Source organism: Ornithorhynchus anatinus, chromosome 8 (assembly GCF_004115215.2).
Source record: "Ornithorhynchus anatinus isolate Pmale09 chromosome 8, mOrnAna1.pri.v4, whole genome shotgun sequence".
NCBI classification, from domain to species: domain Eukaryota; kingdom Metazoa; phylum Chordata; class Mammalia; order Monotremata; family Ornithorhynchidae; genus Ornithorhynchus; species Ornithorhynchus anatinus.
In genome coordinates, this window is record NC_041735.1 from 38,009,978 (window position 1) to 38,153,801 (window position 143,824).

The 143,824-nt window shown below is 43.8% G+C and overlaps 3 protein-coding genes and 1 non-coding gene across 8 annotated transcripts; 1 reads left to right on the top strand and 3 right to left on the bottom strand.

Annotated features, from left to right (window-relative positions):
- Nucleotides 1-362: 362 nt before the first annotated feature.
- Nucleotides 363-435, bottom strand: TRNAR-ACG. The gene has a single exon. It is a non-coding gene; the product is annotated as a tRNA-Arg (tRNA).
- A 128-nt stretch (nucleotides 436-563) lies between these two features.
- Nucleotides 564-48,861, top strand: SACM1L (SAC1 like phosphatidylinositide phosphatase). Of its 3 annotated transcripts, none has more exons than XM_016227140.3 (20): nucleotides 564-731; nucleotides 22,837-22,934; nucleotides 24,078-24,152; nucleotides 24,708-24,838; nucleotides 25,347-25,496; nucleotides 28,363-28,422; nucleotides 29,469-29,502; nucleotides 31,466-31,567; nucleotides 34,195-34,280; nucleotides 36,339-36,425; nucleotides 37,315-37,383; nucleotides 37,471-37,550; nucleotides 39,351-39,449; nucleotides 40,333-40,471; nucleotides 42,179-42,248; nucleotides 42,343-42,415; nucleotides 43,056-43,149; nucleotides 43,865-43,957; nucleotides 45,201-45,258; nucleotides 46,807-48,861. In XM_016227140.3, the coding sequence occupies exons 1-20, from the start codon at nucleotides 700-702 to the stop codon at nucleotides 46,941-46,943; spliced, it is 1,767 nt and encodes a 588-aa protein (XP_016082626.2). In that variant the 5' UTR covers nucleotides 564-699; the 3' UTR covers nucleotides 46,944-48,861. The 3 variants fall into 3 exon arrangements, with proteins under 3 accessions (XP_016082626.2, XP_016082627.2, XP_039768793.1); XM_016227141.3 differs by having other exon boundaries at nucleotides 24,708-24,835; XM_039912859.1 differs by lacking the exon at nucleotides 564-731 and adding an exon at nucleotides 19,243-19,317 and having other exon boundaries at nucleotides 24,708-24,835.
- A 4,919-nt stretch (nucleotides 48,862-53,780) lies between these two features.
- SLC6A20 (solute carrier family 6 member 20) lies at nucleotides 53,781-89,095 on the bottom strand. Of its 3 annotated transcripts, XM_039912857.1 has the most exons (14): nucleotides 88,945-89,084; nucleotides 86,558-86,653; nucleotides 86,176-86,323; nucleotides 78,830-79,018; nucleotides 70,275-70,415; nucleotides 67,430-67,521; nucleotides 65,659-65,886; nucleotides 63,894-64,004; nucleotides 63,166-63,407; nucleotides 57,614-57,776; nucleotides 56,447-56,651; nucleotides 56,153-56,312; nucleotides 55,069-55,234; nucleotides 53,781-54,315 (listed from the first exon to the last, which is right to left on the bottom strand). In XM_039912857.1, exons 4-14 carry the CDS (start codon nucleotides 78,954-78,956, stop codon nucleotides 54,166-54,168), a joined length of 1,785 nt encoding a protein of 594 aa, XP_039768791.1. In that variant the 5' UTR covers nucleotides 78,957-79,018; nucleotides 86,176-86,323; nucleotides 86,558-86,653; nucleotides 88,945-89,084; the 3' UTR covers nucleotides 53,781-54,165. The 3 variants fall into 3 exon arrangements, with proteins under 3 accessions (XP_039768791.1, XP_028926704.1, XP_039768792.1); XM_029070871.2 differs by lacking the exon at nucleotides 88,945-89,084 and having other exon boundaries at nucleotides 86,558-86,911; XM_039912858.1 differs by lacking the exons at nucleotides 53,781-54,315; nucleotides 55,069-55,234 and adding an exon at nucleotides 55,272-55,999 and having other exon boundaries at nucleotides 88,945-89,095.
- A 3,428-nt stretch (nucleotides 89,096-92,523) lies between these two features.
- On the bottom strand, nucleotides 92,524-112,365 carry LZTFL1 (leucine zipper transcription factor like 1). The gene is made up of 10 exons (XM_001513573.6): nucleotides 112,266-112,365; nucleotides 105,375-105,499; nucleotides 101,124-101,318; nucleotides 100,078-100,138; nucleotides 99,201-99,272; nucleotides 98,746-98,811; nucleotides 98,583-98,660; nucleotides 97,816-97,992; nucleotides 95,318-95,421; nucleotides 92,524-94,387 (listed from the first exon to the last, which is right to left on the bottom strand). The coding sequence occupies exons 1-10, from the start codon at nucleotides 112,266-112,268 to the stop codon at nucleotides 94,369-94,371; spliced, it is 900 nt and encodes a 299-aa protein (XP_001513623.2). The 5' UTR covers nucleotides 112,269-112,365; the 3' UTR covers nucleotides 92,524-94,368.
- Nucleotides 112,366-143,824: the final 31,459 nt, after the last annotated feature.

The window sequence follows — 143,824 nt, forward strand, 5'->3', positions numbered from 1 at the left end:
AAGTCACTTCACTTCTCTGGGCCTCAGTTCCCTCATCTGTAAAATGGGGATGAAGACTGTGAGCCTCACGTGGGACAACTGATGACCCTGTATCTCCCCCAGCGCTTAGAACAGTGCTCTGCACACAGTTAGCGCTTAACAAATACCAACATTATTCTCTGGGCCTCAGTTCCCTCCTCTGGAAAATGGGGATGAAGACTGTGAGCCCCACGTGGGACCATCTGATCACCTTGCATCCCTCCCCCAGCGCTTAGAACAGTGCTGGGCACCTCGTAAGCGCTTAACAAATACCATAATCATCGTTATTATTATTAATGGAGAGGCTGGGCTTTTATTATTTAAAGAAAAAAAAAAATTCGCAGCGAGCCAGCCAGGAGTCGAACCTAGAATCTTCTGATCCGTAGTCAGACGCGTTATCCATTGCGCCACTGGCCCCGCGCACGTTCTGAGGGGGGCAGCGCGCCCTTATGAGCGTGGGCGCTGACGGCGCCGCTCCCGCCTGGCGGATGACGTCATCACGCCCCCTCCCGACGTCCTCCCCGTCGCCCGGGACGCCGCGCGTCTGCGGAAGTTTGTCCGCCGCCGCGCTCCGTCGGTGACCGGTAGGACCGGCGCTGAGGGGGCGGCGGGGAAGGAGGAGGAGGAGGAAAAAAAGGAGGAAGAAGAAGAGGAGGAGGAACAGCAGCAGCAGCAGCAGAGATGGCGGCGGCCGCCTACGAAAAGCTGAAGCTGTAAGTACCTGCGGGGCCCGAGGGGGGAGGGACAGGCCGCGCCCCCCCGCCCTGCTCAGGGCCTGCTCGGGGTGCGCATGCGCGGCCAGTCCTTCCCCCCCCCCCCCATTTTATTAATTCCTATGTATCTTTAATTCTTTTTATTTTACGTTCCCCGCGCCTCTCCACTTCTTTCCCTGTCCTTCTCCCCCCTCCCAGCCCGTCGTGGCTGTTGTGTCACTGGCTGTCAACGCCTTGGCCTTGGCGGGTTGTTCTTTCGATCGTATTTATTGAGCGCCTCCTGCGCGCGGGGCACTGGACTAAGCGCTTGGAATGGACAAAGCGGCAACAGAGAGTGACCGTCCCTGCCCTTTGACGGGCTCACTGTCTAATCGGGGTGGTGTGACCTTGGCTGAGTCATTGCCCTGCCCCGGGGCCTCGGTGTCCTCATCTGTGAAATGGGGGTGAGGAGGTGATTGATGTGGTCTTGTTTTTCTGCCCGTCCGTCTCCCCCGATTGGACTGTGAGCCCGTCATGGGGAGGGGGGGCGGGGTCTCTCTCTTTTGCCCAATTGTCCATTCCAAGCGCTTAGTACAGTGCCCTGCACATATTGAGCGCTCAATAAATACTACTGATTGTGTGCCCCACGTGGGACACCCGTGGATCCTCCCCAGCGCTTGGCACATAGTAAGCGCTTATCAAATGCCAACATTATTATCTCCAAGCGCTTAGGTCAGCGCTCTGCACAGAGTAAGCGCTCAATAAATACTATTGATTGACTGTGTGCCCCACGTGGGACACCCTTGGATCCACCCCAGCGCTTGGCACATAGTAAGCGCTTATCAAATGCCAACATTATTATCTCCAAGCGCTTAGGTCAGCGCTCTGCACAGAGTAAGTGCTCAATAAATACTATTGATTGACTATGTGCCCCTCGTAGTTCACCCTTGGATCCACCCCAGCGCTTGGCACATAGTAAGCGCTTATCAAATGCCAACATTATTATCTCCAAGCGCTTAGTACAGAGCCCTTCACACTGTCAGTGCTCAGTAAATACGGTTGGATGAACGGATAATAATTGTGGTGGTTTGCTAAGGATTTATTCTGTGCCAAACCCTCTGCCAAGCGCTGGACTGGGTCCATCGGGTTGGACCCACAGTCCCTGCCCCTCTTAAGCCTCATGACCTCATTTCCCAGAGACGTGAAAGGACCTGCCCAAGACCCCACAGCAGACAGGTGGAGGCGGAATCAGAACCCAGGACCTTCTGACTCCCAGGCCCGGGCTCAGTTCACTGCGCCATGCTGCGTCCCCCTCACACACCCTCTGCAGTCTTATTATTGTTGTTAAAAAACTAAATAAATCATTCAATAGTATTCATTGAGCGCTGACTATGTGCAAAGCACTGTACTAAGCGCTTGGAATGGACAGTTCGACAACAGAGACAATCCCTGCCCATTGATGGGTTCACAGTCTAAACTGGGGAGACAGACAGCAAAGCAAAACAGAACAAATAATCTTTATTGAGCGCCTGCTGTTTGCAAAGCACTGTACGAAGCGCTTGGGAGAGTACAGTATAACATCAAACATATTCCCTGCCCAAAACGAAGTCATAGTCTAGAGGGGGAGACATATTAATATAAATAAATAGATAAGTAAATTCCATATGTATGTATACACATGTATATGCACACACATACAGATATATGCATATGTGTATATATGCAGGTGTATATGCACACACATACAGATATATGCATATGTATGTATATACGCATGTATATACATATATATACATGTGTGTGTGTGTATATATATATACACACACATACAGATATATACATTTGTGCAGTTGAAAAGGGAGGAAGGATGAATGAAGGAGCAAGTATGAGTGGCGCAGAGGGAGTGGGAGAAGAGGAGAGGAGGGCTTAGGGAAGTCTTCCTGGAGCGCTTAGTACAGTTTTTTGCACATAGTAAGTGCTCAATAAATACGATTGAATAAATGGAGGAGATGTGCCTTCGATAAGGCTTTGAAGTGGGAGACAGCAATTATCTGTCAGATAATTATCAGTGTTGGACTGTGGGAGCCAAAACAGTGATTCCCCTCCACCCCCATCCCCCAAAGCCTTATTGAAGGCCCATCTCCTCCAAGAGGCCTTCCCAGACTAAGCCCCACTTTTCCTCATCTCCCACTCCTTCTGAATCACCCTGACTCGCTCCCTTTGCTCTTCCCCACTCCCAGCCCCACAGCACTTACGTACCGTTATCTGTCATTTTATTAACTGATATTGATGTCTGCTTATTTGCATTGATATCTGTCCCCCTCCCCCCCCCCTTCCCCCCAACCAGACTGAGCTTGTGGGCAAGGATTGTCACTTTTTATTTCTGTATTGTGCTTTCCCAAGTGCTTAGTACAGTGCTGTGCACACAGTAAGCATGCAATAAATAGAGTCGAATGAATGAAAAACGCCAACCAGCCGAAGGCGACGTGAATTCTTGCTCTTGTGTTGCAGAATAGGTTTCAGGGACACTAGCTGTATCACTAGGTCATTTCCCCAAAGTTTATTTTAGTACGTGGAATTCAAGGGCTTTTAGTCGAACAAGTGTCGATTGGTAACTTTTTATATTCATTCACCCGAGTGAGGGACTAAAAACAAAAAATTATCACTTGATTTAGGAGGCGTTATTTCATTGCATCTACCCTCCAATTCTAGAAAACCCACTCTTTGGAGGTTTTGATTTTGAGTACAGGTCCTTTTTTAGATTGTTGTATGAAGATTTCTGGGTGGGGTGGGTGAACACTTGTATTTTAACGCCACTAATTGTTCTCTATTTTAAACTCCCTTAGTCTGTTGTAAAGAGTGAGATCCTTGCACATAATATGTTATTGTGTTCATTGGCTACATGAGGATGAATTACAGGTCATCAGGGAAAATCAAATGAATTATCTTTCCAGTCAGTCATTGTTATTTATTGAGTGTTTACTGTGGGCAGAGCACTAATAGGACTGAATGAATAATCTAAGCATCTGGGAGAGTATAAGAGAGGAGACACAATCCCTGCCCTCAGTGACCTTACAGTCTAGACCTTCGCACAGACATTAAAATAAATTTCAGATAAGGGGAAGCAAGTGTTTTGTGGGTGGGGAGAGTTCGGGCAAATACCTAAATTCTTAGGACTCAAGGACATAGGTGACACGGTATAAGAAGGGAAATTGCACTCACTGTACTAGTCAATTGGGAGAGCAGAAGAGAATTGGTGGATACGAGACGCTTGCCATCAAGGATCTTACTGTCTATCGGAGGAGTTTAGTCTTAGTGGAATAGGGAGGGGAAATAAATTAATCAGGGAATTAATGAGTAGGTGGAGAGTAGAGGAGTGAAGCATGCAGGCAGGGTTCTAGTGGGAAGAGGAGTGAGGGAAAATGAGAGCTGGTCCAGTGTCTTAAAGCCAGGAGAAAGGAGTTTCTGCTTGATTCAGCAATGGAAGGACCACCACTGGAGGGGTTGGAGGCGTGAGGAGACATGCACCGAATGGTTTTTCAGAAAAATGATCCAAGCAGCAGAGTGAACCATGGCCTGGAGAGGGGAGGGGCTGGAGGCAGAGAGGTCAGAGAGGAGGCTGAAACAGACATCAAGATGGCATATTGAGTACTTGGATTAGTGTGTGGCTGTTTAGGTGGAGAGGAAGGGGCAGATTCTGGAGGTACAAGTGACAGGATTTGGTGATTGATTAAATATGTAGGTTGGAGAGAGAAGCACCATGAATAATCTCAAGATCGAGGGCTTGTGAAGCAAGGAGGCTGGTGGCATGATCAGTAGTGTTGGGCAAAACTGAATTGCAAGGAATTGAGGGAATTGGATACGAAGAAATTGAGGCAGCGGGTATAAATGACTCTCAAGGAGTTTTGACAGTAGTGGTAAAAGGGAGATGAAAGGTGCAGTGGCGGTGAGGGACTTTTTTAGGGTAGGAGACACAGGAGTGTGTTTGAAAGCAGAGGGGAAGGGACCATTAAAGAGTGGTTGAAGATGGCAGTTAGTAAGGGGAGAAGGGAAGGCATGGAGTTTTAATTAGGGTTTGAGGCGATTGAGTGGGTCAAGTGGCAGGGGTAAATTTCCAAAGGAGACAGGAAACTTCCCCCCTCTTCTCATCGGTACACCTTTCTCACCTCCTCAGGGCAGTATTTGATGAGCCATTTATTGATCATTTCCATTTACCTACAGGCTTCTTGAACTTTTCAAGAGGCATGATGAAAAGTCACCTCATAGATGACTCAGAGAAAACAGCAGAGCCATTTTGTAATGCCCTCTTCTAAAGAATTAGCTTCAGGGGCTATGCAGAAATGATGCCCGAGGAGCTTATCTCTGGTAAATAATACTGCAGTGCTAGTATCATTTATTGGAGACAAAGTTTCTAGGTATCACCTGTACTTCATACCATCAGAACATGACTTGGGCAGGCAGGGAATGTGTCTGCTGATTGTTGTGTTATACTCATCTCTTCCAAGCACTTAGTACAGTGCTCTGCGCACGGTAAGCACTCAGTAAATACCATTGATTGTAAAGAAGAGTAAAATTAAAGGTGGTTTGGGTGTTCCCATGTCTCCAGCGTTTTCCTGACTCAGCAGAGCACTGTACTAAGTGCTTGGGAGAGTTCAATATAACAAGGCAGGGAACATGTCTACCAACTCTGTTATATTGTACTCTCCCAAGGGCTTAGTACAGTTAAACATTTAGTACAGTGCTCTGCACATAGTAAGCGCTCAGTACATACTGTTGAATGAATACAGTGCTCTGTCCACAGTAAGTGCTCAATAAATGTAATTATTTGATCCTCATGTCCATTTCCCTAAGGATAGTCACTGGCCAAACATGCAAACATCTTCCCTCTCCTCCCTACTCTGCAGTTCTTCACATTTCCCCTTGTGAAAGGTGATCCCTCTAATGGAAAAAAAAGAAATGACTTTACACTTGTTTTCCCCAACTGGGCAGGGCCTATAGGAAATACAGGGTTGAGATATTCCTAAGGGTGTTGAAATGCTTGTCTCAAATGGCAAGAGCTGCTGAAAGACCATGGCATTAGCGTTACTTCCCCAAACCCCCAAAGGCTGATAGGAGGTAAGAGGTTTATTTACAATAGAGAATTTTTGGTTAAATTTGTTAGTGGCAGAAGGGTCAGAGACTGGAAGGCCTCTCAAATGGAATAATAATACTCAAGTCATTTTTTGAAACGTTTGTGGAAATTAGGGTAGAAACGATATAAGATGTCTACCAACTCTACCGAGAAGCTGCCACCGAGAAACAGCGTGGCTCAGTGGAAAGAGCCGGGCTTGGGAGTCAGGTCATGGGTTCTAGTCCCGGCTCTGCTGCTTGTCAGCTGTTTGACTTTGGGCAAGTCACTTCACTTCTCTGTGCCTCAGTTACCTCATCTGTAAAATGGGGATTAAATCTGTGAGCCCCACGTGGGACAACCTGATCCCCTTGTATCCCCCCCAGCGCTAAGAACAGTGCCGTGCACATAGTAAGTGCTTAACAAATACCACTATTATTATTATGATTATGTGTATGTTTACTGTTGTACTCTCCCAAGTGCTTATTGCAGTGCTCTGCACACAGTAAGCACTCAATAAATACTACTGAATGAATGAATAAAAGTTTTCTGCTGTAAATTGCTAATTGAACAATGACTCTGCCTTTTTTAAGTTCTGTAAATATTTTAAGCATGTTTATTTTAAACCTGATGCTTAGTAAAACCCTTACTTTACTCTCCTGTAACCACCTTCATGACCTCTGTATACAAGTAATTTACATTATAAGGGAGTGAAAGAGGACCTAATCCTTGTCTACCTCTTGGCTATCTTTGACATTGGTGATCACTCTCCATCACACCCACACACCTTCCCACCCTCCAGGCTATCCACTGTTCCTGATTTCCAATCTCTTTGGTCACTCCTCATTTTCCCTTGTGGGTTCTTTGTCTTCCTGACCCCTGTTGTCTATAGGTATCCTGTGAGACTGAGTTGTAGGTCTTATGTCCTTCTCGTCCTACATTCAATCTGTTTGGGATCTCTCCTTTCTCTGTCCTATTGCTCAGGTCTTCCCCCTCTGCCCTTCCTCCTCTGGGAGGAGACCTTCCAGAAATTTCTACAGGCCCATCCTCTCTATCTTTACAGTCTCATATCTCTTCCTGCTCTGATGGCCTGCAGGCATCTTATGCTGAGCCCCCCTTTTCCTCCCAAACCTCCTCCTCCTCTTAATTTTCCCATCGCAGTAGAGGATATCCCCATTCTCCGTCTCATAGATGACCACAACCTTGGTGTTATCTCTGACTCGGAGCATTCACCTCCCTTAATCTCCAAATCCTGCCAGCTTTTCATGGATCTGCCCATCCTTTTTCCACCCTTACCACTACCACCACCCGGTTCGAGCCCTCATGGCCCAACAGCTAACTACTTTAAAGGTCTCATCGCCTCAGATCTTTCCTCTCTTTAGTCTGTTTTATGTGCAGCCATTCGTAACACATCACTCCCCTCCTCAAAATCCTCCAATGGCTTTTTGCTTCCTCATGTACAGATCAATAACTTTTAATCATTGGCTTCAAGCCATCCCCCCACAGCTGACTCCTTCCTACTTTACTGCTCTCTTCTCCCACTACACCCCAGCTTGCACTCCTCACTCCTCCCCGAGCGTAACCATACCTCGATGGGAACAGGGGTCAGTTATAGCTGTCACCTCCCTGGAATTGGGATCGTTGGAATGAAGGCATTTAGTTCCTTGCACAGCCTCTCTTGTAAGATGAGGGGTAGACTTAGAACAGTGTGTGGCACATAGTAAGTGCTTAACAAGTGTCATCTTTATTATTATTATTATTATGGAAGTTGGAGTTGCTCTAGAGCACTGACCAGGCCATGACTCTCTCCTGGCCAAGCCCTGATTGTTTTCCGGTTGTGCAAGGTTGTGCCTTTCTCTCTCTCTCCCTCTCCCTCCCCCCTTCCCCACAAAAGAGAGACCTACTCCCTGTAGCCACACCCCAATTTTCCTCAAAAGGAAAAAGTTGACACTTCTGATTGTGATACTCAGTATAATCACACCACTGGTCATACTCTTGTCATACACAAACCAAGACCTGCTTCATAACCCTCATGAAAAACCGCCTCTTCTAAGGGACAGCCACCTTCCCCAGGTGAGCCGTCCTATCAGTTGCCATCACCATTTTATGTACAGCTGTTTAGGCCTGGTCTTAGTTAATTGTTTTTTGTTGTGACTAACAGTTGAAAAAGTAGACAAATTGTATATATACTCTCAATTAAGATATATTTGGCAATTTATGCCTTCCATTTTGCCCCATTGAATTGTAAGTTCTTTGAGGGCATGGACTGTATGTCTTTTATGTGTTACATGTTCCCAAGTGCATGTTGCAATGCTCTGCAAACAAGAGGTGACCAATAAATACTGCTGATGTTGGCTGAGGAGGAGATTCCATTTTCAAGGTGAAAAACATCGAAATATCTCACAAGAATAGACAAACCAACTGTCCAACTAGTCTTGGGAGAAAATTCACACTTTTCAAAGTTGTATCGAAACACGGTATCCTTTTTTTTCAAAAATTTTCCCAACAGTTTGGCAGATGATCCTGTTTTCTCATCCGAGTTCTTATAATTTGTTTCAAAGTTAAATGCAGGTTGATTACTCCTTTTGAATCCCCAAGTAAAGTTGTCATGGATAGATGATAGCTATGGATAGTTTTTCCCTCTCTGAAGTTTGAAGATCACAAAACACTTTTAGTATTCTACAAGAAAAGTTTTATAAAATTGATTGTAATCTGTCCATTAGCAATTTTATGAAAGTTTAGGATGAAGGATAATCTGGCTTCATCTTGCATATCAGGTATGACTCTCACCAGAAGACATTGCCTTTCTTATTTGTTATCATGGCCATTGAGGTGGTTGGGATGGAAATGAACTAGACATGAGACTTTTAAATGAACAAAAAATTGGGGTAGGAAAATGTCTGAAAAATAGAATGAATGTTTCCTTGTTGTGGGCAGGGAATGCATCTGCTAACTCTAGTATTATACAGTCCCGGGCAGAGCTCTGGGAATAGTAAACACTGAGTGATTAGAAATTGCTCTTGTGTCAGTTTTCCAGATGCCACTATCCTTGGCATTGGTCTTGATTTTTTCCCCCCCAATAGCCGTGCCCAACAATGTAATTTCATGTATTATCGTAAATAGATGCTGGAGATTTGGAATAAGATGATCGTCATTTTTTTGTAGTTTTTGTTTTTTCAAAGATTCTCTTCCTCTTACCGTTTTCTTGCATACTAAATAGTTTTGTCTGTGACTTGAGTTAGTTTGTATAGTGAACCTATAAAAATGAATATTTAAAAAGCAGTTCTAATTCAATCTGTGTGATTTTGCCATGATTGAGGGGTCAGTCAGTGGTCTTCAAGCAGGAACTGCTGCCAGTTCTTGAACTACACTGTGCAAGTTATTACATGTTATAAAATGTGCATTTGGGATTGATTCTTTTAGGGAATTTTAAGATATTCAGGGCCAAACTGCTAACTTTAGCTACCACTGCAGCTAAGAGTGTATCCATAACGTGTCTACGAGAAGCAGCAGCGTAGCTTAGTGGAAAAAGCCCTGGCTTGGAAGTCAGAGAACATGGATTCTAATCCTGGCTCCGCCTCTTGTCTGCCAAATGACATTGGGCAAGTCACTTAACTTCTCTGTGCTTCAGTTACCTCATCTGTAAAATGGGGATTAAATCTGTGAGACCCACGGGGGATAATCTGATTACTTTGTATGTACCCCAGTGCTTAGAACAGGGCTTGACACAGTAAACACTTAACAGATACCATCATCATTATTATTACTAACAAATCAGTTGGTTTTTTTTCAGTGAAATAACAACACCCAGAAATGAATGACTGTAATTGGCTCATAGATATTTTGGTGGTCAACTCTTCAGTATACCCCTATGGTGACACAACAGAGGAAAAAAAAAACATATTGAGGGCAGCTGTATCCTCCATAGTGATTCACAGTAGTCCAAATTCTGTCTGAAGTAAGTCGTGAATACAGTGTCGTCCTTGAACTGTGTTTAAGTTGAACTGGACTTTGAAGTAGAGACTAAGGATGCATTGTTAATGACTTAGTATTCGGGGGTATTTTCATTAAAATCCTGGTCTAGAGTTCATCATCTAATAGGAGAGATCTCTTTCATCTATAAGAGGGGGAGAGTTCTGGATTATGAGGACTGCTGGACACCCATGTTGACCAGTAGTGGTCTTTTTTGAAGGATTTCTGTCTTGATCTCCTTCCTCTTCAGTGCCCTATTGCTCTTTTGGTACTTGTCATTATCCTTGTCTTGTGCTTGTGTTTTGATTTCATCTTACCTTCCGGGTACGTTGTCAACCCTCTCTATTCTCCTTATTCTTAGATGGTGGCCCCCAAAGGGACCAGGCACTGTCTAGATTGTAAATTCGTGGGTAGGGAACTGTTACACTTTACTCTCCCAAGCACTTAAAACAGTGCTCTGCACACAGTGCCCAATAAATGTGATTGATAGTTCTCAAACTTGTATTTGCCCCCAGTGTTTAGTAATGTTTTGCATACCATAGTCACTTAAAGTATTACTATTACTACCTCTTTGCCATTTTGATTCACTTTTATGTCTCCGGGTGTGTATCCTTAGGACATCATAAGCAGGGTTTGCCAAGAGGAAAATTGAGGAAATTGGGTGTTCTAGTGTTTTAATCTAAGTTCCCCATCTCGCTTTACAATGACTAGCAGCAATAAATAATTAAAAGTAGAAGTGTTAGTGCCTTAAATGGAAAGACAGACTCTTAATATAAAAACTATAACCTGTGGCTGTTGCCTTGGGCAGGGGGAGCCAAGGAATTAAGGAGTTGAGTTCAATAAACTAAAGGGTTCCAGCAGCATTTTCACATGTTCTTAAATTTGGAAAGGGTATGGGTGGACTTTAGCTTCAATGCAAAAAAAGGAGAGGGGCTTTTATGGGGGGTGGGGGATTAAGTGTAGAAATAAGAGGAGCAAGAGGAAAAAAAAGAGGAGAGAAGAGGGCGATGAGGACACTTGAAACTCCTTCCTTTACTTTTATTTCCCTTTCCTAAGTGCTACATTCAGTTACATTAACCGCTCTCATGTAATAAATCAACTCTGATCACCTGTTTTGTCCCGTGCTCACCTACTAACTACCCTCGCCTCCCCCTTCTGCTCCTCCTTCCTCTCCACCTGGGAGTGGGGTAATTGGTGAACTCCCTAATGAATTTCTCTACCTTCACCTGCGTGGTTCATTCTAAACCTTCCTCTCTCCCCCTACCCTGATGCAAGGCTGTCACTGCTTGCAGTTATACACTGCAAAAAGTAATCCTTTCCTCTGCAAAAAAATGGGGTGGGGAAATTATGCAGAGGAGGCAATTAGGTTAGTAAATACAGTATTTGCCCTTCATGATATCCCTAACCATGTTGTTTTAGCATCCTTAATAACCCACTGTAGCCGTCTCTCAATTTGTACAGTCCTGTTATACCTATTGTCATATTCTGCCTGCCCAGACTCCTGTGCTTGAACTCTCTCTCCCCTGGTTGGAGAGTGAGGTCTGTCTCCCTCCCTCCCCCCAGTTCTTGCGGGTTTGGGATTTGGCAAACAACGGTAGCTGTCTAAACCCATCGTGATTTTGTAGATTAAAGTCATGTCCTTCCTCACCCTTTGTACTTTCCTGAGGAGAGATCTTCATGGTTTGTTTTTTTTCTCTGTCACATGGAAGCTGTTCCATCCTCCTGACCCCTTAGTTGCCTTTCTGTGTACTTCTTCTAGCTTTGTAAACTCTGAACTAAGATGCAGCAGCCAAAATTGCAGTTGGCAGTCCAGGGGCAAATGAACCCCACTGGGCCGCTCTAAATAATCCAGAAATTAAGGAGAAAACAAAGCCAAAGGTAGGATTGGTTTGTAAGCTGTTCAGTCAATGGAATCTAAGGGGCTAAGTTCCTGAGCAGATAACAGATTCTTCCTACTGTTTCAATCAGTCAGTTCTAATTCACGCCCCAATTTATAAGGTTTTGTCCAGGAATGCAATTACTGTGTTGTATGAGAATGTGTAGCTTCTTTTCCCCCATGCTGCTTAGCAAACAATACTACTTTGCTCTGTTTGAAATCATAATACAGAAGAATTAATGTTTGTGTCCAACGCCTTGCTCTTTTTTTTCCCCTCTTGCTTGACAGTTTTCCGTACATTCTGCTAGAAGTGGTAATAATTGTATTTATTAAGCAGCCACTGCTGTACTAGGTACTGGGAAAACAAAACAGGTGGATCAGAATTGAACAGTCTCTGGTCCCCAAGGGGCTCATAAATAAGGAATTAGTGGCTGGGGAGAGGGGTCGTGATAGAAACATAAGGAAAGGACAAAACAGTAGAAACAAGCACAGACAATATGAGATATGCCAGAATAGGTACATTACAAGGATGGTTATCATTCTATTTTAGTTTCTATTTTCTTCTATAGGATTTAACGTCCCTGATAAAACAGCGTAGGTCTGCGTGGCATCTGTTCTCAGGAGGACATTTCTTGTTAATTGAATCCTCTGTGTTCAAATGCATCTTCAGAATATAGGAAAATCTTGAAAGCAGGTTGACTCCTGGTAAAAAGAATGCCTTAAAAGCTGGGAATTGCCATTTCCTACTTGGCTGTATGTGTTGAAATCACTAAATGAAGCAGCATGACTTAGCAGAAAGAGCCCCGGCTTGGGAGTCAGAGGTCATGGGTTCTAATCTCGGCTCTGCCACTTGTCAGCTGTGTGACCTTGGGTAAGTCACTTCACTTCTCTGTGCCTCAGTTACCTCATCTGTAAAATGGGGATGAAGACTCTGAGCCCTATGTGGTACAATCTGATTACCTTGTATCTACCCCACTGCTTAGAACAGTGCTTGGCACATAGTAAGCACTTAAATACCAACATTATTATTATTATTATTTCATTAATTATTAGTTTTCCCACAGACAGTGTAATTTTACTTATGCCTTTTTGCAAATTCTCCAGAGTGGATCATTCACCAGATAGAGGCCAGGAAACACTCCTGTGTTTCACTATTTGTCCAACTTTTTCTGTCTCATTCCACCCTCCTCTCCTCTATTTCAGAAAACAGAAGAGTTTTCAATGAGCCTCAAATTCCAACAGTTGAGTAAGGTGTGTAAACATTTTGTGAGTGAGAAATGGATGGGCTCTGTACAGAGGTGGAATGTCAGTGTTTCTGAGAAAATAACCTGGGAAAAAGCAAGTCATTTTCCATTGGCAGTATATCAGGTTTCTATATTACTCTAATCGCTTTTCTGGGAAAGTGACTTTCACTCTTGGTTGTGAATAATTATAACTAAGAGCTGAACAGTTATATTAAATATGGGATGTGGTTTTCTTTACCACTTCTCATTAAAAAGCAGTATTGTACTGTTGTCTTGTCAGTTCACCCAGCTGTGTTATAATGGAGCAGCAATAATAAAATTTGAATGCCCACCAGGAGCAATGTACTCTATTAGGGGTTTGGGAATGTACAACCAAGCCAGGTGTAGCATTCCCCTCCCACAACGTGCTTACAGTCTAATTGGGGTGACAGTCATGAAAACACTTTCAGTAGTCAAAATAAATAATTGACCCTACAGCTCAATAAGCAGAGAAGGCTTCTCAAAGGGAATGGGATTTTAGGAGGCCTTTGAATATAAGGAGGGCTTAATCCTCTCTTGTGGCCTAGGGAATAGTGCTTGGACCTGGGAGTCAGAAGGACTTGGGTTCTAATCCCGGCTCCGCCACTTGTGTGCGATGTGACCTTGGGCAAGTCACTTCACTTCTCTGGGCCTCAGTTCCCTCATCTGTAAAATGGGGATTAAGACTGTGAGCCCCGGGTGGGAAATAAACTGCGTCCAACCTGATTAGTTTGTATCTACCCCAGATCTTAGTACAGACCTTGGCACATAGTAAGCACTTAAGCAAATGCTGCAAAAAAAAAATATGAAGAGAGCGGATATGTAAGATGGGAAAGGTTGTTGGAGAGCCTTAAGGCCAACTGGCAAGAGTTTTTGTTTGATGCCAAAGGGTATGGTGAGTCAGTGTAAGGTTTGAGGAGTGGAGAGAGATGTGGCTTCAAAAAAACGATCTGTGCCATAGTCTGCAGTATAAATTGGAATGGGGAAAGACTAGAGATGTGAAGATGAGTAAATAGGAGAAGCAGTATGGTCCAGTAGCCTAGAACATGGGCCTGAGAGTCAGAAGGGCCTGAGTTCTACTCCTGGCTCTGCCACTTATCTGCTGTGTGACCTTGGACAAATCACTTAACTTCCCACTGGCTTGGTTAAGTCATTTGTAAAATGGGCATTAGTACTATGAGCCCCCTGTGGGGCATGGATTGGGTCCAACCTGTTTAGCTTGTGTTTACCCCAGTGCTTAGTACAGTGCGTGGAACGTAGTAAGCACTTAAATGCCATAAAAGAAGGTAGAACAATCATATTTGAGCACTTACTATGTATAGAGCCCTATACAGAGCACTTAAGAAGAGTACAATATAACAGGCATTATACAGCCACATAGTCTAGTCTCGTTGTCGACCCTTGTGGGGCCCATGTGGGGCAAAGGCTGCATCTGACCTGTCTATAATATATCTATTCCAGTGCCGAGCTCATGGTAAGCGTTTAGCACGGGACGTGGGAAGTGCTTAACAAATAACATTATTTTTTACGACCAGAGCCTGGGCTAGGGCGATAGTTCCAAGGTTTGGACTTGGCAAGAAATTAAATGTGGGAGTTGAAAGACAGCAAGGAATTGAGGATGACACCAAGGTCGCAGGTTTCCAGGGCAGGGAGACTGAAGCCATGTGCCCAGTGTTTCCTTGACCTGTGTTGCACAGTATCCAAACAGGCTTCCAATGTTGAAAGGACATTTGCTAATTCCACCATTGCGTTTTACCTGTGGTAAAAGCCTCCTCTCATTTTTAATTATTTTTATAATAAATCTTCATAAGGCAGTATTTCTTTTCAATTCTCAGTCACCTAAAATTCTACAGCATTATAAAAAAAAGTTACAGCAGAAGGGAAAGAGGCATAGCGTTCTGCATCTCCAAGAAGCCCTCAGAAACCTTTTATCAGGCTGATGATATCATGTTGCTCCTTATACCAATCTAGTCTGAGCAACATGCTGCTCTCACGTGTTTTCCAAATATTCAGTTTTTCAAGTATGTATGATTTCATTTATCTTGGTATATCAAGTTTCTCTAGCTTCCATTTTAAGAATGCCATATTGTATTTCAAAAAGCAGCTTGCGAAGGACCATGATTTTAAGCACTAGTTTTGTTTAGATTTTGTTGAGAAGAATACTCCAAACAGATGTACAGATTCACATTAACATGAAACCATGGAGTTCATAGTGATAGAAAATAGGTTTATATTTAACACTTATATTTACTAATCAATGGTATTTACTGAGCACCTACTCTGTGCAGAGCACTGTACTAAGAATTTGGGAGAGTAGAAGACAAGAGTTGCTAATCAGTCAATTAGTATTTATAGAGCGCTTACTACTCATAGAACATTGTAATAAGCACCTGGGAGAGTACGATATGAGTTGGTAGACAGTTTGCCATCCACAGTGGTATTGCTGTAAGGCTGAGATGTAATCAACCAACCATAGTTTGTTACAAATAAAATGAGGGGTTTTTTCTCCTCCAAAATTGTACCCTTTAATTTCGAATACTTCGTTTGTACTATCTTCATGAGTCACCTATCTTAGTGGCTTAATACAAATCATGTTTGATTTAAAATTCACGGTGAGTGCAGAGGAATTACTATATAGCTTTTTATGCAAGCCACTTTACATGTGCAAACAGCACATTCAAATCAGCCAGTAATTTTTTTTCTCCCATATTCAGAAGTTTTGCTTGTTCAGGATATTGGGTAGAGGGTCAAAAAAGACTGGCGCCTGTGTGGTATTTTCTACCAGTGGGAAAGGGCTGCTCTGAGCACATTTCTCCGTTCGTTTGTGTAACCTGCCCCTTGAGGCTTCTTGAGCTTTTTCACCTGATCAGAGGTTTTTCTGGATCTGGTGAGTGAAAGATGATATTCTAGAAAGTGGCCACTGTGGTGCTCGTTGAAGGGACCTCACTCTCACCCAACCAAGATTCAGCCTGTCTGTTTTTAGAACCAGCAGACAGCCACTCAGTGATTGGTAGCACTTCACTTCTTGGCAAAGAGATAAAACAAGGTTATTAGAGAATAAATTGCAAGAATAACTGCAGGTAGCAATATTAGCATAAATACCAAAGCAACCGATTACCCAATAACTCAAGGCCATAAATAAGATTTTGTATTTATCTTAGCAGACATTATACTGCCACATAGTCTAGTTTAAGTGTCTACCAGTATTTAGTAATCAGTACTTATATTTACTAATATTTATATTTGCTAAATATATTATTTATATTTACTTATAAATATATTTTCTAATCAATGGTATTTACTGAGCACTTACTCTGTGCAGAACACTGTACTTAGCATTTGGGAGACTACAAGACAACAGAGTTGCTAATCAGTCTATTAGTATGTATTGAGCGCTTATTACACATAGAACACTTACTTGGGAGATGAGGTAACTGAGCTACTGTGACTTGAAATACTGTTAAATGAACTCTATAAATGAAATTTATCGTGCTCCCTCTTTTGTCAGTTATTCTGATTCCGGTTAAAAATCAACTTGGCCCAGTGCCGAATGGGTAGGAGAACACCTTCACAGCGGTCGCTTGTGGATTCGGTGCCCTGCTGTCGGTGCAGGGGAAAAAAAGCAGTGCCCTAGGTGTCCCTGGACTCAGTTTTGCCTCTAGCTGGCTAAACTGGGGGAAGATGGCATCTGCTCTTTACAGTGTACTGCACCCCTGCTCACCTACTTGCACGGAGCACCTCGTGCCTCAGGAAGCACTTGACTGGCAGGGGTGAGAGTGGGCAAATGGCAGTGGACCCTAACCATCCCCATCATCACTGATACTGCAAAATCACAGATTGTTTTGGATGAGCATCCGGCCTCCCTTATAGATTAAGAGCAGACTCCCTTATCGATAAAGACATAATTATGGTTAGCTTTTGGATTTTTTAATGGTATTTGTTAAAGCGCTTACTACGTGTCAGACACTGTTCTAAGCGCTTTTCTAAACACTGTTGTAAACAATGTTCACTGTCTAGCTAAATAAGTAGGAAATAGTCCCTGTCCCGTGTGGGACTCGCAGTCTAAGTACTAAGTAATAATAATAATGTTGGTATTTGTTAAGCGCTTACTCTGTGCGGAGCACTGTTCTAAGCGCTGGGGCAGATATAGGGTAATCAGGTTGTCCCACATGAGGCTCACAGTTAATCCCCATTTTACATAAGAGGTAACTGAGGCACCGAGAAGTTAAGTAACTTGCCCACAGTCAGTCACACAGCTGACAAGTGGCAGATCCGGGATTCGAACCCATGACCTCTGAGTCCAAAGCCCGTGCTCTTTCCACTAAGCCACGCTGCTTCTCTGATAATAATAATGTTGGTATTTGTTAAGTGCTTACTATGTGCCGAGCACGGTTTTAAGCGCTGGAGGAGATACAGGGTAATCAGGTTATCCCACTTGGGGCTCACAGTCTTAATCCCCATTTTACAGATGAGGTAACTGAGGCACCGAGAAGTGAAGTGACTTGCCCAAAGTCACAAAGCTGACAGGTGGCGGAGCCGGGATTAGAACCCACGACCTCTGACTCCTAAGCCCCTTGTCTTTCCACTGAGCCACGTTGCTGTTCAAGTAACTGAGCCATATAGAAGTTAAGTGACTTACCCAAGGTCACCCACCGATTACAACCCCAGGTCCTCTGATTCCCAGGCTCATTGGTCTTTTCAGTAGGCTGTGCTTTTTCTATCTTAAATGTTTCTATTTTATTATGCATTTCTAGCATGCCTGGCGCTTAGATGCAGTACTTTGGGCTTTCCTTTGAGAACACTGAAAAGACGCATAGATCTTACCAGGCTTACAGACTGAAATTTTGTCACCTGCCTAGCCCAGCCCCGCCCCAAACTATATGTCATTTTAGAAGCTCATTTCTGCACGTTCTGTCCAATGTGGAAGGCCACAATTCCAAGAGTGACTCAACTATAGGACAGGTTGGGGCGCTTCTATGTAGTTAAACTGCTAGTTACAGACGTTATCGCTATTGTCCATGGGGTTCAGGTGACCTGACTGGGTGGAGTCACGTAAACTTTCCCTCCCCACTATACCAAGCCTGGGCCTTGTAAGGCCGGACTATTTCCTCTAGTATTTTAGCAGCATTGTATCCCTACTGGGGTTGCATTGCGAAACTGAAAATAAATGGATTTACAGGGCTGTGTATACAGAAAGTGGGCAATAAATACAATCAAATGAATTTACATTCATATACTGTAGCACAGTTGAAATAAATGGATTTACAGTGCAATACTATGAATGCGTGAATTTATATTCAAATACGGTAATAGATTCCTAGCGTTGCAATTTGCTTTCGGTTGATGAACAGATGTATGAAACAAAGAAACAGGACTGCATCTTATTTTATTTTTTTAATCTATTGGTCAGTTGCTGGGTGGTCAATACTATCCTGGAAAGGTTCTGTTGTCAGTGGGTTTTTTACCTCTTTTTCTACTGGGGCATAAACACCAACTACTTATCATTTGGAGAACAGGATTGTTACATGGTATACCTTTTTAACCTTTAGGTCATTTCATCCTATTTAAGCTCCTTTAAATTAGGGTAAAGCTATCATTATTAAATTTTACAAAGTACGGAAAGCTTTGCCCAATTTAAAGGAGTTTAAATAGGACAAATTGCCTATTGCCTATATGTTGCCCTGTGGGATACGCCCCAAACTATCCACCACTTCAATTATAATCATTATGATATGTTTATATCATATATCATAATGATAACATTTTGTGCAATAAGAAGCAGTGTGGCCTAGTGGTTAAAGCATGGGCCTTGGAGTCGGGGGCCAGGGGCAGTGGGGGGACCTGAGTTCTTATTCCAGCTCTCCTACTTGTCTGCTGTGTGACCTCGGGCAAGTCACTTTTCAGTAGCTCAGTTACCTCATCTTTAAAATGGGGATTAAGACCGTGAGCCCCTTGTGTGACAGGGACTGTGTCCCATTGGATTGCCTGGCATCTACCACAGCACTTCGGTGCCTGGCACATAGTATGCACTTAACAAATACCATTAAAAAGTTATCCTGTCGTGATAATGTGTTGTTTCCCAATGTATTAAGTGCCAAAGGAATGGAATTTTCTTGTTTCTGGCAGCCTTGACTAAACGTGGGTAAAGTAATTCGTATCTATCTACTTACTGAGAGGTATATTGGTGGTAACAGTTGTTCTACCTCCCTGAATCTGATGGTAATGTTATTATAGGGCTGATATTTGGCAAGCCCTGGGGTAGCTACAAGATCATCAGGCCAGTCACGGTCCTTGCCCACATGGGGCTCACAGTCCAAGAGGAGGATGGAATTGCTGGTCGTTGCCTACTCTGAATGATGATCCCAACCCTAGAATAAACCCGTTTACTGGGTAGGTACTGAAGCATGTGATTATTTTCAAGGGTATGCTTCTCAATTGGATTCATTGTAATACCTACTTTTGAAAAATTGGGGAAGGAAGAAGAATGTGCTATTGTTTCAGCTCTTCATTTTGACCCCCTCCCCATGTAACCAAAAAGAAATTAGGCCTCTTGAGTGACAGTTAGACTAAGCTTTTGGCCTCTCTGAGGTCTGTGGCACAAACCTAATGTAAGTCATTCAGTGGCAGCTGTCACTTATATTTACTTGTTTTCTGTGGTCACCACGCATGACTAATTTCAAATATCGTTTGGTTTAGAATACTCATGGTACTGGATCAGAAGCATTACTTACTACCCTATAATAACATTCCTCAAGGAGATTATGCCATTAAATTTTTTCCTTGCCTTTGGAGGGATTCGATTTAATACATTTAGTATTTTTAAATAGATGGGTTAATCTCAGTCTGGACCAGCCTCCCGGCTTGTCCAACCCAAATGAACAGTTGATCTGGTTGCTTTTAAATGACACTGACCTAGTAACTGAACTTGGAATATGCAATGTGGCAAGACCTCCATAAATCCAGCATGGTAGTAATAGTATTTATTATGTTGAGAACACGGTAGGTATTCAGTACCAAGAGAGAATATGTAGGTGGAAATTAAACATGATCCTCTGTCCCTCGGGGGACTCATCAAATTCTGTGGTACAACAGAAAGAGCAGGAAGAGAATTCATCTTTATCGAAAACATGCTTATGTCTCTTTGAGAAACTTCAGTGTGGTTTTAGCCTTTCATTTTGTCTCTAGCTACCGTGCTGATTAAATGGTAAAAACTGAATTCTGTGCATAATCGAGTGCTTACTGTGTGCCGAGCACCGTGCTGCGGAGTGAAGACATTCAGTCTAGCAAGTCTGTTATTTTGGGGAAACTAGCTTTAAGTGACTGATTTTGCTGAGATAACAGTTCTGCTTTTGGTGAATCAGTGCTATCTGTCACCAGGTTTCTTGTGAAGCTTTAAAAAGATGGGTTGAACCACACAAATCAGGATTTTAATTTGTAGTAGTTTCTAATAATAGTAATTATGGTATTCATTAAGTTCTTATTACGTGGCAGGCACTCTAATAAGTGCTGGGGCAGAGACAAACCAATTGGGTTGGACACAGTCCCTGTCCCACGTGGGGCTCAGAGTACTCCCTTCCCCCCCATTTTACAGATGAGGTAACTGAGGCGCAGAGAAGTGAAGTGACTTTCCCAAGGTTACACAGCAGATAAGTGGCAGAATCGAGTTTAGAACCCATGAGCTTCTGATTCCCAGGCCTGTTCTCCATCCACTATGCCATGCTGCCTCTCAGAAATTTCCAAAGCCTCCCCACCGGGGAATCAAAACCCGTTCTCCCACGTGATGGGGGCGATATTCAGCACTAAGAATCAAAACCATTAGAGGACTATTTTATTAATTTGAGGAGTGTTTTGAGTAAATGGTTGAAATTCTCTTTAGTAGACCGATCTTTCAAAATATGGTACTTTTATTTGAAGTTTTCGCCCTCACAGCTGTGATATCAACTGTTCCATCTTTGACTTGATTCGAGCAGTAGAAAGGAAAACATAACCCCTACCACTGTTTGGCTCTGAGACCTGGAAAAATCACTTAACCTCCCCCCCAGCTAACTAATTAAAACAGGGCTATTTTGAGTCCAAGTCATGGGGTGTTGTGGTGCAGTGAAGTTCTGATAAGTGTTTTGAGATCTTAGAATGAATGAAAGTAGCTTTGGGTGTACAGCATTAATACAAATGTTCACTCATCCGCTCATTCTAAAGTGTCCTTCTGTCTGGACAGGAGTGCGGAGTTTTTGCTAGTCCCCAGACCCGTTTTTGTCAATATTACACTGTCCAAACTAAAATCGATTGATTCTTTACCATTAGTCTGTCATGAATTATTACTTGCTTTAGGCAAGAGCTCTCTGATGGTCCTTCACAGTTCTGAATACATTTCATGCTTTACAAAGGTGATTTAAAAATTTGGGGGGTTGATTCAATAGTCATGAAATTTGACCTTTAGTATAGTGACCTTGCTAAGTATACAGTGCAGCAACATCTAAATTTAAAGAATGTTAAATGAATTTAATGTCATCAGTTTTGGGGTCCCTTATGATGCCTTGGATTTTTAATATAAGCTCATTCTATTCCAAAGCCTGGGCACTGCAGAGTGCATTGTTTTCTTTGAGAGAAGGGACTGTATCTGTTTGCCGCTTTCTAAAGAATGCCCCCTCCACCCCAAATATGCTCATACTTCAGACTTCCTGATCAGCCACCACTATGCACCTCATACTCTATCCCCAAGCCATCCCTTGACTGCATGCTCGTTGTGGGCAGGGAACATGTCTACCAACTTTCTTATGTTGGACTCTCCCAAATGCCTTGTACAGAGCCCTGCTCCCATTAAGTGGCTCAGTGGAAAGATCCCGGACTTGAGAGTCAGAGGTCATGGGTTCGAATTCCGGATCTCCTACTTGTCAGCTGTGTGACTGTGGGCAAATCACTTAACTTCTCTGTGCCTCAGTGACCTCATCTGTAAAATGGGGATTAAGACTGCGAGCCTCCATGGGACAACCTGATTACCCTTTATCTGCCCCAGCGCTTAGAACAGTGCTCTGTACATAGTAAGCGCTTAACAAATAACATTATTATTATTATTAAGTGCTCAATAAGTACCACTGATTTTTTTTTCCTCTTACTTTGTGCTGTCTTGGGCCTCCAAACCTATTCTTGCATCACCTAGGTGTCTCATTCCCCCTTCTTTTTGGCCTCATTTTCCATCCAACACGCCACCATTTGTCTGTTGTGTAACCTTGGGTAAGTCATGTAACTTCTCTGTGCCTCAGGTTCCTCATCTGTAAAATGGGGATGAAATATCCCTTAGATTGGGAGCCCCATGTGGGACAGGAACTGTGTCCAACTTCCTTGTATCTGTCCCAGTACTATAGTGTTTGGCACATAGTAAACACTTAACAAATACCCCTTCTCTCCTCTCTTTCCCTGACCCCCACCCCCTAACACACACACACACACACACACACACACACACACACACGGCAGCTCTTGATCCAGATTAAGCTCTTGATCATTTTGTTTGAATTGCCAGTGACTTTAAGAAATGAGAAAGTGTCCTCTTTAGGAACTTTTCCAATTGATATTGTTGTTTGTTCTAGTGCCTCCATTTGCATTTACAAATTATAGTTCTTGTGTTCCCACTGGGTGCAATGGACTGTTTTAAGGGGAGTAAATTAGGTTAGGCATAAATGGGCTAAATAAATCAGGAGATTTTCAGAAGGCGATCCAAGCACCTGCTTTTTAAAGGTCTTTTTAGAAAGATGTAGTACAATAAGGAGATCAAATGAAAATCATCTCATGTGGAAATAAGTTGGTAAAGTCATTGCTTATTGATCTTTCTCTAACCTTTATATTTAAGAGGGAAAAGTATAATCTCCTTGTTTGTTTTACTACTCACAAATTTTATTTTATGTTTTTTAGGCATATAACACCAGAGAAATTCTATGTGGAAGCTTGTGATGATGGAGCAAATGATGTACTGGCTATTGATCGAGTCTCTACAGAGGTCACTCTCACAGGTATTATTTTCAGGAGTATGTAGAAAGAGGTCTGGGGTAGGGAGGAAGCTGCCTTTTGTGAGTAAGAAGAATGAGTAAAACCAAATGCTTCGTTGTCACATGATATATTAGTATCAGGTGCTTCTCAGTGTTTGCATTTACAATAGTTATGCCAAAATAAATTTATTCTGAAAGATTTCTCAGAGCTTATTCTTAACAGATTTGCATCTCTCCTGTCTAAACTCTTGAGCTAAATATTTTGACAATTGTGTCACTTGATTTTCAAAGGGTTCTTTTTGCTTTATTGAACACATGACTGAAATTCTGTTAAATTCCAATTTCTTTTCCCAGCTGTAGTTGCTGCCACAGTGTATACGTCCATTAGCAGTGACATCACAGTAACACAGATGCCCTCTGATTGTTGGAGGAAGGGCCACATGGGTGGGTGGGGGGTTACCACCTTTCCTGCTCTCTCTGAACTGAAGGGGCCAGGTTTCAGGGAAGTAGTTCAAACCAGAGCGCTACCTCATTTCCCTCTCCCGCCAGAGTCCCATGATGTTCTGACTTCATTTCCATCACTGTCCATTTCCCTTCTTGGATCTGTTCAGGTGAACCTGATCAGAGGCTGGACATATTAGTATTTTAAAGGTGGCTGGGTGCTTGTATCACTCTTCCACCTATGTTCTTCTCCGGTGTTCTGAAAGGCTTTTAGCTTATGTCACTATGTCCGTCTAATGGGGACCTTGTTATAAAAGCAATCCTCAAATCACCTGGGGCCATTATAGCAATCTACAGTTGACACCACTCTCCATTCTGGCTGAATTCCCTGACTATTGATGGTGAAGATCTGACCCTTTTCCATTGTTCAGGGTTTGTGTCCGTGTTCAGTAAAGCAAATAGATTAGTGGTCATTTTCATGAATTGATGAGGAGCATTTTCATCTTGATAAAGCTAAGCAAAATTCCATTCTCATTGTTTAACTTTTTTTCCCTAGGTCACTTTCTGAACATGTCTATTAAATCCTACTAATGTATTTTTAGAATCAATTTTAAGAGTAAATTACGCAGGGAGATGAAGTTAATAGGCTTTCCATCCCTCATGTCCTCCCCATTATTCTCATGGATTTAAGCAGTTTTTCCTGAGATTTTTGTCTTTTCCTTTTAGTAAAAAAGGATGTTCCTCCTTCGGCTGTTACAAGACCAATATTTGGTGTCTTGGGCACAATTCGACTGGTGGCAGGTAAGCAAATTAAGAAACTGAAATACTCGGGCAGTTTTGCTGCATATCAATCAGTAATACTTATTGAGCGCTTACTGTGTGCAGGACACTGAGCTAAGCACGTGGGAGAGTACCATACAACAGAGTTGGTAGACATGCTCCTTGCCGACAATGAGTTTACAGTCTAGAGGGGGAGAAGACATTAATATAAATAAATTATTTATAGATCTGTGCTTTATCCATTTGTGATAGGCATGCTTTGCCTCTGCCTTCAGTCTAAAGCTTTGCTTTTAGAAATGCCTCTCTTCTACATTCACGTAGTTGAAATTCATAATCTGACTGCCGACCTGTGAATTCATATGTCCTGTTTTTTGGCTTCGCTCATTTTGTGGTACAGTTCTTGGTGCTTCATTTGATTTTCTAAGTAAAATGGATGGTGTTTCTCATCCTGGGAGCTTATGAGAGCTTTAAGGTTAATGAAATGGCTCCTTTCTATATTGCACGTTGTAACCTTCTTTATCTACTTAAGAATTGCTGTTTTTGAATGTCCAATGTTGGTATTCTTTACCTTTACAGGGAGCTACCTTATTGTAATAACCAAAAAGAAAAAAGTAGGTGAATTCTTTAGTCATGCAATCTGGAAAGCAACGGATTTTGATATCCTCTCCTATAAGAAGACGATGCTGCACTTAACTGATATTCAGGTAGGAGTAGATTGGTAAAAGCCAAACAGAGTCAAAGCTATGGGAAACATCAATCTTAATTTTTACCAGGTAGGAGTAGATTAGTAAAAGCCAAACAGAGTCAAAGCTATGGGAAGAATCAATCTTAATTTTTACCCTATCTTGCATTCCTTAAAAGTTGAAGTTTAGTAGTATAGGCTTCTGTACCCTTTTACTTGGCCCAGTGCAGGAAAAAACTCAGCTTTGCTTGGGCAAGTTATACCATCATTCAGCTTCTTTGCCTCTGGGGCAGCTAGAGTCCCTGTTATGGTACAGATGGGAATACATCCTAACCTAAAGAATGGTCCATGTAATTTCAGTACTTCGAGTGACTTACCTTGACTCTGTTTGGTTTCATTCCCTTTGTCCTCCCTCCTCAAGAGCCCCTCTCATCTCTCATATTGCCTGGATAAAAAAGCTTTATTCAGACCTTCTGTGAACAACCCATAACTTGGTAAATAAGAGAACTCTTTACTGTTTTTTTGACCCACAGTTGCAGGACAACAAAACCTTCCTAGCAATGATAAACCATGTTTTGAGTGTGGATGGATTTTACTTTTCCACTACCTACGATCTGACACATACCCTGCAACGGTTGTCAAACACCAGCCCGGAATTTCAAGAAATGAGTCTTTTGGAAAGGGTAAGAATCTTGCTGAGAAACAGCTCTTTGTTCTGTGCATGTTAAATGAATGGATAAATCTAAAATCATCTTGAGAAAACCTTTTAGAAAAAGGCTTGTAAGGCAGAGTTTTTGCTGGAAAGTCACTTTTTTCACAGGAAGTTCAAAAGGCTACAAATAGGGCACTCTGCTATCCTCACCCGTCTTCATCCCTTTTGTACTTATGGCTTTTGACTAGTGCATTCAGTTACTTAGTTTGACCGCCCTAATTGTAAATATTTTAATGTCTGATAGAAATAAGCTCATTGTAGGCAGGAAACAGGTCACTTTATTTTGTACTTCCCAAAAGCCCAATACAGTGTACTCTATAGATCTTGGAAATACTGCCTCTAAAGTCCTTCATTTATAATTCTTGGGAGGGAGAGGCAAAGGGAGAGGGAGAGAAAAAAGAGTATTTGTGTTTTGATAGTGTGGTTGGGACAACCAGTCATGTGTCCATCCTTTTCAGCCACATTCGCCCAAAGGTAACTTTTCCATTCCTGGAGCTACTTCAGATGCATTGGAGAAAAACTTGCTTGGATGCATGTGTACACACACACACACACACACACCTCCCCCCCCCCAAAAATACACTCCATTTATCAGTTTGGGTTATAGTTATTTGGTTCCTATATAATTATGCCAATAAAATGGAGTGTTTATATGGATTGATTGCCCAGCCCCATTCACCACCATAAACTGGTTAAGCCAATCATTTCACAATGCCATTCATTAGCAGTGAGTTTGGAATTACTTGAATTAGTTCGGAATTGGGGGAAAAAAAGTGCCCTAATATAGAAAAATGTCCATTTGCATAACATTTAAGACTAGATGTTGTTAGCTCTATTATCAAACCATTGCATTTTGAACTAAAGTGGGATTACCACAAGCACAGACAAGACGCTGAAAAACATCAACTCTGCTTTATATAGCTAAGACCATTTGGAATCAGTAGCAATCAAGTTAGACAGGAAGGGCAGCAGTGTAGATTAGGGTGACTTTTCACATAGAAGCTTCAGGGAAGCCATAGTACGAAGAGGCAGAATGTACAGTTGCCAGTCACTATAGAGAGCAACTACTTCAGAATCAGTCTCAATCAATTGTATTTATTGAATTCTTAACTGTGTGCACAGTAATGTAATAAGCACTTGGGAGAGTGCAGTATAACAGAGTTGGTAGACACGTTTCCTGCCCAAAATGAGCTTGCAGTCTAAAGGGGAAGATGGACATTAATATAAATTATGGTCATGTATGTAATTGCTGTGGGACTGAGGAAGAGGAAAAGGGTGCAGATCCCTGTGCAAGGACAGCCCAGAAGGGAGTGGAAGAAGAGGGTATGAGGGCTTAGTTAGGTAAGGCCTCTTGAAGGAGATGGGCCTTCAATAAGGCTTTGAAGGTGGCGGGAGTGATTGTCTGTTGGATATGAAGAAAGAGGGCATTCCAGGCCAGCGGGAGGATGTGGGCGAGAGTTCAGGGGCAAGATAGAGGAGATTGAGGTATAATGTGTAGGTTATCATTAGAGGAGCGAAGTGTGCGGGCTGATTGTAGTAAGAGAGTAGTGACGGGAGGTAGGAGGAGGCAAGGTGTTTGGATGTGTTCAAGCCAATGGTGAGGAGTTTCTGTTGGACTTGGAGGGGATGGGCAAACTGGAGGTTCTTGAGGAATGGGGAAATGTGGACTGGACAATTTTATAGAAAAATCATCCAGGCAGCAGAGTGAAGTATGAGCTGAAGTGGGGAGAGACAGGAGGCAGAGAAGTCAGCAAGGAGGTTAATACATTTATCAAGAAAGGATAGGATAGGTTCTTGGATTACCATGGTAGCACTTTGGAGAGGAAAGGGTGGATTTTAGTGATGCTGTGAAGGTTGAACCAACAGTATTTGATGACGGATTGAATATGTGAGTTGAATGAGAGAGATGAATGGAGGATAATGCCTGGGCTATGGGCTTGTGAGACAGAGGATGGTGGTGCCATCTACAGTGAAGGGATTTGGGAGGAAAGATTTAGGATTTCTGTTTTGGGCATGTTAAGTTTGAGGGGAGCTGGTTGTGGGCAGGGAACATTGTATTCTGTGTTGTGATCTCCCAAGCACATAGTACAGCCCTGCGCACCGTAAGCACTCAGTAAACACCGTTGATGATGATGATGAAAGGCGTCGGTAAGACATTCAGGCACAGATTACTGAAGGCACGAGGAGGTATGAGCCTACAGAGAAAGATCAGGGCTGGAGATGTAGATTTGGGAATCACCTACATAGTGATTGTACTTGAAGCTGTGGGAGCAACTGAGTTCTCCAAGGGAGTGGGCATAGATGGAGAATTGAAGGGGACCCAGAACTGAGCCTTGAGGGAATCCCACACTTAGGGGTTGGGAGACAGAGGAGGAGACCTGTGAAAGGGATTGAGATGAGTGACCAGAGAGGTAGGAGAGAACGAGGAGAGGACAGTGTCAGGGAAGCCAATGCTGGATAATGATTCCAGGTGAAAGGAGTGATCCACAGTGTTAAAGGCATCTGGGAGGTAGTGGAGGATTAGGATGGAGTGGAAGCGGTTGGATTTGGCAATGAAGAGGTGATTGGTGACCTTAGAAGGTGGTTTGGGTGGAGTGGCAGAACCTTAAGCCATATTGGAGAGAGTCAAGGAGAGAATTGGTGGAGAGTAAGTGGAGGCAGCAGGTGTTAGCTCACTCAAGGAGTTGGAGAGGAACAGTAGGAGGGAAATAGTCTGATAACTTATTTAAAAAAACAACTCTTCAATTATCATAGCATTTCCTTGCCTAAAAACTATATAGCACTTTGGAATTTCGTATTAACAAAAATGATGTCTTTTGTAATCCCTCTCTTCGCAGGCAGATCAGCGGTTCGTATGGAATGGTCATCTTCTTAGAGAATTTGCTGCTCAGCCAGAGGTAATACACACTAGCAAGGTTCTGTTTCTTAATCAATTTAATCAGGGATCTGAGAAGGGAAGTGGTTTGATATTTTAGAGAATTCAGGAGTTTGACATCCATTTTATCCTTCAGAAGAAACTCAAGCAATATAACAGATCCCCTGGAAAACATCAGGAACTGTTCTTTTTTTCTTCCTTCGACCTGAGCCAATAAATTCTCCCTTATTAGGGAACAGGAAAAATGAAAGAATAAACCTTTTGTAGAGGAGACTTTTTTTTGTCTAGTTGGTGGGAGTGACTCATGCTTTAATAAGCCAGATATTCATCTCTCTCCCTCCTTTTACTTTGAACAAGTATGTCTCTCAGTGCTCTCCAAGTATAATCCATTTAGATTTAAACCTTTTTGCTCCTGATTTCACATCACTTTTTGTAGATGTCACAAAATAGAATAGAATGGTTTTATTTTGGGTCCAAAATACCTGTGAGCAGTGGTGAATTCAGTAATTAAATTCTTGTTTAGAACACAGCTTATTTCATATCTTTAGTAAGAGCAATTAGTGTTACATGGTTTCAGCCTCAATTGTAATAGGGCATAAATGATTAAAGAGAGACTTGGCTGCTAATTTCTCATCCACACTACTGGTCCTTCTGAGGTACTGTTTATCTCACTAATTAGCTGCGTAACTGAAGGATCATGTATCAGTATGTCAATAATAAATATATTTTTTAAATTAGGTTTAGTTAGAAATTCTGTTCAGGCATGGAATTGTGATTTCAGACATAGCACTTGTACTTTGATTTAGTGCATTGTTTAAATTTTCTCAGAGGCCTTTAGAAAAATAGTTTGTGGTCTATAAATGATCGGTTGGTATTTTATTTTTTGTAGGGAACCTTGAGGAAGGGCAAGCGGTGGGAACAGTAAAGTGTAAACACTTCCCAGAGAAGCGTTCTAGTCTGCCTCTTAGCTTTTCCAGACTCTACTTAGGTTTCATTTCCAGACCTGCATTACCATATAACTATAAATTTGGAAATGTTCAATTTTAAATGTACTGTGTCTCATTTCAGATTCATCGATTTGCTATCCCAGTGGTACATGGATGTATCCTTCATAATTTTGGAATCTTCAGTGATAGAGATTTTAGTTGAGATTCTTCACAAGGGGAAAGTGTTAGCAGTAATGCAGAAATGGCTGCTGATGAGAGACAATAAATGTATCAGTATGCAGGTGACAAGCAGTCGATCGATGGTAATTATTGGCCACTTACTGAATGCAGAGCACCGTTCAAAGCACTTGAGCAAATACACTACAATGGAGTTGATGGACGCAGTCCCTGCCCTCAAAGAGCTTACTTTGTAAAGAACAAGTCAGACTAATCTCTTATTGTAGGAAGACAATAATAGGCATTTGCTAAGAACCAGCGCCAAACATTGTACTAAGCAATGGGGTAGAGAGAAGATAATCAAACCGGACACAGTCCCTTTATTCAATGTAAGGTTCACAGTATGAGGAGTTGGCAACTCTAAAATAATTTTTCTGGACTTTTCAAGGCCTTAGTTTCCATCGTACATACTATACTCCTCTCTAAATTGGGAATATGGTGGTGTAGATGGGGATTTTAAAACGTTTTTTAGAAACCGGGCCCTTTCCATTGTACATACTATACTCCTCTCTAAATCGGGAATATGGTGGTGTAGATGGGGATTTTAAAACTTTTTTTAGAAACCGGGCCCTTGTGATCTCAAGGTGTCTTCAGAGGTATCCGCACATTGCAACATTGGATTCCTAAGTGTCCCCCAGATTGTTAAACTCCTCGAGAGCAGAGACTGTCTTCTATATTTAGGCTCTGAAGAGTTTAGGATGGGAGCTGGAGTCACTGTGGACCAGGATTGGAAGTGGTGATCCTTGGTGTTCTAGCATTTCACTATGACTTTCGCTACCCCGCCCCTCTGCTCTCCACATCCATGACTTCTAGCTCACGGCCTCCTTAAACCCCTGCATTCCCTGCTTGGCACCTCATCAGCCGTCTGGATTATGCCATGTTTCATGTGTTAATCCTGGTTTAAATTTTATCAATTGATTTCAGTTTTTGAGGGTGTGTGTTTAATGTTAGATCCTTGTCTGCTAGGCAGCTTCCCATTCTGTACCTGCCATCACATGCTTTTAGGTCTTCATGTCAACATTGTGCGTGTTCCTAGGATTGGAGTGAAAGGATAAGGCTTTGCAACATCCGAGAACGGCACTCTGCACTGCTGCCTAGATCGAGTGTGGTGGGGCTGGATTATTTTCAGTGTTTAGACTAGTAGTTCCATAATTGAGGAAAGCTTTTGGCCACATTTTCACTCTTAACATGTAGTTTTCCTTTTCATTTATTTGTTGAACAGGCCAAATACACTTTCAGTTCATGTTTCTGGATAGACATCCTTGTTTAACTCAGCTTGCTTGGCAATTTTCAGATTGCTTTGCTGTTTTTCTCATATGGGTAGACCAACTGGTTGAAGTTGATTTAAGTGTATAATCGCATATGTAAAGTAGTCTAACTGGTGATTTTCCAAATGCACTAGCTGAGTGTGTGATTTCCTTTATGTCTCCTCATATTAGGTGATAACATGAACTTTTAAAAAACACGTATTTTCCCGAAAGGTTACTAGACCACAGAATAAGATTTCTATAAAGAAATTATCTTCTCTCCTGGGCAATTAATTCCATGTTGTGGGGAAAAGCGCTTCTTAAGACTTCCATTATTTTCTTATAAGATGTTCATTTTTACCAATTATAGCTGTCATTTAAACAATGCTGTTTCCTTTTGCTCTTTAGTAGAAATGCTATAGATGATCTAGATTACTAATAGAGTTGATCAATCAGTGGTATTTATTGAGCACTTATTATGTGTAGAGTACTGTACTGAGCGTTTGGGAGAGTATAATACAAGAGTTGGTAGGCACATTTCTTCCCTGCCCACAAGGAGCTTACATTCTAGAAGGTTGTTGACTTTGATCAAAAAGTAAGCCTTTTTATTGTAATTACAGCATTAGCATATTTTTCTTGACACTTTTCTCTTCAGTTATTACTATGCATTCCTGCTCCATTAATGGAAAATATTTTGATTGGATTCTCCTCTCAAGAAGGAGCTGTTTCAGAGCTGGCGTCCGCTATTTTGTAAGAGGTAAGAGCATAAATGTCTCTAGCAGTGTTCAGAAGGTTGACTATCTTTTTTCATTTTCATAAGGCACAAATCTCCCCTTTTTCATTTTATGTTTCATTATTATTTGTTGATAAGAACCTCTCCAAACACTTTCCGTCTCCTTCAATATAATAATTAGAATGCTCTTCTGGGATGCATTTTGCAGTAATTACTGCCCTAGATGGTGGTGTTAAACAGCAGGCTTCCACTTACAGCTCCATGGGAAAATAATTATTTTGTTTTGCTGAGAATCAAAATACTTAAAATAGTAAAATCCGATTTTTCAAGCAGTAGCACTGTTTTCTGCAAAGCATGGATCAGAAAATAGTTGTTTCTTCAGGAATGGAGAACAAAAAAATGAATGGATGATTGGAATGTATACACTAAACAACCTATCAACCTCATTTTTTTTTTTTTTACTTTTGTCTTCTGAGCTTTGATTTTTCAAGGATTCGGTATAATGTCAAGTTGCCACCCATTCTAATTTTATCCTTCTGTGAATCTAAAAGCTCATTAGATGGAAATCGGATTTCCTTTTCTAGCAAAAGACAGCTTGTCAGCACCATAAATAGATTAATATATCTTACTAATAGATATCTATAGGCTGAAACACTACATGTGTTATTGCAGATTCTTTAAGAAACCAAAAAGTCTCACACTCCATGTTTTGGCAAAACATCTTATAGACCCAGAAAAGCTGTTAAACTTCATGCTCTCTGGATTTTAAAGATTAAAAATTGAAATATATCAGTAGGTTTATTCTTACTTTCTAAGTTATTAACGATAACTAATTTGTTTTCTTGATGGGTGAATAAAAATATTTGTAAATAAGCATATAATTCCACCGAGGTGTTTACATGAACAGATCTATCAAAAGGAAGCTATTTATCCAGCCACACCTTTGCTCTTTAGTCCTTTCTATTCTTTTATGTTTTGTCTTCAAGAGATTGTTTAGTATTTTTTTCTAGACATGGGTTTCTTAATCCATACAATATTGCTAATGAAACTAGAACTGCCCTCATATTTCAGATGGTTCACTTTCCTTCTGGTTCTCCTTAGACCCAGAGCTTTGCAGAAATTCTCCTCCCTGCAGTTCCAGAGTTTTCCAACTCTCTCTGGCAAGCAGGACTCTTCCTCTCTCTCCTTTTCCCTGCACATAGATCCACAAACCGCTGGGTAGGGCAGGAAGGAGGCAGATGTGGAGATGGTACTCAGCCTCCAAACAGGCCTCCAGCTTTTTTCTTCTGTGCCCCTGCTTGGCCCAGGAGTCCTTGGTCCATCTCTGCCCACCTTTTCCCGTTCAGGGGCAGGACTCGAGCAGATCAGGTTGTTGTGTGGGTTTACTCTTCCTTGCGGCTGATTTTGAAGTGCTGTGTTTTGCTCGTTTTGGAACTGGGATCATCAGCCTGTGGCTGGGGAGCCTGGTCTAGCTCTTCGTGGACCCAGTGGCGGGTGCAGGGAGCGAAGATAAGGCATTGAAAATTGTTACCACCCTGCAGGGGGAGGGACAAGGCGTTTAAGCCGTTAGATTCCCAATAAAATATGCTCTGTTGAAATGTGCTTAAATTGTGTGATTGGCTGCCTCCACACCAGCTGCTCAAATTTTTTTATTTTGTTTGCCTCTTTGGCGCCAAAATGTTGCCAATCCCTCTTGTTGGACAAGAAAATAGGAAATAACACAACTTCCTCAAAAAGGAAAATAAGACTTTTATTTAATGGGTTATGCTTCATCTTCACCATCATTCTGCTCAGTCATTTGTATTTATTGAGCACTTACTGTGTGCAGAGCACTATACTAAGCACCTGGGAGAAACAACACAACAATGTAAGAACATTTTCTGCCCACATTGAGCTCTGCTCTTGTAAATTTAGAGCTGGTTGGCCGCAGTAGGATGAAAAGGCAAGGATTTTACTAACTTTGCAGTATTGTTCTAGACTATCCCTTGGTTGTTGGTTTCTACTCTGGAAGAAAATTCTTCAATTGGAAGAGGCAATGACGAAATGCATTTTTGGTCATCTGCCAGTTTCAATTCAAGATAATCCTGGCAGGATTAACCAGAACACTCTGTTCGGCCAGAATGCGTGTGTCCATTGTGCATTTTGGATAGAATTCAATGGCAGAATTAGGGAACCTTCTTCCAAGAGAGGGCATCTGTCTTGGATATAGTGCAGCCCCTTGCTGGAAGAAATGGTGTACACAAGTGCACTGGAGTGAAGGTATATAGGCAACATAGGGTGAGGTAATGGAAACAGTTTTTGTCATCTACAGAGACATTTAAAAATCAAATCGAAGCATCAGCTTTTTGTTGATATCACAGCTCTCCTCTTTTACCTTGCTTTGTCAGGATGCCATGTGTCTGTAAAAATCTTCAGAAAAGCAGGATATAGTTTCATCCCTAGGATGGCTTGGTGTAGGCCTGCCAAAAGGCAGGAGATTGGCCTCTGCGACCTCTCAAGGTTTTCTCCGGCTCTCTGAGTCTTTGTTTGCTCCGGATGGATGCCTTGAAAAGTACTTATGAGAAACAATAGCAGGTTAGGTTAAGAACGGGAAATTGGTTCCTACCGCTACATTGTTAATGTACGTTTTGTATTTTTGGCCATTTATGCAGGTATCGATTCAGAGGGACATGCAGCCAACTTTGTAGAAACGGAACAGATAGTGCACTACAATGGGAGCAGAGCTTCATTTGTTCAGGCAAGGTTTTTTTTGTTTTGTTTTGCTTATTTGCATAGCGTAAATCCAATAACAGCTTTCCTCACGTGGAAGGGTTGTGTCTTACATTGTGTTCAGTAAGCAAACACCTAGTCCTGCTCCCCCATTAAATTACCATAAGTCAGAGCGTAGCCCGGCAGGCGAACGACTTCAGCAAATATGCTTGTCATCATTTTCAGTAACGGTAATTATTGAATCTCCCTCCTTGGCGTGGAGCCCCGAACCAAATCCTGGGGGAATCCAAGCGGAAGAAATAAAGACATGCCCTTGAGAAGCTTACAATTTAAGGCCACTTCTGTTACTTCCTCTGCTCCTTTTCTTCTGGCATTGCCGAGTTAGAAATGATGCAGGTGGACAACAGAATCCAGAGGGCCGAGACGGCAGTGGGAGAGCCAAAAGTAAGCAAAGACTGAACCTCCTGGCCTCTGCCCTATTCCCCTTTTTCTGCATTAGTGGAATAAGGCTCACCACTCCTGCTTCCACACAGTTACGGAGCCCAGGTTGTCTGTCAGTGGTGTGTTTGTGTTTAAGAATGTGTAGGTGAACTGAAGTAGTGCATGGGGTCAGGTACGGTGATGTGTCCTGACTTCTAGGGAGTAGGCTGATCCCTGCCACGGAGGAGGTGGGAGAGGGATGTCTGTTTTCTGCTAGTGCTGTTTTTAATTGGCCGGGGAATGGGAAGGAGGGTTGCCTGGCCCTGAAAGTTGAAATCCTCTGGAAGGAATTTCACCCCCTCGGGGCCACATTAACACAGGGACAGTGGAGAAACAGCTTCACACTCCATTGAGTATCTTATCAGAAAGAAACATGGAAGTTCCTTTAGTTTCACATTTGGGTTACAGAACACTGCTGGGTACAGAACACAGGACTTAAGCGCTTGGCAGGTACAGTAGAAGAAAACTTGACAGCCACCAGATAATTTTCAGATAGGAGGAAGAAGTGCTCAAATAGTGGAGTTTTAAAATACTTAAAGCTATGAGAAGTAATGAATGTGAAAAGTGCTGAGATGATAGCAGAGAGGATGTGACCGTGTCTGGATTTCAGAAGTATTTTGAAGACAGGGAGAGCTGTAGTCTGGTGGGTTTGAAGGAGAGGGAAGTTCAGGGAGGAGGAATGGTGTGAGGCCAGGGTCATCAAGCATGAAGCAGAGAAGAAGGTGACCTGGGGAATAGCTAAGAGTTCAAGCTAGGTTATAATAGGAGAAGAGTGGATAGGCAAGGAGAGAGCCGATGGAGTGCCTTCAAAGCCAGTGGTCAGGACTTTCTGTTAGATGCAGAATGGAGTGAATAACTACTAGAAGTTAGATGCAGAGAGGAGTGAGTAACTAACCACTGGAAGTTTCTGAGAAGTGAAGAGACGAGTGCAAACAGGTGATTTGGGCAGCAGAATAAAGTATGGACTCGGGAGAGGAAAGGCTGATGGCAGGTAGACCAGTGACAAGGCTGAGACGGAAGTCTGGCCAGACTATGGTGAGCTCTGGGAGCATAGAGCAGGTGGCTATTTGGATGGAGAGGGAAGTGTGGATATGGGAAATATCATGGAGGAAAAACATAGAGGATTTAGCGACAGGTTGGATATGAGAATTGAAAGAGGGAGGAATCAAGGATAATGCCAAGATTTGAGGGCTTCAGAAGCATGGAGGATGGTGGTGGTGTCAACTGCAATGAGAAAGTCAGATGGAGAGCATTTAGGAGGGAAGCTGAGTTCTGTTTTCAGCATATTCACACTCATCCCCTACTGTCAAGTCCTTTCCCATACTTTGTAGTTTGCCCCTCGTTCTGGTCCTGCCCTTATTGTTTTCCCTATATAACCACGCTGAGGTGGGCCCAGAGTGGGCATCAGATCCTGCTGTTACAGATTGTGAAATGACCCCCAAGCTAGGAGAGTTCAACCTAGTTGAATTGGGTTCATCATAGGCTGTTAAGCCTCCAGATTTCCTAAATTAACGAACAAAAAGTAAAAAAAAAAAAAATTATGATTGTGTTGTGAGAGCAAGCGGTCATTCCCTTTACCATTGTTCTGTTTTCCTTTCTTTTCCAGACGCGAGGATCAATGCCATTTTTCTGGTCCCAAAGACCAAACCTCAAGTACAAACCAAAGCCACAGATCAACAAAGTAGTAAATCATGTACGTGCGTGCATGATTTTTGTCTTTGGTGAAAAATGGAAGCTCAGTGACACTGAGTTTCTTACATGAAGAACTTTAGCTACTTAGTTATATACAAGTGTAAATATAGGACAATTAAAAAGAAGTGTGATTATAGTAGATAGGCCTGGCTCTGTTAGCTAGAGGACCTACCGGAGACTTGAAACTAATCGGGTAACTGGAAAAGGTTTTAGGCAGCTGAACAAGTTGGTGGCTTGCTTAAGAGAGCCAAGCCCAAACTTGTTCAGTTTTCTGAACTAACCTCTGCCCTAGTTTAGCTAGGGTAATTGACCTCCTACTGTACTGGAGAATCATATGTCAACATCTTTCCATCTATTCATCACCTAAATCCTCCCAAAACGAAAATAAAGCCTCTTTCCAACAAGCAGGAGAGGAAGAGAGGAGGGAAAAAATAGTTGGTGGAGAGACTTCAAGACCAAGAGTTTGATTATTTTGACAGCTTTTGGGAACCCCTGGGCCCAGAGCTTTCTTGCTGGGTTAGATTGATTATGCTAATGTGGAAAGAGGCAGGGAGAAAGTCAGAGGACTGTTGCAGTATTTGGCACTAGTGCAGATTAAGGCCTGAATGAGGGCCATGCCTGCTCTTTGTCTTTCTCCACTCACTCCTGGCCCCTGGGCCAGAAGGGTAGATTTTGTAGATCTGGGTGAAGTTGCCTACCACCCTTAGTTTTTAATCTATTGGGTGAACTCCGCCCTCGGTGCTCTACAGAACTCAGTCCTTCCATTCAAGGCATTTCCCATTCCTTAATTCAGGTAAACAATTTGAGTTTTTGAAAGCCCATAAAGTAAGCCTCATGTATATTTAGTTCGTCTACTAACTATCTTTGCCTCTCTTGTCTTTTTCCCCCAGATGGATGGTTTCCAGAGACATTTTGACTCACAAATAATTAGTTATGGAAAGCAAATGATTCTTAATCTGGTATGCTTTCTAATGTGTTTTTTTAAAATGCATTTATTCCTCCTTTTAAACAAACATGAAAGTTATTGGTGTTTTCATTTTTCACAGGTTAACCAGAAGGGCTCAGAGAAACCACTTGAACAAACATTTTCAAGAATGGTAGCCACCTTGGGAAATGGAATGATTAGGTACATGAGAATTGATCCTTGATTTTTTATTCTAACTCTGTGGCCATCATGTGAGAATATTAATAGACATGAGCATTCATCAAACAGATCACTATTCGTTGAGTCTTAATTTGCTTACTGCTTGTTCAATTCTTGGTTTGGGCCTCTCTTTTTTTTTTTTTAATGTGTTTGTATTTTGGGAGGAAGATGGATGAATGAGGAATGCAGTGTGAAACTCAGCTGTTTTCAACTTTCTGTTGGGTTTATTCCAGTGGTTCTTTATTTAGAAAATTGCCAAATGTCTTTCTTTTCCTTAGACAAAATGTATGCTTTAAAAAGTCTGGTCCATTTTCAGTTGCCATACTAGGAAATAAGAGAGCACAAATACAAAATTCCCAGATAATCCTAAAACCTGAATTTAAGTCAATCCTTTTAGCTTTGTCCTCTCGTGGCTCTTACCAGAACTCCTGAGGGGGATGCAGATTGAGTTATTCTTCTTGAATAACCTTTCCCTTCTTCTGCCCCACTCACTGTTGGGAATGCTAATGGTTAGTCGCTGATATCAAAGCTAACTCTGCTCCGGATCTCCTGGAAAGACAATGCCAGATTTAGGATGGGACAAGAACTGTCCATTTAGCCGAAGGTGGCAGAGATGCAATGGATGAATCCACGTGAATAGGGTGAGGACAGGCACAGTTTTCTGTCTGCCATTGGCTTTCACTCTCAGTTACCTAAAGCTAGTATTTTGGAGAGAAACCGAGGTCAAGTGATTCTAAGAAAAGGCTAGAAATCAAAGGTAGTGCCAGTCACCTCCTAAAGCAGGGTTTGTTAGATAGTTGTAAAAGATCATCCAACTTTATCCATTTTCAAATTGTGCTTCACTGGTGATGTAAGAGGTGATTATTTGTTAAGTCTTGATCAAATGGGAGGTCCAGTAGGAGAAGTTTTAGGAGGAAAAAATTTGTGTGACTTGTTCATTTTCTGTTTGGTATATCGTGGTGTAAGGCCCAGCCAAAGACCGTAAACTGCATGAAGGCCAGTGGTTTAATTCGTCTAAGGAAAAGTTTGTGATGGCAAAAAGTTTTGAAATATCTTGCCCTCAAATCAGTGTCAGAGAAACAGATTTGAGGTTGAGCCCCTGAGCAAGGTTAGGAGAAATGATTCAGTGCTTCTGTTGAACTTTTCTGTAGTCTCTATTCCTCTGTCTGCCTTTCTCCTCATGAACTATATTGGAGTCAGATTGTTGTACTTTCATTTGCCCCTTTTCTGGGAGTAGATTTACAGCCACCAGTTTAGCCTGGGATGAGAGATTTTTCAGAATTCATGCTTTTTAATTAAGTTGAAGAAACGATTGTCCAATAAGTGCTGAAAAATAATGCTTGCTTTGTGGATTTTGATTTTGTAATTGGAGAAAGAGGTATGAGATTTGTAGAGTTGCCGTTAAATTACGTTCTCTAGAGCTGAGGAGGAGGGGAGTGGAGGGCGAGGCAGGGGGAGTTCCTAACTTGGTGTAGTGCTTACTTTGTAAAATGTCCTATTATAGGAATACCAACCCTCAAAGTGGAGGCAGTAAATGTAGGCACATAAATGAAGAAAGCACAGTATACACACCATCCTTGATGGCTTAATATGTACTTATAAACACTGCTTACAAGAAACCACATTTAGCTTTGCCAGCATTTAAAGGCTACATCTGTTTTTAGAGTCTCGAATATTTCACTTGATTCACTTGTCTATTTTAAAAAACATTACAGATAGAAAAGGGCAAGAGTAAGAAATACATTTGTGTTGGAATTCTGAACCTCCTTTTTTCTTGAGTAGATACCTTGCATTTGATTTCCATAAAGAATGCAGCAAGATGAGATGGGATCGACTACAGATTTTGTTGGATCAGGTGGCCGAACAGCAAGATGAATTTAGGTAAGACCTCCGGAGGTCACGTATTTGAAAAGGGTCAATGGCCAGATGCCTTGCAGATTCACAGCGACAGAGTATCAAAGAGTATTAAAGCTCTAGAGAAAGAAGAATCTGCAGTCTTTTCCATAACTCAGCTCTGTTCTTAGTCAAGCGGAAGGCTTTTTGTAATTTAAAATGCACTCTTTTGACTCTATTTTTTCTGCTGTGTATGTGTTAACACCTCACCAGTACAAGAAATCACAAAAATGGGCAAGACATATTTACATATCTAAAGCACTGCCAAGCCAAATTGTATGAATTTACTCTTCTTTTCTCCTTCCGGGAACCTCAGTGCAAAGTCTACCGTTAGCTAGCAGACCATGTGCATATCTTTAAATTATATATCATATAATAGATACATATTTTAATGTCTGTCTCCCTCCTCTAGACTGTAAGTTCATTACAGGCAGGGAACGTGTCCACTAATTCTCTTGTACTCTCCCAAGTACTTAGTACGGTGTTATGCACATAGTAAGCACTCAGTAAATACCAGTGATTGATTGGTCGCCCATAAAGTATCACCAATTTCTTTCTATTTATAATCAGTGGTGTTTATTAAGCAGTTACTGTGTGCAGAGCACTGTACTAAATGCTTGGTAGACTTCAGTACAACAGAGTTGGCAGACAAGTTCCCTGCCCTCAATGAGTTTACAGGCTCGAATTAGGCCTCTGGTGGCGGTTGTCGTGACTTGGTCACAGTGCAATCTTCCTTCCTTTAATGAGCACACAATCTTTTCTGATGTAAAAGTTTAGAAACACATTTGGTCCCTAAAGGAAACGTACTGTGAAATACGATCTTCTGTAAAGTGTGGCTCGTGTAGTACTTACCCTTGTGCAAATCTCTCAGTTATTTTCTAGTGGATTCAAATGGTAAAGTGGTGACGCAGCAGGAAGGAATCTTCCGGAGCAACTGCATGGACTGCCTAGATCGGACCAACGTGATTCAGAGCTTATTGGCCCGCCGCTCTCTCCAGGCACAGCTCCAGGTAAAAATTTTTTAGAGTATTTTAATGTGAACATCCAGGTCACACTCTTGGGGATCATAGGAATAAGCTAGAGCAAAATCTTGTAAACCATACTGGCCTTTATTATATGTGCAGTTAGATGCGTCTCTCCCTTCCCCCCGCCCCCCTCTCCCCCAATCCCCTCTAGACTCTGCCAGAGGAGTTCCAAGCAACCTGCTTACGCAGCCTCCCTGCTGGTTGTTGGATCAGGGTGATTGTGTAGGAAGGGAGCAGAGACAAACAGCCCACTTTATATATTTAAGCCTGGCAGTAACAAAACTTAGGAATAATGCATTTGTCTTTTATGATTTAAATACTTCCTAAGGAAACTGATATATTGTTCCAGAATCAAGTTTTGGTTTTTTTTGTAGGGGTTGTATCTTCCAACTCCATTGCACCTTACCTCTCCTCACTGCTTAGTCCAGTGCTCAGCCCACAAGGCACTCAGTAAAAAGCATTGATTGATTATTCATTTTTTTTAGCAACAACAAAAGCACCGGTCTTAAATCACGATGGCAGATTCACAATTTAAGTCATTGTGGCCTCGGTATCTCTTTAGGAACAAGAGTTCCAGGCCAGCAGTGGAGAGGTTTCCCATTTCTCCTCCCTTCTGCCTCCAAGTCAAAGTTTGGAGGAAGGATTGATGTCGGGGCGGGGGGGCGCCTGCAGGTGTGTCTTCCCCTCCCCTTCTTCTCAAACCTTGGCTGACCAGTGGAAATAGTTCACCCAGGAGAATGATAGGGCTAAGCCTCACAAAAATAGCTATTTCCATCATTGAAAGGGAGCACAGTTGTGAATGGGCTTATGACTGGCAAGAAGTTTGGGGGCTTCTGTAGCTAATGGACAGGTGTAGTCAACTGTCTCTTTGGTTGCTTAGTACAGGGCTTTGCACATACTAAGCACTCAATAAATGCGATTGAATGAATGATGACCACATATATTTTTAGTAGGAAGAAGTCTTTGTGCTTTCTCTTGTTTGATTTCTTGTTCAGTTTTTCTCCCCTTCCCTTCTCTTTTCTCCCCACCCTTCCCCTTCCCTTTCTATTCTCCTTCACTCCCCGTTTCCCTTTAACCTCCCCCTCTTTTCATCCTCTCTTCTACCCCCTGTTCCTCATCCCCCCACTCTGGTCCATAGGACTTGGGTTTGTTTTTTTTTAATGCTATTTGTTAAGCACTTACTATGTGCCAGGCACTGTACTAAGCAGTGGGGTAGCTACAAGTTAGATAGTTTGGACACAGTCCATGTCCCATTGTGGAGCTCAGTCTTAATCCCCATTTTAAAGATGAAGGTAACTGAGGCACAGAAAAGTTAAGTGACTGGCCCAAGGTCACAGCATAGCCATGTGGCAGAGCCAGGATTAGAACCCAGGTCCTCCGACTCCCAGGTCCGGGCTCTTTCTACAAGGCCATGCTCATTTCTTGCCCTGTCTCTGCTGCTTTCGCTTGGATTTCTGCTCCTGTCTCCTCTTATGGGTTTCTCCTTCGGTCTACTTTCCTATCCTCACAAACTAGGGTGGTGGATGGAGTCAGGAGTGGATAACACAAAGATCTGGAGAAACGGGAAAATAGAAAATGAGAGATATTTTAGGGAAATAATCTTAAACTCACAATACAGTGTTTCTGTATTTTTAATCTCAAACTAGCTTGTTCCAATTCATTGCTAATAAAACAAGGGTTATTTTGTTCCAGCGACTGGGAGTTCTTCATGTGGGGCAAAGGATCGAAGAACAAGCTGAATTTGAGAAAATTTACAAAAATGGTTCGTCATTTCTTTAATCAAAGTGAAATTAACTATTTTGAAACAAAATACAGTGTTTAACATTTGGGCTTCTTTTAATCTCTCTCTTTTCTAGCGTGGGCTGACAATGCAAATGCTTGTGCCAAACAGTATGCCGGAACTGGTGCCTTAAAGACGGATTATACGAGGCAAGTTAAGGCGCTCAAATCTCCTTCCGTATCAGTGACAGAAATGCATTTTTCTGGGTTGACATATATCCAGATTCATTAGAGTTTCTCCTTTGAATAAGAAAATGACAATTCATGTGTAACAATGGACATCAGAATCTAGGAAAGCAAAAAAATTGATTGCATTGCTAGGAGAATGATGAAACACTGAATTAAGTTGACCTTCATCCTTTAGAGCAAGCTGTCAGGGAATTTCGAGTTGTTGTTTTCCTTCCTGCCCTCCTTTCCTTTCTGATTGGCACTAACTTGTTCTCACGTAAAGTCTATTCATCTCTATTCTCCACATGCTCTGTCCCCGACCGGATAACCCAAACCGGGAATAGACCCAAACCCAAGTAGGGTCAGGTAGAGAGGAGAACTGATGTGAACTGCCTGGGCTTTAGGGAGTTGGTGAGTAGCGGGGGAGGTGGCCATAAGAGTGATGTTCCCTCACAATTGCTGAGAGATTTCCCCTGTGGAAAGCCTCAGCATAATTAGATGAGGGTTTGTTTTTTTTCCAGTTTTGATAGCCCCAGATCAGACTCAGAATCTCAAGCCGCTTGATGCGAAACGGAACTTGGAGAGAGCTTAAATCTCAACTGGGGCTTTTAACTTTTCACAGAACGGGGAAGAGGACACAGTGGGGTCTGGTAATGGATGGCTGGAACTCCCTAGTCCGCTATTACAAGAACAACTTTTCTGATGGTTTTAGACAAGTAAGTGGTGTCTTGGCATGTTGCTGATTATGTAGGCTATAATAGTAATAACTGGAGTATTCGTTAAGCACCGTTCTAAGTGCTGGGATAGGTACACCTCTCCCTGTCCCACATGGGGCTCACAGCCTAAGCAGGAGGGAGAACGGGTATTTAATCCTCATTTTACAGATGCGGAAACTGAGGCACAGAGAAGTTGTGACTTGCCCAAGGTTCACACAGAAGGTTCACTTAGTACAGTGCCTGGCACATAGTAAGTGCTTAAGGTTCCAGCATTAGAACCCAGGTCCTCTGACTCCCAGGTCCGGGCTCTAGGCCATGCTGTCCCTTGGTGCTCAACAAATCAGTCATATTTTGAACTGGGGCAGGGAGCTCCTCGTGCCATTGCATTCCGTTCCCTGGTTGTGCATTGGGGAGTAGGCTAAAGGGGCCATTGGCCTCTTTGAATCGCCAGCTGAAAGGGCCGTGGGGCCGTGCTGGAAGGGGAAGACTCAGCTAGCTGCTCTGGGGCCTTTTAAATTGTTGCTTTAAGCAGACAGAACTGAGGGTGCTCGGTGTCTCTGGGGTTCAGGATGGTGGCTCCTGATAAGGGAAGGGTGGACAGCAGAGGGAGAGATCAGGCTCCCGACACCCCAGTTGTAGAACTGGAACTAACTACCTCATATATCTTTTCAGCAGAAAGTTCAGTTCACTGTTTTAACGTTTGTCTCCATTCTAGGATTCCATAGATTTATTCCTTGGAAACTACTCAGTGGATGAAGTAGATTCTCTCAGCCCCCTACATATCCAGAAAGATTGGAAGTTCCTGGCTGTAAGGAAATTTATTTTTTTTAAAGACATACTTATGAAACTTTTTTTATGGTATTTGTTAAACACTTACTATATGCCAGACACTGTACTAAGTGCTGGGGTAGATACAAGCTGATGTGGGTGGACACAATCCATGTCCCACTTGGGGCTCACAGTCTTAAACCCCATTTTACAGATAAGGTAACTGAGGTCCTGAAAAGTTAAGTGACTTCCCCAAGGCCACACAGCAGACAAGTGGTAGAGCCGGGGTTAGAACCCAAGTCCTCTGACTCCTGGGTCCATGATCTAACCACTAGACAATGTTGCTTCTCCTGTAATGCAAGTCTCCAAGGCTGAGAACATAAAATGCCACTCAAACTGTCTTGCTGTCTTGGAAATGAAAGAGGAGAGAGCAATATTAATTTTTTTGCCCCATTATTTTTCCCTCCATTGTGTGGATGGATAATTCTTACCCCAATTCTTTTCCTGCTGGCTTTAGGCCAGAAATTTGAGAGTTGATGTCTTTTGGAAAGGAGCTGGAGCCTGAGACAAGGGTTGGTCTACAAATTATAGAGACTTTCTCACTTCTCTAGCTGAAAGTGTTTATTCTTATTTATGACCATGCTATTCAGGCAAAGCACAATATTAAGGAAACTTAACCCTTCTGTTCCTGGCAGTCAGATCCTTGAAAGAGTAGATGGTAACTTTTTCACCACTTGGAATAAATGGCTGCGATCATTCAGAGACCTGTGCTTCTTGAGCAGGCGTGGTGTGACCATAGAAGCTTAAGCATTGAGTAATCAAATATCATCTTTAAAAAGCAAAGCAACCCCTCCAAATCCTTAGTGGTCAAGGTTTAGAATCTTAGGTGGCAGTCACTGACTGTCTTTAAAAGACAGATGCTAGACTACAGGAGACCTTACATCAAAGTGGGCAAAAAAAAAAAATAGCAACTAGGTTCTGACTTTTAATAGTATTTGTTAAGTGCTCACTATGTGCCAAGTCAGTCGAGTTGAACACAGTTCATGTGTTTACAGTCTTAATCCCCATTTTACAGAAGAGGTAACTAAGGCCTAGTGAAGTGACTTGTCCAAAGTCAGACAACACACAGGAGGCAGAGTGGGGATCAGAACCCAGGTCTTCGGACTCTCAGGCCCATGCTCTTTCCAGTAGGTCACGTTGCTTCTCTTTGTATAAGGGGGTTGGGGTGCAGTGTAACACCGCATGCGATTGCATGTATCCTGATTCTGTTTTATTTTCTCCAGTTGCCCATTATTATGGTGGTTGCCTTCTCAATGTGCATTATCTGTTTGCTTATGGCCGGTAAGTGTCTGATTTTATCTAATTTGAAATGACAAGGACTTTACCACCCATTGACACTTTTTCTCCCCCAAATCTCCTGCTCTAGTCAAATTGCAAGTTTAAAATGCATCCAGAGAGGAAACATGACTTGCTTGTTCTGTCTAGCATTTGCTGCATATCACATATATGAGGGGTAGAAATTACTTGGTGGTAGAGGAGTGTGGTGTCAGACACTTTGCAAATCTTTTTAGATGAAGGGTGTTTGATGAGTACAATATATGTTATCCATGTGTTAGCACGAATTTCAGATCGGTACAAAACCCAGACACTCTTTCTTCCCGAAATCGGATCTGCAGAGGAAAAGATATTTGCAGTTTGCTTTAGAGGGCCATACCTTTTGTAGTAATGGTATTTACTAAGTGCTTACTGCGTACAGATCACTACTAGGTGCTGGGAAAGAATACACAGGTAGGAATTAGACATGCTCCTGTCCCTCGAAAATCTTTAATGAAATAGGTTTTGGTTGCTGACAGATTGGGTTGAAAATTATTTGCCAATTTAGGGGGATATGATCACAAGAGCTACTGTACTCTAACTTTGGTATACATTAGGAAGCATTAGGAAACAGTGTAGCAGTCGTATGAAAATGTGGAAATGACAAGACAGGAAATCAGGGTTTTCTTTCTCTCTCTTCCCCCAGCTGGCTTCTAGCCTTTTTGTCAGTGTGCATCTGTTGTAACATGAAGAGAAAACAAAATCGATAAAACTCGGGTTCTGTTTATAATCTGGGATCAATATCGTGTGCCTCCACCACGTTGGCCAATGATTTGTCTTCTCTTTCCAGTAGAGCAGTTGCACACTGAGTTGCCACTGAGTTAAAATAATGTGCAGAACTTCCGCTGACTTCCAGATGTGCTGTTTACAAGGTGATGTCCGTAGAGAGATCACCAGTGGCAGTAAGCATTTAAACACATACACTGTGCAACTTCCCTGGCACTGGTCACTCTAGATCCTTGGGTAGATTGCATGCAGCTTCCAGCAATAGAGCTATGAATTCAGATTATGATAGTTTAAAATGATGGCATACATTCCCAAAGGAGCAGTGTTGCGTGTTATATGATGAAGTGTTGTTGTTTTTTTGTTCATTTGTGTTTTAGTGATGTGTGTTGGGTGCTTATTGTGTGTCTAAGCACTGGAGTAGGTACAGGTCAATCAGGACAGAAATAGCTCCTGCCCCAGGTGGAGCTCACAGTCTCAATAGGATGGAGAGAACAAGTATCGAATCTCCATTTTACCACTGCGGAAACTGAGGCACAGAAACTTGGCCAAGGTCAGACAGCAAGCAGTTGGCAAAGTGGGAATTCAAACCCAGGTCCTCTGACTCCAAGGCCCATGCTCTTTTCACTAAGTCATGCTGCTTCCCTAAGAGAGTTGATTAAAGAGAAGTTGATTACTTGGGTCTGTAGTCATTTCCTCTGAGCATGCTACTGTACTTGCTGACCGTACCGTTAAATTCAGCGTACTCACTGTAAATGGACTTTCTTTTCATTTTATTTCTTATTTAAACAGGTGACACTTGGACAGAGACATTGGCCTATGTGCTTTTCTGGGGAACGGCGAGCATTGGAACATTTTTAATCATCCTTTACAATGGCAAGGATTTTGTCGATGCCCCAAAGCTGGTCCAGAAAGAAAAGATAGACTGAATTTGTACGTGTGGAAAGTGGCTTGGCTTGGAAGACTCCCCGAGGCAAACCTGGAGTCTCTACTGACCCGCTTTCCACACCAACTGATCGTCTTTTTAGCTTTCATCTCTAGAAAAATCAAATCCTTTAACTTTATTCAGCGGTTGTGTCTTGCAATTGAGACCTGGTTTGGCAGCCTTATTTATACTGATCTTTAAAATCACTGCATCATCTGGGGAGCTTGCGCTTCAAATAAGAACAGTCCAGGTCCAAGCCCAAGTGTCCAAGCCCAAGTGTCCGTATTGATTATGGAAGGAGTTCCTGGTTAAAAAGCCTGTGTGGACCGCACATTTGGTCACTCAGTTTCAACCCTGCTAGGTGGAATCGATTCATTTTAATGGGATAGTTCTGTGACTTTATTCTCTCTCAATTTACCCAACTGATGCAGTGTTTGTTATGTCAACGAAACTGAACTTCCTTTCATGAGTTGAAATAGCAAAGTTATTTTTCTAGCTAGGCTTCATTATTGTCATCTCAGAAGCATCACTGTGTAGCAAGATCTTTGGGCAAACTTTTTGTGGCCTTCTGTCCAGTTGAGAGTGCTGTTAATTCCTCCATCGGTGATGATGGAAATATCCTAAGTCTTCATTTAGTAGGCTGCTACGTTATTTTACGAATTAAATGGAGGGAGGAAAGGAGACATATTGGTGAATGCTTCTGCAGTTTCACTTGTGCTGCTTCCTCCTTGGGCTCTTTGGGTGACCCTTTTTTAGAGCAATCAGACCGGTGGTTTTTGTTGTTTTTTTTTAAAAAAAAGGTTTAGATGAAATCAAAGAATGTAGAATCTGTTTCTTTTTGGTATCCCTCGCTTTTGCTAAAGGTCCAGACAAAGACCTACTGTATCTTAAGAATGGTCACCGAGGAGAAATTTGCAGTCGATGTTTGGCTGAGTTGTGTCCTGCACCTTCTTCCTAGGGGGATCTCCTGGGATCATACGTGTGGGAGGAACAAATACGAAATTCCGTATTTGCACTTGGGGGAAGTCACATGTTCCGATTCCATGCATGGTGTGGCGGTTAACACTCTTTAGAAGAAAACTCTGCTGCACAAGTCATTTCTGCTGGCCATTCATAAATATGTCTCTAATTTAGTTGCTTCCAAGCTGGGATAGTTCTCCTAATCAAGGACCAACTTTCAGCCTTTCTGATTTGCTGCGTAAAAGCAAATGTCAAGTCTGTTTTAGAAGCTGTGCCTAGTTTTACTAGTTCTTGTAAGTACAGCTGTATATTCAGAGTGCAAATTATAGAGGTCAAATATTAGGAAAAATGTTGGATAGTAGTACAGCCTATCACCATTAAAAATAGAATTCCTTTAAACGCTGCTACGGTATTTCACTGTCGTGCTAGAAAAGACGTATAGCTCTCCCTCCTCCTTACCCTCAGTAGAGATGGTTCTTTGTAACCGTGAATGTTTGGGAGAGCCTTTTTGTTTCCTCATTATCTTGGTAAGCACTAAAAAACAAGGAGGCACTGCCACTTGCTGTTTGCTGTTTCCCTTTTAGGAAAGGGAAGGCAATAACAATTGACAGATCCCCGCAGCTTAATGGAAACGAATCATCAAAGCTCATGATGGGTAAGAGATAGTAGAACTACATATTCTGGAAGTGTAAATAAATGTCATTTGCTTGGAAAATTGATGGAGTTTTGAAACCCCGCTCATGTCCACTCTAGTTCATAATCTAAATGCTTTTGTGCATTTCTCAGCGAGAGCTTGTTTCTACGACAACAACAGACCTAAACTGCTACTATGGCCGCTTTGCAAGAACTGAATTAAGTAGATGCTAGAGTAGGTATATTTCAAAAATCTCCGCGATGGCTTTATTTCTAAATTCACATACTGTATGCCCATAAATGACAATAAACTTCAATCTCTTTTCTAACTGCCGGCATTGTTTTCCTGTACTTGACCGTGAAAGGTTGCATCGCGTTTGTGTAATGATAGCTGGACCTGGCCGGGTATTCGAAAATTATCTTTTCTCTCGAAAGGTCATTTTAGACTCTCAATTTTTCCAGAAACGGGCTCGACGCAGCTGGTAAGTACAGTAGCAAACTGCTCACCCGAAGGGACCCCTTCGGGCCACAGAGGTAGCTGCCAGTAGATTGACGGACATGATTTCTCTCTGGCCAAAAGGATTCCTGTCCAAGGTGAGCATTTAGTCATGCGGCGGCCCAGACTGCCGGCAGAATGATTAGGGACCACGGAGCCTGGAAAATAAATCATGTTGGCTTGCTCTCTTGCATCCTCTCACCGGGATCTTCTTTCTTTAAACAGGGAGAAGGCAGCGACAGAGACAAGCCCGGAAAGACGCTGCCCTCTTCTCTGCCCCCGTCCCCCCAGTGGAGGATAGTCTTCATTCAAGACAAGGATCCATTTTTTTGCCCATTGTAAGCAATTGATTTGAATGAGACTTTTTTTGATCTGCCAATGCAAATCTTCTTCACAGATGTTGGATGGGGCAGCCTCTCAAAGGTGGCTGTCGGGGGTGGGGGTGTCTGAGCGGAGTTTGGGACCTGCCACAATAAGAAGAGTTGCTTTCCCTCACCCCTGAAGCCCAGTCCCCTCTACTTGTACTTCACCCAATCCCCTCTGAGGCCTGGAGTCCATACTTCAGGAATGAGTCCCTCAGATGCAGGAGCTCTTTTGCGTCTGGTGTGGTAAGTAGTCATATTAAAAACTACTACTTTTTATCCAACATCGATAATGGTTGAGCTTTGTGAAAATGTGCCCACTGTTCGCTAGGGAGAAGACAGAAAACAAGGGCCCCGGGGGCAAACGGGAGGATGCTGGGGGTCGCTGGAGCCAAGGCCTGGAAGCAGCCACGTGGCCTTCCCCGCTGATGGGCCCCTGGCTAGTTATCTTTGCCAGCGAATCGCCCGTCACACCGTTCCTTGGGGGCCTCTAACTAGAGCCATCGTCCTCCTTGGCTCCCTGAGCAGAATTCCTTTGGACATTGAACAGTTATGGAGCCTGAACAAAAACAGCCATCCTGGGCCCTGTTATCCTTTAAGGAGTTTTTTTTTTCTTCAGATGCCCCACATGTGATTTGTCATTTATGGCATGCAAGTTGGGAAAATCTAGTTTAAAAAAAAATTTCCAAGCAAATATGACTTTGTGCTTCTCAGCCCAGCTGGTTTAAATTGTCGGTACTCATGCCACTTAGTCAATCTGGGCCATTTTCCATCTTTTCTTTATTGTGCTTTAGGACCTAATGGCCCACTAAAGGAAGCTAATTATAACATTTGTTAATTAACAATAGGTAGAGCTTTAATGTTCTGCTGGCGAAGGCCTACATCTCACCGTGCCTTTCTCCTTTCTTTCCAGGATTAGCTCCAGCCGTGCCAGTCGCCTCTTCCGTGGGAGGATTTAGGGAAGTTGACTGTCGGGCAAGGTGAGAAGTTTCTCCTGCCGTCTGGTATTCTGTGGCCGCTCTGGAACCAAGGCAGATATCATCGGACACGGCTGCCGGAGGCTGCGATTCGGGGATCGGGGTCAGCCGAGGCTCGAGGCAAGTTCTTTGACCGTTTCATTGTTTTTCCTTCTGAGACTGTGGGGCTGGGATGGGATCTCTTTGAGGGGCTGCGCAGGGGAAGTGAGTTCTGTGCTACTCTCTCATTCCCCTTCCATTCGATCTATTGTCAGAAGTGTTCAGTCAGCAGCAACCCCTTCCCCACCCCGGGACAGGGCCATTCCATCTTTGGGGGACCAGCAGTTCTCCCAGGCTCTGCTGAGTGTCAGCACGTCCCTTCCATCCTCCTTTGGCCCCTGGGGCTCTTTCTGTCCTCATTCTTTAGGCCACAGCAGGATGGACCAGGAGAGGAAGGCAGGCGGTCTCCCCTGCCTCCCTCCTAGTCCTCCCCACTCACTCCACCCCCACGGTGCCCCTGGGATGACACCTCTGCCTCGAGCTTGTGAGGAGATGGAGGCAGAAGTAGATGAGCACGTTATATGGGACATCTTCCCTCCTTGGGGCAAATGTAGGATCCTGATCTTCCCCTCTTCTGGCTCTGCCCCCTGCATCTGACCTTGTTGCCCCTCTCCCTGCCTCTTTATCCTTCCTGGCATATCGATCCACTTCTTTCTGCTTTCTGTGTTAGAATCCACTCCTATCATAGAGGTCTAGGTGGGTGGGGACTTGGAACCAGCCCAATCTGGGAAAGCCATATCCTTCCCCCGAGCCTCAGCTGCCAGCTAATTCAAGGACCCAGCGGTGCCCCTGTGGGCTCCTCCCTGTGATTAACTCTATCGATTCATCATTCAGGGATGACCCTGCACGGTAGCAGTGGGGAGAGGAGAGAGCCAGGGCCCTCACCTCCCACGAGATAGAATTAGTTTGACAGTCGATGCCGGTGGGCCCTTCAGATCATATACCTTGGGTATGCCACTTTGGACATTGACCATTTCCAGGAATGTGAGTCTACTGTCCATCTATTTATTACGTGGCAATGCAAATCTGTGAGGAAAGGCCAAAATCACATCCATAAAACTGCTCTATTACAGCTTATGCCTTTACATTTTAACTGCCTGATCATTTAGATTGGTTACAAGATAAACACAAAGCAGTATCCAACCTGGGTCCTCCACCCTCTGCTCCCCGAGACAGGGTCTGCAGGCGCCGACCCTGGGGATTGAGAGTCCGCCACACCCCAGGAATTTAGAGACCATTTGGCCGAGCAGGTTTTTAAAGGAACTCTTGAGGAGGGATCTGCCTTCAGCTCTCCTCTCTCTTCCTCGCCCCCACCTTCCAGTAGCTCTCTAGACATTAATTCGGTCCCCGTCCTGTTTCCCAGTTCTCTCCTGCCCAAGATCAGCAAGCTCCCATCACAAGATACTATAACCTGACATCTCTCTTCTTCCTCCCTCCCCTCCACAGGCTTCACCACTAAACCATCTAACTCATAGGTCCATAAGCTACCACAGCCTTCACCAGACAGCACTGACATAGACAGCCAGGGGCTCCACTGCACTTGTAACCCGATGGGTTTAGGACTGCATCCGCAGCAACCAGCTCCCCACCCTTGGACCCCAGAAGTACGGTTCTGTAATAGATATCGTGGGGGGCGGGGAGATGGAGGGTGAGGCAGTTAAGCATTTTGGATATCTTTTGTCCACCCAGGTTGGGTGAAAGTGACCATTTTTCATAAAAAGAAAAATGTGGGGAGCAGCAATGTTCTTTCTATCCAAGCTAGATGCAAAACTGGTTCGGAAACCGTATTTACGGGCCTTGTGTCAGTCGTCATGACCACTCCTAAAGCGGAACGACCGTAAGGTTCAGTAATGACCCTGCCAGATCCCTCTCCAAGTCATCGGGCAAACTTCTTCGGGTCCTGCGACGAGAGGAAGGTTAGTACCAGTAACCAGTATTAGTACCACTTCGGCTAAAATGTCAGAAATTGACAGGTGTGGCTTTTATGGCACTTAAGCATGTTAAACTGTGTTATAAAAGAGGAGCATTGTTTGATTTGGTCCCCTTTAAGTTACGAGCAAAGGCTAAAGTAAAATTCTGCAGTGATACTTTTTGGAAAAAAAGCCTCCACCCTCCTCCTCTCCCCACTTTCATAACAGTGTCAAACAGCAGCAATCTCATTTCCAGTCCAGCTGCGGGCCCATCCCAGGGTTTCGCACCCACCCCCACCCCCGGGTGCCCTGTCTGAGCACTGCAGATCAGGCCCTTCCCTCTCAGCCTTCCTTTCTTCCCCCCACCTCACTTCTCCTTCCACCACTTCCTTTGGACTGAAGAGACAATTATCTTCCTTGCTAAATAATTGAAGTTTCAGTGGCCACTGCGCTCTGCCCTGCCTTCCCTGCAACCCTCACCCAAGGTACCTGGGAAGTGACTGTGCCCTCTGCATCCCTCTAATAATACTAATAGTTATGGCATCCGTTAAGCACTTACTATGTGCCGGGCACTATCCTAAGCGCTGGGGTGGATACAAGAGAATCAGGTTGGACATACCAGGTAGGAGAGAGGTGTTGGTGGGTGGGGGAGGGCAGTGGCTGCTGAGATTACATTTTCAGAAAGGAAAAAAGTTTTAGGCCAAGGGGCAGACAGGAAAGATACTGGGGAAGGAAAGGATTTAAAGTGTAATTTTTCCTTACGGTGCTCAGCCCTCCCATCAGGGCTGGTTCCGGAATGGATCTTAACTGCTTTGAATGTGGAAAAATATAGTCTGCGATAAATACAACCTCATTTTCAGGCAAGGAGTGTAAGTAATCCAGTTTGTAGGGCTGGGTGTGGCTGTAGTTCTTTTGTAGTAATTTTTTTTACAGAGCAGCAGAAATCAATTGGAGGCCCGCCTGAAAAGTTGATTTCTGTATATTTAAAATGCATTTTGCTACAGTAAGAGCTTTGGATAGCACTGCAGCATAATCCTCTTGAATGGGGGGAAAAAAGGCAAATTCTCTTCCCTGTGGCACTTTGACATTTAAATGCTTACCCACCCAGATAATAATAATGATATATGTTAAGCATTTACTATGTGCCAAAGCACTGTTCTAAGAGCTGTGGGGAGATACAAGGTAATCAGGTTGTCCCATGTGGGGCTCACAATCTTAATCCCCATTTTACAGATGAGGTAACTGAAGCACAGAGAAGTGACTTGCCTAAAGCTGGCAAGTGGCAGAGCCGAGATTAGAACCTCCAATTCCTAAACCCGGGATCTTTCCACTAAGCTGGGCTGCCTGTCTTCTCCATCCAACCTATATGGAGCCTGGTCAAATGGACGTGCTCAGGGTGGGGCACTTCCATTTCCCCTCCGATTGAATGTGGCCAGGGAAAAAAATGCCTTTTTTGAGAGGATGTTTTTCTTTTAAAGGATTTACTTGTACTCTGTGTCTCTGTCCAGGGAGTGGTTCTTGGCTGATTGGGACCTTCCGTCCCCCAGCCGGAAAGAGGGTTAGCGGTCTTTGCTCAGGGAGGGCGTCCCCGGGGCTCACCAGCTCGGCAGGGTGGGGATGGATTTTCTTGAGCCGCCGCTGTCCTCCTCCAAGGAGACCTTCTAGATGTGTTCTGGAGAACTTCCTCTCTCCTAAAAGACAGTGGCGGCCTAAGGCCGTCTTCTAAATCTATCAGTATGGTATTTTCCTTCCTGCCCTCGGCGATGGACCCTGGCTTGCCAGCGGCGGCCGGCTGCGGCGGCGCTCCAGGAAGAAGTGTTGAGGAAGAGGCTCCCTCCCGGCCCGAGGATCAGACCACCGTGGCCGGCTTCCTCCCTTTCGATCTCTTTCTGAAAAAAGTCACGAGAGCCACCAAAGGTATGCACATGGTGGACGAGGCCACGAGCAGTCCGATCACAGCCAAGGCCGAGCGTGGGTAGTCTTTAGTCACCAGCTGTCCCTGGAAGCAAGAAACGGTGGAGTTAAGGGGAGCCGGGGCCAGTACGGGAGGAGGGCTAGGGACCGGTTTGCTAGTCTGCCCTCCCTCCTCGCTAGCCCCGGTCCTCAGGGCGGGCAGCTTTGCCTCCACAGGCCAGTTGCACCTCAGCTTCAGGCCTCCTTTACACTTCAGAGAAACGAGTGGACTTGAGCTGGATTTCCAGAAATGATTGCTGTTTTACAGTGACCGATTCTTCTCTCGTAGGAGATCCTGAAATTCATTTTATCTTTTGCAGGAGCAGTCAGCAGTCATTTAACTTTAGAGTGCATGAAAAAGCTTTTTTGGGGGGAGAGAGGGCCCTCTCTCCCTCTCTTGCTGTCTGCCTGTCTCCAATGCCTGTCACTCTTCTCGTGTGGGTCTTTCTGTGACTCTCCCTCCTTGTCTCTGTAAGTCTTACATCTGTCTTCCTGGTGCTGTCGGTGTCTCACCATGTTTCTTTTGTCTCCTGTCACTCTATTCATCTCTTTCTCTCTCTGTGGGTCTCCATCTCATCCCAGAGCTTGACACAGAGTAGGCATTAACAAATATCATTTAAAAAACATCCCCTACGGGGTGCACAACAGGGATCCTTCAAAACCCCTCTAGGGAGGATTTCGTTCTGCAGCCACCAGGATTTAAATGGCCATATTTCAAAGGGTGGGGATTGATTTTTTCAGAGTAAAACCCAGACAGTGTGACCTAACAGTAGTTGACTGTGTAGGGCTCCTAACCTACCTGGGTGGCGTCCCAAGCCTGATACTGCAGGGTTCCGGAGAGGATGTAGTCCACCAGGTAGAAGATGAAAAGGCTGACGATTAGGACGGGGCTGACAAATGCCCACATGGTTTTCCAGTACCAGTTTGGCTTCCGCCCTGTCATCATTTTAAGATCGTTTGCAAACCTGTTTGAAGAAACGGGGAAGAAAAGGGAAAGCAAACCTCATATAAGGTACTTCCTGCATTTTTGGCTACAGGGTGGGTGCTGACTAATCACCCTGATCAAGGCTGATTAGTCAGGTCCTGTTGTCTTCTGTCTGCTTTCCTTGGTATCTCCTTCAGAGCAGAGAGCTGGGCAGGAGAGGAATTAGCACATGTCGTCGGCCCTTTTCTATGTTTAGTGGAAGAGAGGAGTTTGGGGATTACTTCCCATCATCTGGGACAGGGGAATGTTGGAAAGGAATCGGGCCTGTTTTATCCAAGTACTGTATTTCCTCTTTCAGTCATAGGAAAGGAGGGACTGGGTCTCCCCAACAGGTTAAACCACCCCTTCCACAGACTGGACCTCTTTCTGCCAGGACTGCTTTGGCGTCTAATTCAGTTTCACTACTCTACTCCCCCCCTCCCGCATCTGTCCCCATGCCCACACTCACCCAACTGCCACAGCGGTGTCAATGGGAAGGGCCACCTCGTGAGAGCAACCGCCGGAGAGGGGACAGAGCAGGCCGGCCCCACCAACCCCGACCGCCTGCCCGAAAGAGCCAGCTCCTGCCCCTGGATCCGTTGCGTCCCTGCGGTGAGCAAGCCCAGGCCTTCCTGTCTCGTCGGCAGCCCTGGAGGCACAGCCACCCTTCTCAGAGAATGACTGGTTTGCTGGCGGCAGCTGACCCCGATGCCGAAACAAATGCTTGTGTATTGCTGTCACGCTTCCCCAAGTGCTGCTGCCTTGACTGTTCAATTAAATAAATACCATTTAATACTACTGTTACCACTATGTGTGCCTGGGCTTTTCTTCTTCTGGGGGCTCACAACCACATGCCCTGTACCACCGCTTCCACGGTGATTAGTAAAGTCACAGAAGGGGCTCTAGATCGCTATCTTACCTCCTTAGCCCATAAACGTAACAGACAGCAACGGTCTCCACCAGGACGATGAGCAGTAAGGACAGGGTGGCTGCGTAGTCGTTGAATATGTCAAACCAGTAGTTTCCGGATTCCATGGTGAACACCAAGCCGATGATGCAGTTAAGGAAACACACCAGACCTGGAGGGGTGGGCACAGCGGCCAGGTAAAGGTCACACTCAGTCGTCTCTCCCCTCCTCTCCGCCCTGAAAATAATCACCTGGGCCCATACTTGCCCCGCCTCTTCCACCCGCCGGCCCCGGGAGTCCACTAACCTGAGATTGCCTCCCTGGGCAGGTGGGTGGAAATGAACCTGCTGTCCGTCAGAGGGGTGAGGATGGCGGCAGTGTTGCCCAGCATGCTCCCTATCCCCAGCATCAGCAGCATGACGAAGTACAGCACTGACCACAGCTGGGACACCTCCATGTTTTTAATGGCTTCGCTGTAGACAATAAATGCCAGTCCAGTCCCTTGGACGGCCTGCCCGCAAGGAAAAATCAGCATATCAGCTAGGAGACCTGGTGCCGTCCTTCCTCACCAAACAGCCCGCTGGGGCTTTGTCTCACCGGATTACTGCGGGACCTGCCTCCCTAAACGTCCCCTGCCTTTGCTGAGACGGGAGGAATCAAGCAGCTGCAGTTCGGTCTAGTAGCACACGGGCCCGGGAGTCAGAAGGACCTCGGTTCTAATCCTATCTCTGCCACTTGCCTGCTCTGGGACCTGGGGCAAGTTACTTAACTTCTCCGTGCCTCATTACCTCCTATGAAAAATGAGGATTAAGACTGAGTCCAACCTGATTACCTGGTAGCTATCCCAGTCCTCAGAACAGTGTCTGGCACATACAAAGCACTTAAATGCCATTTAAAAAAGGCGGTCCAACCCTTGGGCCCCATTTAACTCTAGAAAGCTGTGCGAGCAGGGCTTCTGGACCAAGTAATTACTGCCCCACTGCTGTCAAGCCCGGCTGACTGCCTGACCGCAGAGCCTGCCACTGGCTCAGCCTGATGGCCGTCTGTGACCCCAAGTGGGGAAAAATGCGGCCGCTCACTTTTGCCTCGTAAAGAGACAAGGATCCCTGACGTTTGTTCATGTTCTTTCCCTTTTCCCAATTCTGCCGTTGGAGCCGGCCCCCTCTGGTCTGCTTTAGCCTGCTGCTGTGCAAGCCCGGGTAGCTGGTTCTCTCATTTCCCAACAGACAGGAAAATGGAAAATGCAGGCTAAAGTGGATTTGCCTGAATTATCCAGGTAATCAGACATCCTCTCCCAGCCCATATTACTTGTTCAGTTGTCTACCTGGCTTTCCTCGAAAAACATCATACCAATTGATCTAAGTAATACAGTCCATTTCTGAATTCAAAAACTCATTCTACTTCCTCTCCACTCTCTTTGAACTCTCAAAGGAGGTCAAAATCTCTGGCTTCCCTTGCCAGGTCGTTCCTTACCGTGTTCAGCTCCGCTTCCAAACTGCAATTTTTCATCTGTGGGAACACCTCGGCGTATTCATCTGGGTAGGTAGCCGCTAGGTAATCCTTCATCTGCTCGAGGTTGCTGGCCGTCAGGGATCCGTCCTCCAGGTCGAAAACGTTGGTCAGTAGCAGGATCACCCTGTGGGGTCCACGTTGGCATCATTAGCTCCCCCGGAAATGAATCCTAACATCCTACAGCATTTGGAACAATGTAAAAGCTAGTGGGGCCTGTGAGGCTGCCCTTCCCACTCCCTCTCTCCACCCAGATAGTGTTTGGGACCTATTTCTCTTTGGGCATGGGTGGGCTTCAGAGTTGAGATGATCCCAGCTATGAGAGCACTAGATCCATCTCCCCAGGACACAACTCTGGACAACAAAGGTGGGGAAAAAAGACCACCCTCTGGGCTAATTCTTTTTTTTTTTGAAAATGAGCATATCTGTGTGTGGATCTGTGCATGTTATGCACAATAATAGAGGTTAAAAAAAAAACCCACAAGCCAAACTGACCTTATTTTTTCATTCAAGGGAAAAGATGGGAAATACCACGCTCTTCCCTTTGGCTTTCCCTTTGTCGGGGGGGGGGGGAAGTTGGGAAGACCCACAGCTTGGAAGCCTGGGTCCCCCAGGAGCGGGGTGGCAGCTGCCTCTAGAGATTGTGGACCCGGCTGGCCCTGGGCCCCACTCGTGGGAAATATTCTTGGACTGCAGCTCTGGCAAAAAAGTCACACATCACCCCCAACCCTAGCCAGAAAATACAGCAGCCGGGAGACTCAGAGAATAACAAGCAAGCCTCCACCCCTCCGTTCAAAAAACCTAGCCCCGGGTCCAGAGTGGCCTGATGGCCCATAGAGTGCAAGCGCAGGAAGTAACTTGAAGGAAAGGTCAAAACCTCGGTCAGCTGAAAGTGATCTTACAACCAAATTCACAAGAACCACACTGTAATGTTTAACACAGGTGACTCCTGCATCCTGGACTTTCACTTATGCAAATCAGTTACCTACACACCCAGGTCTTGGAAACGATACCAGCAGGGATAAAGCCAGAAAGCAGAACGCCAGGAGCAGGGCTTGGCAGAGACAGAGAAACCCAGGAAGCCCATTACAGGATCTCAGGCAGGAATCAATCACGTGTTTGTGTGTGCAGCCTTTCAGCCCACACTTTCCCCCTCCTCAAGAACCGCCAGTGATTACCCATCCACCGCCCCATCAAGCACAAACTCCTGACCATCGGCTTTGAATCACTCATTCCCTTCACCTGCCCCCCAACATCGTAACTATGTACATTTCCTACTACGATCAAGCATGTTCACTTTGCTCTTCTGACATCAACCTACTCACTGTACCTCACTTTCTGTCTCACCAATGACCCCTTGACCGAGTCCTGCCTCTGACCCAAACTCCCTCCCGCTTCATCCCTAACAATCATTCTCCCCACCTTCAAAGCCCTATTAAAATCACATCTCCAAGAGGTCTTCCCTACTCCCTGCTGTCACCTTCGTGCTTGGATTTGTACCCTTTATTCACTCTGCCCTCAGTCTCACAGCACTTAAGTAAATAATTCTTAATTGTAATATCTGTCTCCCCCTCTAGACTATCAACTCTGTTATACTGTACTCTTCCAAGCCCTTAATACAGTGCTCTGCACATAGTTAGTGCCCAATAAATGACTGATTCTTTGTCTGTGTGTACGTACAAGCAGGACTTGCCAGGAACAGAGAAATTGGAGAAGCCTATTTCAGGACCTCAGGGAGGGATTAAGAGTGAGTGTATAATAAATGATTTATTTATATTAATGCCTGTCTCCACCTCTAAACTGTAAAGTCACTGTGGGTGCGGAAGGTGTCTACCAACTCTGTTGTACTATACTCTCCCAAGTGCTTAGTACTGCGCTTTCCGCACACATGAAGTGCTCAATAAATACCACAGACGATGAGTGAGGTGAAGACTGTGTTGTCATCATCTCCTCGCCTCCGTGATGAAACATTCCGTAAGGACCTTTCTTCATGAGGAGCCATTTTGAGCTCAGTTGGAAACAAACATTGACTTGATTAATCTGGATGCACCCCAGTGCTTAGAACAGAGCTTGACAAAAAGTAAGCATTTAAATACCATAATAATAATTATTACCAGATACTATTTTTTCCCATCGAGGAGCTCACTATCTAAAATTGAAACACCAGTGTTGACAGACTGACCATCACAAAACAAAACGAGGTAAACAAATGAAGAACACAAATATTGTGATCATAAAAGTGTGATACGCCCAGTGGGACTGAAAGGAGACCTTGGGAGATGTTATCTATTTCGGCAACTGGTCCAATAAAGTACTTCAAAAGTACAACCACTCAAATTAAAAACAAGGGGAACTGAGTTCCAGGTGTCAAGTGTCCCGGCATGGCAGTTAATTTTAGCCTCTATTTCCCAGATCCCTGGATTCCTATAAATTGCTTCTGAAGATGATGAAAGGAATGTTTCCCCCTCTCTACGCTGAAACGTATGTGGGCCGAAAAGGCCCTTCCAAACAGCTTACTCAGAAATGGCGCCAGGACTCCCTTTCCCTTTGGAGGAGAGTAGGAGAGAAGGAAAGAGAGAGGGAAAGATTTCAAAGCCAAAGTATTGAACACAACCGAATGAGGCTAGCTGCATAGGGCAATCAGGCTGGGGGGGTGGGTGGGGTGGGGGAGAGAGAGAGAGAGAGAGACCGATAATAACAACTGTCCTTGTCAAGTCCTTATTAAGTGCCAGCTAGGCCGCCTCCTCAGGAGGTACTCCCTGATTAGTCAGTCGCTCCTCTCCTTTGCAGTCAGGCCATTTCCTCAACCGCTCTAGCATTCTAATTATGTGTTTATCTGTTTGTTTTTGATTTATCCACAGGTTTATCAGGTAAATTTAGTCATGCTTTTTGTCTATTTGTGTCTGCAAGCTGATGATGGTATTTAAGCGCTTACTTTGTGCTTAGCACTATTCTAAGCACTGGCGTAGACACATGGGGCTCACAGTCTTTTAATCCGCATTTTACAGGTGAGGTAACTGAGGCACAGAGAAGTTAAATGGCTTGCCCAAGGTCACACTTACCAAATCCCACCTCAACTACTACGTCAGACTCCTCGCTGACTTCCCTACCTCCAGCCTCTCCTTGCTCCAGTCCTTACTTCACCTTGCTGCCCAGATTATTTTTTTCTAAAACATCATTCTTTGCATGCCTCCCCGCCTCTCAAAAATCTTCCGATGGCTTCCCATCCATCTTCGCATCAACTTCCCTTCATTTTTAAAGCAATCGGCTCTCCCCACTTGTAGTAGTCAAGCATTTATGTACCTACCTGTAACTTCATTTATCCCTTTGCTTTTTCCCCAATCCCAGCCCCAAACCACTTACGTACATATCTGCAATTTTATTTATTTGTATTGACGTCTATCTCCCCTCTTCTAGACTGTGAGCTCGTTTTAGGCAGGGAATGTCGCTATTTACTGTTGTATTTTCCCAAGCACTTAGCAGGCACTCAATAAATACGAGTGAAAGAATGAATTAATAGTAATAGCGATAGTATTTATTAAGGGCTCACTGTGTGCAAAGCACTGTATTAAATGCGGGAGAAAATACACAGTTGGGCATTAGACATGGTGCCTTGTCCCTCGGAGGCTACCTACCCTCATTTCTCACCCCCCACATACCGTAAGCCAGTACACTCCACTCCTGTACCACCAACCTACTGGCTTTACCTGGTTCTTATCTCTCTTTGCCGTCAACCCCTTACACCCGCCCACCTACCTGGAACTCCCCTCCCACTGCTCTCCCCACCTTCAAAGCCACTTAACAAATTCGATTATAATTACCACTACTATTATGAAAGTGATCTCTCCCTCGGGAAGCCTTCCCTGACTAGTCTCTTATCTCCCCCATCCTATTTTCCATTCAGTCATTTTTTCAGTCGTATTTATTGAGTGCTTACTGTGTGCAGGGCACTGTACTAAGTGCTTGGAAAGGACAATACAGCAAATAGAGAGAGAATCCCTGCCCAAAACGGGCTCACAGCCCTTACTGTACCACTTACGTATTTGAGCCCATATTCCTTATACCCTTAGGTACTCATCCGGTCCCCCACCTCCACAGCATTTTTATACTCATCTTTATACTTGGTTACTTGCCCTAGATGCGATGTATTTTAACATCTGCTTTCACTGCTAAATTACAAGACCCTGAGGCAGGGATCGCGTCTATCAATTCTATTTTATTGTACTCATTCAAGCGCTTAGAATAGTACCCTGTATAAAGTAAGTGGGAAGCAGCGTGGCTCAGTGGAAAGAGCACGGGCTTTGGAGTCAGGGCTCATGAGTTCGAATCCCAGCTCTGCCACTTGTCAGCTGTGTGACTGTGGGCAAGTCACTTCACTTCTCTGTGCCTCAGTTCCCTCATCTGTAAAATGGGGATTAAGACTGTGAGCCCCATGTGGGACACCCTGATTCCCCTGTGTCTACCCCAGCGCTTAGAACAGTGCTCTGCACATAGTAAGCGCTTAACAAATACCAACATTAAGTGATCAATAAATACCACTGGGATGACCTTAGAGGTGATTCTGGGGGGTTCCCAGGAAGCGCTGGGGAGACTGGAGAAGCCCACCTTCCCAGGCCCCAGGAGACCGTGACATCAAGAGCTCTCCAGAACATAGTGAGGGTAGCTGGGCCTTCAGCCTCCCCGCAACTCAGAGGTTGAGACACTGCCTGCTGCCTGTCCAAAACACTCAGAATCATCTCTCAGGTGGTGCAGTGGACTGCTCTCTCCTCCCCTATTGGCTGTCTTGCAGCTAATAGAATTACAGTGGTCTAATCAGCAACCCTTTCCTAAGGGTTTTTATTGAGCGTGATTAGACTGTAAGCCCGTCGATGGGCAGCGATCGTCTCTATCTGTTGCCTAATTGTACATTCCAAGCACTTAGTACAGTGCTCTGCACATAGTAAGCACTCAGTAAATACTATTGAATGAACTGTACTAAGTGCTTGGGAGAAGACAATGCAGAGAACGTGTCTACCAACTCTACTGTACTTACCCGAGCACTTGGTTGGCGGGGACAATGGGGAGTGGGGCCCCAGAAATGTTGGCTGGACCTGTGCGCAGATGGCGCTCCAGGCCTAGAGCTCTTTCAGCTGGGGGTGAGGATGCACTTGAAGTATGCCTTGGAAAGAACAGGGCCTGGGAGGGAAAGGGAGCAAAGAAAGCTTTCTCTGTCTGTGTGAGCGGGAAGAGAGAAGTGCTGAGAACCGAGTGGGCAGGAGTTAAAAAATAAAAGTTCCAGGGAAGAAAGGAAAAGTCAAGAAATGACACTTCTAAAGAGCAAAACCACAGTCTCGTCAGGAGACTCAGTACGTGGACCGCAAACGAATGATGGAACCACTTCTACTCCTCCCTGGAAGATGGGAATCAGAGTAAAATCTCTCCCCAGTTCCACACAGTCATTCAACGCGTACACCCACACCCACGCACGGTGCAGAAATAGCAGATAACAGCCCGAACGCGTCTCCGTCTGATCTCACTTGTTGATGCAGCTCTCGTAGTTGTAGGTCGCCTTAAAGCCGTAGATGGAGAAAGTCACGACGCTGGCGAAGATCGAGGTGGTGCTGTTGATCAAGGACACGATGATGGCGTGTTTCTGGCAGTTGTTGCTGGGTTCGTTGTAGCTGGCGAAAGCGATCAGGCTGCCGAACCCCAGACCCAGGGAGAAGAAGATTTGAGTCGCCGCATCAATCCAGGCCTTGGGGTTTGCCAGTTGCTCTATCTGGGAAAGCCAAAGGCAGAGATGGTAAGCTCCTCGACGGCAAGGATTATGCCTATTTGACTCTACCGTACTCTCCCAAGTACCTAGCACACCGCTCTGGTACAGCAAGCGCTCAGTGAAGACCACTGGTGGATTGACTGAATTTCCCCCAGGAGCCCCAGCAGTGGAACTTCCTGGAGGCTGATGGGGCCAAGTTAACGCTCATTCTCCAGCGGTACTGCAGGATGCTTGGGGATCTGCAGCTTTCCGGACCTCCCCGGTCGAGCCCATCGGAGGCCATTTTCTCATTATACTCTGGGGTGCCATTTCGCAGTGAAATGGCTCTTTGACCCTTGGTTTCCAGCTCTTCCCACTCTCCTCTAACAAAGCCCCTGAGGCTCTATTTTTAACATTGCTGGGATCACGGGAGTGGGGGTTAGGGAGCTCTTGAGTGGCCTCCTCCTCCTCCTCTTGTTGCGGCGCTGCACTCGAACGGCTTTGTCTTACCTTTGGGGTGAACATGTACCGCAGTCCATTCGAAGCCCCGTGGAGTGTCAAGCCACGGATTAAGTATATGATGAGGACACAGTATGGCAAGGAAGCAGTAAAATAGACCACCTACAAAATGGAAAAAAAAAAATTGAAAGATAATTTTCAGTGGACACGATCAAAGTCCCCCAGCTCTGTTATTTCCCTAAATCAGTGAAGATGAGGAAAAACAATCGACCTGTCTGAACTGAGGAAAGGAGAATCTGGTACTGGTAGGTCACCTCTAGGAAACTAGAGGTTTAGCGTAATCTAATAATAATAATTACGAGATTTTTTAAGTGTTTACAATGTGCCAGGCACTGTACTAAGCGCTGGAGTGGGTAGTTGCAAATCAGGCTGGACACAGTCCCCGTCCCACATGGGGTTCAAGGTCTCGATCCCCATTTTACAGATGAAATAACTGATCTAGAGAATAGGCCTAGAATTCGGGCAGACCAGTTCTGCCACTTGCTTGCAGGGCAACCTTGGGCAAATCACTTAACTTTTCTGTGCCTTAGTTTCCTCACCACTTGTAAAATGAAGATAAAATTCCTGTTCTCTCTCCCCTGCAGACTGAGAGACCTGAAGGGGACAAGGATTATTTTGTATCTGGCCCAAGGCTTAACAAATTGCTCAGCACAATTGATACCATAAGTGATTGATACCATAATTAAAATAATATGCCTACGTGGCTTAGTGTACAGAGCACGGGCTTGGGAATCAGAGGTCGTGGGTTCTAATCCCGACTCAGCCACTTGTCTGCTGTGGGACCTTGGACAAGCCACTTAACTTCTCTGTGCCACAGTTACCGCATCTGTAAAATGAGAATTAAGACTTTGAGCCCCATGCGGGACAGCCTGATTACCCTGTATCTACTCCAGTGCTTAGAACAGTGCTTGGCACATAGTAAGTGCTTAACAAATACCATAATTAATTAATTAACATTAAACAATCAACAGGAGTCTCTGCTTCTCACAATACCTCTAAAGGTTGGCAGGAGACAAGACTTATTTATTCTTAGTTTCTCCTGAGGCAAATGAGGCTTAGAGATGTTAAGTATCTATATATTCATTATTTATATTAATGTCTATCTCCCCCTGTACACTGTGAGCTCCATATGATGGGGAACGTGACTACCAACCCTTGTATTGCACTCTCCCAAGCACTTAGGACAGTGCCTTGCACACAGTAAGCACTCAGTAAATACCACTGATTGCCTGGCATGCCAGGTGAGAAGGTAGGAATAGAGTCCGGCTTTCTTAACTCTCGATTGAGCCTTTTATTCATCAATAGCAGCAGGACCATTTTTTGAGCTCTTAGTGTGTGCTGAGAGTTAGATTAGGTGTTAGGGGTCACACATCAGAGGTAAAGGCACAGTTCCTGCCTTCAAGAACATTACAATCTAATGGGCCAACATATGAATAGGTAAAAGTACAAGTCCATAAGATGAAAACCAAAGTAGCAAACAAGTGGGCGCAAGAGCCAAAGGGGCTGAAGGGGTTACGTGACAGAAAGCTGGGGTCGGTCAGTCAGTCAGGGAATGCCTACCCAGGTTCCTCTGCTCTCTTTAAAGAGGTCTGAGGTTCTCAGGGACAAGGTCCAAGAGCACCCAGTTTTCAGCTGGACAACTTTGGAAGACTCTGCTCTCCAGATAGGGGAAAAGACTTTGGTCATCCCTGAAACCAATTAGGAGAAGGGACTGTCACTCCCTGATCAATTTCATTCCAGACGGGCTTTGCCTCACCTTGCCCGTTGACTCTGTCCCTCTCAGGATGCACAGATACACCACCAGCCAAGCCAGGATCAGGCACAGGGCCTGCTCCCACTGGATGCCCCCATTCTCTTGGATGGAGGAGGAGATGTTGAGGGTTTTCCGGTACCAGAAGTACTGAGTTGAGGAGGCGGTCTCACATTCTTCATCATAGCCCGTGCGGTTATGATTCAGTGGGCAGACAGACCACGGCAAGGGATCCTTTGGGACCAGAAAACATTATGCGAAGTGTCAGCAGAGGGCCGAGAGTCCCTTTTACGGGCTGGGGTCGAGGGAAGGAAGAGGCAATTGCTGTTCTGAAGAAACAGGCCTGTGGCCCACAGGGGGAATTTTAAAAGGAAATAGGAAACTGAAGAAGGATCTGCTGGCCAGGGCAAAGATTGCTAGGGGCTACAGTCCCTAACAGAGGGGAACATCATGAGGGAAGACAGAGGAGACAGTTCTAGATGGAGGTAGGGATAAGAGAGAGGGTTGTGAACCAACAGAGGACACTCACAATGAGGCAGAGAGAAGCGGGGAGGAAGGGACCCACGGGCAGCCACCACCACCAACTCGGAGCAGACAAACACCACAGAGGACCTCATTTTATCTGTCAGCAAGGATTTAGATTTCTCGACCGTCCTGCCAATCAGTGGTCTTGAGAAACTCTTGCTAAAAGTGACAGGTCAGTGCTGCCCAAAGACTCAACTCCTATTCTAAAAATTTCCATTCATCTAAATGTCCCTTAGCCAAGGTCATCTTCCCGGCTGGGAACTTGGCAATAGTCGGGGTGGGGCCACCGGTGAACTTGGGTAGCCTGTCACTCAGGAAGAAAGGCATGCCTGGTCCCACTTCCTCACCTTCACTGATTTTCCCACAGTCAGCAGGTATGTGTGCGTGCTCGGGGAGATGGCATTCACAGGAGTCACGAGCCCCCTTGAGAGAGTTGGGAGACAAGAGGGGAAAGAGGGGAGAGAATAAGAGGAAGGGAGAGATGGAGGGAGTGGGGAAAGGAGAGGGAGGGAAGAGAGAAGGGAGGGAACAGAAAGAAAGGAAGGAGAGATGGAGAGGGAAAGAGCGGGAGAGAAAGTGAATGAGAGAGCGAGGCAGGTCTTACAGACATTTCTATACTGCAGACCTTTCTCACAGGGAAAGGCATACTGGGAAGCAAATCCTGGGCTTCAGGGACCTGAAAGGCAAGGGGAGCCTCTGAAGTTCTCAGGAAGGATTAGTTACTTACAGGTCCAAGAGGAAGAAACTGTGTGCTCAGAGAGGACTTTTCCCTCTGCTCCCAGACTGACATTGGGCTCAGAGGCCTTAACTCTGCATCAGTTCTCCTCAGAAAAGCTTCCTCTGTATTCCTTGGAGTTAGATGTTGCCACCATCATATTCTCCATTCTCAAATAGCCTTAATGAATCGCCCAGGGAGCAGGGCTGGGGGAAGGGACCCGTTAGGATCTGTGGGCCAAACTTGGTCCGGGCAGGATCCCCACAGAAGCCCTGGAGGCAAAACATCGAGCGAAAGGGACCAGACTTCTGCTGGGGAGTGGAAGCCAGGAAGTGAACCAAATATAGACCCTTCAAAGGACCCAAGAAAATAAGCATCATTCCAGTCATGGCCTCTAAAATATTTCCCAAAGTTTTGAAGTGTCCAGGCCACATAGGAGATGGTCAGACCAGGGGCAGAAACCTCAAACTTCCCAACTCTCAGGATTACCATAAACCATTGTCCATATCTCAAGCTAGAGCTGGTGTTTTTGCTTACCTGGAAAGAGTGGAAAAGGTACCAAAAGGCCCAGGCATTTATTACATTGTAGTACATGGAAAGGAAAAACGAGACCACCACACTGGCGATGCCTGCAAAGAACCAGAGAGGAGGGAACATTCGATGAAACGACATCACTTCCTCCTCTGCCCCAGGACGTAGCACCATACCTAGCACTATCCTCCCATTTCCCAGTGGCAGCACCAACTGGGAAGTCAGTAAAGGGATTAATAGGCTCAATATGTGCTAAGCACTGAAGCCGCACTAGGGAAAACGCAAGATAAAAAAATTAAAGAAAGGGTCGTTCATAGAAGGAGAAGTTCCCAGGCCCTCACTGTTCCAGGTAACAATTTACAAAGTCCTGTTTCTGCATTCAGGAAAAGTCTTCTCCGAGGACCAGTAAGGGCAAATTGTCATCTTGGAGAAGGGCAGGAATCAGGGACTGAGTTTCTATTGTTTGCGCCAGAAGACCACCATAGGGGGAACTGCATAAGCATGCATTTATATGAATATGCCCATCCAATTCTTGTTGTACTAGGCCAAGCTGATTGGCCATTCCTCTCGTTGGTCTGGCCTAGAAAAAGGACAGTGCACCCTGAGAAATTTGGCCTTTGCTGCCTTAGCTTTTCGTTGCCTGAGCAGGAGAGGAGGAAGGCAAGCCTGGATGGTCAGTGCACACTCTCGATCTCTTCTGGAGAGGTCACAACTGGAGCGGCAGAAGTAGTGATAGATTTCCTAACAAGTCCTATCGATCCTGGCCTAGGGTTGCAAATCTTGTTTGGGGGATGACAGGTTTAGGAAGAGGAAGGAAGGGAAGGTAATTTTTCAGAAAAAAAGCACACAACATTTTTTTATAGGAATAAGACAAGAATAATACATTTATTCTTCAGTTGCAGTGTGCAATCTAAGACAGACTTGAAATGGGATTCCTCATTATGGCCACAGTAGCCAGGGAGTTAAATCACTGCTGAAGCAGCCCTCTCCTGTGGGTGGGTAAGACAGCACTATTTTATGCCCAAAGAAAAAGGTGGAGTAGCTCTCCAAAACAAAATGATTTAAAGAAAAAGAAGCGAGAAAAAGGTGTGGGATGGAATTATTGTCATTAGTCTCCTAAAACATCAATTCTTTTGGTAAAAGCAGGCTCTTGTGTTATGTCAAGGAAACACATTTAACAAATAAAAACAAACTATTTAAGGACTATTCTAAATGTTATAATGAATAAACGAGGGGGCAGAAACGAGATTAATGAATGTAAAGGTGATTCCTCCACCTTTGAGCAGAGGTGGTGTGCAAGGGCATGTGACCTTACCAAAACACTGGGCACAGAGGGTGGGAGAGAGTAGGAAGCAAGTGAAAGGGAACGTTCATGGATCTTTTCTGTTGGTCCAACTCAGAGGTTGCAGCCGATCTCCCCTCCCTGACTTCTTGACCTAGATTGGAAATCAACCCCTCCCTGGGTTAATGGTCATTAATGATGACTGAAGTAATTGCATTTTCAAGCTGAGAAGCTGTGCCAAATGCCTGTTTCCAATGTCATGGAGATGCATTCCAGGTTAGAAAAGGGAGAGGAGCGTTTATTGCTTTACTGCCAAATCCATATTGTTCCCTTTTCCCTCAACTACCCTTTCTCAGGGTGAGTATAGATCAGACAAATTTTCCTACGGACTTTGGCCATGGGGGCGGAGGGGTGGGGGTGGGGTGAAAATCAGCCCAGTTCTAGAGAGGAGGAAGTAATTTGGAGAAACAGAGGAGCGATTCAGAGCAACCTTGGGCCAACCTGCCGAGGCTTCGTCGGGAGGACTCAGCGGAGACAATGGCAGATTAAAAAGTTTTCAGCATGAGACAGGGAGGCAGCCTGCTGGGTGCATGCCCCAGAAATCAGGGTTCAGAAGGAGGGGCCCGGATCTTGGAGGCCCAGTGCCAATTCCTCAGCCCAACCGAGCTGTGTCCACAGCTCCATCTCCCCAAGACGTTGTCCCTCTACTTCTGGGTCAGCCCAGCCCTGCTGCGGGCAACCAACCCCACAACCTTCCTCGGGACAGCCAGGTGGCAGAACCCAAATTGGAGGAACCCAAGATAATAAACCCGGTCCTTTCCACACTCCAGAATCACCTTCCAACCCTCTCTCCTTTCCTGGTCCTGTGGGGAAAGTGTACAGAGAAGTACAGAGAAATACATGGTCTAGTGGGGACAGCACGGGCCTGGGAGTCTGTAAATCTGGGTTCTAATCCCAGCTCTGACACTTGCCTGCTGTGTGATCTCGGGCAAGACATTAATTCCTCTGTGCCTCAGTTTCATCATCTGTAAATGGGGATAAAATACCTATTCTCCCTCCCTTTTAGACTATGAGCCCCAAGGAGCTGGGTCTGACCTGTCTGCATGTTATCTACCCCAGGGCTTACCACAGTGCTTGGCACCTAGAAAGTGCTTTACAGACAGCATGGTTATAATGGCGACGATGACAATAATAATTGTGGCATTTGTTAAGTGCTTACTGGGTACCAAAGACTGTACTAAGCAATGAGATGGAAACAAAATAATCAGGTCCTATATGGGGCTCACATTCTAAGTAGGAGGGAGCACAGGTATCGAATCCCCATTTTGCAGATGAGGGAACTGAAACACAGAGAAGTTAAGTGACTTGCCCAAAGTCACACAGCAGGTAAGTGGCAAAGCCAGAATTAGAACCCGGGTCCTCTGACTCCCAGGCCCAGGAACTTTCCACCAGGCCATGTTGTTTCTTAATGATGACAGGGGCAGTCTGTTCTCTCGCTTCCGGAGGACGAGAGTTCTCCAGCTTGGACGAGACTGGAGAAATGGGGGCCAAACGAGCACGCTGACATACCGACCCCGCGGAGGTAGGGGCTTATGGTCCTCCAGGCCCCGATACTCCCCTGACGCATGCGCTGCCCCACCGCCAGCTCCAGGTATAACAGAGGCATCCCTTCCACAATCAACATGATGAAGTATGGCACCAAAAACCCGCCTGGGGGAAAAATAAAATGGAAACAGCACAGTCATTAGGGCATCGCAGGGCTTAGAACATTTCCTTTGGGGCTGGGAGTGTAACTATTTCTCCCCAACTTGGGGAAGGGGAAGGGTGGGTTCATTCCCGAGCACACACAGACATATTCCCCCAACCAAACTGCTGCCCATGAGAAATGAGGTGGCTTCCCTTGGGAATACAACAGCAATGACACCGACTTGAACATTCCACAGACGATCGCTCAATTTGTGGATTATACAAACCAATCTCTCTGTCATCCTTCCCTTCCACCTCCCACCAATCAGTAGCCCTTTCACCAGACGGTGGGAAATGACGGGAACCTCAAAAAAGCCCATTTTGCTTTTGACAGGGTGAAAGTCACTGGGAATTGGGAAGCAGCGTGGCCTACTAGAAAGAGCATGGGCCTGGGAGACAGAGGACACCGGGGTTTTAATCCCAGCTGCACCATGTACCTGTTGTGTGACCTTGGGCCAGCCATTTAACTTCTCTGTGCCTCACTTTTCTCTTCTGCAAAATGGGGATTCAATACCTGTTTTCTCTCCTATTTAGGCTGTGAGCCCCAAGTGGGGACTTCATTATCTTGTGTCTACCCCAGTGCTTGGCGCCTAGTACTTACTTAATCAATACCACAAATATTAATGGCAGAAGGAGGTGAAGGGAGAGGTGAAGAGAGAGAAGTTGCCAGCCAAGGAGAAGTCTGTGGACTATCCATGAGCTTCACTGGTCCACCTGAGAAACTCTAAAATCCCAACAGACTGGCATTCCGGGAACCTGGGCCAGACGGTTTTGCTCTTCTACTGAGGAGTCTTGAGGCATCAGCCACAGCAACCATCTATCGATGTGGTTTTCAGAAGCAGGGGGAGAAGTGTTAAAAGTCAAGTGGCAAAACAGTCCACTTGTGCAAGGTGAGAAGCCGGTGGCAGAAGTTAAACAATAACCGGTCTCTGTCCAAGGTGTTAAATGGTAACTAAAGAGCACAAAACAAGCCAGGGGGATAGTTTCACCCTCACCCCTCCTGGACAGCCCCTGTGAGAGGCAGAGGGGTGAGTCTACCCAATGCTAGCTTCCCCTAGCGGGAGCCAGGACCCATTTGTATTGGACTCTCCCAAGAGCTAAGTCCAGTGCTCTGCACACAGAAAGTGCTCAATAAATACGATTGAACGAACGAATGAATGTTTGGGGAGGGGGTCTGAAAAAATGTCCAAGGGAAAGGGTTCTGGCTCCTCTCCAATCGTGGTAATGCCTTTTGAGTTGGTTTGGCTCCACTGCTGTTGCTTTGGGGGTTGACGAAGGAAGCAAGGGAGGAGTCCAACTGTCCCCTTTCCCTGACCCAAATGTTCCAGGTCATGTGGGCAAAATGCCTATCTTAAGCCTTTGACTCCGCCTCTGTCACCTCCCTTCGAGGCTTTTGGCCACGGCCGCTTCTGGCTCTCTGCCCTGGCTTCCCTCTGGGCCACCCGATTGGGCCTGCCCCTTGACCCATCCTAAACTAGCTCCCTTGAGGGTTGGGCCCTCTCCTCAAGGAGCCGGCCGAGTCCACTTACCCGGTCTTCTCCCTATTCCCCATCTCCAAGGGATGGAGCTGCAAGTGGCCTTAGGAAATAAATGGGGAAGAGGGTTAAAAGTCGGAGTCCTCTACCTGATAACCCCTCTCCCAGCTATGCGCCCTTTGTGATGCTTTCAGCTTTCCCTTCCCAGACTGACCACAGCTGGTTGTTCCATGCCAATGACCAAGGCGGTGCCACCATTTGGATGGTCCAGGAAGAAAACTACCTAGAAGCACTTGGGAGAAAAGAAAGCTCCTTCTCAATCTGATGCTCAGTCTACACAGAAAATGAAGACACTAAACAGGCCTCCCTTCTCCCAGTTTTTCCTAGGAAGGCTCCATGGTTACAGTCATTTTATGAGGTATCTTCTTGTTTAATTGGGAGGGTTGGCTTAGAGAAGTTTGACCCAATTCACCTCTAGTGTCAAAATAACAAACACAAGGTGTATTCAGCATATGGAGTTTGGGTAAGTGCCCATTAGGAGATGAAAGGTGTTTCTATTTCTTATCTGAAATACCATATTTTCCCTCAGACCAGCCCTGGAATAAAGGTCTTATTGCCCCATTTTTCAGACAAAGAAGTGCTACACCGACAGTCACAGAGCAAATTCACTGAAAGAGCCAAGAATGGAAAGCAAATTACCTGACTTCCAGCTTGGTGATTTTCCACTACAGACCAGGGGATCTCAAGGGTAACAAAGGTAGGCACCTGAAAGTCAACTGAAAATTTTCGTGAAGTCCTAACAAATGGAAGGTACTTACTGAGGGAATTTCTCTTTCAAGTACTCTAGAACTCTAGTACTCTAGAAGCAGCGTGGCTCAGTGGAAAGAGCACGGGCTTTGAAGTCAGAGGTCATGGGTTCAAATCCCTGCTCGGCCACATGTCAGCTGTGTGACTTTGGGCAAGTCACTTAACTTCTCGGTGCCTCAGTTACCTCATCTGTCAAATGGGGATTAAGATTGTGAGCCCCACGTGGGACAACCTGATTCCCCTGTGTCTACCCCAGCGCTTAGAACAGTGCTCGGCACATAGTAAGCACTTAACAAATACCAACATTATTATTATTATTATTATTTCATTTTCCTTTCCTAGTTCAATTCAATTTCAAACCATTTAGCTCTCATGTCTCCTGTCCACAAAAACCCTACAGTGTGCTAAACATTTCTCTTAGCACTGAAGGAAATCTCCTAACCACTGGCTGTCCACGGGCTCTCTCTCACCTGTCTGCTTTCTTCACCTGCTACACCCCAGCCCACAGTCTATGTTCCTTCCAAGGGGATCTTTTCACAGTCCCCTCTTCTACCCGTGGCCTCTTGCTCACACCCTCCCCTTTGCCTGGAATTCCTCTCGCCTTTCCACTTTACCAGAACACAGATCACCCCTTCTCCTAAAATCCCATTCCCGTTCCCTAAATTCCCAGTCCTCTCCCCAAGTTGTAAATTCACAAAGGCTACTTCAGTATTTATGTACTAATAGCCACCTGCAGTATTTTTATAACCTATTGATTCAGATATTCTATTTATTCACTTTTCTAACTCTCCTTTCTCCTTCTTCTAATGATGGAATTTATTATGCACTTACACTGTGCCAAGTACTGGGCTAAGTGCTGGGATTGATGCCAGACAATCAGATCAGAGAGAGTCTCTGTCTCACAAGGGGCTCACAGTCTAAGCGGGAAGGAGAACAGGTACTCAATTCCAAGATCACACAGCAGACAGGTGGAGAAGCTGGGACCACATACCAGGTCTCCTAACTTCCAAACCCAAGCTCTGTCCTCATGCTGAAAACTAAATAATTTTACATCAGGCTGAAAACTCGAGTCTTTTTCCTCTACTCTCTCAAGCTCATTCTCTACAGACAGTAGGTGCTCAATCAATGCTGACTAATTTAGTATTGTCCATATTTTGTCAAAGGTGAGACCACAGATTATGTCATGGTGGCCACAATAGCAGCCTGAGTAAAATATTCTATGCAGGCTTAACCCTCTGCCTCCAGGAAGGACCATTTTCAATTTAACTCCTGGATGGATGAGTAATCATCCTATTGAGTATTTCTGGGGGAAATTTATCCTTTGGAAACCTACTGCAAAGGTTTTAACGATCCTCTCCCAGGTCACATTAAGATTTGAACAGAGTAAAGAAGCTCTCACCACTCCAGAAACATTTACATTCTCCCTCTTTCAATTTTCTGCAGATGATCTACTTTATCTCTCTTTCAACTTCCTCCAGAATGATCTATCCCTACCTCTTGGGCATGGAATCTCCCCTCAGGCACTGCCAAGCCCATTTTTAACTCTGCATTGGTACTAACAGAAATAAGAGTAGGGTGGAGGGGAAGGAAGGAAAGGTCTGGGGTAATGTCATTAATGAGATGGACCCCCCTCCCCAGAAGGCAGTAAACCTCTCTGATAGCTATGCCCCCACAGGTTGGGGGTGGTCCAGAACATCTGTCCCTCCAGCACAGTGAAATGACAAAATCTGATCCAGTTCCCTCCTGCTGCAACTGAAACTCATTCCTTTCTTTGGGATCCTTGATAGGAATTGGAGGATAACTGCTGATTCCCGAGAGTATTCTCTCCTCCAGCCAGGGATAGGATGATCCGTTCCCCTCAGCTCCCACCAGTTTTTTAAAGGGAGAATGAAACTGAGTGTGAGTTTGCTTCCTGGAGCAAGGCCAACCATGAACGATGCTACCATTGCTAACAGTTTTGGTTAAAAGAACTTAGAGGACTCACCCACTTAGACACATGAGCTACTGACCAACACAACCTTCTTGATTTGACTTTACCTCCCCATGTGGAAACTAGTTGGTAAGGCTATTTCTCCAAGGCCTTCCAATATATGCTGCGGGAAGGCTGCAAGACATTAATTAGATTTCAATTGGAACCAACCAAAGCCAACCAAGAGTAAGGGAGGCCCCTTTCAGTAGTTCATTTTCATGCTAAACAATGTTCCTGAGATTTAGGATTAGGTTTTCCAGCTGAATCCCAAAATGTGAAGCTTGACGCAGGAAGGCGTTTGTGATGACAAGATTTCTGGTCACCTTCTTTCCTACCTCCTGGTGATGAAACCAACTTCCTAATAATCAGGACAGAATCAGTAAGCGCTTAACAAATACCAACATTATTATTATTATTAAGGTTTCTTGACTTCTCAAACACAGACCCCTATTAACAGAATGAAAGGGGTGGCTTAACACCCACTGTCCCTTGGACAGGTTCATAAAAATCTTACGAGGGTGCTAGCATATGAACAATGACAGGGTAGGAATAAAACCCCAGGCTGACGTTAAAAATTAGAATTCTTCACTACTCTTTTTACATCCAATTATTCTTTCAATAATCAGATTGTTACGGACTGAAGACGAACCATCTCCTGTCTCAGGATTCATTGCGGGCCTGAGCTAAGGGTACACAAATGTTTTCCTCTAAGAGGTGAGACTGGGTGAAAAGGACTTCACTGGGGCAAAGCCATTTTAACCAATGAGCTGACAGGTCAAGACAGCTCATTGTCTTCGGTGAGTCCAACAAGGGAATCCCACACCACCACCTACCTCCCTCATCACCACCTCTGCCAATTCCACAGTGGGCTAGAAGTAGCCCTATCAATGTCTGGGAGGGTACCTGGACCCAGAGGCAGTGACACTGTGCTCTAGGGAGAGCGAACATAGCCAAACTTTGGTCTAGGGTGAAAGAGTATGAGGGTCCACCGGAAAGACTCCTAATTTGAGCCTGTCAGAGGGAAGCAGAGCATTCATGAGAGTCTCTCTGCCACAAAGCACTGACGCCTGATAGCATAGAGGTCTTAATTTAGCTATGTTTTTGAAAAACTATCAGTCTTTGACATTGAGTTCACCTCTAGAAGACCTGCTGACGTGGTCCCAGAGGGATTTTTTTGGCTGCCCTTTTAGAGCAAGCCAAAATCTTTACGTAAATGTTTGTTATTTGGGATTTAATCTCCAGATTTAAATTCCGTGCCCCAGACCTGGGCTTTGAAGGACTCAAAAGGAGCAGTCTCCAGAACTGGGGCTGCAAACCCCACAGAAATGGCCTCTGAGCCATAAGCTGTCTTACTCGGGGAATTAATTTTGAATCTTCAGGCTGTGTCTTCAATGAACAACCTCTTTGTTTGCAGGTCACCATCAATAATGGTTTGGTTTGGAAGGGTATTATGCCTTGCTTTCTAGCTGTAAAATCGACCTCAAATTTGATTACTTCTTTATTTGCCACGTGGTTAAGAGGCTTGCAAACAGATAATGATCTGGTCACTTAGTCCAACCCTATTTAAGGTCTGCCACTGAAGGCAAAATGGGGAGAACCGAAAATAAGGAATCAACTCCTTTAGTCCTTTAGGTTGTCCTGGAGAAGATGTACAAGAAAAAGAGAAAGATACTGGGGCATTAAGAAGTGGCTAGATGCTTTGTATAAAGTCATTTGTCTGCTGCGTGACCTTGGGCAAGTGGCTTAACTTCTCTGGGTCTCAGTTACCTCATCTGCAAAATGGGGATTAAAACCATGAGCTTCTCAAAGGACAACCTCATTAGCTTAATCGCTTAGTATAGTGCTAAGTGCTTAGTACAGTGCTCTGCACACAGTAAGCGCTTAATAAATACAACTGAATGAATAAAAGCTAACTGGGACTTGGGCTCTTTCAAAGAATCTGACATAAAAAACTTTGCTAGCATCACCAGGCTTCTTTGTTGCTGTTTTGCAAATACTTTTTTTTCCAATCTATGAATGTATGTTACTATTATGGGAAAATGAAAACCGTGTTTTGTTAAAGTTGAAAGTTAGGTGCTTCAATCAGACAATCCCATGACTACTTTCCCAGAATTGGATTACCCCTGCCTGCAAGCTAATAAGAGTACTGTACTTTGGGGGGGGGAGGGGGAACACATGTACATGCATGTAGTATGCTTTTGTGTAAGTTTCCACAGCAGATAATAGATGTAGAAGCTTCACACAGTGTGGCTTAGTGGAAAGAGCCCAGGCTTGGGAGCCAGAGGTCCTGAGTTCTAATCCCGGCTCCGCCACCTATCAGTTGTGTGACTCTGGGCAAATCACTTAACTTCTCTGTGCCTCAATTGCCTCATCTGTAAAATGGGGATTAAGACTGTGAGCCCCCCGTGGGACAATCTGATTACCTTGTATCTGCCCCCTCCAGTGCTTAGAACAGTGCTTGGCACATAGTAAGTGCTTAACAAATACCATCATTATTATTACTATGTATCTTGAGTTTGCAAAAGGGAGGCAGTGTGGTCTAGTGGGAAGAGCATGGGACTGGGAGTCAAGAGACCCAAGTTGTAGTCCAGGCTCTGGGACTTGCCAAGAGTGTGACTTTCAGCAAGTCACTTACCTGCATTGTGCCTCAGTTTCCTCAGCTGTTAAATGAGAATAAAACACCTTTTCTCCCCACCTCTGAGACTCCGAGCCCCATGCGGGGCAGGATCTATAGGCTTTCTGATCATTTTGTATCTACCCCAGGGCTTGGCACAAAGTAAGCACGAAGTACCGCTACTATCATTATTATTAGATTGAACCCACCAAAAATATAAAAGGAGGGCATCAGCACACCTGCATGCATCATGTATACACCCTCATGCCCCCCCAAATCAGAACATCTCAAAATGTCTAAATACGTATTTTTATATTATATCTTCAAAATCATGAGCAAATGCATTTGCTACTATCTCAAATCCTCCTCCTGCAGTACCAAAGTAAATGGGTCATTAAATCTGGGGCTTTTAAAATGTGTTAGATATCTACAATTGGGAGCTCCAGCCACATCTGTATGGCATCCTTTCTGCTAGAAATACTGCTGGATAAGTAAAGCCTGAAGCCAGGAAGAAATCTTCATCAGAAAAATGGTTCTTTTAAAGAAAAATCATAATGTGTGGGTAGGTTAGACATAGCCATAATGTTTGTGGGTCATCAAGTACTTCATCCAGCCTAGATAATTGTAGGCTCTTGACAACCGGAGAACATTTCCACTTGGGTGTCATTTCTATTCGGCAGACATTTCACTGACTTCAATGCCTGAATTGCACACACGTGTAAATTCCCTGAGGGAATACAAGTCAGGCAACCAGAGAGTCGCATGAGAAAAATGCAGAAAGCTGAATTATCTTTTCCATTATGTACCTTAAAAAGTGTTCAACATGATTTTAAGAAATTTGGATCAGGACAAATTAAATCCACATTTTCCAAAGGTGACACACATTTTAGCTGCCCTATCCCCATGGGCGGTGAAGACGAATGCCAAGTTTCAAGGGGAGAACAGCCCCCGACCAAGAATTTAATATCTGAAAATGAGTCTTTATAATAATAGAATGTCCTCCCCTCATATGTCTGCCGTTAATCTGTTAATAAAGGCCATACACATACTCACTTCCTCCTCTTCGGTCTGCTCTTTGAAGCCCCGCCATAAAGGCGTAAGGATCGAATCAAACATCTCTGTCAGAGAGACTTTCAGCAGAGGAGAAACCTTCTTCTGGAAGGCAGCAGTGCAGCTGGGAAAGCCAGCAGGCAATGAAACCGGGCGGCTTCCCAGTTCGGGGTTGATCCGAGAAGCCGAGGGAAAGGAGAGGGAGAAGCAGGTACGGTCCTCTGTTTCACTGTACTCTCCCAAGCGCTTAGTATGGCATTCTGCACCTAGTGAGCGCTCAATAAATATCACCGATTGATTGGGCCCCTTTCATGTTCCTCACTGAACATGTGGGACACTTTACATTTGGAAACCGAGCTGAGTGAGGTGAGCTCTGCAGTCAGTAAGAGAAGAGTTAAAGAGGCATGAGTGCCCAGGACCGGGGCCTTCCGAGATGGAGTCGAGAAACATAATCCTGACTTACCGCCTCCGTGCATCTGACACAGATACGGGAACCTCCACACGTTCCCCAGGCCCACCGCATAGGAAATGCAGGCGAACACAAACTGTAAGGGGTTGGTCCACAACGGTCGAGATTTCTCCACTTCCATCCTCGGGCACGGCTCTCAGGACGGAGGTTCCAGCTTTGCCCTCCTTCAGATGCTCTTCCAGCCTGCATGTGAGTCAAAGCCAGCCCAGCTCAGAGGGGAGTATACTTGCCAATTGTTATCAAGCATTTTAATTTCTAATCTTATTAACAGGCACACACTGTCAGAGGAATGCTGGTAAATAGATTATAGGCCTCCACCCACTCAGGCAGAAATATAAAATGGACACTTGTGGTGAGTGGCTTCTTGGTTTTCCTTTCCAACTCTAAGACGTTCGCCCTGGCACTTTGAACTTTGGGTTTGAACAAGTGGCTGCTGGAAACAGAAAGCATTGCACTGAGAATGTAGTTGAGGAGCTAGGGAGCTTTCTCTTCCCTCGCTGGGATCTGCAAAGAGGGCATGGAATGGCCCAGGGAACATGCTCTCTAAACCCCATTAAGCAGGGTGATAGGAGCCTTTTGGCCAAATCCCGATGCACAATAGCCCTCCTGATAACGTGGGCACATGCTGAGCGGAGGGCCCATTCTTCAACAGTGTGCTGGCGGAAAAACACCTCGGCCCAGATTTCCACATTCCAGTAGCCAACTGGCTTTATCATTCATCCGAGCAGAGGTCAATTGCCCAGGAACGAATTGTTAAGTCCTAGCAATGCACGGTGGGCATATTTCTTCACAGGGAAAACCGGGGAACGAATTGTTAAGCCCTAGCAATGCATGGTGGGCATATTTCTTCACAGGGAAAACTGGGGAGAGACTGTAAAGCCCTTGAAAACAGGGATTGTGTCAAACTTTTGCATTTTTCCTCCAGCACTTATTCATTCATTCAATCGTATTTATTGAGAGCTAGTGCTCAAAATATCTGTTGATGATGATGTTGATGACAGAGTAGTACCACGCATCTCCGCGTCCTCCAGAGCTGCTCAGTCTAGCTTTGACCTCAGGCACCTTTTGTTCCTTCTCAACGTTTCCCGGATCCGTCCCCTCCTCACCACGCCAACTGCAAGCATCCCGGTCTGATCATTTGTCTTATCACACTTAGACTTCTGAATCTCTGTTGTATTGTACTTTCCCAAGTGCGTAGTACAGTGTGCGGAGCACACAGAAAGCTCTCAATAATGGCGTAGTGCATACAGCGCGGGCCTGGGGCTCTAATCCCGGCTCTGCCACTTGTCTGTGTGACCTTGGGTGAGTCACTTAACTTCTCTGTGCCTCAGCTACCTCATCTGTAAAATGGAGATTGAGACAGCGGGCCCCACGTGGGGCAGTGACTGTGTCCAACCTGATTTGCTTGGGTCCACCCCAGTGCTTAGTACAATGCCTGACACATAGTAAGCACTTTAAAAAATAACATAATTATTTTATTTATTTATAAATATGATGGACTGATCTGCCTCCTTTATAGTCTCCTTTCTCTCATCCTCTCCAGCCCTCAGTTTATATTGCACCCTGCTGGAAGGATTTATTCTTCTGAAGCATTGCTCGGGACACATTTCTCCACTCAAAAACCTCCAATGGCTACCCATCTCCCTCCTCACCAAGCAGATATTTCTGACCCTTGCTTTCAATCTCCATCTTCCACATTGGCTCTCTTCACCTGTGACTCCCCAGCCAGCTCACACTGTTTGTTCCTCTCAAGCTCACCTTCTAATCTCTACTGCGACTCTCCCACCTCTGACCCAGTTGCCCTGGTCAAGAATTCCCCTCCTCAAAATCCAACAGACCGAAGTTCTCCCCAACCTCCAAGCCTCCCCAAATCCCACCTCCTCCAGGAAGCCAATCCTAATTCATAACACCCCAGTCAAATTGGCTGCTTATAACATTTGAGCATTTTAGTCCTATTCTCAGCACATATATATACCCATACATCTAGTTTTATTTGCATATTCAATTATTCATTCCTGTACATTTGTGCTACTTCCAGTTGGATTCTTGTTCTTTTTCTTGCTCCTATTTATGATTTCTTTTTCTATGTCCTCCATTAAACTGTAAACTTTCGGAGGGCAAGAAACAAGTGTTTTGCTTCTGTTGTACTCTTAGGAATTTAGTACAGTGCTTCACACTCAGCAGGTGTTCAAATATCACACATTTACTGAGCACGTATTATGTTCAAAGCACTATACTGTGCACTCGGGAGGGTATAATAGAACAGAATTAGCAGAAACGTTCCCTGCCTATATTAGGTAGACATTAATATGAATAAATGAATAATTTATAATATATAATTTAAAGATATGTACATAAGTGCTGTGGGATTGGGTGAATATTAAATGTCCATAGGTCACAGATTGTAGTGCATAGGTGACGCAGAAGGGAGAGCAGGCTGGGGAAAAAGGCTAAATCTGGGAAGGCCTCTTGGAGGAGATGTAAGCTTAGGAAAGCTTTGAGAGTGGAGAGAGTGGTTGTCTGGCATATATGGAGGGGAAGGGAGTTCCAGGCTAGGGGGAGGATGTGGGAAAGGGGGTAGTGGTGAGATAGACAAGATCGAGATACAGTGAGTAAGCTGGCTTACAGGAGCGGAGTATGCGGGCTGGGCTGTAGTGGGAGGTTAGTGAGGTGAGGTAGGATGGAGCGAGCTGATTGAGTGCTTTAAAAGTCATTGGTAAGGAGTTTCTGTTTGATGTGGAGGCGAATGGGAAGCCGTTGGAGGTTCTTGACGGGTGGGGAAACATGATCCGAATATTTTTGTTGGTAAATAATCCATACAGGAGAGTGAAGTATAGATTGGAGTCGGGAGAGGCAGGAGGCTTGGATGTCAGTGAGGAAGCGGATGCACTAATCAAGGTGGAAGAGGATAAAAGATTCCCATTTTCAAAAATGCACTGGCAATCTTACCAGATCCTTTCTTATAGACTAACTTTGCCAGCCCCCTCGGGAGAACAAAGAAAGTGTTTATGGTAACTAGCAAGTCCTTGGTGAACTCACGGGTCCAAAAATAAGATAATAATAATAATGTTGGTATTTGTTAAGTGCTTACTATGTGCAGAGCAGTGTTCTAAGCGCTGGGGTAGATACAGGGTAATAGGTTGTCCCACGTGAGGCTCACAGTCTTCATCCCCATTTTACAGATGAGGTAACTGAGGCCCAGAGAAGTGAAGTGACTTGCCCACAGTCACACTGCTGACAAGTGGCAGAGCTGGGATTCGAACCCATGATCTCTGACTCCCAAGCCTGGGCTCCTTCCACTGAGCCACGCTGATCAAGTTTATGGCTGATGAGCAGATGCGTGAAAATTTTCTAGTTTCGTTTAGAATATTTAGTTTTCATCATTTGTGATAGTTCCCTTTTTTTCAGCTTGCTACAAAATCAAAGTTAGAGATTTTTCCCAAACTAGCTATGCTCAAAATAGGAACTGAGCAACTACCTCTTTGCCAATAATAGGAAGGCAAGGTACCTTGATTTATCTGATTTCCTGAGGCCTTGACCCCTTTCCCTTGCTGGCTTCCTAGAAAGGCAGGCTATTTGCCAGACCAACCAAAACTTGTAAATCTGAAAACCACCAACCCGATAAGGCATAATCATCACTTCTATTTATTTTGTTATTGATGTGCATATATCTATGATTCTATTTACCTTGATTATATCTAAGCCAGACTACTTGTTTGGTTTTATTTTGCTTTGCTGTTTAGACTGTGAGCCCGTTATTGGGCAGGGATTTTCTCTGTCTGTTGCCAAATTGTACATTCCAAGCGCTTAGTACAGTGCTCTGCACATAGTAAGTGCTCAATAAATACAACTGAATGAATGAATGACCGTACTCATTTAGCACCTGTGTGCAGAAACCTGCACTAGGCTTTTGGGAAAGATTCAGGAGTATAAAATTAAATTCCTGCCTTCATTTTACAACTTAATGAGGCAAAAAAAGAGACAAAAATTGGAGAAACCACTATAGTTAACAGACAGAATAGATAAAAACAACAATATCGGTGGATGAATAATAACAATAATAGTATCTGTTAAGTACTTACTATGTGCCAGGCACTGTTCTAAGCGTTTGGGTGGATACAAATAGGGGTGGACACAGTGCTTGTCCCATGTGGGGCTCCAAGTCACAATCCCCATTTTGCAGATGAGGTAACTGAGGCACAAAGAAATGAAGTGACTTGACCAAGGCCAGCAAATATATTCATGCAAAGTAGTTCTGAATTAGCCGAGAGAATGGCATCACCAGGAAGCAGGTATTAGGGATTATGAAGCTGGGTCAACAGCAAGTCTCTCATTTCCCTCTTCCTTTTGGCTGTCAAAAAATAATTTACTGGGCCGTTTTCTTCGGGGGCCACCAATGCACAGTAAAACTTCCCAGATCCTTGGAGTGGCCTGCTTAGACAGGGCTGTGTGTTATGAAATTGCTTCCTCTGAATCACAGGGCAACTCCCCACTCCCCCCTTATAAAGTAAGCGGTGTCGCTCAGTGGAAATAGCCTGGGCTTTCAAGTCAGAAGTCATGGGTTCAAATCCCAGATCTGCCACTTGTCAGCTGTGTGACTGTGGGCAAGTCACTTCACTTCTCAATGCCTCAGTTCCCTCATCTGTAAAATGGGGATTAAGACTGTGAGCCTCACGTGGGACAACCTGATTACCCTGTATCTACCCCAGCGCTTAGAATAGTGCTCTGCACATAGTAAGCGCTTAAATACCAATGTTATTATTATTACTCTCTGAGCCACATGCTTCCCAAACGGTTAAATGCTTCCCTAAATCCATCATCAAACATTCCCTAAGGGGAGGCCCAACTTGAGTCATTCTATACTCTACTTCTGATGAAGGAAGCGGAGGACCCCGACCCCTGACATCCATACAAAAGTAAATATAATAATAATAATGGTGGTATTTGTTAAGCACTTACTATGTGCCAAGCACTGAGGTAGATACAAGGTAATCAGGTTGTCCCATGTGGGGCTCACAGTCTTAATGCCCGTTTTACAGATGAGGTAACTGAGGCACAGAGAGGTTAAGTGACTTGCCTAAAGTCACACAGGTAAGTGGGATATGTAGTTTAGACTCAGAATAATGGTGGGAAGAGGGAGTCCAAGAGGTGCCTTGTTCTCTCTTTCATTTTTCCAGCTCAGGTGCTCTCTTCCTCCTGTGATATTGCTTCAGGGTGCTGCCATTTCCCTTCGATAATCCCAATCGATTTCAATACCCAGAGTCAGAGGTCATGGGTTCGAATCCCAGCTCCGCCACTTGTCAGCTGTGTGACGGTGGGCAAGTCACTTCACTTCTCTGTGCCTCAGTTACCTCATCTGTAAAATGGGGATTAACTGTGAGCCTCACGTGGGACAACCTGATGACCCTGTATCTACCCCAGCGCTTAGAACAGTGCTGGGCACATAGTAAGCGCTTAACAAATACCAACATTATTATCATTACCCAACCAGCTGCCCTTCAACAGTCAGCCTGGATACGTCTGCAGGTAATTTGACATCTGGCCACGGGAGGGGGCTAATGGGGAACATATCGCTTTAACAAAATTGTTTTCCAAAAGGAGAGATAATAATTAATAATAATCATACTTGTTAAGAACTTACTATGTGCCAAGCCCTGTTTTAGGTGCTGGGGTAGATAAAATTAATCAGGTTGGACCCAGTTCCTGTCCCATATGGGGCTCACAGTCTAAGTGGGAGGGAGCAGGATTTAATCCCCATTTTACAGATGGGGTAACAGGCACAGAGAAGTTAATAATAATGTTGGTATTTGTTAAGCACCTACTATGTGCAGAGCATTGTTCTAAGCACTGGGGTAGATACAGGGTCATCGGGTTGTCCCACGTGAGGCTTACAGTTAATCCCCATTTTACAGATGAGGTAACTGAGGCACAAAGAAGTTAAGTGACTTGCCCACAGTCACACAGCTGACAAGTGGCAGAGCCGGGATTCGAACCCCTGATCTCTGACTCCCAAGCCCGGGCTCTTTCCACTGAGCCACGAAGCTAAGTGACTTGCCCAAGGTCACACAGCAAACAGAAGGCAGAGTCGGCATTAAAACCCGGGTCCTCTGGCTCCCAGACCCGTGCCCTTTCCAGTAGGCCACGCTGCTTTCCGGACTGCAGCACGTACCATGGCTGCCAGGGGATAAAGAGGCATTAGTCCTCCGGGTCAGGTCAGTGAGGATGAGGCAGGGGGAGGAGGAGACAGGAGGAAAAAGTTTTCTTTGCCACACGGACCCTCTGGGGGCTGGAGTCTTTCCTGCTACTCCTAACCCAGCACGGTTGATCCCTGGTCTCACAGCAAGGTGAGCCCAAGAGCTGCCCAAGGTGGGCAGCAGAAACTCATCCAGTGTTATGACACTGACTCCATATTGGCCCGTGTACTTCAGGTGATTATCCCTTTTTGGGCGACCGTTCTCATCACCTCCCGGGACCCTGCCCAGAAAGGGTACAGTGGGGAAATGACCCTCGAAGAAACCAAAGGCGTGGGACCGAAAGAGTTGCCTGCTGAGATCTCAGAGATTGTGTTTTGTGACCACAAAAGGGGCCCCTTTGTCCCTCCCAGTTACTCACAGCGGGTGCCACGGAACACAGAGTGAAAACTCAGCACAAATCATCACCACTACTGCAAAAACAACTTCAGCGCATAGCCTGCTTGTGGTAGGACATACGTCTCCCTTTTAAATCACTTCTTTCTGAGCAATGGCAGTGGGGAGGGGGGAGAGGGAGTCAGGAAAGGAGTACTCCTATTGTATTTTCCTGGGCAAAGTGTGTAGTATACTAGAGATTCTCTCTCAGGGATAAACAAACACTCCCACTGTCAGCATTCTCACCTTTGAACTCAAGGGCCACTCTACTAAGGGTCAAGGGACTCTTTGTTGCTTTTAAATGTACTGCAAATGCAGGCCTTTTTCTTTTTTTTTTTTTTTAAGTCCTGGCCAACTTCCATTTGAGACAGAACTGTCTCTGACTGTAGATGGTGGCTACTGGGTGGACAGGTTGCAGGTTTTACAGTGCAGCAACCATGAGGGTGATCAGGCACATCACGTGATATGAATTCCTGGCAAGGGAGGTTTTCAAGGAGGCCAAATGTGGATCAAATCACCAGTAAATCACCTTATATTTTTACATGGAATTAAAACCTCAAGCCACATGAGAAACTTCAATGGAGCTGTGGTTAAAAGCAGAAAGGGAAGTGAAAAGAGGAAGGGGGGAAAAACTGTGGAAGGTAGTATTTGCCATGGGGAGGGGAGGTAGGTCATAAAATAACTTGTCTTCCTGCACAAGTTCTTGTAACTTACTTTAACATTCCGAATTTCAATCCTGGCTCCCTGCTTGCCTGGGTCACCATGCAGTCCAAGAGCTTCATGATGGTTCTCGGGGCAGTTTGAAGAGCTCATCACAAGCTCGTTGAGAACAACCTCACTTCTTGGTCCTAATGACACTGTCCTGCCAGGAAGAAGTGATGTTAATTAGCATTTTTACCCCAGGGGTCTGAGTCAGCCCGATTTGCTCCTGCCACAGAACCTCACAAATGGGGGTTTTAGCACAGCTGGAGGAAAACTAATGTCAGTCTCAACATGCTCTCTTCCATCCATGATCACTCCGAAGATATGACTCAACCTGTGGCAATTCTTCTAAATTGGCTGCAGCTGGTACAGCCTGCAAGCACATGGAACATACCATTCTCCTAGGGGGTTCCTTGTTCCTTCAGATCTTAATATAAGTTCTTGACTTCCACCGAGGTCTAACAATCTATTTTTCTTCTCCAGCTTCAACCTTTGAAAAAAGAAATCCTTAAACATTCATTCTCCTTTGCCCTCTTCATTCTCTCTGCTCCCCAAAACTCAGGCTTCCTTTTTTTCCTGTCCCCATCACAGTCTGGCCAGAGCAGCTGGGGCTGATTCTGGCCTGTTCAGTCCTTAGAAGGAGTGTTGGTCAAGGCAGGCTCTCCTACTGCTGTCATGTGCCACACACAGTTCTAAGCACTGGGGTAGATCCTCTCCTACTGCTGCTGGGGCAATCATGGTCAAAAGACATTGTCTGTTTTAGATGCTTGAAATGGATACTGACAACTTTCAGATGGGTTTCTCACTTTGCTCATTACTAAAATGAGGTTCTCACCCCCAGAAAAACTCTGAACCCACTCTATAGATGCTTTAATAGCTTTCCTTAGAGATGGAAAGACTTTCTGAAAATAAGGAAGATGGTATAGCTTGCTGATCTGCGATTCAGTGCCTTCTGCTGTGGCCAGATTTGGATCAGGGCTTGGCTTCTGCTTTGGCTCAACTCCTTACTTGCTACAAGACACTGGATAAATATCATGCCTCGCACCCTCCTCACTTACAGAATGGGATAATAAGTGACAAACTTTCCCTAAAACAGAGACACGTGGAGGACAATACATAGACTAGAAGATGGGGCTTCAAATCATCCAGGGAAAAACGTTAAGCCAAGGGTCTAAGAGTGAAAAGTAACCAGGCAGCTAAACTAATGGGAACCTGGCAGTAGACCTAAAATAATTTTAACATGCCTCAACCCTCCTCCCTGCTTGATTTTCAAGGTGTTTTATCTGAAGAAGAATTGAGATGCTGAGACTTGGGTTTTTACAGCCCAAGTCATACAAAGAGGTAGAAATGGGATGCCGGAGGTGAAGGGAGTAAGAAGTAAAGGCGAAGGATCAAAAAGATAGGGAACATGGATCAAAGTGGATATGGAAATTAAATGCTACTGAAAGTGAGGACCAAAAAAAAACAAACTGGGCAGGCTCAATACAACATTTTCAAGCCAAAAGTTTGAAAACAATTTGCCAAGATCACTACTTTTTAAAAAAAGTGGCATTTGTTAAGCACTTACTATGTGCCAAGCACTGTACTCAGCACTGGGGTGGAAACTAGCAAATTGGGTTGGACACAGCCCCTGTCCCACATGGGGCTCATAGTCTTATTTTACAGATGAGGTAACTGAGGTTCAGAAAAGTTAAGTGACTTGTCCAAGGTCACGCAGCAGACAAGTGGCAGAACCAGGATTGGAGCCCAGGTCCTTATAATTCCCAAGACTGTGCTCTATCCACTAGGCCATGCTACGTCTCTGAAAAGGTCACAGAAACTACAGAATATTAAACTTCTGTGAAATTGGATGGAAATGGCAGGTAAAAGAAGACCTCTAATCCCCAATTCCCCCATCTTTGGTTTTTCTTTAAACGTCTTTCAGAGAATACATAAAACCAAGACCACTTGCAAAGTAAAATCTATATGAGAAAAACAGCCTGAGAACTGTGGAAATATTTAGTGGTTAGAAGAAAACATTTTAGCATCAAGTGTTAACCCTACCCTCTGCCCACTGATGGACTTAAACTGCATCCTACTGGCCTACTTGTTGTTGACTGTCTCATTTAATCAGGTAGGGTTGACATGCTGAACTCTCACTCTTGCAGAAAATACACAAACATGCTTCATTTCACAAGCATAAAAGAACTCAGATGAGATTAGATTCCTTTGAATAGTGGATTAGCAAAGGTCTTTGGGGGTTTTTAAATTTTCTTTCATGAACAAACTTTGCTTATAATGTTTATTTCACAAGTAGTGAGAGAGTCCCTTGAAGTAGTGGCTTTTAAGCTTTACCTCAAGAACAACAGTGAACCTCATTTTTCCAGTGACCTTACCAAGATTTTTTTCCCTTTTTTCAACCGTAAAGAACATGAAGGCCGGAGTGGGGTCGACTCTTTAATACTATACTACCTGAAACCCAGAGACTTGGCAGTGAATTCAATATTTTTTCTACCTGTGTGTCGGAATATTCCTGGGTCACCATTTCCTCCTCCTCACTCCTGATTTGAGCACCCTCGCCAGAGTGGCTCCACTCTGCTTCTTTTCGCTGAGAATTTCCACCTCAATTGCTCCTACCTTTCCTCTGTTTAATTGCATCTCAACAATGAGCTTACACATGTGCATTTCATTTGAACATGATGACCATAAGATGAACCACAAACACCTGGTACATTTGCTTTGTTCTCCGGGCACTCAAATACTCGTTGACAGACTTGGTTTTAAAAAAATAAATCTACTCACCTTCCAGCACCCTCTTTCTCCTGCTTTTCTTCAATCTGGTCCAAATACTTTCTCTCTTGGTTTTGTTTCCCCTCCACGTATCATCCCAAACAACAGCTTCAGGGTAAAGAGCGACATTCTTAAAGCTTATTTTACATAAAATTAGTATAAGGACAGAGATGCCGTCTTTTAGCCTTGAGTATAGGAGGTGAACAGGAGGCAAGGTAGATCCAAGCTTCAAAGAGCTAATGGGCTCATTCATTTATTCATATTTATTGAGCACTCGCTCTATGCAAGGCATTGTACTAAGCACTTGGGAGTGTACAACATAACGATAATGTTAGCTCTTTTTAACCCTGATTTAGACACAAATAATGTTTTTCTGTGTTCTGTTTCTGTTCTATTTTACCAAGTGATTGGACCAGTGCTTAGCCCTCAGTAGGTGCTCAGTAAATACCCTTAATTGACTTTTAGTCACAATCGGGGCTGTTTTCAGACCCTTGGGATGAGAGGTGAAATTTTACACCCCACAGCCAGAATCCCATGGGCTCCATGACCCCTATTACCTCCACAGAGTTGGTGCTCATGCCCAAGAGTCTCTCAATAATTATACCCAAAGATTCACAGAGCTAGAAGAGATCGGAGAAACCTACTGACTAACCCACTGCTTCCTGGCCTGGGCGTGAACAGACCATCTGGGTAGATGGTCGTCTATGCTTTTCATAAAGATTCCTAAAGACAGAAACTCCACAACTGATTATAATAATAATGATGGTATTTGTTAAGCGCTTACTATGTGCCAAGCACCGTACTAAGCACTGGGGTAGATACAAGGTAATCAGGTTGTCCCAACGTGATGCTCACAGTCTTAATCCCCATTTTACAGATGAGGTAACTGAGGCACAGAGAAGTGAAGTGACTTGCCCAAGGTCACACACCACAGAAGTGGCAGAGCTGGGATTGGAACCCATGTCCTCTGACTCCCAAACCCGTGCTCTTACCACTTAGTGGAATGAAGTTTTATCTTTTTTTCAATATGAAGTTCTTTTCCATGTCCAGCTCAGGTCTCTCCTACTGCAATTTGAATTCCTCTCCTCTTTGGTTCTCACTGAACCAAAAAGGTGTCAGGACACACCTATTGTTAAAGAGGGTTTACACTGAAAAAAGAACCTTCAGAAAACATACTTTAAGATTGCCAGCTATCTACCTTTGCAAACTACACTAGACCACTGTATGGATGGTAAAATGCAAGCTATTACCAAAGAATACATTTTGATTCTGTTAATAGTAGAAAGGTACAGTTTAGAGATTCTCTACATTAAACTCATCCTCTTAGACTGTAAGCTTGCTGGGGGAAGGGAACATGTCTACTAACTCTTATTGTGCCCACTCAAGAGCTTAATACAAGGCTTTGCACATAGTAAGCACTCAAATACCACTGACTGATTCAGTGTAGATTGCTTCATACCTGGTGATGTCTCAGTTACACTATCTTTACAGCCCATTGTTCAGTGACTCTAGGATAAACAAAGAGAACACTAAATCATAAAGACTATAATGGTTTTTTGGGGGAAGGGGAGGGGAGCTGAGAGACTGTGGTACCATTAAGAGTCTTTCAATCTAATTTATTGAGCGCTTACTATGTGCAGAGCTCTGTACTTGGAATGTACAATTTGGCAACAGATAGACAATCCCTGCCCAGCGACGGGCTCACAGTCTAAAAGGGGGAGATGTCATTTGCCTGCTGTGTGACCTTAGGCAAGTCACTTATACTGGATAGAGATTGGGCCTGGGTGTCAAAAGGTCATGGGTTCTAATGCTGCCTCCATCACTTTTCTGCTGTGTGATACTGGGCAAGTCACTTCACTTCTCTATGCCTCAGTTACCTCATCTGTAAAATGGGGATTGAGACTGTGAGCCCCACGTGGGACAAGGACTGTGTCTTACTAGATTTGTTAACCACCCCAGTGCTTAGTGCTTGGCACATAATAAGCGCTTAACAAATACATTTATTATTACACTCTGTGCCTTGTTTTCCCCAACTGTAGAATGGGGAACACCTGTTCTTCCTCCCCCTTAAACTGTGAGCCCCAGGTGGGATAGGAATTCTATCTGACCTGATCATATTAACTACTCCAGTGCTCGCTTGATAAAGCGCTTGGCACACAGTAAGAGCTTGACAAATAACTAATTTATAATCTTTATGATTGCTAATTATGATTTATATTAAAACAATATTCAAATTTCTTAGGAAACACATTGCTTTTGCCTCTTCAAACAACTATATTTTGTTTCTGGAAAAGCAAAACTATGCAGTTGGGGTATGTGAGGAATTCCCAACCTTTTCCCCTTATTCCTCTCCTACCAATTTCATCCTTTAATTCCATGGTCAAATCCATGCCCAGTTGAATCACTCATTCTGACCAAAAAACCAAGGGACAGTGTGATGGAAAACCATTTCCTCGTTTAGCAACCGTTTGAAATACAGCCCTTCCTTGGAGAAAAGTGTTTCCAAAACAAATACTCAGACACTGCCAAAACTGTCTACTCTAAATTAGAATTTCTGAAAGGAAACATCTTACCCAGTCCACTTCTGACTTGAGACTACCTTTACAAAATAAAAAACCTTTAAACGAGGCAGTGAAAACCAGGTTTAGCTTTCTCACGTGGACTCCATAGATAATTATCATAAAAATAACCAATTAAAGAAATATATGAACACATAAAGCCAGATCCTTAAGATACAGTGTGAGAACGTACTGGAAGCATCTGGACTTTAGGTGGGCAGTCAGCATACTTACTGATTGCAACATCTTCTCAAGGTTTTCCAGCTGATTGAAGAATTCTCATGCTACAACCCAAAAAGGGGAGTTACACTAAGTAGTAGCAGAGACTCAGGAAACATTGATGAGATTTTTACATTTTCTTCTCACTCCATAGTCTGGTTTCACTTCCTTTTCCTTCAAAACTCCTCTTCCCTTTCTTTTCTTGTTCCCTTCCTCCTCCTCCTATTTCTCCCCTCTTTATTCCTTCTCTTTGTGCCCATGAATTTTTATGAAGGTCAGTGCTCGTGTATGTATGTTGTCTGAGGGCGAGTGGCCGTGCTGGCATGTCTACCTGTAGGTATCCTCAAGTGTGATTCTGGGTGAATATGTTTGTGGCATGCTAAGTGACAACCCCGGGGGCCTATCCTGCTTCATCTTTTCTTCTTTCTGGTGTGATCTGGGCTAAGAGCTGCAGTCACTGGGGTCTCCCGGGCTTGCTCGTAGGTGATCTCTAATGCTGCAGTGACAGTAGCTACTCTGCAGTGTCTTGAGTCACCTGAGCTCGTTTTTCCTCACCTCCCCCCCCACTGGCTTGGCTTCCCTAGACTCTGGCAACCGCTGCTACCGTCGATTTGGACTCTCTAGCCCTTCACAGCTCTACGGCGGGGATCCCGACGACAAAGGCAGTGGTTCCCTGGTGTGCTCTCATTCTTCTTGTCTGCCCAAGTTTCATCTGCTGGTGGGGCAGAAGGTGACACTTATTACTTGTAAAACAAAGGCAGAGAAAAATAACTTGATTTTCCTCTTAAATGAAGTTATAGGAAAACACACAAAATTAATTTGAAGATATATTTAATCAGATTGCTAGTGCAATACAAGGTAAGAAATAAAATGATAAATATAGGTGAATTGAACAGAACAAATGAACACACCAGATCCACATATTTCTATTCAGTCCACAGCCCATCTGGTCATTCCAATTTAGCAAGAGCTAAAAAACCCTGACAGGCTAAGGTAGTATAGTGAGGTTATCAACATACAAACTGCATATAACATAATGTGTGTCTTGGAGCAGTTCAGTTAGAATTTAAACATTTCTCATCAAGAGAAGTAGCGACCTAGAAGAAGAAACCTAAATGAATCAAATTAAACCGTTCTAAATTTTAGCTGGCATAGAAATAAGCATTTAAAATTACATTTTGCTAAATGTTTTCAGCTGAAGAAAAAAATAGTAACAGGCCCAGGAATAGCTATCAGAGGGCTTAATTGCTGAAGACAATGTGGAAGAGGCAGCATGCTAGCAATTTATGCCAGACCACATCCAATTAGTTTATCTTAATGTTATGTACTGATAGAGTCTAAGCTCTCAAAAAATACTTCTACTGATTTGGCCCATTGTTGTAGAATGAGAATATAGTGTACTGTGTGGAAAAGGTCAGAGTAGCTACAAAAACATAAGATATCAATAAGGCATAGCTAATAAACTCTATATAGCTAGCAGTGCAAAGTCAGCTTTCATTCCAACTGGCAATTTCCTAAGGAAGATAGGGGAAGAACAAAGACTTCTAAATGATTCACTCACTGCCTAATCAGGTAACAGCACAGTTTCTGAATTTTGTGTAAGTTGGAATGAAGTTGAACATTACAAGCCTGTAAAATGTACAAAATGAACATACTGAAAAAAAGATTCAGACTACAAGGATGAAGGCAGACAGAGTGCAGAGTGCTCAAACACATGAATTTAAAAGGATACATGGATGGTAGATGGAGGAAGGGGAAGCACAGGTAAAGTCTGGGATAACAGTACTTTACACTTAAGACTATGTCTTTCCTACTTTTTCTAGATTCCCTAGATTATTATGCAATTTATTTGTCTTGTATTCTCCTGAGGAAAGGCCAGCCGATCTCACCCTTTACAATTCTCCATTAAAAAGCCTCTGTTACAAAAAGGTTGAGGTCCTGGAAGGGGAGAGGGCAACCACGGTTAAACCAAAGTGCCCTATCAGGGGCACAGTTAATATGTGAAAAGATTCTTTGGCAGGATGTTGTATGGCCAAAATCTTTTTAGTACGGTTTTAACTGCCTGTTCTAAGTCCAAAAATGATTGTAGTACAATTTTGTCAAAGGGCAAGAGGTATGAAGAGAGTAACTGCTGAGGGACACAAGCCTCTCACGATAGATGACTGACTTGTACAGTCAATTTTGTGATGTTGAACAGCATAGTGTCTTCTACTGGATTTGTCTTATCTTTTACCTTTTAAAAGAGAGAATTAAAGTATTACAAGTATTACAAGTTAACACTTGTCTTTTGACCTTCAAGTGCACTGGGCCTCAGATGGCTTCCTTCACTTCAGTAGCAGGCAGAGGGTTTAAGATTTTTATTTCCCCTTATAGTTCACAGATATGTCTGTGATTAAGTTCTAAGAACACAAAAATGGCAAAGATATGACCCAGAGAGAGAGAAAGTCAGGATGAAAAATAATTAGAGATTCAAGAGTACTGTTTTTTTCTCTTGGTAAAGTAAGTGAGAATGGGAAAACTAAAAACTTTAAAAATATTGGAAAAAGATAAAGGAAAATGTTCCAAAATGTATACACATCCCTTCAGGAATCAGGAACCCAACAGTCTATGTTATTTTGTGGCAGCTTTCTGACACACCAAAAAAATATCTTCACATTTCTTAATCTTCAGTTTCATATCTGAGAAGAGATACAAATTACATTGAGTTCAGTACTGTTGCCAAGAGCAATATTAACCTTTAAGCAACAAAGAAATAAATTCAACTATCTCCTGTGATAATTTCTGATGTTCTGACAGCATTTAACTTTCCACTTTTGTAGAAAAAGGACTGTCAAGGAATTACTCATTTTAAAATGAATTGTACTCATGTGAGAAAATCCTCAGCAGGCACGTTCATAGATATATTTTTATTTGTATATTTCTTTACTCACTGATCCGACTGAAATAACTTAGGGGAGGTGACATGGTGTAGTGGGAGAGTGCTGGTCTGGAAGCCGGAGAACCAGAGTTCGAATCCAAGCTCTGCTACCAGCCTTCTCTGTGACACTGGACTAGTCACTTAACCTTTCTATATCTCAGTTTCCTCACTGGCAAAATGGGGAGAATTCCTGCCCTTCTACCTACCTCACAGGCTTGTTGTGAGGGTAAAAATGTGATAAGTAATATTATGGCGCTTTGGGAATAAAACCATTATACAAAAACCAAGGTATTATTCAACTAGATATATTTGTAATACTTTCGATTATATCCTAGTTCTACCTCCTGTCTCCACTATTAGTAATATATTTCCATCTGCCTCTCGTGCTAGATTTGTTTGCTCCTTGAGAGCAGGGAACATGTGTCTGGTTTCCATTGTACTCTCTGAAGCACTTAGAACAGGGCTTCGCGCTCAGGAGCTCAACAGATACTGTTGATTGATGCTGTGTATTTACACTCGAAAAGTCTGAAAATGAAATCTGCTTCCTTACCAACTGTATTTGCTGTCACTGTGCACAGTCAATTTACTAGAACACAGCGGTTGGCATTACTTTTTTCTTCTAGATAGGAGGGGAAAAAATAGATTGCATCCAAAATGGTCAGGAAATCAAAGAGAGATTAACACAACTTACTTTGCAAGTCTTCTTCGTAAGTCTTTTATTTGGTCATTCTTCCTGGTAAGAATCTCTTTCATATTCCGATACGCCGCTGTTTGTTGGAACTTCTTCTCCAGTTCCTGTTCATCGAAAGGATGTCCATCCAATTGGGACATTGTAATGGGAATTTAAAAATCAAAGAAAGAATTTACTTTATCATAAAACTGGACCTTCCCCTTTAACTTTCAATCAATTAATCAATGGTATTTATTGAGCACTTGCCGCATGCAAAGCACTGTATTAGCCCTTGGGAGAGTATACTACAACAGAATTGGTGGATATGTATTCCGCCCACAATGAGCTTACGGTCCATGGGATGAGAGAGACACTAATACAAATAATTTATAATTTATAGATATGTCCATCATTTAGATATGTACATTCAACTATGTTAAAAAGTTTAACTTCATTACTTCATTCACACTGTTGTTCCATTCATTTCAGTTGCTAGTAAAATAAGGTTGTGTTTCAAATATTAAACTAAAAGGCACAATGTTACACAGTAATCAACAAAATTTCAACACAATAATTAAATTCCTTTCTATGTGCAATACTCATACGTGGGTCAATACAATAAGCACCAAAAATCTGACCAGAATTATATGACTGAAACATCTGAAAGGCACATTTAATTTCACTGTGAACTAATGCCAACAGTGTTCTGTAATTTCTCCCAAAAGTAAAAATCAATAAATAAATCACTGAAATTTGGGAACAAGTCTTTCAGTAAACTTCTACTCCCTCTAGTGGATACTTGAAGGCCGGGGGGGGGGACGGGGGGGGGGGGGGAGGGCGGGGAGGGGAGCGACACAGAAAAAAACCCCTTGATCTTCACACTGGAAAAGAATTTGCACTTACTTTTAAAATTGTCTAAGTGGGAAAAAGGGAGATTTATCCCTTAAGTCAAGAATACCACCGACTGCTACTTTGAAAATTATGTAAAAGTTAGAGAAATGCTCTAATTCAGGCAGCAACCATTTTTAAAATCATTTTTTCTGGACTTTTGCTTGATTATGTTAAAAGGAGAATGCAGGAGTGGTTTGGAAGTAGTGGGGAACAAGAGAGAGATTAAGAGGGGAAGCTGGAATAGCAAATCATTCAGGGTCTCTGGCCGAGGAGAAGATGGGAAGCTGGGGGAGTGGGGGAGGATATGTGAGGGAAGTAACCTAACAGTGGGACTTACCTCCAACTTGCCAGAGTCCTTGTCATAATTCTTCCTTAGCAGGAGGGGCCCCCTGTCCATTTGGACTGCTCTCCCTGGGTGTAGAAGAGTTCTGCTTTCCAGCTAGAAACTTCAATGTGTAGGCCATGGTTTCGGGGAGCTTGTGTCATGTCATTTCCCCCTTCTGCCGTGATCCTGGATTTGAAATTTCTAGCTGGGAAGTGGGAGCTCTCCCAAACAGAGGGGCTGCAGCCTTGGCCTGAGTGACAGGGGCAGAAGATGAACCAAAGAGATCATACTCAGCTACCACCTCCCCAAGGATATGCGTGATCCACTAAGCAAATCATCCATCAATGGTAATTATAGAGCACTTAGTGTGGGCAGAGCACTGTTCTAAGAGTTTGGGAGAAGATAATTCAACAGGGGATGTTAAGGCAGGGATTGTGTCTAATTCTGCTGTATTGTACTCGCCCACGGGCTTGGTACAGCGCTCTGCAAAGAGTAAACGCTCAATAAATACCACTTAATGACTGAACGGAGCTGGCGGATACGTTCTCTGTCCACCAGGAGCTTAAAGACTAGACGAGGAGACAGATATTAAATACATTATGGATATGTACATAAGTCCTGTGGGGCTGAAGGTGGGGTGAATACCAAGTGCTTAAAGAACACAGATCCAACTGCATAGGTGACACAGAAGGGAGAGGGAGTAGGGGAAACGTGGCCTTAGTTGGGGAAGACATCTTAGCAGAAATCTGATTTTCAGAAGGCTTTGAAGATGGGGAAAGTGGTGGTCTGTCATATAAGACGTGGGAGGGAGTTCCAAGCCAGAGGGAGGATGTGGGTAAGGGGTCAGCGGCAAGATAGAAGAGATCAAGGTACAGCGAGTAGGTTGGTGCAAGAAGAACAAAGGGTACGGGCTGGGCTGTAGTAGGAAATCAGTAAGATAAGGTAGGAAGAATGGACTTCGCATAAAATCAAACTCTTTTCTCACCAGCTCTTTCTAAAGCAAATTTTGAAAATGCAAAATATATCTGTACACACTGCATACTTGTAAACATTGTTTAAAGGATTTGCTAACAAATTGAAAGGCTGGTGTTAATTAAGGAACTTCAAGAACTGTCCGGCTGCATTCAAATCTGCAGGTCTTCACAGACTAATTAGCTTTGAAAATAGAGATGGCCCAATCCTTTAAAATTATTCATAGCCCACAAATGGAACCTGCCTTGGTTACAGTTTATACATGTTACGCCTCAGGAAAAAAACGACAAAAATTAACACAAAACCATAACTTTATGCATCTAACACTAACCTTTTCCGTCAACTGCAGTTGTTCTTGAACCTTGAGCAAGTCATGTTTGCTTGTCACTAAGTCCTCTTCCAAAGACTTCTGATTTTCAGCAGTGTCATTTAGTGTTTTCTGAAATTCATTTTTCAAAGCTGCGACTGTGTCTTCCAAGTCACTAATATCTTGTGATTTTATAATGGCCTTCCAAAGAGAAAGACGTTAAGTGACTTTTAGTAGCAAGCCTTCAGTGTTTCATTCCAAAGACTAACATTACGTATTTTACAGAAAACTAAGAAGCAGCGTGGCCTAGAGGATAGAAAATGCATTTGGGAGTCACAAGAACCTGGGTTCTAATCTTGACTCTGCCACGTGTCTGCTGTGTGACCTTGGGCAAGTCACTTCACTTTGCAGTGACTCGGTTACCTCATTTGTAAAATGGGGATTAAGACTGTGAGCTCCTTGTGGGACAGGGACTGTGTCCAACCTGATTAGTTTGTATTTGCCCTAGCACATAGTATAGTGCCTGGCACATAATAAACACTTAACAAATACCATTAAAAACAAAACAAAAAACTGAAATGTTAATACTAGTTTATATGCAGCACAGTTTTATCATAACCAGTTGAAATAAACCACAGGGCAGAGAAGGAAGAAAAGAGGGTGTATAAGAGAGTATATCTGGCGGGTGGAATCCTAGGGAAGTTGATCCCAAGGGAGAATGGGAAGTGTATATTTTACCCTGGAATAGGAATCTTATTCTGTAAAAATGGAAAGTAAAAGGATTAATTTACTTTTTGGTCTCCTTGGACAATCTGTAAGTCTTTCAGTGCATGTTCAAGTTTTGACTTCTCATCCAGTAAACTGATAGCCTGGAATGAATTGGAAATCAAAATCAAGGTAAATAAAATATAGGAAAATTCTTTAGAGTAACACTGTTATATCATTTGCACTTACCTGGACTTCAACAGTCTTGAGTCTTGACTTCAATTTTTCATTCTCTTCTTGGAGCCTTGTAATTTCCTTGGTGGGAAAAATATTAAAATTGCAATGAATAGTGCTGAAAGTAATGAAATTAGGTATTTTAAAAAATGTATTGCTCAAAATCCATATTACTATACTTGTGCTAGGATTAGGTACGTTGTTCGGTACATTTTCTTTAGAGAAAAGTCAGGGAGTATGTGATGTCCTAAAGATTCAGGTTCTGGCCCTGGGGCGGACTCTGTGGATCATTAGGAACTGCATCCCGGGATCAGAAATGGATCCCGAGTTTTTTTTTATACCTTCCACCTCTAGGTGACAATTGGGCTATTTTTAGGAATGGTGGAAAAGTTAAAACAATTTGGGAACTGGAGCAAATAAAAAGTGTTCAATTTGCTTATAAATATGAATTTTAAGAATGACATATATACCTTGTTAAGTAGCTCAGATATTCCAACTTCATTAAGTGGGGCAAGTTTTGGCTTCAAGTTCTCTGAAGTAGACTAAAGCAGGCAGAAGAAAAAAAAATGAACAAAAGTCAGCCTCACTATCAAAAATAATAGGATTTACCTTTTTTTTTTTTACACCCTTAAGAAACAATGCAAAGAAGCAAGAAATAAAGACTGACCCTTCCAGTGGATATTGTCAGTCCCACTGAAGAATAACTTAAGTGGGTGAAAGCACAGCAATATCTGCTGTTGAGAAGCACTTAGATAGATTTTCACAAGTTTCTCTATCCTGTGCATCTTTTCATATCAATCACTGATATCTATTGAGCACAAACTATGTGCAGACCACTATCCTAAGCACTTGAGAAAGTACAATACAAGAAAATTAGAAGACATGTTCCCTGCCCAATCTTACTACAGACTACAGGATGTCACATGTCCGCTGGATTTGAATACATTTCCAAAGATAAAATTGTTAAAAAAACTATATTGGTGTGTGTATGAGTGTGGCTGGAAAAAACCAAAGAATGACCAGCGATAGCTTCCACTTATAATGTATTCCCATTCTACAAATCTAAAAGTAAAAATGTTAAATATTCACTCACAATCATATAGGAAAAACTCGGAAAAAAATCAGCTTTCATATTTAAAAATATTTCATCAGAGGCAATAAAATCCTATGTGGACTCTCAGAAGTTGCCATTTCTCTTCATCAATCCTCTGTATCTGTCCATAAAGTTTAATCATTAATGAAAAGATTACCTATGCTATGAAAAGATTTTCCCTTATGCAAAAAGGACCATATCAAATTTAATGTTTTTCAATTTGTAGAGCTCAGTTTAGAATGACTAACCCATACCTTCTTCTTTGAAGATGTAAATTCTGCATTTTCAAATTCAGCAACCTGTTCTAGAAGCTCTCTTTAAGGAAGAAACAAAAACATATTTACTATGAAAGCAACAACTTATGAAAGGTGTTCTATATCCATATTTCATTCCTTCAATACCTTGGAGATTATGGGATCATATGGGATGAAGGTGATACACAAAAATATGTTTTATTTTTTACACTTCTGTCACACTGTGTGTAAAGGAATTCATTCCTCCTTCAAAATATGGATTAATCATTCCCAGGAAGAACAAAGACAAAAGATTTAAAATATATCTGTAGTAATCATACCTATGAAGAGAGATCTGCCCATAAAAAAGAAGCTCCCTTCCTCCCAGCTACCAAACCACTGCTGCAATAATGCCCATAAAATGCTACCCTAAGGGCTTGAAAAAGTGAATATGCCCAAAAAAGCAACTAGTTATGCATTCCTGCAACAACAACCCTGCAATAAACATTTCCAATTCTGACTTTTTGGCACTCACACACTGTGCATGACTGCTCTGTTCTAAAAACAACTTCTTGTCACTTTTTTCTTGAGAAAACATTTATTTGGGGTTTCTCCTACTCTTCTGTAGATGTTCTTATTAAATGTGAGCATTAAAAATAAAATATAATCTAAACTATCTAATTATGAATACAATCTCCAATACATTTATTTTTGCATAGTCTCAAGAAGAAAACAAATATGGCATAGCCAGAGTATTTTCCTCTCAATTTCATTTTCTTCTAGGATATTTTTATTCAGAAGTATGCTTTCTAAGTAGAGGTCAAAGGCCACCCTGCTAATCTACTCTCTTGCAAAATTCCAACTTGACTATTGATTTTTAGTCAAATAATTGTTAAAAATCACTGATATGACTTGAATGAAGTGAATGAATAACAGTAATGTTTCTGCCCCTCTGTTGATATAATACTTTTCATAAACTTGCCCCTACCTCCCTAAAAAATTTCTAATTTTTGATGCAGGCATTTTTAAGGGGAAATTCTTCTAATAATCTCGAAAGGCTACATTACCGGTTTTCCAGCTCAGAAATGTCAGTCTGAAGTTTAAGGTACCATTTTTCAGCCTGCGAAAAGAGCTGTCGTAGAAGTAATACATTTGTGTATGCAGTATTAATGAGTTCAGATTCCACTTCACTGTGAACCACCGACTGCAAGTCATTCAGCACTTCAAATACTTCATCTATTGTGAAGGTCTCATCCACTAGCCTAGATGGGGGAAAAAGATCAATAACACTTCTAAATAAACCCACACAAATAATTATGAGAACAAAACTCACAGTAAGAAAACTACAAATGGCTAAAGGACTGCAGTTTATGCTCACTCATAAAATAGTACTTCTATATTAGATAAGAAAAATGTGAATTATCTTAATAAGTACACACTGTCAGCAAAAGTCCAAATGCACCATCTTTTTTTCTCTCAACTGAATCTCTCTATTCCTCCCATTCTTAGCATTTTGTTCATTAAAAACTTTTCTACTTCTCCCTGTTCCCATCACTTCTTGGAGCTCGTTGTGGGCAGGAATGTGTCTGTTGTTATACTGTACTCTCCCAAGCGCTTAGTACAGTGCTCTGCACACAGTAAGTGCTCATTACATACAACTGAATGAATGAATGCATTCTTGATCTCTGACTGATTTCCAGGACATCTGAATAAAACAAAACAATGTTTTAGGAGCCTGTCTTTTTTGGTGAAATAAGATAATTAAATCAATAATTAGTAAGCATTAGCAGAAAGGAATGAAAATTCACAGTATTTTAAATAGTTGTGGGGAGAGTTTTAGGCGTTGAATTCTTTTGAATTGTTTTGTCCCATTACCCAGTCATCATTTAATGGCTTTATATCTATCCCTTAGATATCACAGTCATCTATTGTATCCGGGCCCTGCCTCCACTCTTCTGAGCAACTCTGATGCCTTCTCCCCTTCCTTCTCCCTTTCTTCTCACATAGTAATCCTCAGGGACTTCAGCATTACCATGGATGTTCCCAATGTCCCATTCCCCTCACCCCCCAACACCATTCGTTCATTCAACCATATTTATTAAGCACTTACTTTGTGCAAAGCATTGTACTAAGGGCTTGGGAGAGGGCTGTATAAAAACAGACACATTCACTGCCCACAAAGCGATCACACCCACTTCCTCTCCGTTTTCAATTCCGCTGACCTTCTGCTCCACCCGACACCAAGCTGGTCAAATACTAGATCTAAAGATCACTAGTACAGCACTGTGGACACAGTAAGCACTCCGTAAATACCAGTGACTGATAGTTATTGTTATCTCAACCTCCTCATCTGCCATTTAATCTGCCTCTCTTCCTCTGAAAAGTTTTCTCCCCTGCATAGAGATCCCTCCCATTTATCCCAGGTCACAAGAACTCCTTCTTTAATTAAACAACTCCCTCAACCATCTGTGCCAACTTTGATCTCGCCATCTCCACCTCCCAGACCTGGGTCAACTCTATGGTACATTTTCTCATTCCTGCACTGTTTGTGAAAATCCAAACACCAGGCCAACTCTGGCCACTTCCACATAATGCTTATTTGCTATACCTCTGCCCTCTCTTCTGCACAGCCTCATTACTTCTACTTCCTAAATCCACTCCAAAGCTCATTGGCCCCAACCATTATTTCTGATATTCAACTCTCTTCTGAAGCCCCCAGGTCCTCCATCTCCTCCAGCTCTCTGCTCTGATGACCTTGCCAGCTGCTCGTTTTTTAAAAAATGAAAATCATTAGGCTGACCTTTCCAAAGTCCCTCCCTGCTTCACCACCCTCACATCCACTCTCTCCCCCTTCCCTGATATACCTAAAGAGGAGATATGTCTGCTTTCAAACTCTACGCCTTGTAATCCATGCCTCTCTCTCTCTCACTCTGGCCTCTCACCTCTTAAAAACACATAATCTTCCACCCTCCCTAACTGCCAGTCTCAAATGCTCACTCTGAGGGCTCCTTCCACTTTGTCTTCAAACAAGCCCCACACTAAAATAAACGAAAAAAAAAGAGAACCCCCAAAATAAAACAAACTTCTCTGCAACCAACTGCATCTTCCAACTATTTGTCCCTCCCTATCCAAACTTTTCAAATCAATTGTATATACCGTTGCCTCCATGTCCTCTTCTCCAACTCTCTTCTTGACACTTTACAATTTGGTTTTGCCTTTGACTCCAATGTCTACACTCCTCATGGTCATCAGTGACCTCACCGCCAAATCGAAGAAACTATATTCTCCTAATCCTGCCCTTGACATTTTTTTCTCCTAGAAATATTATCTAACCTTAGTTCTACTGATCCTATACTGGATCTCCTCTGTGGGGAACTTATTTGCTCCTACGGCTTCAACCGCCACATTTGATCGGGATGATCTCTCACCTCTGCCATCTTGTATTTCTTTTGGACTTCTGAACACCTTAGGCTCAATATATTTAATATTTACCTCCTTATCTTCCCTCCCAAGTCTTTTTCTCTACCTGTTTCCCATCACAGTTGATGACCCCACCTTTCTCTCCATCTCTAAAGCCCACAGCCTTCTATTATCTTTGACTCATTCCTTTCTTTCAAATCCCATGTTCTCTCTATAGCTACAGTAAGTCAGTTTTTCCTGCAGAACATTTCCTGGATCTGTCCCTTCCTCCCCATCCATATGGCCAGCACCCTGCATTAGCCTCCTCACTGGTCTCCTTGTCTAATTTCTCTACCTGATCCAGTCTGTATTTATTCCCCTGCCTGCATCATTTTTCACCAACGCAGTTCTTCAGACTACTCTCCATTTCTCAATAAACTTTCAGTGGCTACCCATTCCGTTCCATATTAAATAAAAATCATGACCCCCGCTTTCAAGGCCTCCAACGCCTTACTCACCCCTTTCCGCGTGCCTGAAACTCCCGCCTCCTCGAATCTCCCAGAACCCAGGTCTCCCCACCTTTAAAGCCCTTCTGAAATCTCAACTTCTCTAGCAGACTTTCCCCAGTTAGTTGCTTTTGCTACCCTGGTTATATCTCCATGTAAATGCCTCAGTATTTCTGTGCCAACTACATATTTGTTTATACATAACAACCTGCGGTATTTCTTTATGAATAGGGTCTAATATACCCTATTACTTAGCACTCACATTTTTACACATCTAAATTTCCCTTCTTCCTCCTATCAGTAAATTATTTTGATCTCCTATCAGTAAATTATTTTGATCTCCCCACCCTAGATTGTAAACTTCTTGAAGGCAGGCACTGTGACACACTCTACTGAATTTTCTCAAGCACTTTCTACAGTGCTCTACCCACGAATGTTTGCTCCCTACTGCTTGAGGGACTTATATCTATTTCACACTTTTATTTTTATTTTATTTTAGCAAAACAGGTTTCCTTCAAATCTCTTTTTCCCTCCTTTCAAATCCCTAGATCGGCACCTCTTCCTCTTCGTCTGGTACTGTCTGGGTCTCCCCTACTTTCTCACTTTCATTCCCCTGCACGGGATTAGATTGTAAACTCTCTGAGGGCATGAATTACATCTACCAACTCGACTGTATTCTTCCCAACACTTAGTATAGTGTTCTGCACAGAGTTAGCCCTCAAAGATCACTGGTTGACTGACTGGTTGGGTGTGTACAGATTGGGCCTTCCCCCCAGATTTCAAAGCCCTGCACGTTCCCTATCGTGTCCTCCAGCAAATGAAGCAACAGCAGACCATTGGGCAGATGAGAAAGAACTGTATATATGTAACAGTTCCAAGGCGCTCTCTGGAACTATAAATTCCGGCACTCTTGGGCCCAACCCCATCCGGCAATGAGGCTGACCTCTGTAGACCGTCCCAGGGCATCAAGCTAGATTTAGAGCTGGTATTTCTGGGGCGAGAGCTGGTCCACTAGGCACTGTCCCAATCTGACCCAGGCCCCAGGATTTCAGTCCCTGCCAGGCTCTTCTCCTTGACTGCGCAGGTCCTGATCAAGAGACAGGCAATCCACTACCCTCTAATGGCTGGTGCGTCTACATCTAGTCGGTCATTTCTCACCACACCATGCCTTAAAAAACCACTCTCTCAACTGGACAAGATAGTCAACTGGGGGACTCTAGACACCCTATACACTATCACCTCACAAACCTAGTGAAGTGCTATTCTTACACAGTGAGCACTCAATGAATTTTTGGTGGTAACGATAAAAAATTCTGAAAGTATTTTAATATGACCAGCAGTATCCCAACACTGACTACCAGAAAGCATCAGTGCCTTTTGGCTTAGAGTTGCTTGTTTCTAGGTCTCCAGTACCTGCTGTCTTTAAGGTCCTGGAAGCAGGAATCTACAGTCTTGAGTCTCAAGCCCCGCTTTGAACGAGCAAACCGCATATAATTTATCACTTCATTCTGGTGGTGGTCGTTAAGGCCCAGCTCTGCCTGAAAAAGAGATGTTTTCAATTATTACTATTACTGAAGGCAATGTTCAAAGTAATAATACATCTTTAATGGGAACAAAAACTATAACTGCTTTTGACTTAGACATTTCCAACACTTGATATCTCCATAGATAGTTTTCTAACTGCGGGTCGAAGATTAAGTTCCACTTATTTCTGTTTATGTACTCCATTTCTGGTATAAAACATGACCAAATTATAAGAATATACGTAAGAAGCAGCATGGCCTAGTGGGAAAAAGCACGGGCCTGGTTCTAATTCTTGCTTTTCCAAGTACTTGCTGTGTGACCTTGAGCAAGTCACTTCATTTCTCTGTGCCTCAGTTTCCTCGTCTGTTAAATGGGGATTAAATACCTGTTCTCCCTCCTGCTTAGACTGTGAGCCCCATGTGGGACAGAGACTGTGTCCAACCTGATAAACGTTTATCTAGCACTCAGTACAATGCTTTGCACACAATAAGCACTTAGTAAATACAATTTAATGAATCTACCCCAGCACTTAGAGCAGTTCTTGCCACATAGTAAACGCTTAACAAATACTATAATTATATATATATATTGGCTCAAATATATTTTCAAAATATATCTTCAAAATAGAAAAGGTATACACATCTGTGTTGGGCATGTTTAAAGGTATCCAACAGCAAAACAGGAACAAAACTGAACATTTTGAGGGTGTTAAGCTCAGAAGTAGGCTCAGCAAGTACAGTAAGCCAAAAGCAAAATCTGCCCACAAAGTAGGTACTACAAAACAATATAGGCAAATGAAGGAATAATAACTGCGGTATCTGTTAGGCGCTTACGATGTGTCAAACACTGTTCTAAATGTTGGAGAAGATACAGGACAGTCAGGTCAGACACAATCTCTGTCCCACATAGGGCTCACAATCTAAGTAGGAAGGAGAACAGGTACTGAATGCCCATTTTATAGATAAGGTAAACGAGGCATAGAGAAGTTAAATGACTTGTCCAAGGTCACACACCAGGCATGTAGTGGACCTGGGATTAGTCTCTGCAATAAGAAGTGTTTAGAAGTATAGATGCTTTCCCAATGCCTTAAGGCAAAGAAAGGGAAAAAATAAAAGAGCACTAAGAAGCTGTGGAGACAGTGGTTTTAGATTTCCTTTTCATTATTAATAGATGGGTTTGGATTTACTATTTTGAATAAGAGAGTCACCCAACGGGAAGGATATCTTTAACGAAAAAGTAGTGGTACTAATAGTATTTATTAAGTGTGCAAAGTCCTGGGAAAAAAATACAGTTGTCAACCATGGTCCCCTGGGTCCCCAAAGGACCTGGATTCTAATCCCAGCTCTGCCACTTGTCTGCTGCGTGACCTAGGGCAAGGCACTTCACTTCTCTGTGACTCATTTAGCTCTGTAAAATGGGGATTAAGACTGTGAGCCCCACGTGGGACAACATGATTACCTTGTAGCTACCCCAGAGCTTAGCACAGTACCGGCCGCATAATATGCACGTAACAGACACCATAAAAAAATAAGTCTAAATATCCTGACAAGAAATACCATAGACATCCAGTTCTCCTGAGGGCAGGGACTGCATAAACTACCTCTATTGCACGGTACTATCCCAAGCACTGCACACAGTAAGTGTTCACCAAATACCATGGATTGACTAAACATTCTGTTCTTTCCCAGGTGTTCTGCACACAAAAAGTGCTCAAATATTACTGCCTGATTTTCACTTCTGACAAAAACTAAAAGAAAGGCAGAACAAGAGCAGGAGTCTCATGCTCACTATCACATATAGACTTTTCCTTCAATGAAAGAAAGTATTCAAAAATCCCCATTCGATAAATATCAAATTTAGGCCCATTCTTCCAAAGCAAATCGAGAAGGAAAGTTTTCTGAAAGGTTGATTACTCAGAAAGAAAGAAATTGAGGCAGAGTCTAGAAATATTATCAGACACTAAGATCTGCCTCCAACTCTTAAAAAAACATTGATTTCCCCTTGCCTGCAATGTTTTGAACAAAGTATGAAGGCCTCTTCTATGTTGCCCCTGAGTTTGTCCAACCATAATTGGTCACATATCGTGTTCTAATATATATTCTGATTAATTAACAGATTTTTAAAAAGCTAACAACCATTAAATGGGTTTTCTCCACAAGACAATAATTCAGTGAGGGGCTATGGAAAATGTGATCAGGGGATAATAAAGGATGATGGACGCAGGGGGATGGGTGGAAGGAGTTTCATTTAAAGAAGCAGTTTGGTCTAGGGGAAAGAAGACACAGTTTAGGAGTGAGGAGACCTAGGTTCTAATCCCGTCTCTGCCCCTGGCCCTCTGTGCAACATTAGGCAAGTCACTTAAATTCTACATGCCTTAGTTTCCTCAACTATAAAATGGGGATTAAATACTTATTCTGCCCCCCACCTCCTTTAAACCCCATGGGACATGGACTGTGTCCAATCTAATTATCTTCTGGTGACCCTAGCACATGACACACTTTCATTCATTCATTCATTCAATAGTATTTATTGAGCGCTTACTATGTGCAGAGCACTGTACTAAGCGCTTGGGACGAACAAGTTGGCAACAGATAGAGACAGTCCCTGCCGTTTGATGGGCTTACAGTCTAATCGGGGGAGACGGACAGACGAGAACAATGGCAATAAATAGAGTCAAGGGGAAGAACATCTCGTAAAAACAATGGCAACTAAATAGAATCAAGGCGATGTACAATTCATTAACAAAATAAATAGGGCAATGGAAATATATACAGTTGAGCGGATGAGTACAGTGCTGTGGGGAAGGGAAGGGAGAGGTGGAGGAACAGAAGGAAAAGGGGAAAAAGAGGGTTTAGCTGTGGAGGGGTAAAGCGGGGGTGGCAGAGGGAGTAGAGGGAGAAGAGGAGCTCAGTCTGGGAAGGCCTCTTGGAGGAGGTGAGTTTTAAGTAGGGTTTTGAAGAGGGAAAGAGAATCAGTTTGGCGGAGGTGAGGAGGGAGGGCGTTCCGGGACCGTGGGAGGACGTGGCCTGGGGGTCGACGGCGGGATGGGCGAGACCGAGGGATGGTGAGGAGGTGGGCGGCGGAGGAGCGGAGCGTGCGGGGTGGGTGGTAGAAAGAGAGAATGGAGGAGAGGTAGGAAGGGGCAAGGTGATGTAGAGCCTCGAAGCCTAGAATGAGGAGTTTTTGTTTGGAGCGGAGGTCGATAGGCAACCACTGGAGTTGTTTAAGAAGGGGAGTGACATGCCCAGATCGTTTCTGCAGGAAGATGAGCCGGGCAGCGGAGTGAAGAATAGACCGGAGCGGGGCGAGAGAGGAGGAAGGGAGGTCAGAGAGAAGGCTGACACGGTAGTCTAGCCGGGATATCACGAGAGCCCGTAGCAGTAAGGTAGCCGTTTGGGTGGAGAGGAAAGGGCGGATCTTGGCGATATTGTAGAGGTGAAACCGGCAGGTCTCGGTAACGGATAGGATGCGTGGGGTGAACGAGAGAGACGAGTCAAGGATGACACCGAGATTGCGGGCCTGAGAGACGGGAAGGATGGTCGTGCCATCGACGGTGATAGAGAAGTCTGGGAGAGGACCGGGTTTGGGAGGGAAGATGAGGAGCTCAGTCTTGCTCATGTTGAGTTTTAGGTGGCGGGCCGACATCCAGGTGGAGACGTCCTGGAGGCGGGAGGAGATGCGAGCCTGAAGGGAGGGGGAGAGGACGGGGCGGAGATGTAGATCTGCGTGTCATCTGCGTAGAGGTGGTAGTCAAAGCCGTGAGAGCGAATGAGTTCACCGAGGGAGTGAGTGTAAATGGAGAACAGAAGAGGGCCAAGAACTGACCCTTGAGGAACTCCAACAGTTAAAGGATGGGAGGGGGAGGAGGCTCCAGCGAAGGAGACCGAGAATGACCGGCCAGAGAGGTAAGAGGAGAACCAGGAGAGGACGGAGTCTGTGAAGCCAAGGTGAGATAAGGTTTGGAGGAGGAGGGGATGGTCGACAGTGTCAAAGGCAGCAGAGAGGTCAGGGAGGATTAGAATGGAGTAGGAGCCATTGGATTTGGCAAGAAGGAGGTCACGGGTGACCTTAGAGAGAACAGTCTCGGTAGAGTGGAGGGGACGGAAGCCAGATTGGAGGGGGTCTAGGAGAGAATGGGAGTTAAGGAATTCTAAGCATCGATTGTAGATGACTCGTTCTAGGATTTTGGAAAGGAAGGGTAGTAGGGAGATAGGGCGATAACTGGAGGGGGAAGTGGGGTCAAGAGCGGGTTTTTTTAGGATGGGGGAGACGTGGGCATGTTTGAAGGCAGTGGGGAAGGAGCCATTGGAGATTGAGTGGTTAAAAATAGAAGTTAAGGAAGGTAGGAGGCACACAGAAAGCACATAAAAATACCACCATTATTATTAGCAATAGTGCTATCCTGTGCACTGCATCCAGTAGGTACTTAATAAATGCAACTACTAAAGGGAAGGAGGGAAGAAAAGCTACATGAATCCAGGAGTCTTGGGGCTTGGTTGCCTCAGGACCACAAATTAATTCAGCAGTTCACTGTTTCCCTCTAGCTTTGGACAAGGCAGAAATCTGTCCATCAGCCAGGCCTAGGAGCAATCCCATATTTAATCTGTAATGAAAGTGGTGCTGGGCTCCTGCAAACAGGAGCTCAACCCTCCAGTTAATCAACGGTATTTATTGAGCGCTTACTATGTGAAGAGCATTCTACTAAGAGTTTGGAAAAGTGCAATCGGAGTCGACAGAGGTGAGATCCCTGCCCACATGGAGCTTTCGGTCTACAGGAGGAGACTGCCATTAAAATAAAAATAGGGAGAGGGGAAATAGTAGAGTATAAGGATATTTACATATCTGCTGGGGTGAGCATCAAAGTGCATAAAGGGCCCACGGCCCAATGCATAGTCGATGCAGAGGGGAAGCCAGATAGGGGAAATAGAGGCTTAGTCGGGAAGGCCTCTTGCAAGCGATGTGATCTTTGGAGGGTTCTGAGGTTGGGAAGAGCGATGGTTTGTCAGATATGAAGGGAGAGGGAATTCCAGGGCTGAGGGAGAATGTGGGGAAGGGGTCAGTGGTGGGATGCATGAGATCGAGGTACCAGAGAGTCCACTGGCGTTAGAGGAGTGGAGAGTGTGAATTGGACTGTAATAAAAGATCACACTGCTTTACTCCCACAACGAAAAGCTTTGTAGACTCAAGTCTATTCATTCATTCATTCAATGGCATTTATTGAGTGCTTGCTGCGTGCAGAGCACTATACTAAACGCTTGGAATGTACAATTCGGGAACAGTTAGGGACCATCCCTGCCCCGCAACAGGCTAGAAGAGGGAGACAGACAACAAAACAAGTAGACAGGGATTGATACCAACAAAATAGATAAATAGAATTATAACTATAGACACACATCATTAATAAAATGGAGCAATCATTCTAATGGTATTGACTGAGCGCCTGCTGTGTGCAGAGCACTGTACTAAGTGCTTGGACTGGACAATTGGGTAACAGTTAGGGACCGTCCCTGCCCCACCACAGGCTAGAAGGGAGAGACAGACATCGACACCAACAAAATAGATAAATAGAATGATAACTATAGACAAATCATCAATAAAATAGAGCGTTCATTCTAATGGTATTGATTGAGCGCTGGCTGTGTGCAGAGCACTGTACTAAGCGCTTGGACTTGACAATTGGGTAACAGATAGGGACCGTCCCTGCCCAACAATGGGCTAGAAGAGGGAGACAGACAGCAAAACAGGTAGACAGGCATCGATACCAACAAAATAGATAAACAGAATTATAACTATAGACACATCATTCATAAAATGGAGCATTCATTCTAATGGCATTGAGCGCTGGCTGTGTGCACAGCACTGTACTAAACGCTTGGACTGGACAATTGGGTAACAGGGATCTTCCCTGCCCCACCACGGGTTAGAAGGGGGAGACAGACATCGATACCAACAAAATAAATAGAATTATAACTATAGACACATCATCAATAAAATAGAGCATTCAGTCTAATGGTATTGATTATGCGTCTGCTGTGTGCAGAGCACTGTGCTAAGCGCTTGGACTGGACAATTGGGTAACAGATAGGGACCGTCCCTGCCCAACAATGGGCTAGAAGAGGGAGACAGACATCCATACCAACAAAATAGATAAATAGAATTATAACTACAGACACATCATCAATAAAATGGAGCATTCATTCTAATGGTATTGATTGAGCGCCTGCTGTGTGCACAGCACTGTACTAAACGCTTGGACAGGACAATTGGGTAACAGTTAGGGATCTTCCCTGCGTCACCACGGGTTAGAAGGGGGAGACAGACATCGATACCAACAAAATAAATAGAATTATAACTATAGACACATCAATAAAATAGAGCGTTCAGTCTAATGGTATTGACTGAGCGCCGGCTGTGTGCAGAGCACTGTACTAAACGCTTGGACTGGACAATTGGGTAACAGTTAGGGACCGTCCCTGCCCCACCACGGGCTAGAAGGGGGAGACAGACATCGATTCCAACTGAATAGATAATTAAAATTATAACTACAGACACATCATTAATAAAATGGAGCATTCATTCTAATGGTATGGACTGAGCGCTGGCTGTGTGCACAACACTGTACTAAGCGCTTGGACTGGACAACCGGGTAACAGGGACCGTCCCAGCCCCACCAGGGGCTCACGGTCCAAAAGGGGGGGAGACAGATGACAAAACAGGGCAGGTAGAGAGGCAGGGGAGGGCGGCCATGGGGCGTGAGGGGAGGCCGGGCCCGAGACTCACCATGGCGGGCGACCGTTGACGCCTCGAGTCGCGAGGCCAAGGGCCTGCCCTCCTCGACGCGGCCTAGGGGCCTCTCGTTGCCATAGTGACCGGCGGGGGGGGGATGCCGGCCCCCCATTGGCCCGGGACGGCCACGTGACCGGAAGTGGGCCGCGCGGGGCCTCTTCCTCCCCTCGCCCCCTCCCAACCCGGCTGGCGCGCGCGGAGCGGTGGCCGTTGCCCGGGGGAACGACGCCCGGCACGCGCCTTCCTCGCGCTCCTTTGGCGCCCCCCCCCCCCCCCCCCCCGACGAGCGGGTCTCGCGAGCGCCTCGTGGCCCTGAGGGGGCGCGCGCCCCGGCCTCTCTTTAGCTGCCACTTCTAAAACGTTTGCCATTCATTCAGTCTTTCCATCGTATTCATTGAGTGTATTCATTCCTCCAGCGCTTAGAACAGTGCTGGGCACCTAGTCAGCGCTTAACAAATACCAACATCATTATGATTGAGCGCTGGGTGACTAAGCGCTTGAAAACCACAATTGGGCCACAGATGAGGCCTTCCCTAACCCAAGACGGGCTCACAGTCTAAAAGGGGGGGGAGAGGGACAACAAAGCAGTAGACAGGCATCCGGAGCATCCAAATAGATACATAATAATAATAATAATGATGGTATTTGTTAAGCGCTTACTATGTGCCGAGCACTGTTCTAAGCGCTGGGGTAGACACAGGGGAATCAGGTTGTCCCACGTGGGGCTCACAGACTTCATCCCCATTTTACAGATGAGGTAACTGAGGCACAGAGAAGTGAAGCGACTTGCCCACAGTCACACAGCTGGCAAGTGGCAGAGCTGGGATTTGAACTCATGACCTCTGACTCCAAAGCCCGGGCTCTTTCCACTGAGCCACGCAGTGGCTACAAACTACAAACTACATAGAATTGTAGTTATAGACACATCATTAATAAAATAGAGCATTCATTCAACAGTGTGCAGAGCACTGTACTAAGCGCTTGGAATGGACAATCGGGCAACAGATAGGGACCATCCCTGCCCCACAAGGGGCTCACAGTCTAAAAGGGGGAGACAGACAACAAAACAAGTAGACAGGCATCAATACCATCAAAATAGATAGAATTATAGATGTGGATACATCATTAATAAAATAGAGTATCCGTTCTATTGTATTTATTAAGCAGGCATTGTGTGCAGAGCACTGGACTAAGCGCTTGGAAAGGACAGTTGGGCAACAGATAGTGACAATCCCTACCCAACAAACACTCTAGACGAGGGAGACACATCAGAACAAAACCGGTAGACAGGCATCGATACCATCGAAATAGATACATAGAGTTATAGTTATAGCCTCATCATTAATAAAATAGAACATTCATTCAGTCATATTTATTCAGTGCTTACTGTGTGCAGAGCACTGTACTAAGAGCTTAGAGAGTACAATCCGGCAACAGTGACCATCCCTGCCCCACAATGGGCTCACGGTCTAGAAGGGGAAGACAGACAACAAAACAAGTAGACGGGCATTGATACCATCCAAATAGATACATAGAATTATAGTTATAGGCACATCATAAATAAAATAGAGCATTCATTCAATCGTATTTATTGAGCGCTTACTGTGTGCAGAGCACCGGACTCCGCGCTTGGAAAGGACAGTTCAGCAACAGATAGTGACAATCCCTACCCAACAACACGGTAGAAGAGGGAGACACATCAGAATAAAACCAGTAGCTAGGCACCAATACCATCAAAATAGATACATAGAATTATACATATAGACACATCATTAATCAAATAGAGCATTCATTCAATCGTATTTATTGAGCACTTACTGTGTGCAGAGCAGTGTACTAAGTGCTTGGAAAGTACAATTCAGCAACGGATAGTGACAATCCCTACCCAACAACGGGCTAGAAGAGGGAGACAGACATCAAAACAAAACAAGTAGACAAGCATCGATACCATCAAATTAATTAAATATAATTATAGATATAGGCACATCATTAATAAAATAGAGCATTCATTCAATCATATTTATTGAGCGCTTATTGTGTGCAGTGCACTGTACTAAGCGCTTGGAAAGGACAGTTCGTCAACAGATAGTGACAATCCCTACCCAACAACGGGCTAGAAGAGGGAAACAGACATCAAAACAAAACAAGTAGACAGGCATCGATACCATCAAGTTAATTAAATACAATTATATAGATACATCATTAAAAAATAGAGCATTCATTCAATCGTATTTATTGAGCGCTTATTATGTGCAGAGCACTGTACTAAGTGCTTGGAACATACAATTCACCAACAGGTAGTGACAATCCCTGCCGAACGGGCTAGAAGAGGGAGATAGACACATTGGGGATGTGGACGAGAGTTCGGCCCCAAGATAGACGAGATGAAGATAGAGTGAGGTAATCAGGCTGCATTCAACCCCTGTCCCACATAGGGATCACAGTCAAGTAGGAGGGAACCCTATTAATTGAATCGCCATTTTTGCAGTTGAGGGAACTGAGGCACAGAGAAGTGAACCGACTTGCCCAAGGTCACACAGCAGGCAAGTGGTGGAGCTGGGATTAGAGGATTAGTACTTTATAATAATAAAAATAATAATGACATTTGTTAATCGCTTACTATGTGCAAAGCACATCCACTAGGCCACACTGGTTCCACTATGGTCAGGGAACTTGTCTCCCAACTTGGTTATACTGTACTCTCTCAAATGTTTAATAAAACACTCTGCCCGCAATAAGCGCTCAATAAATGCCACTGATAGATTTTGACTTTCTGCCTCCTGCTTTACTTAACCAGTTATGTGGCAAACTCCTATGCAAGACCCCTATCCAGTCCTCTCCGCTGGGACACCGAGACGCTCAAAGGATCTTGGGAGAGTCCAACTTTTTGTCTGTCAGTTTGCAAGAGTTATCTGTGCTGCTCCTGGTGCAGAAACTTACCATAATCAAGCCTCGTTGAGCAGCATTTCATGAAGAAGAAGTACTCTTTCATACGTTTGAAAATTAAAAATAAAACACCCAGTTCTTCTCAGAGGGAAAAGAACCAGCTTTCTGTGTGCTCAGCAACACCTATATTAAATAGAATATCAGTGACCTGGACAAGTCGAAGCACTTTCAAAAGTATCTAATCATTCCTAATTCTATCCATAATGAATTTATGTACTAAATGATCAATAAGCTTAGGAAACCTCCAGCAGGACAGTCAACAAATCTAGATTACAATGAGTCTCCTTTTACCTGGATTTAATAACTTAATGTAATTTCCTTTATTCATTTAGGTGGTCCCTTGTTACAGTTTTGGAAAATAAGACAAGTGGACAATCATTTTGGCTAGAACCATGTAAAACTGAAAATGCTTCCCGAAATTTTAACCTTTATGTTAAAACTCTTGTGCTCATTTCTGCATGAGCAAAAACAAAAGTACAGGTGCAAATTATTTTGGCACTGCAGCTTTATAATTAGAAGCTGGTTCTCAGAGGAGGGGTTCATTTTTGTTTATCATGTTCTTATTCCACATAAAACTTAACACCTACTTAGTAGATACAAAATAATGTATAAAATGTAGCCATTACCACAGGAAGTGAATCAAACAAAATCATCTTTTAGGAAAACTATAAAAACATGTAATTGTCAGATCACACAGGTGGTGAGATATATATGTTAGTCGGAGAAAATGGGAATAAGCTTGACTGAAGAAGAAAATTCTGGGAAGTGAGCAGAGGTGGGTATGTGCCTGAGAAGGTATATAACTAACTGCCTTCTGGGCACAAAGAAGTAAATAGTGCCTAAAATGTACTAGTTCTTACTGCCAACCTACAAAGTGAGAGTCTTTTTCAGTTCTGAAATGTTTCTAAAAGGGTAAATAAACACTTTCATTTCCATATAGATTGCCTGATTAATTTGGTTTATGAAAATGTTAAATTTGTGTCTCAAATTGTTTACTCAACTTCTGCTGATTACTAAGGCAAAAAAACCTTGGGCCGTGAGAGAGACTATCTTTGCCCTTATTTAATTTCAAGTGCCAAAAGAATATTAACTTTCTCTGGGGAGAGGAAATGCATCTCTGTATTTTTCTTTTTGGTATTATGTTTGGGGAGCGAAAAACATCACTCTTTATGGCTCAACCCAAAGAAACCAAGGGAAATAGTGGAGGCTAGTGGAAAGAGCATGGGCCTGGGACTCAAAGGGCCTGGGTTCTAATCCCAGCTCTGCCACTTGTCTGCTGTGTGACCTTGGCCAAGTCATTTAACTTCTCTGTTCCTCCATGACCTCATCTGTAAAATGGGGATTAAATCCTACTTCCTCCCACGTGGACTGTGAGTTCCTTGTGAGACGGGGATTGGGATCAATCTGATGATCTTGTATATCTACCCCAGCACTCAGTAAGGTGCCTGGCACAATATAAGTACTTAAGAAGTACCATTAAAAAACCCAACTAAGAGCTCCTTCCACATATTTGCATCCAATTAGGGAAATTACCAACAGCAAAATGGAATTTTTAGATGAAACCAGGTATTTCCCTGGAGTATATAATCTGTAATTACCGCACAGTGTAGGCGAACAAGCTTGACTTGGACAGTGTTATCAATATTATGATGATAATGAGAAGCAATATGTCCTAATGGAAAGGGCATAGCCCTGCGAGTCAAGCTATCTGACTCTAATCCCAGCTCTGCCACTTGATTGTTTAGTGACCTTGAGCAAGTCACTTATCCTCTTGGTGCCTCAGTGTCCTCATCTGTAAAGGTGACAATAAAATACTTGTTTTCCCTCCCGCGCCTGAAACAGGGACTGTCTCCAATCTAGTTCTCTTGCCCTAGCACATGGTACCAAGAATTAAACGTACTAAGAATTCAAACGTGATCTCTGCTCCGTAAGAAGCTCTTTAAGTGGGGGAAGAGAGGAAACATAACAATAAGAATGTACTATGAACGATAAGTTACAAAAATAATAAGAACTAATGAAAGCTAAAACAATCTAAGGTAAGAACATTAAAATTGTGTCTGATTCATGAGGGCCATCAGTTGCCAAACTTCTCATGGCTCCCGGAGCTCTCGGGCTTATAGGAATTTAATCTCAGCTCTGCCACCTATCTGCTGTGTAACCTTGGGCAAGTCACTTTATTTCTCTGCACCTCAGTTTCCTCATCTCTAAAATAGGGATTCAGTACCTGTTGCCTCTCCCCTTTGGACTGTAAGCCCGATGAGGGCGGGGCCTGTGGCTGACCCGATTATCTCATATCTACATTGTGCCAGCACTTAGTACGATGCTTGGCACCTAGTAAGCGCTTAACAAATACTACGATCATTATTGTTATGAGGGCCTCAGTTTCTGCCTCTCTGCCACTCCGATGGGTTAGAACGTCCACTCCCACAGTGCTACGAAGATGCCAAGATTGGCATCTTATTGTCCCGACTAATCCTGGGGCCCACGGGTTTTAGGGTCACACTGGCCCACCTAGCCTCCTTCAGCGCTTAGAACAGTGCTTGGCACATAGTAAGCACTTAACAAATACCAATATTATTATTATTCTCCCCTCAGTCTGGACTTCCCTCTCCAGTAGTAGATGTCCTTTGTGTCAGTGATTATTTCCTGAAATGCCCAACAGCACAGCACTCTACACACTTGTAGTACTGATTGATATTATCAGAAATAGGATTTAAAGTCTTTCTTCAAATCATATTTCTCCTAAGACCTTTTCCCCCAGGTCCCTTGACCAGTAAATGCAACCTCAAAGGGCTGAAACAGAGAGGTTTAGGGTCTAAAGGGAAAGTCAAAAGAGTATAGTACACACTGTATTTTACATATACATCAACAAATCACAACTAGAGAAGACAATCTTTTACAGAGTCATATTTAAAGGTGGCAGAGCCTCAGTAGATGCATTTGGACTCATGAGGGGGCAGTGAGAGCTGGAATCAAAACAAAATGATTAGTGAATCAGTTTTTATAAACATTAAAAGAAACCAGGTAAGGAAGTAGCTTATCAACATAATATCAGAAACCCTTCAAAAATGGTGTGGAAAAATGTGAATGCTTTGTCCAATGGTAGTGTGTTACTGCTAAACCCACAAAAACAACCAAGATAAAAACAAATACTAAAACCAAGATCATTCAATAACAAAAAACACCTCAGTAGAGAATGGCAATATTGACCTCACTGTACATGAAGTTCCTGTGAAATTGCATCTGTAGTGACTTCCACGCCTCACAAGAGGCAAATGACTGCCAGGTCCTCTCCACATCAAGCAGAAACTTCTGACCACTGATTCTAATCTAAACAGCAGCTCTCTCCTTCCACCTTCTCTACTCTCTTCTCCCACTATACCTCAGCTCACACTCTTCATTCCTCTCAAGCAAATCTGTTCACTGTCTCATCTTGTCTCTTCCATCGACCAACTCTTCCTCATACCATCTCCCTTCTCCTACAACTTCCTCCCTCATGATAACCAACAATCCACGGCTCTCTCCACCTTCAAGGCCTTCTGAAATCACATCACCTCCACAAGACCCTCCCTGGTTGATTTCTAATCTCCCTGCTTGGATCTGTGATAGTTGCCCCACCCTCAGCCTCACAGCACTGTGTACATATTTTTAACCTATATATTGTAAATAATTTATTTATGTTAATACATGTCTCCGCCCTCTAGACTGTAACTGATTGTGGGCAGGGAACGTATCTGTCAACTCTACTGTACTGTGCTCTCCCAAGCACTTTCTACAGGGCTCTGCACATAGTAAGTGCTCAATATAAACCATTTATTGATTAATATCCCCTAATTGTCAGTTCAGATTGCCTGTGTCTCTTATGCACTGAAGTACTAGCATTTATGTTATATTCAGCATTATATAATGCTATTACTTTTCCCGCTCACAATTTACGTTAATGTGTCCCCCCGCTATATATTAAACATGTCGAGGACAGGAATTGTGTCTGCTAATTCTTTGGACTCTTCCAAGTCACACTTTATACTCTCCCAAATGTATACTACACTTAACTTCTCAGTGCCTCAGTTACCTTATCCGTAAAATGGGGATTAAGACTGTGAGCCTCATGTGGGACAACCTGATTACCCTGTATCCACCCCAGGGTTAGAACAGTGCTCTGCACATAGTAAGTGCTTAACAAATACCAACATTATTATTACTAAAGTATTTTCTGCACATGAAAGGCACACGATAAATACTGACTGATGGATTGAAATCTGCCTGATTGACAGGGCCGGAGGGATGGTTTGGGCCAGTTTCTTATCTGATCTTATTTCTGACATGCTGCTGTACTAACATGTTTGCTGCGGCTTATCTAATCATCTCCAAGGAGGAGCCAGAAAGAGATCTTTCAAATAACAGTCATCCAGTGCCTCTATTTGGATTAGTGGACCTGATACTAATAAAGTTATAAATATACAGCTCTTCCTGTAGTATTGTTTCTTATTTTTCTACATTTTCTGGGGTCTTCATTTTCTCCGCATTTCCCAGGGTGGCTGAGGGTTGGAAGTGGAGATGGCTAAAAGCGCCAGTGAGAAGCAGCCTGGCGAAGGGGATAGATTACAGGCCTGGGAGTCAGAAGGTCATGGGTTCTAATCTTGGCTCTGCCACTTGTCTGCTGTGTGACCTTGGCAAGTCACTTCACTTCTCTGGGCCTCAGTTTCCTCATCTGTAAAATGGGGATTGAGACTGTGAGCCCCACGTGGGAGAGGGACTGGGTCCATCTGGATTTGCTTGTATCCACCCCAGTGCTTAGTACAGTGCCTGGCACATAGTAAGCACTTAACAAATACCATGTTATTATTATTATGAAGGTGTGCTAATGGATAGAGTTCTGAAGTGGGACTAGTTGTGCTTAGCTTCAAATTAATCAACTTTTTGTGTATAATATTAGGCTCATCTCTCATTAGATTGCTAGGTAACTTTAAGCTCACTGGGCAGATTCTGATTTTCGGATTTTCTCACCCCACAATTCCTCTCAAAATGTGCTTGTCATGTGCAGGTAGTGCATTCATTTCAATTGGTCTTCCAATTTCGATGCTGGCCTTAAATTATTTCCAAGTGAGAAACAGTGGAAGAAGTGGACGGGGAAGGAGGAGAGGTGGGGATGAGGGGGAGAAAGAGGCAGATTTGGCACCAGGCCCAAAAGAGCAAGAAAAAAGTTGTAACCAGAAGCAGAACTGAGACTAAACTAGAGGCAAGGACAGGAAGAACAGAATGTGACACCCAAGAGCTGGGCTGTAGTTACCAGTAGGTCGTGGCCACAGTCACCTTGGAAAACTTAAACCACAAGCCACAGATGTTTGGGGCTGCTTCTAAGGTGACAGTGACACAATTCTGGACTATCTCCCTGCAGAAATGTTAAGTCTGGCAGGTGATATTTATATAATTGTCCAAGGATTCCCCCAACTCCATTTAATGGGCAGACATTCTTAGCAACCCTATCTTTTAAAAGAGGAGGTGGTCCAAATATAAACATCTGAACATTTAATTTTCTTGGGACTTCGAATGGAAGTCCAATTAAAATTAGTTCAAGATGGTTAAGTGTTAAAAATGGTATTACTCTTGAACTGTATTCAGCATCAGTAATTCAATCAATCATTCAACCATATTTATTGAACACTTACTGTGTGCAGAGCGCTGTACTAAGAGCTTAGGAGAGTACAATATAATGAAGATGGTAGACAAGTTTCCTGCCCATGATGAGTTTACAGTCTAGAGGGAAACTGGGCGGAAAGTATCCATTAAATTCCCTCCCCCCATCAGTGGGACATCGCTCTCCCCTGCTTCAAAGTCCTTTTAAAATTACAACTCCTCCAAGAGGCTTTCCATGACTTCCCCTGCCACTTTTCCCTGAGTTGATTATGCACTTGTATCTGGGTCCCTTAAGCACTTGATATTCACACCACTCAAAAACACAGCACTTATATACACAAAATGATGACTATAATTATGGTACGTATTAAGCGCTGACTACGTGCCAAGCCCTTAACTACACACTACGGTAGATAAAAGACAACCTTGTTGGGCACAGTACCTTTCCCCAAGGGGCTCACGTGTCCTTATTCTCTCCCATTTCCCCTCTCTGTAATTTTTTCCAGCATCTGTTACCCTCCCCACCTCCTAGACTGTAAGATTCGGGTAGGCAGGGATTGGGAAGTAGCATGGCATAGTTGATAGAGCACTGGCCTGGGAGTGAGAAGGTCATGGGTTCTAATGCCGGCTCCGCCACTTGTTTGCTGTGTGACCTTGGACAAGTCACTTCACTTCTCTGGGCCTCGGTTACCTCATCTGTAACATATGGATTTAAGAGTGTGAGCCCCATGTGGGACAGGAACTGTGTCCAATCTGATTAACTTGTATCTACCCCAGCGCTTAGAACAGTGCTTGGCACATAATAAGCACTTAACAAGTACTATGATGATGATGATGGTGTCCACCAACTCTAATGTACTGTACTCTTCCAAGTTCTTAGTGCAGTGCCCTGCATAAAATAAGCACTCAATAAATACCACTGATCGATTAATTGGATCATTTAAATTGAGTTGCAATCCTTTTTGGATAATAAAAAAATTACACCCGTGATTGCAATTGCATTTAGATTGTGGCGGTTGAAATCTAGGAGGGATTGGTAACAACTTTACATGGGCTGTTCTGAGAAGCAGCATGGCCCAGTGGAGAAAGTGTCTCCCAAGGGCCCGGGAGACCGAAGGTCCGGGGTTCTAATTCTCGTTCCGCCACTGGTCTGCCATATGACCTTGGGCAAGTCACATCAATTCCCTGGGCCTCAGTTACCTCATTTGTAAAATAGGGATTGAGTCTGTGAATCCCATGAGGGACAGAGACTCTGTCCAACCTGCTTTGCTTGTATCCACCTCAGCGCTTAGTACAGTGTCTGGTGCGTAGTAAGTGCTTAACAAATACCACAATTATAATTATCATTATCATGAAAGCAACATGCAACAAAGTCACCTTATGACATTCCTTTACCCAGAGCAATCCATTTTGAAAGACAGTTATAATCAGTACCATTTCCCTGTGATTCTCTATGCAACTTGACTTATTATAAACAATTCTTGAATAAGACCTGTGCTGAACTGTCAGTGTTACTCTAGCACCTAATGAGAAACCTGACACCCTCTGAGTGCTGGAAATAAGAATGTCATGCACCTTACCTACTAATAATCTTCTTTTATAGTTCCCAGTTTTTCCAAGATAGCAAGATAGGTCAAATATTTCATCAAATGAATGTTAATGATGTTTTTAGCATTTCAAATAAGTGGATTTTAGCTTATCCTCCATAATCATGATAGAAAGAACAAGTTACAATTATCCTTTTTGCTCGAACAGAAATGGGGCTTTTTTTGGTCTGTACTTTAAAGAAACATTTGGTTCAAAATGAAGACATGACCAATGTTGAATTTGCGGCCAACACTCTATCAATGTCTCTATTAAAAATAAAAAGATGCATTACCCATCTAGAGAGTTGGATTAAGAACCAAGAGAAGTCATCTTTCCAGCTGCAAGGACACCTAATCTAGAAGAATTTATTCAGTTACAAGTTCTCTTATATTTTGAAAGATATTTCAACTCAGGATTTTGAGACTGTGAAGGGCAGAGGTGCCAGAACCAGAATGCCAAGAGGATTTATTTATGCTTATGACATTTTTACAATGTGTAGTTCCACAAGGCTGACTTGACTTGTCCTTCAAAATATGGGACAATTGATTCATTTAAGCTCCTTGTAGGCAGAGAATGTGTCTACTATTGTGTTGCCCCAACACTCTGTACACAGTAAGCGCTCAATAGACACCACTGATTGATTTAAGGATTTCTTTTTTTGGCTGAAACTACACGTGGAATGCATTTGGAGCATATTTACTGGGTAAACAAGAGTAAATAAACGAAAGAGGCTGAAGTCACAACTTCTTGCTATGAAGCCTTACTAATATTATCCCTGAAGAAGACGGAACAGAAATTAATTCAAAAGAATTCGTGTGGAGAAAAACTGGCACCTTAAATACTTGGGCCAAATAATCAATCAGTAGTATTTACTGAGCATTTATTGTGGGCAGAGCACTTGGAAGAGTCCAATATATCAGAGTTGTAGACATGTTCCCTCCCTACAAGGAGCATTTTCCATTCATTCCCTACAGTAGCAAGCAGGCTACATGTAGTACAGATAGATAGAAGTATTAGAACTTAATATTAATAACTGTGGTATCTGTTAAGCACTTACTCTGTGTCAAACACTTCACTAAGCTTTGGGGTAGACACACTATAAATAGATTGGGGCACTGTAGTAATCCCCCATGGGGATCACAATCTACGTAGGAGGGAGAATAGGAAATTTTACCTGCATTTTCCTGATGAGGAAACTGAAGTCCAGAGAGCTCTCCAACAAGTTCACAGAGCAGCCAAGTGGCAGAGCTGGAATAAATACCAACAGGGATTAGTACTCCTGGTCCCTGACTTCCAAGGTCCATGCCCTTTCCACTAGGCCACACTGTTTCTCGCAACTTTAGGGCACATTTAAGATCGAAAAAAATTCCATTTTTACTATGCTTAAATCAGAAATGAAATGCACTCACCACTGGAACCTGTAAAGAAGGGTAGATATTTCCTACAATATTTCAATGCAACGCATTAGGAACAAAATCAAGATGGTGATAATTGTAAGGAGAGAGTTCCTCTAGCCAGAAAATGGAGATATTATTTAATATTCATTAAGTGCTATTCCTTGAACTCTAACATAGCTCAGAGAATTTACAGATTTCAATCGTTAAACCTCAACATTCCTAAAAGTATGAAAGGGTGTGAAAACTGAGCTTTTCCCTGTTCCCTTTGGAATCATTTGCTTTCTCTGAAATGGCTGAAGAGGGAATCGATCAATACTAACATGTATTGGGGCTAACAGTGGGCACAGCACTGCACTACACATTGGGAAGAATAAAAGGAAGCTGATTCAAACCCGATCACTGACCAAGATGGGTCTCAAAAATCTAAAAAGTGGAGGTGAGTGACAGGCACGCGGGGAAAAAATGGCAGGCAAAATTTAAACAAAAACTGAAACGATTGTGGTCCGAGGTAAAATATCATCCATCATCTCCTCACCATTCCAGTCCTGACTACTCTGGACCAAACTACTTTCACTTTCACAACAGTTCAGGCAACTACCTTGGCTTTGGTGGCCCTGGACTCCTTTCTGTATCGCCTCGTCACTTGAATCCAGACCCTCTAAAGCACTCAGGTATTCCCCTTCCCTCCCTGCCCCTCTCCCCCACCCCCCAGCATTTATATTCATGTTCTTATATTCGATTGCCTCCCTAACCTCTTTTTATTTTTTGATCTACCTTCCTTGCTAAGATTGAAAGGTCTTTCACAGTAGGGATCGTATCTAATTCCTCTGTCGTTCTCTCTCAAGAGCTTAGTACAGTTCTCTGCACTTAGTAAGTGCTCGATAAAAGCGATTGATTGGATGATTCTGGCAAAAAAGCCCTAACGCTGCTTTCTCCGAGGCCCCGAGCTGAGCCCTGACAAAGGAATCGATTTATCAATCAGTGGTATTTATCGAGTGCTTACTGTGTACAGAACATTGTATTATGCACTTGGGAGAGTACAGGTCAGTAGAGTTGGTAGACGCGATCCCTGCCCACGAGGAATTTATAGTCTAGCAAGGGGAGACATACATAAAAATGTATTACAGAGAGGGGAAAAGGACATAGGTAAGTGTTGGGTGGCTGAGGGTGAAGTGAATATCAAGTGGTTAAGGTATGCTGAAAGGTATCCAAAAGCATAGCTGATATGGAGGGGAGGTTGGGTTGGGGATTGCCAAGGAAGGCCTCTTGGAGGAGAAGAGATTTTAGGAGGGCTTTGAAGGTGGGGTGAGTAGTGGCCTGTTAGATTTGGATGGGGAGGGAGTTCCAGGCCGGGTCAGTGTTGGGGGTATGAACAAGGGGCGGGATGGATGAGATTGAGGAACAGAAAGTAAATCCATGATAGAGGAGTGAAGTATGTGGGCTGGGTTGTAATAGGAGATCTGCGAGGTAAGATAGGAGGGGAAAGCTGATCGAGTGTTTTAAAGCCAACAGTATGAAGTTTCAGTTTGACTCAGAGGTGGAGGGGCAGCCACTGGAGGTTTTTGAGGAATGGGGTGATATGGACTGAACAGTTTTTTAGAAAAATGATCCAGGCAGCAGAGTGAAGAGACTAGGGAGGGGAGAGACAGGAGGTAGGTGGGTCAGCAATGAAGCTTGATACAGTAGTCAAGGAAGATATAAGAAGTGTTTGGATCAGCATGCTCGCAACTCAGATGAAGAGGAAAGAGCAGATTCTGAGATGCTGTGAAGGTAAAACTGAAAGGATTTGATGACACTGCATACGTGGGTTGAATGAGAGAGGTGAGTTGAGATGAGTCGAGGATAATGCCAAGGTTATGGGCTTGTGAGGCAGGAGGGTGATGGTGTTGTCTACAAGTGATGGAAAAGATGGGGAGGACAGCATTGGGGAAGGAAGATGAGGACATGTTTAGTTTGAGGTGTCAGCAGAATATCCAAGTAGACATGTCCTGAAGACAAGAGGAAATGTGAGACTGGAGAAGGAGAGAGGAAGATTTGGGAGTCATCCACATAGAGATGGTAATTGAAAGTGTTGGGAGTGAATGAGTGCTCCAGAAGAGTGAGCATAGATGGAGAATAAAAGGGAACCCAGAACTGAACCCATCTCGTGATCTAGACAATAAAATCTCATTCCTCTGGATATTTGCTGCAGCCAAAGGGAAAAAAAAAGCTGTAAACAATTGGCCTGGTGGCTAGAGGAAGGCCAGGCCACGCAGCTTCCAGAATTACTCGTTTCATACTATTTTCATTTCTGTTATTTGAAAACCCATTTTAAGTGCCCTTTTCTTTTTTTCACACATGATAATCTGTGAAGTGACTGGTGACAGTTTCAGAAGGGAAAGGGAAGAAACTTGACAGCTTTTCTACCTGAAAATTTAGCCTTTGTTAAGAAATAGGCTTTATTGTTGGACTGTGGGTAATACCTCACTGGGGAACTGACAAAATCAGAGGAAGGAAATAATGGCTGGTCTACACCCTCTTCAGTGAACAATAAACCAGCATACAATGACAGAATAATAAATGTTACCATATTTGGTTGTATTAGCTACTGTAGCTCTGGGGATATCATAAGTAAAAACTGTGTCATGACTGGAATTTTAAAAATAATACAGGTAAATAAACATTAAACAATAAACATTTGTTGCTCCAAATATTCTGAGGGAGCTATTACTTTCAACGGAATTATTCAAAACATTAAACTACTGCTTAGAATTCTAAATATCATGTTCAGCATCTTGCACAGATATAAAGGAAAAAATAACAATAATGATACTTGTTAATAATGTCGGTATTTGTTAAACGCTTACTATGTGCAGAGCACTGTTCTAAACGCTGAGGTGGATACAGGGTAATCAGGTTGTCCCACGTGAGGCTTACAGTTAATCTCCATTTTACAGATGAGGTAACTGAGGCACAGAGAAGTTAAGTGACTTGCCCACAGTCACACAGCTGAGAAGTGGCAGAGCTGGGATTCGAACCCATGACCTCTGACTTCCAAGCCTGTGCTCTTTCCACCGAGCCACGCTGCTTCTTAACGCTGCTAAGCGTTTACTATATGCCAAGCACTGTTCTAAGCGCTGGAGTAGATACAAGCTAATCAGGTTGGAGACAATCCCTGTCCTACATGGGTCTCACAGTCTCAATCTCTATTTTCCAGATGAGGTAACTGAGGCCCAGAGAAGTGAAGTGACTTGCCCAAGGTCACACAGCAGATACGTGGTGGAGCCGGAATCCCAATAGATTTAAAACCCCTCGAGGGAAGAGTTTATATCTATTAAATCTTTTGTGATTTCTCCATGCCTCGCCCATGACCTCCATCTTCATATCCGACAGTCCATCACTCTCCCCACCTTCAAAGCCTCATTAAAAGCACGTCTCCTCCAAGAGGCCTTCCCCGAGAAGCCTTCATTTCTTCTTCACGGACTCCCTCCTGTGTCACCCTTGCACTTGAATTTTCACCCTTTTTTCACCCCTCCTTCAGCCCCATAGCACTTTTGTCATCTCTATTATTTATTTCTTTATATTAACATCTATCTCCCCCCTAGGCTGTAAGCTTGTCGCCGACAGTGAATGTCTCTTCCAGCTCTGTCGTACTGTATTCTCCCAAGTGCTCAGTATAGTGTTCTGCTCTGCTGTGTGCTCTTTGTGAACACTGTAAGCGCTCAGTAAATGCAATTGATTGATTGATTGATTGATCTCCCCTTCGAGACTGCAAGCTTGTGGGCAGGGAACATGTTGGCCAACTCTGTTGTATTGCAGTTTCTACCACATGCTTAGTAGAGTGCTCCACACATAGTGAGTGCTCAATAAATGTCTTGATGATGATAAATTTTTATGGCATTTAAGTGCTTGGTATGTGCCAGACACTGTTCTAAGCAAGGAGTAGAGACAAGATGATCAGGTTGGACACAATTCATGTCCCACACGGGGCTCACAGTCTTCATCCCCATTTTACAGATGAGGGAACTAAGGCACAGGGAAGTTAAGTGACTTGCCCAAGGTCGCACAGCAGATAAGTGGAGGAGCCGGAATTAGAACCTGAGTCCTGACTGCCAGACCTGTGCTCTATCGACTAGGCCATGCTGCTCCTCATAGTCTGTCGATAAGTACAAACCCGGCCCCAGCAACAAATAGGCACTAGGAGATCAGCTGACTGGTGATCCAAGGTGGGGTTAGGAGAGAGAACCATCTGCCCAGGGTTCGTAAAGACAAGAGAGGTGTAGGCAGAGATTTTCCCCTCCAAAACCGCAGCCCCACTGTGTTTTTTCACAGACTCCAGTACTACGGGGTTCCTTCCTCAATTTCTACAATCAACAGGAAGCAATGATCAACGGATTTGTGGTTGCTGGGCACCTAATAGTGACAGATCCCAAACAGATTTATTTTTCTCACATTTGAGTTCGTGCAGAGGAGTATCTGTGATCTGCCTTCAGAGTGAACTTTTTGCAATACAGAATTCTTACCGTTAAATTGCAGAACCCACGTCATACTATATTTTCAAAGGACTTGTTTGTAGTGGAAAAGAACTTATCGTTATTAAGATGGATTGGCAAAACAAAAATTTAGCATGATGCATTATCTCCCAAATCTTCGAAATGAGTTTTGTGCCCACCTCACAGTCTCTCCGGGAAGTCTGGAAAGCCCCTTCCCTCACTCTCTGACCACTCCAGAAACAGACTCATTTGTTTTCTACCCTTGACAGCCTTGAGGCTCTCACATCGGGCCTCAGTGTTAGGCCCTCTGGGTTTAGTTTTAGAACCAGGCTCGTGTCAGCTGCTGCAGCTGGAAACCAGGGTGTGTTGGGACAGAGTGGCAACTCTCGGCCTGTAGAGTTGTTGGCTAGGGGATTCATTCATTCATTCAATCATATTTATCCAGCACTTACTGAGTGCAGAGCACTGTACTAAGTGCTCGGGAGAAATAACAATATATAGGGGAGCAGCGCAGAGGATGCTTCCCCAGTGGTAAGCCTGAAGCTGGAGGAGAGCAAAAGGCTTTAGATTTCTATTTTCCTGGAAATGGAACAAAACGCACTATAGCTCAATGGTCCAATAAAATGACAGGCAATGGTAACTTTGGTGAAGAAAGTCAGGCTATTGGTAGGGTGGTCCCTGTTAGCACTCAAGAATTATGGGTGCCCCTTTGCTGCCTCTTATTCTATTTAAAATATCATAAATGTCAAAAACCAGTGTGTTTGGTGTTTATTTTTCCTGCCCTTTTCTGGCGACAGAAGATTGTTTGGAAACTGAGAAGATAACGGTTCCCCTGTTAATTGAGGCACGAGCAACAGACGCAACAGGGCGTCATTAGGACATACATGCAAAAAGGTTCTTTGCGGAATTTGCAGATCCTATATAGTTGCTGGGTGAGGGGGTTAAAATAAAGATACCAAAGTCATCTAGTGCTAAGTACCAGTTAAGGGATAGACTGGCTGAAAAAAAAGACTGTCGGGATCGAAGTAGACAAAAAGCCCGGCTAGCTGGTAGCTAAAAAAAAAAGGCTGCCCCGGGACTTTTGGGGAGGAGATACTGGAGGGTTGGTGAGACCTGGTCACGGGGAATCCAAGCTGCAAGCCTCTTCAGGCTCTTGCTGAGCGAGAGATAATCTAGTCATGAATCAGGGGTGAAAGCAAGCCATAACTGTCCAAAGCTCAGCATCGATTAAGCAATAAGTGTCAGTGCTGCCATACTAGTTTGAATTATTTCAAAGCGGATTTGTCTTCGTTGCCGCCAACTCCTTGCCTTCATCCTGCCTCTGGCCTGGAACGCTCTCCTTCTTTGCAACTGACAGATGATCTCTCTCCCCCGCTTCAAAGCACATTGAAAGCACATCTCCAAGAGGCCTTCCCTGAGTAAACTCTCATTTCTTCTCCCTCCACTTCCTGCACTTAGTTTTGCACCCTTTATTTGCCCCTCCCTCAGCCCCATAGCCCTGATATGCATATCCGTTATTTATATTAATGTATCTTCTAGGCTGCAAGATTTTTGCAGGCAAAGAAGGTGTCCTCCAACTCTGTCACACTGTACTCTCTCAAGCACTTCTTACAGTGCTCTGCACCCAGGAAGGACTCAATAATACGATTAAGTGACTGACTGATTATTCATCCAGTTAATAATATATGTTCCTAACCTGATTCCCCCCGATCAGTCCTGACTGCTGGCATCAGGGGATAGCCCTAAGAAGCAAATACTCCTTCACAGTGAAAATGGGGCAAAAGTTCAAGGGGTGGCCGGTTTCAAATGTTAAAAAGAAGATGGGGAATAATGAGTCAGATCCAAACAGTGATTAAAATGAAAAACCACAAAAAACCACAATGGGCCTTTTTGCTCACATCTATTCAAACCAGATGAGGCTTTCCCCCTCTTTACGTTCCTTAAAGCCTTCTTCTAAGGAGGTGTATTTATGAAAACTGCCAGCTACCGTTGTATACTAATTTGGTTTTAAAGAATTGTCTTTTTTTTTTGGGGCATTTGCAAAAGTGTAGGTGCAGGGGACTTGTTTTCACAAATCCTTTCTTGCAGTCTGGATTGCAGCAACATGTGAAAGTATACTAAAATGTACTCTTCAGTGGCGATCTCCTGCAAGGATGGATATGACACTGGAGTCATCAGAGTAGCTACCCCAAAGCCCCCTACAATTGGGGAAGTGGGAGGGCATCCATTTTTCACGGTAAATGGCCCATTTGCAGTTCTCTGGGGAATCGTGTCCCTTACCTCGATGAACGGGTCAGGTACTGGGACTCTGTTTGGAGTTCACATGCTCTTCATGATTTTTCTGAAGGCAGAATCAGTTCAGATCTCCTGTCTGCGTTATAGACACCACACAAGTTCCCGGTGCAGAAGCTGGAGGTGCTTTCTAGCATCCCTGTCTATTGGATATTCCCCTCTCCCAGGAAGAGGTGCCCCTAGAAGCTGGGCATTTGGTCCTCCCCCCCACCAAAACACATCACATGTGTATATACACACTGTGTATATCAGCACTGTCATCATCATCAATATTTATTGGGTGCTAACTGTTTTCAGAGCATTTCACTAAGGGTTTTTTTGTTTTGTCTTGTTTTGTTTTTATGGCATTTGTTACGTGCTTACTGTGTGGCGGGCATAATACTAAGCACTGGGGTAGATACAAGCTCATTAAGTTGGCTAAGACCTGAACTTATTCTGCCTTCAGAAAAATCAGGAAGAGCAAGTTGTCCCACACAGCGTTCACAGTCTAGGCCATGCTGCTTCTCAAATTACAGTCTGTTCTTTGGGAACATACGATAGAAGCAGACGACGCAGTTCCCTGATCTTGAGGGGTTTGGGTAGCAAAATTCCCACCCTGTCAGGAGGTGTCCAGCGGTGCAGACAGCTGGGGTAATGAGTTCACTATTCGACTCCACTATATCCCTCTTTCTTGTCCGCTTTAGGCCAGGAACGTTAGAGATGCTCTACAGAGAACACACAACCGTCAGTCCACCGAACCAGACTATTTACTGCTTTGGTGTGCAGAATGCTCTTCGAATCACTTTGGAGACAGAGAGGCAGAAGCAATCAATCAATCAATCAATGGTATTTATTGAGCGCTTACTATGTGCAGAGCCCTGTTCTAAGAGCTTAGGAGAGTACAGTACAACAAAATTAGCAGACACGTTCCCTGCCCCATAATGAGCTTACAGTCTAGAGGGGCAGAAGCAGTATAGTCTAATGGAAAGAGCAAGAGGCTGGGAGTCAAAGGGCCTGGGTTCTAATCCTGGTTCCACCTTTTCAGTGCTGTGTGATCTCGGACAAGTCACTGAACTTCTCTGTGCCCCACGTGGGCCACGGACTGTGTCCAATCTGATTAGCTTGTATCTACTCTACCCCTTAATACAGAGTCTGGCACTTGGCAAGTGCTTAACACCTACCATTTTTTAAAAAAGTCACAGTTTTTGTTTGTAAAAACTAATGGCTGAGGCAGAAAGAAATCATATCATTGATCTAAATACTAACATACAGTCAGTTCTCCTAGAACACGGGGGATGTGCTCTTGAAGAACGCTGTGTTCGGGAAAACTCACATTTGTAGCACTCACCCCATTTTTGATGTCGCATGTGTGGACAAGGCTGTGTCTTCCAATACCATCTTGTTGCAGCCAGCCAGAATGAAGAACATTCCCTGGTTCTGCAGCAGCGTCCTACTTTGAACACATAACGAAAGCAGTCATTTTGGCAGAAATGACTTTGCGCATACGGGCCGAGGCTGAGAGTAACTACAAAATTGCTTATGGTGGCTGCTTGGTCGACAGATTCGGGAAATCCTCATCAGCGAGGGCATTTATTGAGTTCTTTCTGTGTGCAGAGCACTATACTGAGTCCTTGGGAGGGTATGATACGAGAGAGTTGGCAGGCAGGTTCCCTGGCCACAACGAGCTTGCAGTCTAGGGGAAAATGGGAATTATGATGCAAATACTTTTTGGAGACTTTTAGGAGTACTCTAAATAACAGTTGTGGTAACTGTTAAGTGCTTACCATGGCTAAGTGCTGGGATAATTACAATACAGTTAGATCAGACACAGTCCCTACCCCTCACAATCCAAGGGAGAGGGAGAACAGGATTTTAATCCTCATTTTATAGATGAGGAAACTGAAGCACAGAGAAGCTAAGTGACTTAACCAAGACCACGCAGGAGGCAAGTGGCAGAGCCAGGATTAGAACCCAGGTCTTCTGACTCCCAGTCCTGGGTTATTTCCACTAGGCATCGCAGCTTCAGATGGCGAGTGTTGTGGGCTGTAAGCTCATTATGGGCAGGGAACGTGTCTGCTAATTCTGTTGTATTCTCCCAAGCTCTTAGAACAATGCTCTGCTCCTAGTAAGTGCTCAATAAATGCCACTGATAGATTGATTGTTTGGAACTGTAGGAGGAGGGAGTTCCAGGTAGGGGGAATGGTAAGGGACCAGAACTCTTCCCCTTTCCCTCTGCAACAAGCAGCAACACCTTATCTGTGTTGCAGAGGGAAATGAATACCAATGGAGGTTTCTGAGGAGTGGAGAGGTATGTGCCTATCGACATTTTAAGAAAATCAATCCAGCAATCGAGGGTATTTGAGTGCCCATTGAATGCAGAGCATTGTACTAAGCACTTAGGAGAGTACTACAGAAGCAAGACACACATCTGCAGCTCTTAAGGAGCTTACGATTTAATGAGGAGGTAGGCAAAGTTGGACAGCCAGAGGGAGCAGAATACTACAAGAATATAGTAGGCAACGGTACAAATGCAATGAAATAGTGAATAGATAATTGAACATACAGACAATAAAAATATACATATGTTCAGAAGCACTGAAAACATAAGGGGTAAAAGGATGTGGGTAGCAGCAGGTAGCATAGCAGGGAAAGACAATATATCAGGCAATGGTACAAATGCAATGAAATAGTGAATACATAATTGAACACACAGATAATAAAAATATACATATGCTCAGAAGCACTGAAAACATAAGGGGTAAAAGGATGTGGGTATCAGCAGGTAGCATAGCAGGGAAAGGCAAGAGAGGATAGGGATTGGGAGAGCTGCAAGGAGGCCGAGACAGGAGCCCAAAGCCCGAGTTGAAAACAGCTTGAACCGAGATGGTCACGGCTTTTTGGGTCGAGAGGAAGGGGTAGATCTGGGTAACGTTGTGAAACAAAACATGGCAAAAGTTAGCTATTGCCTGAAAATGAGATCTAATAGATAGAAAGGAGGTGAAGAAGGCCCCAAGTTTGGGGGATCTGGGGCCAGAGAGGATGGTGGTGATTTTGAGAGGGATGGGAAAGTTAGGTGGAAACATGAGTTTAGGAGGGAAAATTAGAATTCTACACCCTGCAGAATGTGTGCACTGAAGGAGGGTACCCTCTTCAATCCTCTATAAACAGTTGCTGGACATGACAGCAACATATAAGGCAAATTTATTCATCGCCATCATCAGTATTTAGTGAATACTGACTGTATTCGGAGTACTGAATTAGGAGAGCATACAAGAAATCTGAGTCCCTGACCTCAACGAGTTTACAGTCTAGTCTTCTGTGAGTGAGGGAGGGGAATGTGAGAAAAGGGAGCACTGCATTCAACGTGTTTTTTTTTCATTTGAGGGTCAGGGGGTATATCGATTAATAAAATGTCGTTAGCAGTTTTTAATAAGGAGTATGTCTTCTACCTCTAGTTCACCACAAATCTTTAGTTACTATGGGTGATGTGCATGAATTATTAAGTACACTTTAAGCACAAGAAGTCAGTACTCTGAAGTACTTGTTTATAATAATACCTGAATGTTAAATGTTATACAAAGGATTTTTTAAGAATGAAATTATGTTTTATTTTCTTCTTAAATATTCCCTGAGGCATCAGATGTTCTTTTGATTTTTTCTCAGTCATATTTATTGAGCGCTTACCGTGTGCAGAACCCGAAGCATTATCAAGTCACAAAGTTTTATAAAGGATTACTCTAAATCTTCCCCTAAGGAAAGCAGGGAAATGCTGACTGGTGACACGAGCCACTGGGGTAGAGGAAACCACCGTGGAGATTCCACAAGGAGGATAGGATAGGTAAAAATTCAGAAAACAGGCATTCTTTGGATAATAAATTTCATGGTCATACGTTAATCAGGTACAGCTCTGGCAAAAGAAAACCAGTTTAACAGCCTATTACAAGACCCGAAATATCTTTTTGAAAAGAGCGGCCTGCTCCATTTAAGGCACTTAACGTCACTTCTTTCTGGGACTCAAGTAGATTCCAAGTCAGACCCCATGTTTCTCTCCAGGTGGCATGATTTTACAGAAATGTTCAGGTTAAGGGTGGGCACCCTGGGATGATTCCACTCTCCCATCTGGTGTTTCCTTGCAGCAGTCCTTCTGGGCTATGCATTTTAGGAAATTTGCCTGCAGTCACAGACTCTCTTATTGTGCGTTTAGGGAAAATAATATTTGCCTGTGGGATGGGAAGCTGAATCCAAGGCCTGATCTGGTTCACTGCCAATAACAGACAACTCATGCAATCTCCTTAGGGTTCATTTGCCCAACTTTGAACTCAGAGATTTATAATTTTTACCCTGACATTTATGTCCTCATCAAGGATGTGCTTCCTAAAGTCCGCAACTTTGGTGAGATCCTCCACATCTCACCGCCTTTCAACTCTCATGTTCAATCCACTGCTAAATCCTGCCACTTTTCCCTACCCAGCATTACCTGCACTCACCCACTGCTTTCCACCCAAAATGATACCTCCAGCGCTTAGAACAGTGCTTGGCACATAGTAAGTGCTTATCAAATACCATCATGATTATTATTACCACCGTTCCAAGTTCTTGTACTCTTCGCTGGTCTCCCTGCCTCCCGTGTCTCTCCCTTGCCCCCTCCAATCTATATTCCACATTGCTGTACGCCTCTTCTCTGGAAGACTGGTCCCACATCCCTCCTCTCCTTAAAACCCTGCAACAGCTTCCCATTTCCCACTCCACTGAGCAAAAAACTCACAATCGAAGTCAATGCTCTTTACCAACTCTCCCCATTTTACATATCAGCTCCCTTAGCCTGTCTTACTTCAGTCTGCCCTCTTTTCTCCTAAACTGTCCTTCCAACAGCATTTAGCCCTTGTCTCCGTCCCCTCGTTCTCCAGGCTGGAACCCCCTCCCCTCCCCGCCCACCCCTAACCCAACAGACCACAGCCTTCCCACATTCAGGGAACTCTTCAAGGGTGCGAAAACAAACATCACCAACAGCAAGGTGAAGTCACAGCTGTCACTCCCTTCTCCCCAAATCGGAGACCTACAGCCCGGGCCCGGGGAGGCGGGGGGGAAAGCGAGAAGCTCCCCAGTTCCCCGCCCCGCCATGGGACCCCACGCCGGCCACTGCTCCCACCTGGGAAGAGAGAAAACACGGGCAGGGTGCAGCAGGGAGGGACGTCAAGTCTACCCTTCCACCGTCTGTTTTTCTTCCAACCTTTGGCTTTAAATTTTGCTTCTTGCATTTTTAAAATGCTCCCACGGACTGTACGGTGTGGTCTATAACTTATTTCTCTTTTCAGTGTTTGCCTGTCCTCGCCCACACAGCTTAATAATAATAATCATAATAATTGTGGTATTTGTTAAGCTCTTACTATGTCCCAGGCACTGTATTAAACACTAGGGTGGATACAAGCAAATCGGGTTGGACACAGTCCCTGTCCCACGGGGGGCTCACAGTCTCAATCTCCATTTCACAGATGAGGTAACTGAGGCACGGAGAAGTGAAGTGACTTGCTCAAGGTCACACAGCAGACAAGTGGCTTGTGAGCCCCTGCTGATTACCTAGTATCTGCCTCACAACATTTAACCCAGTGTTTTGCACAGAGTAAATAATAAATAATGGAATCAATAATAAGAATCCTAATAGTAATAACAACCGTGGCACTTGCTAAGCCCTTGCTATGTGTTAAGCATGTCCTCAGCACTGGATAGATTCAAGATAATCCAATTAGACCCAGTCCCCGTCCCAAGCAGGGCTCCCGATCTAAGAGGCAAAGAGAACAAATCTTTTTATCCCCATTTTACAGATGAGGAAATTGAGGCACAGGACATTTAAGTGACTTACCCAAGATGACATGGCAGACTAGGCAGACCAGTTGATTTATGCTGTTTCTTTCATATATAGCTGTTCAACATCCTCGGCTAAAGCCCCAATCCAAATATTTAGTCTACTGAAAGACAGGTGTGCTCCATAATTTAAAAAATTCACTCAATTTTTAGTAACTCACACAACCCCATTATGGTTACCAAAAATATCCACTGGCGAAGATTCCGTGTAGCTGACCAACTGGGTACGGCAGGGTTATAAACAAAAATATTTTTCATCCCATTATAATCTGGCACATGTAGAATTTTTTTGCGTTAAAAAGAAACTACTAATTTTGCTCATTTTGACTTTCTGAAAGGTGAAGAGTTAAATAGTTCAAGAGGTGAAGAGTTGAAGACCTTCTAACCTTCTCAGAATGAGTGTCCTGTAAACTGTACTTGAAAATAGGCCTGCTTGTGTTGGTCGCTGACTCCAAAAGAAATTAAGACACTTTAAAACAAACCCTGTATAAAAGCAGATAATTGATTTTTACAAGTTAACTGGCTGCCAAAAAGACTCTCGGCTTCCAAGGTTCTGGGCTCTCATTTGATGATTAGGTTAGGCAATCCCTCTTCTTTCAGGCCTCGAAGTGGTAGCCAAACTCATGAGCAGAGTGTTTATCACAGGACTGAGGGTCACATTGTTTTGAGAGTACACTCAAAAGAGTCTTTCCATTTTTCCCAGCTATCTCCTACCTTTTCTTGGGGTATGTTCATATTTAAATAGAAGTCGGGTTGAAGTGACATGCCTCTCAAGGGATAGTAGAACACTAAATAATTTAGAGTTTAAAAATGGTTCCTTTGAAACGTCCCAATCATTCTAAACCAGAGAGCAAGAGACAAGTTTAAGTTAAACCCTCCAAATTCAAATCCCGTTTAGCCTCCTGTGAAGTGTGGTGTTGAAAATGATTGGGATTCATGTCACGTGTGATTTTGGTAAGAGTGGATTTTTTCTAGATTATGTATTTTTTCAGGTTTGAATAAGTGAAACTTTGGTGGAAACCACTGGGCTTCACGTAGTTGTGATACCAAATCATAAATCATCCAGGTTCACTTAAAAGAGTTCTGAATCTCAAAAACCTCTGGCTGAATCTAGGAAGAGATTTTGAACAGGAACATGATCATTTTTACGATGACGATTTGAATTTGTCTAATTCCGTGGTTTATTATAACATCTTTAGGCTGACAAGTTTAGCTAAAAGTACACATCAGCAAGAAAAACAAATACGTACGGAAACACAGGGCAGGACTGGGCTGAGGGAATTTTTAGACTGTTGAGATTTCTATCTTCCCCGTGCACCTCATCCCACCCCTTTCGGGAGAAAGAGAGAGAGAGATACTAAAGTGGCAAATCACACCTAGTTACCTCCATGTGACCTTTCACAGGCTAAACACATTTCATACCATCTTCTCTCCTGTTCCTGCATCCTTCCATCCTCTGCTCCCTCTCCCTTTCTTCCTACACCTCCCCTCAGCACTCTGCTCATTGGTATATATTTTTATTATCCTATTTATTTTGTTAATGAGGTATACATCCCCTTGACTCTATTTATTGTGATTACGTTGTCTTGTTTTTGTCCGTCCGACTCCCCCGATTAGACTGTGAGCCCGTCATTGGGCAGGGATGGTCTCCATCTGTTGCCGAATTGTCCATTCCTAGCACTTAGTACAGTGCTCTGCATGTAGTAAGTGCTCAGTAAATACTATTGAATGAATGAATGAATGAATGCATCCTGGAGTGGCAAAGCAAGGGGATGTTGGCAGTGATGCCATGGTGTACGTCTCCTCCTTATCATTGAGGGCCACTGTTTAGGCGCCCAAAGTGACAGCTGCTAACAGGCTTCATTCTCAGCCCAGATCTCCCCACTTCCATTTTCCTGAGGACAATAACAGGGTTTAAAATAAGCCGGGAGTGTCCCAAGGAAGCTTCAGTATGTTCCTGATCATCTTGGATGCCTACCCTACGCCTTCTCCAGCTCTATAGAACTAGGTAGGCTTTCAATAAAAAAACACTCCTACTAGGGTGCTACTTGTGATGTGGAAAAGAGGACTTCACAAAGTCTTTTAAGGACGGGTGTACCTTGGCTTTCTACAGTTATAAAACTGCCTTTTGTGTTGTTTTCTATCCCCTTCTTGATGATGCCCATCATTCAGTTGGTCTTTTTGGATTCTGCCGCATTAGCATCCTGAGAAGCAGGGTAGCCTAGGGGAAAGAGCACGGGTCTGGAAGTCAGAGGACCTGGGTTCTAAACCCAATTCTTCCAACCGCTGGCTGTGTGATTTTGGGCAAGTCACAATTTTTCTGTGCCTCAGTTTCCTCAATTGTAAAATGGGGATTAAATACCTGTTCTCCCTCCTTCTTAGACTGTGAACCCCATGCAGGATAGGGACTGTGTCCAATCTATTTAACTTGTACATACTCCAGCACTTAGAAGAGTGCTTGATACATAGTAAGTGCTTAACAAATATCATTAAGGACAAAAAAAGAATATACCTTTAAATAAAAGTTGATCACATCTCCAGAATCACTTTTCTGAGTTCTCACTGATACCTCTGAGCCCAACACCATGTAAATGTATTCAGATTATTTTTCCTTAGTGGCATGATCTTGTCCTGGCTCACACTGAAGCCAGCACGGCGTAGTGGATAAAACATGGGCCTGGGAGTCAGAAGGTCATGTGCTACAATCCCGGCTCCGCTACTTACCTGCTGTGTGACAAACCGGCTCCGCTACTTACCTGCTGTGTGACCTTGGGCAAGTCACTTTACTTCTCCGCGCCACAGTTACCTCATCTGTAAAATGGGATTGAGCCCCACATGGGACAGGGACTGTGTCCAATCTGATTTGCACTTAGTATCATGCCTGGCACGTAGTAAGCGCTTAACAAATACCATAATTATTATTATTTGCCATTTTTCAGTCAAGTCACCCAGCTCGATGAAGTGGAAGTGGATGAAGTGGAAACACTTTTGAAACTTCACATTCACACAGCATCTTACCAACTGGCAGGACTTAGTGTACACTGAAAGCTCAGAGATTTCAGTGTATATTCCCCCTTCCATTTACAAAGAGGTTAAAAAACCAAACAGTTTCTTAGCATAGATCATTGGAAGATTTACACTTCCCTATTCTGAAAAGGGGCCATTTAGTCCTACTCTTTGTTTCTTAATTCTCTCAGTACAGTGCTCTGCACACAGTAAGTGCTCAATAAATACGATAGAATGAATGAATCTCTCGTCCAGTTTTTTCTCCAATACAGAACATTCCGTGCAAACCACCATTCTTGGTTCTTAAAAGCCTTTGGTGTAAAACTTTATTAATTTTTTTGATAATCTAAATAAATAACATCTACTGGTCCACTTCTATGAACGTCTTACTGGGGTTTCCAAAGAAACCAAACTGGTTTGTGAGACATGCTTTTCTCACCAACCAAAGCAAAAACCAAAGCATGTGGTTTTCCCCAGCAGTCTATGTTTTTCCAAGTGCTTGCTGATTCTAAATTAAAATACTAAATTCCATTGATTTAAAGCACTCAATCAGTTCTCCCCCTTTCCCTACTGATTTCCAAAACAACCCAATCCAAACATGTCACTCCTCTAACCCAGACCTACTCATTATACCTCGGCCACATCTTTCTCACCACTGATCCCTTACCCATGTCCTCCCTCTGGTCTGAAACACCCTCTCCTTTATATCTGATAGACCATCACTCTCCTTCCCCTCAAAGCCGTGTTAAAATCCCATCTCTCCAAGAGGCCTTCCCCACCTAAGCCCTCATTTCCCCTATTCCCACTCTCTTCTGTGTCTCTTATGCATTTAGATCCACAGCTTCTAAGCACTTTTTATTAGCCCCACAGGACTTTTGTACATATCTGCAATTTATTTCAATGTCTGTCTCCCCCTCTAGACCGTGAACTCCTAACAGTTAACTCTGTTGTACTCACCCAAGGGTTTATTACAGTGCTCTGCACATAGTAAGCGCTCAATAAATACCACTGATTGATTACAAGTGAGACTTACCAGCCTATTATTCTCCAGTGTCCTCTTGAACCCTTCTATAATTGAGCATATCTTTGGAGGCCATTTATAAAGACAGGTCATTCACTCTCACTTGGAATTCCACAGCTATCCTTCCAAGTTCCTTCAGCATCCTCAAGGCCGATGCCAATCAGTTCCAGTGATTTGCTTATATTTAGATTATCGATATGGTCTAAAACATCCCGTGTGGTCACCAAGATCGGACCCATTTCCTCCGATACTCTGCTAAAATAACAACTGGGGTGTGGGGATCTAACAACTTCATCGGTAAAGTCTGAATTGAGGAATTCATTGAATTTCTCAAGAACCTCCTTGTCAGCCAGATGTGTCTAATATTTTCAAATAATTTGCATATGCCCAAATAGACTATTATGGATATTTTTGAATCAATATTCTCTTACTTCCTCTTTAATTTTGCATTCTTAACTCTTCTCTTTTCTGTTCCCTCTAACATGGGTGTCAAAGACCACGGATCCTAAGGAGACTACCTTGGCAACTGACTGCTATTCTAAGGTGCTCTGACGTCAATAGATTAACCAGTGGTATTTCTTACTGTGTGCCAAGCACTGTACTAAGCACTTGGGAGAGTAAAATATAACAGAGTTAGTAGACATAGTCCCTGGCCACCAGGAGCTTACAGTCTAGAGGGAAAAGTGGATGATTAGAATAATGTTAATTGTTTATTTATTGATTACTATATGCCAAGCACTAGGGTGGATACCATATAGATAGATAGAATACAGTATATATATAGATAGTCCCACCCAAGGTATCATAGCTCTAGGGGAAGGGAGAACAGACAGTAAATCTCCATTTTAAATGAAAAATCTGAGGCTCAGAGTAGTTAAGTGACTTGCCTAAGATCACATAGTCGAAAATGGGTTTCATACACACAATTCTTTCATGTACTTTGTTTGAATAATATCTGACGATGATCAGTGATAGAGTGATGGATCCTGTAGGCAAGGAAGAGTAGTAGATTTGATCTATCTCAACTCCATTAAGACTCCAGGGTCTATCATACATGACATCCATAGTGACCAGGGGAAACTTTGATTTTATCCATCTAGACGATAAAGATGGAGCGTCTATCACTGATTATCATAAATATTATTCAAAGTACAAAGTACATGAAAGAACTGCGTGTACGAAACCCATCTTTGACTCTGTGATCTTGGTCAAGTCATCTAACTACTCTGTGCCTCAGATTCATCATCTGAAAATGGAGATTAACTATTCAAACTTTGTGAAGTGGTGCATGCCTTTCCATCTACTTGCTGGTTGCACCCAAACCCCAGTGATTGAGACTGTCAGGGAGAGGAGAGGGTGAGCGATGCTGCTCAAACCACTAACGCTACAATCAATTCCTGCGTGCTGACTTCCTGTCCCGAAGTCTTTGAGACTGGACCGCGCTCGTCCATTGATAATGATAAGAGACTCTGTCTTTATCATCAAGATGGAAAAGATCAAAATTATCTCTGGGTGTCATGTATGATAGACACTAGAGCCTTAATGAGAAGCAGCGTGGCTCAGTGGAAAGAGCATGGGCTTTGGAGTCAGGGCTCATGAGTTCGAATCCCAGCTCTGCCACTTGTCGGCTGTGTGACTGTGGGCAAGTCACTTAACTTCTCGGTGCCTCAGTTCCCTCATCTGCAAAATGGGGATTAAGACTGTGAGCCCCACGTGGGACAACCTGATTCCCCTATGTCTACCCCAGTGCTTAGAACAGTGCTCGGCACATAGTAAGCGCTTAACAAATACCAACATTATTATTAATGAAGTTGAGATCAAATCTACTCCTTCTTCCTTCCCTACAGGATCCATTCCTCTATCACTGATCATCATCAAATATCATTCAAACAATCAATAACTAGGGCCCTTCTTCTTGAGGAACATGCCTGAGGCAGAATGGATGGGAGAACAAAAGTCAAGCCAAGTTCTTAGCAATAAGACCTACAGCTGTTATTTCCGCAACAGACCGGAAGTTCAGCCAGATTTCTGTGCATCCGGGACAAGCGTCGTGCCCAGTGCCCCAACTTTATAGCATCAGTTGGGCAACTGAAACCAGTATTTGGCTTGGACTTTTCTGTACCGGAAGCTGTGCCCTGTCTTTAAGCCTAATAGTCAGCCTTTGGATGGTGGATAGGGAGGGGAGAATGAGGGTAGTGAGGCCAACCACCCTGTAGGAGTGAGAATGTAGAAAGTGTGGAAGCTGAGCTCTCTTCCCTATTGTTGTTTTTTGTTTTTTGTTTCAATGGGTATCTGTTAAGCATTCACTGCGTACCAGGAACTGTACAAAGTGCTGGGGTAGATGCAAGCTAATCAAGTTGGACACAGTCCATGACCCACATAGGGCTTACAGTCTCGATTCCCGTTTTACAGATGAGGTAAATGAGGCACAGAGAGGTGAAGTGACTAGCCCGGGGTCACACAGCAGACTAGTGGAGGAGCCGGGATTGGAACCCAGGCCCGTGCTGTTCCCACTAGGCCTCACTGCTTCTCTGCTCTGCCCCCACCTCTGGATTGGCATTTGTCAGCTGCTCAATTTAGCCCTCTCTAAGTACACTCTCGCCTCCAGCCCTTCTTGTGACCAGGAACCTAAAAGCAGAAGCGGCCTCTGTGGTTTCGAATGTGAGTTTGATACGTTCCTTGATTCATGTAACTATGATACCACATATTCAAAGTGTCTAATAGGCAACGCCGGGGAGGGCGGGGAGGCATAAAGCCTAGAACTGGGAAAATCCATGGGTTGCCAGGGCCAGAGAAAGGAGGAGAGTGAAATGGGGCAGACATAGCATCCAAACCAATAGGAAGAATAATGAAGAATAATAAATGTTCCTTGTGAAGTATTTACTATGTGCTAAGCATTGTATTAAGCACGAGGGTAGATACAAGATAATCAGGTCATAGTCCCTGGGCCATAAAGGGCTCGCAGTCTAAGGGGAATGAATCATGGGGCTTCAAGAAAAGAAGAAGAGAGTGAGAAAGCAGAGCTCTGGAATCTGTGGAAGACACCGAGGACCACTCCTCTCTCCCCACCGGTCATGGCTGGGAGCGGAGGGAGGTGAAAGCATCAGGACCACCCGTGGGCCTGCTTGGAGCGGGGAGCAGCTGGAGGATATTTTCCCCAGTCAGCATCGGAGTACTGATGCAGAGAAGCAGGGTGGCTTGGAGAAGCAGCATGTCTTAGTGGATCGAGCACGGGCAGGGGCGTCAGAAGGACATGGGTTCTAATCCTAGGTCGGCCACTTGTCTGCTGTGTGACCTCGGGCAGCAGTTTCCTCATTTGTAAAATGGGGATTTAAGGCTGTGAGCCCCACGTGG

Bases quoted from the DNA above. Each gene is read 5' to 3' on its own strand.
- SACM1L (XM_016227140.3), top strand. From the start codon at position 700: ATGGCGGCGGCCGCCTACGAAAAGCTGAAGCT. The intron at 25,497-28,362 runs GTAAGAATCTTG...CTCTCTTCGCAG, and splicing joins AAATGAGTCTTTTGGAAAGG to GCAGATCAGCGGTTCGTATG. The intron at 39,450-40,332 runs GTAAGACCTCCG...CAAATCTCTCAG, and splicing joins GAACAGCAAGATGAATTTAG to TTATTTTCTAGTGGATTCAA.
- LZTFL1 (XM_001513573.6), bottom strand. The intron at 101,319-105,374 runs GTACTGGAGACC...TCCCCCATCTAG, and splicing joins CAGGACCTTAAAGACAGCAG to GCTAGTGGATGAGACCTTCA. The intron at 97,993-98,582 runs GTAAATTAATCC...TCTCTTTGGAAG, and splicing joins TTGTCCAAGGAGACCAAAAA to GCCATTATAAAATCACAAGA.
- SLC6A20 (XM_039912857.1), bottom strand. From the start codon at position 78,956: ATGGAAGTGGAGAAATCTCGACCGTTGTGGACCAACCCCTTACAGTTT. The intron at 65,887-67,429 runs GTAAGCAAAAAC...CTGGTCCCAAAG, and splicing joins ACCTTTTCCACTCTTTCCAG to GATCCCTTGCCGTGGTCTGT. The intron at 64,005-65,658 runs GTGAGGCAAAGC...TCCATTTTGTAG, and splicing joins GGACAGAGTCAACGGGCAAG to GTGGTCTATTTTACTGCTTC.